Source organism: Podarcis pityusensis (assembly GCF_964106645.2).
Source record: "Podarcis pityusensis genome assembly, chromosome: 3".
In the NCBI taxonomy this organism is placed as follows: Eukaryota; Metazoa; Chordata; class Lepidosauria; order Squamata; family Lacertidae; genus Podarcis; species Podarcis pityusensis.
This window is the reverse complement of record NC_138026.1, coordinates 69732756-69854651: the sequence shown is the minus strand read 5'-3', so window position 1 is coordinate 69854651 and position 121896 is coordinate 69732756. Positions and strand designations below refer to the sequence as shown.

Sequence of the window (121896 nt, the reverse complement as noted above, 5' to 3'; positions counted from 1 at the left end):
AACCCCTTTAAAAGATATTCTATATCCTGTGCCCGTGAATTCCATAAATTAAATCGCAAATCCTCTGAATAAATTTGTCAGTCCTAAAGTTAATGCCAATCAACTTTACTGGTTCCCTTCCAGTTAACCTCATGGGTACAGCTAAAAAGATACAACTTGTCAAGATCCTGGATGCAAACTTAATTCTGCAATTCCACTGATTTCAGTGGGAGTTACGCGCACTTCGTAACTCTAACCCAATATTACAGCCCCATCGCGTGCACGGTTAGGCGACCCTTCAATGCCACCGATTTCCAAACTCTGCATAGGAACGTACTCGACTGCTCCATTTTCACTCCTTCGAAAAATAAGTCGGTGGACTCAAAAGAAATCCCTGCGTAGGAATTTCACCGCCTCCGCCGCAACTATCTTTCTCTAGCAACATCAAGTCTCCTTCCGCCTCGCTCGGCCTCACTCCTGCAGGTGGTTAAACGGTACGATTCCGAATCCTTCCGCCGACGCTACTACCACCCTGCTTCCTCCCATCATGCTTTGCAACTGCGTAGAGACGCGGGACTGGAGCGGGGCATTCAGTCGTCGCCCCCCGCTAACTTTGGCCGAATACTTACGTCTCACCCCACCCCCCTTCTCCGCGCAAACAGCGGCTTCTTTCCGCAGAGAGAACAGAAAAGCAGATCGAACCAAGGAAGGAGGCGGGGGGGGGAGGCAGTAGTGCCGTGCGAGGGAAGTAGTCCCGGCGCCAGGCAAAGCGCTGCTGCAGGGGCAGTTGCTCGCTCGCTCTCGCTCTCTCGCTGGGCCGGTAAGTGTGAATAAGGCGGCGCGAGGGAGCGCGCGGCCGAGGGAGGGGGAGGAGCCGTGGGTGAGTGGCAGCGGTTGGCTCGGCGCTGCGGGCGGCTCTGCCTTCTCGCTAGGACGAGGCGGGAGGCAAGGAAGGGGCGAGGCGGCGGCTCCTCTCATTTCCCTGTCCGGCGCCATTTTGTAGCGCAGCGAAGCAGCAAATAAAGAGCGGGGCGGGAAGCGAGCGTGGTGGTGCTGGCGCGGCGGCGGCGGCGGCGGTGTTGGCGGCGGCCTTCCCCAAGCAGAGGTGCTGCTGGGCCCGCTTGATTGATGCGACACGAGCCCCGGCGTGGAGGCACCCGCTGCAACCGGGAGACGACGACGACGACGACGACGCCTCGGGGCCGCCACGGGCGGGAGGTGAGTGGCGGCCTCTCTCCGCTTCGTCGCGCGCGGGCTGCATCCGCCCGCCGCAGTCCCCGCTACTACGGCTCCCGGAGAGACCCGAGGCTCGCCGGCCCTGAGCGGGAAGGGGCATCCATCTCACGGGCGGGGCGGGGAGCGCCTTCCCGGACTAACGTAACTCGAAGCGGGGGGGGGGGTTTAAACTCGGCGCCTTTTCCTGCGTTACGGGCACCCGTTACGGGCATTTCTTCATGGCTGTCGTCACCCCCCTCAAAAAAAACCTCCACACACTCCCCCCCCCAGCCTTTTTCAGATAGCTTGTTTGGGGACGGGCATCCTCCGCTCGCCTGTCTTGTTTACTATGGACCGGCCTTCCTAAAGGCACCGTCCTTCGTAGACAGGAGCGTGGATACCCTAGGATTCGAAAAGACTTCTTAGATGATTTCTTAATTACGAGGAGGCCTTTTATCCGTAAGACCTGAAAGGACTTGGCGACACGTTTTTATTTCTACGCCATTTGGATAGAGGGGAAATCGGAAGCCAGCCGTAGATGCAGATAGATGCACACAGAGAGACATTCCCCACGCAGAATATGAAAGGTTATAAAGCTTTAGACTGCACTCCTCCTCTGCATTGGAGACCGCGCCACTGTAATAAATGGGGCTTCGAAGTAAATAAGGATGGGATTGGACTGCAAGTCACATGGATGGGTTATTTAGGCTCGATTTGGCTCGCTAGAAAGTAATGGGTTCCTCAGATTGCAGGCATCACTACTTGGTGCAAGAGAGAAAGCAGGTTTGAATTGCCACTGCTTAAAACAGCGATTTTATAAATAATTTAAAGTCAATAATTAGATTTTTAAAAAACAAAACAAAACCCTGTTTGTTAACTTTTCCAAGCAAATGTAGGTTACACTTGCTTTCTAATCAAAAGTCTGTTTGAAAATATGGGTTTGGCAGTATACTTTGCCAAATTGTAAGGCTAAGGTGCAAACTTGCTCAGTGGTATCAATTTATTGAGAGTTCGGTTGCTCTTTGGGGAACAAAACAAGTACAGTATATGCTGTAACATCTCAAATGTTACAGATGCATTTCCAACGTAGAATTTGTAGACTGACTACTGGAAATATTTCTGTTCAAGCCAGTTTATATCCTTGGAGAACAAGAAACTTTTACACAATGTGTCAGATTCTAAGGAGTACTGGGTGCCCCCTTCCCAAGGTGATTTTCAGGTGCAGCTTACAATGTCTGGATTGATTGTCATAACCAAAAATTTGATATCTGTCATAACTCACCAAGAGTGAGGTTTTCATCTGAGGGCCAATAAATATGTGTTGCCCATAGGTAAAGTGTTTCCTTATGCAACTGTTCTTTGATGTTCACTCATGTAAAAACCACCATGCAAAGTGATCTATTCACATTTAGAGGCACCATACTAATGACAGGTTATAGTTGCTCAGGCTACAGTTCACTGGTATACTAAGTTAAAACGTGAATGAGTTGACTCTAGAAGTAAATGCATTCATTTATACATAATAGGATGTGCATGGAGCACTTACACAGACAAGCACTTTCCTCATAACTGCCACCATATTTGTTTCAGCCTGGATTGCTCTGTTGCTTGGAGATGGATGCTTAGCTTAGATCAGAAGTGGGTCAGAGATGAGAGAATTTCTTCATAATACACTGAAAATAAAATCTAGTTACATGACAGCACAGTTGTTTATTTTCTTAAATACTATGAAAACTGACAAAAGATTTTACATGTGTGACTTGACAGAATCATAAAAGTTAAGATGACATACTTGAGTGTTTCAATTAAATACCTTTATATTTAACTTACATTTTGATGTTGAAACAGTTTAATTTGGTTATTTAACCAAATATAGTTAATAAAATGTATGCAGAACAGCGGAAACAATAATACTTACATGTCCTTGCATTCATGAGGTTGTTTGGGTATGAATATGGGGTTTGTTACTTTTGGAATGGTATCTAGTATGGATCTGATCACGTTCTGAAGGTGGAGTATGTGCACTGAACACTGCAGCTACAATGACTTAAGAGGGATTGATGCTTACTTGCAATAGAACAATTGGAACTTATCGAGGATCACAGGGTGGTGTGCAACTTCACTAAAGCCATTGGCTAATATGAGTTATGGGTATGAGTTCTTTCTATAGCCATCTTGAACACAGATGTGATAATACAAAATCTGAGTTCACAAATCCTGAAAGAACAATTTGTTCTTAAATTGATCAGCTTTACACAATAATATGAAGCCATGAATAAAGACTGGTTTTGTGATTTACCTTTATAGAAGGGATAGAGACCCTTGTGTGTGTGTGGAGATGAAAGTGGCTCTCTAGGCCTCTATTTGGCCATCAGAGCTCTCCCTAGGCCACATCCTGCTTTGCACTCTCCTCAAGTGTTTTTGCCTGTCATGAATGTATTCTTGAATTCTGATAATGCCTGTTGCTTACCTGAATAAAGAACAGGAGGTATGTGAGTGTGTGCAGATGCTAGCCCACTGTACAAAGGTAAAATGTACAATTATTCCTTCTCTCACTTTTGCTTCAGGCCCTGACCACCACTGGCATGTAGCCCTCAGAAGGTTGCCCAGAGATATGGCCCCTTAAGACTTTAAAATAAATACTGTGATGAGTCTAGCTGAGGGAGACTTGGGGATTTAAAAACATATTGATTGCTTTTAGAAGTACCTGCTCTTTGCTAATAATTTAAGGAAAATATTTTATCCTATATGGATTTATCAACATTTTAATCTGGGTGTTGCAAGACTCATTCATGATTGAATAATTCCCAAATAAAGTTGCAAAAGATTTATTGATTGATTATATTTCTATGCTGCTTTTCATTCAAATGAATCCCAGCAGCATACAAACAATACATAAAAATAACATTATAGAACATTACAAATACAGAATAAGTCTTCTAGAATACTTAACAAATCAATGAAACAGTTACAAATCATCAGTAAAACAATTACCATCTATGAAACACTATTAACAAAACAGCTAAAAAAATAAGCTAAGCATCAAGTAAGATAAGTTCAGATTTTAAATTCAGCAGAACATAGTGGTTCCCTGACTGTCTCTGAGGTAGGCATAGTGCCAGTTAATTGCAGGAATACATTCAAAAGTGATGAACCACTATTTAGCTAAAGCTTTTGTACCTACATATATCTGAATTCCCATACCTTTGCATGCCTTTTCCTGGAAAGTTCTTGCCAGAAAAACTTTGGAACAAGGACACGGTATAGCTGGAAACAGAGTGTCAGTGAAGATATGAGACAATAACTAATGACTGGATAATTGGTATCAATATTATTTACAAAGATTTTTGGCAATAGAGACATAACAACATGCATTAGATATGGAAAGCTTATAAATGTCAGAAAAAGTATTTGAATACAAAATAATAGTTGTGTTCATTGGACAAAACTCAGAAACCCAGCAGGGTCATAAGGTAGAGTACACGTTTTAAAAAATTAAAAAGTCATGGATTTCAGTAGGATTTAATTCAGATCATTTTCTCAGACTTTGCAGCAGATATGTATAAGCAGATACCTAGTACTGCTGTAAAAATGTTTAAACCAGTAACTTACATGTAAACCCTTTCTGTGCTGTGAAATGAGCTTTCTGTTAGCTGTAGTTAGTTACACTCAACACAGGAGGTTGGATCCATATTTTTGCTTTCATGGACAGAAAGAATCCAAGATCCAGCAGAGGCTCCTGCTGGAAAAAGCAAGAGACAGTTTCAGCAGAGGAATTCCTGTAGCTGCCATCACCATCTCCCAAGGACCCTCTGACCCAGTTTTTCAGGAGGGATTGGAGAAGTTGGCTCCCCACCTCCTCCAATGGGAGAATCTCTTGGGTGGTGGTCTGCCCAGGGGTAGTCTGGATCTAATACTTAGAGCCCAATTCTTCATAATTCTTGAAAGTACATAATGCTGTGTTCAGTGGACTCACTTCAGTTGCATCATTATTTTCAGGTGACATAAAAATGCTGGCTATGGTAGTAAGAGGACCAAATAATGATAGTGTTTGTTTCTTTTATGCAGAATTCACAATGACTAATGAAGAACCACTTCCGAAGAAGGTAAGCTTGAAAGCTGTAGCATTTGTATTTATTTTTCAATATTGCATGAGGAAATAGTTGAACTTGATTATTTTTGTTCTGCAGGTTCGCCTCAGTGATACAGATTTCAAGGTTCTACCTAGAGAGGAGTTGATCTTAAGGTAAAGTGATAGGCTACCTTCTACTTAAAAACCATGCATCTCTTAACTGTTTCATTTTGTATAACTTCCATTTCCATGGTAACAGGGAACTAAAAAGCAATTTTAAGTTTAATGAGGTAGAAAGATTAACGCTAAACCTTTTCCTAGTGGCTGTGGAGAAAAAGTACATTGTTTATCCAAAGGCAAGTAGCTGGAAATTCTGCACTTAGAATGCAGAAAGGAAAAAAGTCATTTGATATACTTTCAGACTGTATAGAGAATTCCAGAGGAAAGAATGTAAGAGTATGACCAAGAGTCTGCATCTTGGCATTCTTGGGTTTGTAACAGAAATAAACTCTCCATGTCTTTCATATATGAGGCTAGAAACTTGTTTTAAAACTGCAGAAATGAAGGATGGAAAGGTGCTTAGGGTGGTGCTAGATGTGAGATTGTCTATAGCTCATTGTTTTTGGTTGGAAAGAGCTTAAGATATTTAATGAATACCCTATTGTGCGTTTAAGTGTGATCTTGTCTGTACTCCCACTTTGCACCATAAATGCCATAATTTAATAATTTAAGATTCAAAAACAATTTTCCTTCCTCCTTAGGTGGAAGCAATATGAAGCATATGTGCAAGCTCTGGAGGGCAAATATACAGACCTTAACTGTAAGTGGAAACTCAATTGCAAAATAGAAGTGATAATAAAGAAAAGAGTTGTTTTAAGGGGCAGCAGTTGGGTTTTCTGTACAGCTCAGAAAAAGTATCTGAACAGCCCTTTAAGTAAGCTTGGTCAGGCTGATCCACAAACCATTTAGAACTGTAGTTCCCTTCAAAGGTTCGCTTTTATCTATCTACTTAGAGTTCAGACATATTAATGGCATTACCAGTTCAGTCACTCAGGCTTAAGTAACCTATCTCTGATGTACATTGTTCAAATTGGTGTGTCACAGGCCACATTTTAAGTCATTGGTATACAGTGTTTACTAAGCTTAAATGTGGTTTATGTTTTTAAAAAAACCCAACAAAGAAACAAAACCCAGACATAAATAAAATATACACATAACTAGCAGCAGCTGCTGTAAGCTTCCTAATCTATCCTCCTATCCTGCCATCCCTTTTGTACAAAAGTATTCCAGGTAACCCATAGGAGGAGGTGCGAAAGTGGCTGGCTCAAATTAATGTTAAAGGTTTTTGGTGGTCTTTTCAGAAGTTGTTGGTGTGTTAGAAGTCCCTCTACTAAAGTTAAATGAATTCAGCAGATCTATGAGTGGGACTGGTGTTCGGTTTCCCATTGGGTATCTTCGTTAAGCCGACACTTACCGTCTGCAGTAGTTTGGTTAACTGCAGTAAATGGAAACCCTTGCTCAAACTGATACTGTTGTAAGTGCTGTGGGTGCATCTGATAATTAAATACAGTGGTACCTCGCAAGACGAATGCCTCACAAGACAAAAAACTCGCTAGACGAAAGGGTTTTTTGTTTTTTGAGCTGCTTTGCAAGACGATTTTCCCTATGGGCTTGCTTCGCAAGACGGAAACGTCTTGCAAGTTTGTTTCCTTTTTCTTAACACCGTTAATACAGTTGCGACTTGACTTTGAGGAGCAACTCATAGAACGCGGTGTGGTAGCCTTTTTTGAGGTTTTTAAAGACTTTGGTGATTTTTGAAGCTTTTCCAAAACTTTCCCGACACCGTGCTTCGCAAGACGAAAAAAATCGCAAGACGACAAAACTCGCGGAACGAATTAATTTCGTCTTGCGAGGCACCACTGTACTTATTTTTGTTTCAGGAGGCTTAAGCAGGATTTCTGAAATGCTATCATAAAATCACAGTGCTGTGACCTTGCCTATAGCCATCATGTATGTTTTGTGGTCTCCTCTGCAGTCACAGCTAAAGACCAGTTTGAGAACTATGGTTTTAGACCAGCCTTCCCCAGCTGGTGCTGTCCAAAAATTTTGGCTTCCAATCCTATCATTCCTGGTTATTGACTGCTGGTTGCGGTGGAGTAGTTTAAAATATATGGAGGGCACCAGGTTGGGGTATGCTGTTCTTGAAAAACATTAATATAGAATGAATGATAAAGTGTATCATATTTTGTGTATATGCACCTTCTGATCATTTGTGGAATTCTTTAAGCCAATACAATGGGTTCTTGCTGTAAAGTCAGGTATGGGAAACCTGTGGCACTCCAGATATGGTCGTATGTTTCCCATCATAGGGTTGTTGGTTCTGCTGCCTGAGGCTGAGGAGAACTGGGGTCCAACAAAATCTTGGCGAGCCACAGTTTCTCTGTCAGTACCTGCTTAAGCCCATTATACAGATACAGATAAAATTACTTAAGAGGGTTTTTTTTAATCTTTACTTTGCAATCAGATTTGTTTGATTTGTTAACATAAACCCATTCAGTCAGAAAAAATCAGTGTAAAGTGGTATTAAAGTAAGTGTTGTTGAACTCCTCTGCATCCTTGGGATTTGAGTTCAGGTTATTTTAAGCTATTTGAATCTCAAAATTGTCCCTCTGGAAAGAGAAGCTTTCCTTTACATGTCCACCTTGGGATTAATACTGGGAACAACAATTAGGCACCAAAGGATAGTTGTACAGGTTACCATGCGATACCTCTAGAGTGACAAGCAAACTTTTTTCTAAACACACCCAAGAGAGCGCTATCTCAAGTATGAGTTTAATTAACATGAACCTGTTGACTGATCTCAAACAAAATGCAGTTTGTAGAAAAGTTCAGTTCTTTTCTTCCAGTTGGGGTCTTGGGAAACTGCAAGCCGTTATTATTGGTGTGTTTCTACTGGCAGCAGAAAGTTTTTACCAGTTTTAGGACAAAGCTAAATACCAGACTATAGTTCTGTTACCCTCAATGTGCTGTCTCTGTCATCTGTAGATGTTAATAGATCCACAGCATGAATTTTGTTTGTGGGACACTGCAATCACAGTAATGGTCTAATCCCCTTTAAGTGCCTCTAAGTCCTTTAAACATGGCAACTGCTTTTCAGCTTTCTAGTTGTTATGGAGGTTATGTAATCTTCTATGAACTTAATATCCTTGGTTAATAGTTAAAACATGCTATGTTGGTGTCTCATGAATTTAACTACAAAATCTTTTGCCCATATATATATAGAGAGAGAGAGTTATTTTTTAAGATGGTACAATATTTTGTTGCAGGAGTAGGCTAACTTGGGCACCTAAAAAAATAAATCATTGCTTCTCACAAGTAGTCCTTTGAAATAGAAATGAAGGGTGACATTCCGTGAAGTAGTGAAAGGACTTCTGGCTTTGCTTTGGAACTTACCCTCCCTTTTCTCTCCTCATACACTCACAAAATCTGTTAAGGGGGTTCCAGCAACCCTCTGAAGCAAATTTGAGGATGAAGTAGGGGAAGAGGAGAGGGAGGGGGAGTTCCCTTATTATAGACTACTGGTCCTACCTGTTGCTGACAGCTGACAGGAAAAAGGAAGGTAGAAAAAGGGTAGGAATCTCCTAACTGATCTTTGCTGTGTTTGTGCAGCTTTGCTTGCTGTAGAGGAGCTATTCCTTTCCCCGTTAAATTCTTGTATGTGGGTTTAGTTGATTCAGTAGGGGAGCAGAAGCAAACAAATTTGATGGTCAAGTTGTTTTGCTTAGACAAAAATTTGGTTTAAGGTCTTTATAGGCTCCCACTAAAACTTTACTGTTTGCTTTGCCATTCAACAATAGCTAATGATGTAACTGGATTGAGAGAGTCAGAAGAAAAGCTGAAGCAGCAACAGCAAGAATCTGCTCGAAGAGAAAATATCCTAGTGATGCGGCTGGCAACTAAGGAACAAGAGATGCAAGAGTGTACTGTAAGTGAAGCTTTTCAACTTGTTGCAGATGAAGGTGTCTGTGTTGATATATTTATTTTTAGCTTAACATCCTGTATGTGGAATACTATTAACATCCTGTGGTGTTTGCTTCAACTATCCTGTTGCATGAGTGTTTTTTTCAGAGTCTTTTTGGTCACATTCCTGGCAGAATGAAAACTTTAATGAATCATGATGCCTTCATCTTTTTAAGTGACTGAGAACTACCCTAGATTAGTAGCAGACCTAAGCAAAACATAGCTACTTTTAAAATAACAACAATAAAATGCTGTGCACATTTAATTCTGCTGTGATGCATAGGTAGCTGAAACAACTTCTGTGTAGCCAAATTGTGGTGGTGTATGGCGAAGATGACCCAGCTGTTCTGATCTGTATATGTCCTCTCTACTTCCAAAATGAGTTAATGGAGTCCCAAAGGTATTTCAGGAAGCAGGCCCAGTATTCACTATTGTCTTCTGTACCTACAGTAAGAGGAACAGCACTTTTCCTTGTGAATGACTTCCTTCAAGTCATTTGTCGTTTTACTTAATTCACTTAATTTATGTGTACCTGTATAAATGTAGAAGCAGAGCTTGGCTTCCCAGTTTGTGAATAGTTCTAGCAGACAAGACTAGGATATTGGTTGGCTTAGGGAAATATCACTGTGGTTAGGGAGGTATTTCTAGCTATATGCCTATTTATGCTGCAGAATCTCAAACTTATCAGTCCATAGCTTGGGAGTTGATACATTTATGTTCATTACTTTTTGTGCAGTTTACTGCATAAATATTTTCAGATCAGAGATTGGCTAGCAGTTGCTTTGGCCACCTTTTCTGCAAGCTGTATTTCATACTTTTTGCCAGGCTATGTGGTTCTTAGCACTGATGTAGCTCCTTTAAAGCACTTTGAGATGGGGATTCTAGAAGAAGACAAAAGTTACTCTGATTTAGAACTTCCCAACTGATATCACAGTACCAGTGTTCATTGAGTAATAAATATTGGCAGAAGAAAATGTGTTAAGTAGAATTTTCTCTAATGTAGTATTCATTCAAATAACAATGAATTTTGAAGAGATCTGTCCTGCAAGTTCATATTTCCTCTAAGATAGGTTAAAAAAATGGTTTTAAAAGTTCTACCCCCCCAAAAAGGATTAAAGCCACATATTTATTGGCCAGTCAAATGTCTCTTTGATGTTACCTGCCTTTTTACAGAAGTGCATGCAAAGATGAAAACTACTGCCAACGTTAAAGAGAGAACTTGATGTAAGCCTACTAGTTACTACTAGTACAACTTAAAATTGAGTTGAGAACAACTTATAGCTCTGTCTTTTGAGGAGCTTAAAGTGTAAAATTACAAATAAAAGGCATATGTTGATTCATTTATTTTATAAAATTTGTATACCGCTTGATTGTGGTGGGTGATCTGAAGGTGCTATGGGTTAAATTTTGGGAGTAGTTCCTGGAGGTTGATACAGTGATGATTAAAAAAAAAAATCCTAGGTACCTAGTATGCTGGTGGAACAAACACAAAATTGCCCTGTTCTTTGGATCCATTCTAAGCATCCAAATTCCGTGCATTCCTGTCAGTTTCAGTGTTCAGTTGTATTCAAGAAAATGTTAAATTATGAGATCCTTATTGTATGGGGGTATCAGACTGAAATGGGCTAAGTTGGCTCATGAAAGCTTATAAATGCCAATGTAATCATTTCACCCCCTTTTATGCAGAATCAGATCCAGTACCTCAAGCAAGTCCAGCAGCCAAGTGTTGCTCAACTGAGATCAACAATGGTGGACCCAGCCATCAACTTGTTTTTCCTAAAAATGAAAGCTGAACTGGAACAGACTAAAGACAAACTGGAACAAGCCCAAAATGAACTGAGTGCCTGGAAATTTACACCTGATAGGTAAACAAAACATACTCCCCAGTCAAGACTTCCCTGACAGAGAATGCTTTGGTGGGACAACCACGTACTCGTTTCCACACCAAGACTCAGACGTTTTGAGCCAAAAGCCACATTCTTATACTGTCCAGCTTGTAATGCTTAATGTAAAACTTATCAGATGAACCTTGTGTTTCAGCTTTTCCCCCCCTTTGCTTCAGAGGCCTGACAGCGTCGGACTATTCTGAAGAAGTGGCCACCTCAGAAAAAGTGCCCTTTCTAGAACATGTAGACATTTGCGAAGTGGTTCTGTTTGAAGAAAATAGAGGGAGAAGCAGAAGTCTAAAGTCTGTGGCACACTATGTCTACAGACAGTTTGGAGGAGAACCTAGAGATTTTAAATCATGAATTGATCATGTCAAATTCGAGTAAAACATTAAAATGGAATATGCTTCGCTCTTAACCCTAAACCTAGTGACTTAGAGACTGATTAAGTCAGTTTTGCCAATAAGACTGTGGACTTCCTCCTTGTTCACTGAACTGCTGGGTCAAAACTCAATGAGGTGAATTTTGTTTAAATCACATTTGGTAATCGGCTTTGAATAGCTGTGAGAACACGCACACAGTCAGTGTTGATTTTTCCTAGCATTTGGGTTCCATAGGACTTCAGTGAACCTTTTCATGGCTTTGAATAACAAATTGTTCTGTGGATGGCTGGCAATATGTGAACTCCTAAATCTAGTACTGTACGTATAGTTGCAATTTAATTACATCTTCCTAACCTTGTTGAAGCAGTTGTGTACGTCCTGAATCTCAACTAGTATATCTAACCCCAAACTAGTTGTGATTCTTTTACTGCCTTTATCCATGCAGAAGTGCCATTCATTATTTTTATCCTGAGACACTATGTGCAGGCTATACAAGGTGCTGCAGTAGTAGTTACTTTCAGAGTTTGTTTGGGGCATTTTGCATTCCACTGTATACCTAGTTTTTGTACTGCAGCCTTCTATAAAATGTGCCTTGAAATAGTTGTACTGCATAGTTCAGGGGACACTGCTGTTCGTACTACTGTATGGGAAGCTTTCATGTAGTATGAATATAAATATGTAGAACAGGCTGCTACTTGATTTTGTCCTGTTCTCTGGAAGAGAGATGATGTTGAAGCAAATTGCATGCATCCCACTGGTTGGCATCAGTTCAGAAGAGTTGATACTTTTTGATGCCTCGTCATGTCCCAAGTGATTTCCAGGAATGGTAGTCTGGGACAGTTTAGCGTGCATTCTTGAGGTCACAGTGGAAAGACTGCCGAATATAATTGAACCATAATAGTCAATATATAATAACAGAAAGAAAATTAAGGACTGTTTCATAGTAGGTAAAATATAAGAACAAATATTTTAATGTTCCACTTCCAGCATTCCCAATACAGTATTGGTTGAGTTAAATAAAAGATACTTCTATGAAGTACTTTTTAGCTCTGCTTTAGATAATTATTGCAGCATATGAAATGTGGTAGTATATGAACCTTTGTCCATTATTGAGTCTACATCGAAAGAAAACCTTGAAGCAAAAACAAATTGCATCTTTCAAACATCTTGGGGTGATGCTATGGAAAATCTTTTAAAGGTCTAGCATCAAAACAGAGGTAAGACCAACAGAGAAAACAGCAAAAACTGTCTTAATATGTTGCAACTGACTTTGTAAAACTTGTTAAATGTATAATCAAAAATCATTTCTCATAGGTATGTTTTAATTGTGGGATGTCATACAGATTATTTGTGAACTTCAGCTTAATCAATTCATGTGTGGTTAGAGGATGGTGACTTCAAATGTTTTTGGGTTCTCAAGGTGACATGAACCTAAGTATGAACTTACTTTGTTTTCATTTCAATAGACATCTGGAAAAACTAATTTTTGCTTGATTTTTAGAAAAACAGGTCTTTGATATATACATATTTCCACTTACTGTGAAATCACATCCCTTTAAACATTTAAGTTTTATTTGATATGCCTTACAATTGACTTTGCTACACATTTTAAAGGTCTAAGGGGTGGGATCTTAATTTATCCCTTTCAAGAAATATTTTCATCATTTGTCTTCCATGTGTTTTGCCAAAATTTATTTTTGACTTGATAACTTGAAAGTACTAGTTCACTCTTCTACAGATTAATGTGGTTCTGAAGGGTCAAAGGAACAGTTCTTGTATTTGCACATCACTTTTTGTGGATCATTGTCTGTGCTCAAGAGCTGACTGTTTCAACAGTGTTTTAAGTATTGTATTGCATTGTCCTTGTTCATAGGATTCCAGATACAGTAGGGGAAATCACTGAATGCTATATTTTAACTGTCACTGATACCACACATAGTATCCAATAGTGATGCTAATTATGGGGGTGGCATCATTGAGGCTTCCTAGTTAACAGGAAAATGCTTTAAAATTATAACTTTACCAGAATATTTGATTTGTTAAATAGGTGGTAGTTTTCACTGCAGCAGCATCCTGCAATTCTGTTAGCTTGTTACTGTTGTTGCCATTCTCACCCATTTATAATCTCTTTCTTGACAGAAATAGTTTCTTGATTTTTTATATGAGACAGTAGTTTGGTGAACATGAAAACATAAGCAACAACTTAAATTCCTATGTAGGTTCTTAAAGAGATTATGTTGTGCTGGAGGTGGACATGAAGAATGCATCATGGATATTCTGAAATGACTGAAATTCTTGAAGGCACAGGCCAAGATCCAAAGAACCATCCTTCAAAGAGTTTGAGGGTTTTGACTTTTTTTTCTTGAACCAAAGCCTCATATAATGCAAGGGATGATTTTGAAACCGAGAAGAGTTTCAGAAATTAATGAGGGCTGTTATTAAAGAAAATTTTAAAAAATCAGGACCTGTTCAATCCCCTCATGTATACTTAAAGCAGCTCTTTGGATCCTGGCCATCAGCTTTGTGTGATAACCAAGGGTCACTTCATGCAAATTGTTTTCTGTATTGATCATTGTTTCCATGTAGAAAAAGTAGGTATATGCCATAACATGTGATGCATACTGATATGTACTTCAGCACATGCACACTTAGTGTGCGTGATTAGCAGTGGGTTCCATGTATTCAGAACACATGCACATGTCACATGGTGTAAGGTTAGTTTTCCTATGTGGAACAGGTTTATGTAGGAAAATGCCTTGTGTGAAGTACCCTTCTATGTCTTGAATTATAGCAGAGAACACTTGCAAACGTTGAACTTTTATTTAGCCACAATTGCAGTATGAACAGGCAAAAAAGCTGAGAATTGGTTGGTGAAACAGTTACATATCTGCTTACAGTTTTTGGCTAGGTGCACACAGGATTTGCAAGGAATACATATTAAGGAAAATGAAATGCTAACGTTAACTTGCTGGGATTATAGTAGATCCATATATAGGTAAGCTTCAAGAATGTGTGTCCCAGTGGGGAAAAATAGGTAATGTAAGTGACAGGAACCTTTCTAGAGAACAACATATTTTAAAAGGATAATAAATTGTGCAGACACAGGTTCTAAATTTTGCTCTAATACTGTTTTTGCATCATATGTCACATTTTCATAGCTTGCCTTGCTCATGAAACTATTAACTGCAATTTTTAAGCCCCCATGATTTTATTTCATACAAATTTTGAAGCTGTATTTGTTTCCTTTAGTTTTGGAATCTTCCTTGCATTACTAAGGTCTATAATATCTTAGGTAGAAGTTTTCCCCCAGCCCTTCTATCAGAATGGGCTCTTCTGCATGCAAAGCATCTTCATATCACTGAGCAGTATATCCTTTTGCTATATGCTATCACATAATGTCTGAAACTGCAGTGTTTCATGTAAAATAGAGCTGCATGTTTTAGTTAGACAAAACATGGAAATGCCTTTTAGTATATGTTGAGTGGTTTTCCTGAACTGAAACAAGATTGCATAAATCCTGGACATGTAAACAAAAGTGTATATATAGCATATTATTTGTGCATTTTTGTGTGAAGTCACACAGAAAGAAAGCAACTAGCTGTCACAGTTCTATAAATTAGATCATGCGCATTAATCAGTTATATGCTAAAATATGTAAGACAGTGGCATGATCTAGCTGCTTCTGTTTGTGGAAAGTATATTTTAACTTATTTTGCTAAACACCCTGCAGTGTGCTGCTTAACTCCTGCAGATCACTTACACATAGTGGCCACAGTTCTGTGGACTCGTGGCTATGGTGCTGCTCTGGCAGAGTAGCCTACACACTACGATGACTTACCAGAAATGGTAGGACTGCATTGCAATGTGTTGCATTGCTCATCACAGGAGCAGCATACGTAGCACAACACTGAAAGGGGATTAAAATAAATTTCTTGATGAGCCCCTTCTGAATCATATCTCAGTCCTTTGGATTGGATCCAAGCCCATTTAAATGGGACAGGTTGGGTATTATTAAGTCCCATTGATTTTACTCGATCTCTAAGCATGACTAAAACCTCCCCCCCCCCCTTTATTGGTACTCTGCGGTTGTGTCATTTTTCCCTAAGGTTTTGGATTCTTTTCTGCTCATTTGCATTCTTGGTATGGCAAGTTTGCCTTTTGTAAAGCATTATTATGCAACATAATGTTAGTCATTCAATTTTGCATATAGCCACGACTAGAGCCTCCAGTATATTGGTAAAATGAGATTGTTCATTGCTTGCAAGCCAGATCATTGACTATACTGGGTTCTAGCCAGTGCTAGTCCTGCTCAAAGTAGATCCATTGAAATTAATGGCCATGATTAACTTAAACCCTTTAATTTCAGTGGGTCTACTCTGATTAGGACTTAGTTGGATGCAACCCATTATGTCCAACACTGCTTTACTTCTCCCACCTTCCCTTCCTTAGAGGCACAACTAAGTTCATTTTCTTTTGAAAATTGCTTCATGCTGTAGTTGGAGTATAAGAACAACAAAAGTCATTTGATCATTTAAAATGTTCAACTGTAGAACTTGCCTTTCAGTTTCTCGGAACAGGGCCAGAAGATCAGCAGACGATGATGGATCAGCCTCTGGTATCTATAGGGAGACTTTGTACAATGACAACTGGCAGTAAGATACTGTAGCGTGACACATACAGGAATACCACTTCAGTAACTACTTTTAAAAAGGGAGATGAGAGAATATTGTCTTCATTTTGTGATAGATGGCTCTTTCCTTTACAGCCAAACAGGCAAAAAGTTAATGGCGAAGTGTCGAATGCTTATCCAGGAGAATCAAGAGCTTGGAAGGCAGCTGTCCCAAGGACGTATTGCACAACTTGAGGCAGAGTTGGCTTTACAGAAGAAATATAGTGAGGAGCTTAAAAGCAGTCAGGATGGTAAGGGTTTTTTTATAAAGAAAATAGAAAAAATGCCTTTTATCTGTAGGCTTCACCAGTTAATGTTGTGATGTGGGTATTATGTTTCCACTGTGGAGTATGTTTAAACATTATGAATAAAGGGATAATTTCAAGCTCATTTAATCAAATTCCATGGAAGCACAAAAAATTAAACATAAATCTAGATTTTCATGAAGGTAAATGTAGTGTGACATGTAAAATAACAGATTGACTAGAATATGAAGGAATTCCACTAGGAAATAGTCATGTGTGACTACTTGCATATGTGTGTGTTTGATACTTTGCCCTCCAAGGGTGCTGTGGACTTTATTCTAAAACAGAAGCCTTCTTTGCTACACAGCAGAAGACTAATTTGAAATTGAGGAAAGTACAACAGCATTATGTGATAAAACATGGTGGTCTGCTTTTCATAGTAAAGCAACCCAAGCCCCTTTGGGTGGCAGACAGGCACATGGGTACCTAAAGTAGTTATCAGGATCACAGAGCTTGCTTTGTAAATTTTGCTTTGGCCCAGTTCTGACCAGCACATTTCCAGAAGAAGTTCATACAAAGTTAAAATTTGTATCTCATTTATTGTTATGAATTTTACCTTCAGTTGTAGATAGATGTATTGAGTTAGAGACATGGGCATGCTTTGGTATAATGCTAGCACTTTGTATCACAACTAGCGGAAACTTTTGCTGTAGGGATTACACAGATTTAACCCTTCATTGGAAATAGTTTTGGGGGCAAGTAGGATTGTAGGCACCAGAGAAATTAAATTGTACTTGACTGGGTATTGAAATTTTCTAATAGTAGAAAATACCGAAAAAATCATGATTGTATGTTTGTGGAATGAAGTTGTTATTGTTAATGTTTGCCTGTGTTGGCATACTTGTTAGTATCATTCTATCAGGCTGGTGATGAACAGCAAACTTCCAAAGAGAATGTTGATATTACATTTATTCATATTGCCAAATATGTATGAACCATAGCTGTCAACTTTTCCCTTTCTTGCAAGGAATCCTATTCGGAATAAGGGAATTGCCTTTTAAAAAAGGGAAAAGTTGACAGCTATGGTATGAACACTGTGAGTGAAGTTTTTTAAATGTACAGTTAGTGATTATATACTACATAGGTTTTTATATGAGGGATCATGGTACAGAAACATTACTGGTGCAAAAACAGAACATTATTTGCCATGGAACCCCAGTTTTCCCCACTTCCAAAGATAGCATAGAAGATCATGCAAATTAATATATATAAATGTGGTGATGTATGCTAAGAGTAAATGTTTTAAGGCAAAATGCCCAGAAGTTATAAGGAAGACGCATGTAACCATGCAGGTTGGGACTGCCATCCCTTAACCTTGGAGCATTTGCAGATATCTTAACAAATCAATAGCTGTAACAGTTTTTCCCCCTTGAAGAATCTTTGCCTGATAATGCATTTGGGCCCTGGTGCAAAATTCTTTGCATTTGGATTTGCAGGAACTTGCTGCTTCATTTATAATCATTTTGGTAGGCATTTTGAGATTAAAACAAGCATTCTATGAAATGTCTTCTGCTCTGTATTTTTCTCTGGTTCTTTTTCTTTGTATATGCCCATGAGTGTGTGCTACCCATTGGGTTGTGCTGTCCTAGCATGGGATGTGGAAGTTATTTTTTTGGAGCTCTGTATTGGCTATGTAGATTAGGAAAAATATGTACACAAAGCCGTCAACATATGAATATGTTATTAACTAAGTTGAGGTGGCTTGAGACAGTTTTAGGATACATAAATGAGCTATTTTAAGTGTATGCTCCAAATGTGTTTTTCTTCATGTAGAACTGAATGATTTCATCATCCAACTTGATGAGGAAGTAGAAGGTATGCAGAGTACCATTCTAGTCCTACAGCAACAATTGAAGGAGACTCGCCAGCAGTTGGTTCAGTATCAGCAGCAGCAGCAGCAGTCACAAACCTCAGCCCCAGGTAGCAGCCGGACTCCAACTTCAGAAACTGCAGACCAGGGAGAAGCCATGAGCAAAGACTGCAGTCGTATGGCAAATGGACCAAGCAATGGCAGCTCGTCTCATCAGAGGACAGCTGGGCCTGGTTTTTATAGAGAGGGCAGTGGAACAGAGGATGACTTTCCACCCTCACCAAGCAATGGTAATAAGCTTTCCAACCACTCTGAAGATAGAACTGGCAGAGGATCTGGTAGCTATATAAATCAACTCAGTACTGGGTACGAAAGTGTAGACTCTCCCACTGGTAGTGAGAATTCTCTAACTCACCATTCAAATGACACAGACTCCAATCACGATTCTCAAGAGGAGAAAACAGTCAGTGTGAAAGGTAACAGAACTGCGGGGTCTCGTCATGTTCAGAATGGTTTGGACTCAAATGTCAATGTACAGGGTTCAGTTTTGTAACCTTTTTTCTGCAACATTTTTATATAGTGTCGTTTAAATTGGGAGAAGAAACTGTCCAGAACTGTTCAGATTAGTGCATATATGTCACAATTCTGCCTTTGTGGGTTTTTTGCTTCGATACCTCTGCCACTTCTGAAATTTTAACAATTACATTGAATGTTGCTAAAAGGATGTTTGTGTAGGCTCAAGATATTTTTGAGTTAATGTGAAGTTGAAACGAATTTTATTTCCAGGTATAACACAATGATGTCTGTACAAATCTGTGTATATCTAGAACTTGTGCTGCGTAAGGGCATTCTTTACTCATACTGTTATAACACTCAAATTGTCATAATAGTTGTGAGGTAATGACTGCCAAGTTTGCCCAGTACAGTAGTTTTATAACTAAAATGAACTTGGTGAAGGAGTCCTGTAGTAGTCTGTGTTCCAGTTTTGCCACCATGCATCTGTGCGTTCTCTTTAGGTGACCGAATGTTTAAGAATTTTGTGTGCATAGTTACTCGGTTTAAGAACTGTTGTATCCTGTTAATGCATATTGCTCTGTGACTCCAATATTATCTTAACTGTACTGACCAAACCTAAATAAAGATTTTTAATAATGTAATTTATTTAGTCCTTCTGTGTTTGTCTTGTGCAGACTTGTTGGGCTTTTCTTTACTTCAGTTTATATAGAACCCTTCATTATAATATGCAGTCTTCATTGTAATAGGTAAAAGCATGTACTTGAAAGTCATTTAAGCTTTATGGTGCTCTTATCAGTATACAGTATGTGGCCCCTTTCTCATAGTGAATGTACAGCTCTTGCCACTGAAACTTTTTTTTAAAAATGCAAGTGGTACATTTTGCTGTGGTCATGTAGTATTGACAAAAAACATAGTTTCCTCAGGAATGTTCTTAAATGAAATGACTGAAAATTTTCCATAGTGGAAATCCATAGGTGTGCTTATCATGGGATACGGAGGACATCTAAGCACACATTTTCTGTGGGAGAATTGGAATTCTGAATTGCTGGTTTAAACATCAACCATTCTCTTTAAGTGCATTTAACTAGAATGGATATGTCAAACACTGTCATGGTACAATTTTTGCCATGTTTTGTGAAAATGATTGGGAGAGGTAGGATTTTGTTTCCAAGGTGCCTCACATCTACATGTCAAACTCCTTTATGGTTCAGTGTGACACAGTACCAAAGCAAAAACTCTGAAACCCTAGTGCAATCTTCCATACATTGGCATGCAATTGCATATGGCTTTTCCAGACCTCGTTCATGATTTGTGTGTTGCAGAAGCATTTAACTTAAACCCTTCCAAAATCCACCTTCAGGGATGACACTGGGTTATGAAAAAGAAAACACCCTATCCACTTAGTGCACACCATTTATTATCTCCATACATGTTAATTCCACCCACCCCATGGCCTTTTTGCTAAGCTAAAAAGCTCCAAATGAAACTTTCCTTCCTATGTTGCTTCAATCCTCTTATTTCATTTGCCAATTAATGTATATTTTACAACCCTACAGTAAGCTTTTTGAAATGGAGTGATGAAAAGTACACAGTATTCAAAGTGTGGTTGCACAATAGGTTTGTATACAGTCAGTGATACTTGGCAATGGTTATTTCAGTCAATTTGGTAACTACCAACAGTAACCCCTAGAGTGCCTGGCATTCAGAACTTTTGAGGAAGCAGTATCTTGAATTTCATCTCAAGTTTAAATCTTTTGTATTATTTTAGTAGTAGGCTAGCTCCTCTAAACTAAAAAAATTGTCCAGTAGCACCTTAGAGACCAACTAAGTTTGTTCTTGGTACAGTCATATCTTGGGTTGAAGTTGCTTCAGGTTGAGCGTTTTCGGGTTGCGCTCGAGGCGACCTGGAAGTAACAACGCATTACTTCTGGGTTTTGCCGCTCGCGCATGCGCAGACGGTCAAAATGACATCATGCACAGAACCGGCAAATCGCAACGCGCAGACGCAGGTTGCGTTTGGCTCCGGAACGGATCCCGTTCGTATCCAGAGGTACCACTGTATAAGCTTTTGTCTGCATGCACACTTCTTCAGATCTGCACACTTCTTTCGTCTGCATGCAGACGAAAGCTTATACCAAGAACAAACTTACTGTATTTTTTGCTCTATAAGACTCACTTTTACCCTCCTAAAAAGTAAGGGGAAATGTGTGTTCGTCTTATGGAGCGAATGCAGGCTGAGCAGCTATCCCAGAAGCCAGAACAGCAAGAGGGATTGCTGCTTTCACTGCGCAGCAATCCCTCTTGCTGTTCTGGCTTCTGAGATTCAGAATATTTTTTTTCTTGTTTTCCTCCTCCAAAAGCTAGGTGCATCTTGTGGTCTGGTGCGTCTTATAGAGTGAAAAATATGGTAGTTGGTCTTAAGATGCTACTGGACTTTTTAAATATATATTTCCTCTAAACTAGCTAGTTCTTTTGTAATAGGAGTCCAGAATCATTAAGGTGGAACCAGCCTCTTCAGTATGAATCTGACTGACTACTTAGGATCACTTGTGTGATCAGAAATGGATATTCTTTCTCCAGTTTCTCACCATATATTCTAAGGAAGGGGGTTGGCTTTTCCTGGCTATAAATATGTGAAGCATCCCCTCAGTTCATTTTTCTCCGTGGAGCCATCCAACCAGATACAATGTAAAGCTTTGCCCTTTCTCAAAGTCTCTTCCCTGCAAGGCACTCTGCACGTGCTCTTGAAATCAAAGCCTCCTCAAGCAAGTACAACCTAACTAGCTAATGTAGTTTTGACTGTTTGAAAGTGTGATTTGTTGACCAATCTTTTACTTACCCCACCCCGTTCTAAATACATTGACAACTTCATTAGTATAAAAAGGTATCTAGACAGCCTAGTTTCTCCCCATCCCCCCCAAGGTAGGATTGGGCTGTCGGCCTATGCAGATTCTTTTCTGAGAAACTATTAAAGGGGGTCTGCCAGTAGGGAAACCGACCCCCCCCCCCGGTCCTGATAAGCCACAGTCCCATTGCCTGCCTGGCTTCTGGTATATTTTAAAAAATGCTTATTGTTGGACTTAAGTCTTTAAAGGGAGGTGCCGCTCATATCTCTCTTCTGCATCCCCCATTGTCTGCTTCCATTTCTTTATCAAAGCTCTGTGTTCTCAGTTGGGCAACACTTTTATTTTCTGAAGGAAGCCGCCTTCTAAAAGCTTCTTGACTTGGTTAACCATGCTGACATCCTCTTGGCCTTGGTGGTGCCTTTCTGATCTGTGCTATACCAGCTAGGCTTAGTGTGCTTTTGAACAGCTCCCAAGCTGCCTGGAGAGATTTGACCTTCTTGTGACTTTCAGCTTCCTTTTTACCAATCTTTGTGGAAAGTTTCCTCTTGAAATCAAATGGGATTGCATTGGACTTTCTTGGCAGTTGTCCATTTTCATACGTAGAAATTGAGAGCACTGGTCAGTTTCCAAATGATTTAAGAACATACCTTGCACCAGGTCTTGCGTGACACTTTAAGTCCAGAGTCACTTCCCCTGTTTGGTTCCATGACCAACTGTTCTAGGTCACAGTCCTTAGGGTATCTAGAATCTACCTCATTGTTGTGACCAGAACAACATACTAGATTTATGTAAGAGTTGTTGCCCATTAGCACACTGCCAACGTTGGGTGCCTGCTTGATTTTACACTCCACCATAATCACCCAAGACAATTTGGTCAGGATGGCAATAATACTTGATATTCTCACCTAAAGTGATTTTGTGAGGGGAGTCTGCCTTGTCTGAGATTTATAATTTGTTGTGACCCTATGGTCACCTTGACATACAGTGACACCATTCAGTATGCTCTTCTTTGCTAAATTTGTATTCAGATAACCGTATCCCACTGGTTCGTCTCCTATCCTTCCTGTTTCTGTTATGCACATTGCACACTATGTTCTAATTTACCATTCTATACTCTCAACTCCACCATCTTGGCTTCTCATATTGGCATACCTGTAGAAGGCATCTGTCTGGCACATGCATTTTCCCCTGTGGCTCTTCAGCTATTATGTTCTACAATCTGCCTTGTTTTGCCCTGTCAGTGCATGGGCTATCAAGTAGATTTTAACACTCATTAATTCCAAAGTGTGTGGTCTCTTGCTATCTTTCTCCCCAGAGGTCAGTGTAAAAGCTCTAAGGTATCAGGGTGAAATAAATTGGGTTCCTCCAAATTATTTTTCTGGAGGTTATTCTCTTTTCCTTGGATAGTATTTCCCAAAGAACTCTAGAGTGACTCACTAGGATTCCCCCCCCCCCCCCAAAATCTTGAGGTGGTAAGTTCTATTTGGATGCATGGGTGTAGCCAGGATTTTTGTTAGGGGGGGCAGAGCCTCAGCTATATATTTTATTGATTTTTATTGATGAGGCAGCTGCCCCTCCCTGCTGCCCTTGGCTAGGTCCATGTATGGATGTTCCCACCAGTCCTTTTTCTGGAGGATAAAGGACCCTCTCTCAGTCTATATCTTGTAGTTGGGACACCTGCCTACTATTTAAAATAGATCAGTAATCCTGTTTGTCATTCTGCATTAGTACATTTAGTTCAAATTCTGGATTTAAAAAAACAGCCATTAATAAGTTAAAAAGGTAAACAATTGCACTTTCTGACAGCCAGCGATGAAGAATTGACTGCAACAAGTGTTAGAGGAGTTTTTCATGGAGTGTACTTATGTAGTTTGTATTCTTCTAAGCGGTATTATTAGCCGCTGGGTGCTGTGCATGGAGTAGGAGCCCCTAAAAAGGGGGGGGGGGGTATCAGCTATTTGACAAGAGACTGTGGAGATATGTCAATCGTGAGCAGACCACCTCTCAGCGGCCCAAGTACTGGTTTTAAATGTGCAGTAAGAGAATTCAAATTTTGCATGGATACGCATGCTGCTTTGGTTTCGCAACATCCAAAGGCGCTTTTATGGAAATTCCCGCGCTGCTCCTAATGGAAGAGGCCCGCCGCCGCAGCGCCGTCGCTCGCAAGCCTGTCCGAAGAAAGCAGGCTGTCCCGGCGGCCCCCTTAGGAGCCAAGGCCAGAGCTGTGCAGCAGACGCAGCGTTGTCGCGAAGGCCGCTTCATTTCATAGCACGCCGAGGCCAAGTTGCCCTTGCCTCGCCCGCGTCAACGCCTCGGCCCGCCGCTTCTTCATTATTGGCGGGCGGAGAGGCGTCTCCCCGCCCCAGTCCGCGGCAGCCGGGAGAGGAGGGGCCGCGCAGGCGTTTCGCGGAACGAGGCCGCCAGACGGCGAGGCGAGCGGGGCTACTGGGGCGCAGAGCGCGGCCGTGTCCTTTGGCGCTTTTCCTGCTGCTCCTGCTCCTGCTCCAAGCGGCGTCTCCATGATGCTGCTCTGCCGGCTGGTTTCCCCGGGCGGCTGCAGGTGAGAGTCCGGCGGAGGGGTCTCTCGGAAGCCCTTGAGCTGCCTCTGGCCAAGGGCACGGCGTGGTGGGCCCTCTCGGGGCAAAGGAGAGGCGGAGCAGCGGGCGGGACAGACGAGGGAGGTGAACAAGGGAAGGGCGAGACTTGGCGCCGTGGAGTCATGGGAACGAGGGGGAAGCGGACCCCATTTCGAGCCAGGAATCTGCGGCTCATGCAGGAGTTCACCCGCTAAATGGATAAAAGTGGCAGCCCCATAATATGCGCTGAACGTGGTGCTTGGTTGGCTTATTATTGCACGAGGACTCGGGCAAAGCTTCCTTTCCAGCCGTGGAGCTCACTGGGCCGCTTGCTTTGGGCAAGCTGCACACTCTCGGCCTACCTCACGGGGTTGTTGTGAAGCTAACATTGAGTGGGGAACTGTAGAAGGATCATAAACTTCTTGGGGAAGTGAAGTCATTTATAGCTGGGATTAGGAAAAAGAGTTTCCCGGTAAGTTTGAACTCTTACACCTTTCGCATTAAGGGCTCATCGTTTAAGCCCGTTCTGTTTGTCAGCGGCAGCTTGTAATTTAGATTTGTTAAAGAATATTAAAACGTTTCCCCCATCTGTTGGGGATGTGAAATGAGAGCCCGTAGCTGCTCTAGGAGTGACTGTGTGACCAAGAAGCTGATTCCCTGTTATTCAGGGTTTTGTATAACTTGCAGGGTGAGTTTACATACTCTCAAAAATATATATGTTTTATTAGTTTTTATTATAACAAACATCTTAAAACAGCAATCATTAAGAAAAAATAATAATTAAAATCAACTGTATCATTTTACATACTGTTTATAGAATCAATACAATAGTGAAATGTAGGATTTCTACAATCCCTTGACTTCCCTCTCCATGGTTCCATTATTTTATTGTTATTTCATGCATGTCCTAGTCATATTTCCCTCCGTTCATATCTGTTTTTATCTATTATTATAATATTGCAATGTTTTTTTTGAATCCTGCTGATGTATCAACATATGCTTTGACATATATGCAAAAAAAATTTCCCATTCATTTTAAAATTTGTTACTGCCTGATTTCTGAGTCTGCCTGTTAATTTGGCAATCTCTGCATATTGCATTAACTTAATTTGCCAATTTTTTTGTGGGGAGTTTACATACTCTTGTTCTTCTGTAACTAATTTATGTATAAACGCAGCCTTATCTGGTGAAAGGGCAATGCAGTTATCTCCAGTTTGAGATACTGTACTGAAAAGGTTAAAAAGAGTTGCTCCACAAGACAAACAAGTGAAGTGAGTTTTAAATATGATCCCAGTGATGCTTTATGTTGAAGGGGTAAGCTGTTAAGTAGAAATTCTTGTGTTCTCTCTAGAAGAACTATGTGACCTAGTTAGCCAGATTCTCTTGTCAACACAGCGGTGTTACTGATGAAATGTTTCTGCAAGTGTTGCTCCTACTTGGCTATCCACTGCCCACCTGGGGTGTGTGTGTGTGTGTGTGTCTGTCACCCCCCCTCCTCCACCAGTCACGGACTGTGGGCCAGGAGGGAGGGGTGGCATTATTAATCCGGGAAGATTGTTCTTTCAGGGCTCTACCATCGCCATCGATCCCCGGCATTGAATGTGTTGCCTGATGTGGGGCTCTGAGGTGAGCTTGGCTGTCTGGCTGGTGTACCGGCCACCTAGCGCACCAGCAGCCACCCTGTCAGGCCTGCTGGAGGCAGTGGCCGGCTGGGCCTTGGAGTTCCCTAACCTATTGGTATTGGGGGACTTCAACATCCATGCTGATGCCACTCGCTCCTCACAGGCTCTGGACCTGGTGTTTTCCATGGCGACACTAGGGCTCTCCCAGTTTGTTTCGGGACCCACACATCAAGCAGGCCACACGCTGGATTTGATCTTTGGCGCCGGTATAGATGTGATCATGTCTCCTTCGATGAAGGTGCCATGGTCTGATCACTACACACTGAAAGCCAGGATTGACTTTCCACCCCCACCCTGCTTAGGTGGCGAGCCGATTTGGGCTCGCCCGCAGAGGCTGATGGACCCTGATAGATTCCGTCAGGCCTTGCGGGACCTTGCTCCCCCTGGCGACTCATTGACTGAGCTTGTTGAGGGCTGGAATATCCAGCTCCTGGCAGCCATCGATGAGATCGCACCTAAGCGGCCTCTGCGCCCCCGCAGAAACCGGGCTCCCTGGTTTACCGAGGAGCTTCGGAAAATGAAGCGGGACCTCAGACGGCTAGAGCGAGTATGGCGGGGTGCTCGTGACGGAGCCTCAAGAACATCTTATAGGGTTTTTATGAAAACCTATGAGATGGCAGTGAAGGCCGCTAAGAAGTCTTACTTCTTGGCCTCCATTGCATCCGCTAGCTCTCGCCCGGCGCAATTATTTAGTATAATTAGGTCTTTAACGTCCCTTGAAGGACAGCCAAATTTAAATAACAATCTGACACACGGCTGTGAGGCATTTGCGAGCTTTTTTGCGGAGAAGGTCATGTTGCTCCGCCATGACCTCCCTGCCAATTTGGATACAATAAAGGAACTGGAGGCCCCTTGACTGTCCTCGGGTCCAGTATTGGACCACTTTGACCGGATATCCCCAGCCGATGTGGACAGACTCCTCCGAGCTGGAAAGCCCACCACCTGTCCCCTTGACCCGTGCCCGTCTTGGCTGATTAGAGCGTGTCCAGACGAGGTGCGGGCCCTCCTGGGGGATATCATCAATTTGTCCCTTGGCACCGGGATATTCCCAGGGGAACTGAAGGAGGCAGTGGTGCGCCCGCTCTTAAAGAAAACATCATTAGATCCCTTAGATCTATCCAATTACCGTCCGATTTCGAATCTTCCATTCCTGGGTAAGGTGATTGAGAGAGTGGTTGCGGAACAGCTTGGTAGGTTTCTGGATGAAACATTGGCTCTGGATCCATTCCAGTCTGGCTTCCGCGCTGGTCATGGGACCAAGACGGCTCTGATCGCCCTAACAGATGATCTCCGCAGGCAGCTGGATCGAGGCCGGTCGGGGCTGCTGATTCTTCTAGACCTGTCATCAGCCTTCGACATGGTCGATCACGAACTCCTGGACCACCGCCTTGCCGACGTGGGGATTCGGGGCACAGTCCTTCAATGGCTGCGCTCGTTTCTCTCTGGTCGGGGACAGAGGGTGGCACTTGGGGGGGAATTGTCATCGCGCCACTCCTTGGTGTGTGAAGTGCCTCAGGGTGCGATACTCTCCCCGATGCTTTTTAACATCTTTATGTGCCCAGCTTGTCCAGAGTTTTGGGCTGGGTTGCCATCAGTATGCCGATGACACCCAACTCTATTTGTTGATGGATGGCCATCCTGACTCGGCCCCAGACACACTGACCAGATGTTTGGAAGCTGTGGCTGGATGGTTACGTGGGAGCCGGTTGAAGTTAAATCCTTCGAAGACAGAGGTCCTCTGGCTGGGACGGGATGATATGGGATTGAGGGGGCAACTCCCATCTCTTGCGGGGGTGCAATTAGTGCCAGCACCGTCCGTTAAGAGTTTGGGTGTAATCTTCGATACCTCCCTCTCTATGGAGGCGCAGATTACAGCTATAACAAAGGCGGCATTTTTTCATCTCCGCCAAGCTAAGCAGTTGGCCCCTTATCTCGCCCTGACCTAGCCACTGTGATCTACGCGACGGTCACCTCCAGACTGGATTATTGTAACTCGTTCTACGTGGGGCTGCCCTTGAGACTGACCCAGAAACTCCAGTGGGTGCAGAATGCCGCGGCGAGACTCCTTATGGGGTCTTTGCTGCGAGATCACATTCATCCAGTACTATACCAGCTGCACTGGCTCCCGGTGGAGTACAGGATCAGGTTTAAGGTGCTGGTTTTAACCTTTAAAGCCCTATACGGCCTAGGATCCTCGTACCTATGGGACCGCCTCTCCTGGTATGCCCCACAGAGGAACCTACGGTCTGCAAATAAAAACATCCTGAAGGTCCCAGGCCTCAGAGAGGTTAGGCTGGCCTCAACTAGAGCCAGGGCTTTCTCGGCTGCGGCTCCAATCTGGTGGAACGCTCTGTCACAAGAGACTACGGCCCTGCGGGACCTGACATCTTTCCGCAGGGCCTGCAAGACAGAGTTGTTCCACCAGGCCTTTGGTCAGGACGCAGCCTGACTCCCTCCTCTGGCAACCTGCACAGAATTTGCTTAACGGTTGCCATTAATTTGATTTTAATTAATTTTTATAATGAAATGTTTTTAGAATGTTGGATTATTTCATTGTTTGATTATTTGATTGTTGTTAGCCGCCCTGAGCCCGGCTTCGGCTGGGGAGGGCAGGATATAAATAAAATTTATTATTATTATTAAATATTTCAGTTCAGGCATGTACAGTAAGTGTGAATTTACATGCATTTAACTTGTGCACATCCAGCCTTTATGCACTTGGCAAAAACAGTAAAAATAAAAGGGGGGTGGGGAGGGTTTGGCAATCCATTACACCATTGCTTGCTCCTTTTCTCTCTGTTTCAGTCTCCACCCCACCAAATGTATTTCAACAATTTGCCATTGGTGCTTCTGTTTGTTTTCCTCTATGTTAGGATAACAGCAGTTGTAACTGAGAGCCAGCGCGTTCAAGGATATTGTGATTGAGATGTCTGCTTGTGGGATACTTAAGTTCAAGGCCCTTTCAGCCTCGGTTCAGTTAAGTGGGGCTAGTGGTGATGAAGATAGCTGTGAGGATAAGTTAACATTCTAAAAGAAGAAATTATAAAGAATTTGGCTGGTCACATAATATAGCAAGATAAGAATCCTACATTTTTTATTTTGTTTTCTTCTCTTCCAGAAATAGCAGTAAACTGATTGCACCTCTTGGGTGTCTGGCATCTAGACAAAAGCATACTCTTCCTGACCTGCCTTATGATTATGGGGCCCTGCAACCTCACATAAGTGCAGAAATTATGCAACTTCACCACAGTAAACATCATGCTGCGTATGTAAATAATCTGAATGTTGCTGAAGAAAAATACAAAGAGGCCTTGGCAAAAGGTATGGGTAACTGTATATCTGTGTTACATGTCTGTCAGTGTGTGCTCACATGTTGTCTCTTGGGCTAAAGTTAGTGCAGTACTTATTTGAGACAGAGGCCATGTTTTCCTAAAGTGGCCAGCTGCAGTGCAGGGGGGCTATAGTTTACACCTTAAGCTCCAGAAAGCATTTCAGACGCATGGCGTAGGATCTCAGAATTAATAGTTATGAGATTTGAAGCCTTGTAACTAGAAATATGTCTGTACTAAAACTTATTACTGTAGTCATCTTTATTGGTACATTAGGAGTACCATTATATTACAGCTGTCACCTTGTCCAACTAGTAGTTGCACAAGAAAGGCATATGAGGATCAGAATTTGTACCTCCCAACTATTTTCTGTTGAATTTTAGAGTTAAGGCTGAATTGCATTGTTCTTTGTGGCTGAAACTATGCTGTATCTAAAGCAACGCTTATACCTTGTAGTTACATTTAAAATGTAATTTCTTATCAAACGTTGAGATTTTAATGAAATCTCCAGAGTTTTGCATTAATACTAATGTGATTAAATGGGAAGTCCATGGAACTTTGTGATACTAATTTTAAACTCAAGAGCTATAGGCTGTTTTAAAATGTGGTGCATTTCTGCTGAGTCAAGTTAGTATTTCAGAGCCTTATAAGGAGGCATAAGGCTGAGAAATGATAAAGAAATATATAAGGTTAGAAATAATGGTTTTTCTTCCAAACTGCTGTAGTGTCACATTCTCACACTAAAACACCTATGATACAAGGGGAAGCTGCTGAGAGGCAAACACTGAAGAATTGCAACACATGTTGACTTGCTGTATATGTGGCTGTCTGAATGAGTTCAGCAATGTAATAGGTTGCTTTGAAAGGCAGTAGAATGGAGCTGTAGGATTGCCCATCTTGGGCTGGACATTTGAGATTATTTGTTGTGTTCAGATTTGAGTACAGTGGTACCTCCGATTGCTCACGGGATCCATTCCGGAGCTCCGGTCGGATTCCGAGGAATTCACAATTTATTTATTTTTAAAAAATAATATTTATTAATTTTCCAACCGTTTAAACACAACAAAACAGAAAAAACACACATAAGACTAACAAAACAAGACACAAACCGTTTAAAACCCAAAACAATTTCACTATCTTATCTTTCATTCCCTTATTTCCACGACCTCCTCACACCTCCCTTTTTGTATTCCACTTCTGTTAATTGTTTCAGCAATTCCTTTCCATCTTCCTCTGTTTTCTATCCTATAATTATCTTAACATATTCTAACCTTATTTTTCCCTTTAATACTCCATTAATCTATTTAAACTTGATTCCTTATAGCATTTCTACTAAAGCCATATAACTTTATTCCAACATTTTTCTAACATTCATTATTTTTACAGTATTTCTATAAATAGTCTTAAACTTTTTCCAGTCTTCTTCCACCGACTCTTCTCCCTGGTCTCGGATTTCTGCCAGTCGTTTCCGCCAATTCCATATAGTCCATCAACTTCATCTGCCATTCTTCCCGAATAGATAAATCTTGTGTCTTCCAGTACTTCACAATGAGTATTCTTGCTGCTATTGTTGCATACGTGAAAAAAGTTCTATCCTTCTTTAACACCAATTGGCCGACCATGCCCAGGAGAAAGGCCTCTGGTTTCTTCAAAAGGGTATATTTAAATACCTTTTTCATTTCGTTATGAATCATCTCCCAAAGTGTCTTAATCCTTGGGCATGTCCACCAAAGGTGAACTCTAATCCTCAAATTTGTCTGTTTTTCTTTAAGTTCAGTCATAACAAGCGTCAACTTATGTTCATCAAATTGCCTCTGTAGGGCTGGGGCTCTCTTTCTCTTTCTCTCCAGTTGTGTTACTTTACATTCAGCAACAACAGCTTTTTCCCTGGCTTCCTCCGCAGTGTGCCGTATCAAAGTAGGTTCCTGTATCAATTTCTGGGTGGTTTCTGTATTGGTATTATTTATACTTTATGTATTTAAGTTAATTTTAGTAATTGAAACATCCACTTTCACATTTATCGTGTCCATTTTCCTGTTAAGCTGATCCAGTGAGTCATTTATCTTATATAATGCAGCCACTAAAGCCTCTTCTGTCGACATTCCTCTTGGTTTTAAATATACTGGTACAAAGGCAGCAACAGAAGGAGCAGGGGGGCCTGATGGTGGACCTCTCCTGAATTGTTGCCAAGTCCTCCCAGCCCTTAATGTTTTGTCAGCAGTTGACTGGTCTGTTTTTCCTCTTCCATTTACCATAACACTTAAAAGATTCAAGGTCAGTCCCAGAGTCTCACGGTTTTTAACTTGCAGCTGGAAATTCCCCTAGCCCAGCTCTTGTAAAGCAACCGGTTTCAAAGGCTTCCACTAGGGGGAAACAGTTTCTATTTGTAATAGTCAATAGAATCCTCTTTTAAACAATCAAAAATTAGTTTCAAATTAGTTTCAATTTTCAGTTACTTTTACTCCTTTTTAAAGCAGCCGGAGACAGTAGAAACAATGTATTTCTCTTGTTTAACTAGCTGTCAATGAACGTTCTAAGCGCTGTCAATGAACATTCCAAAAGACGTCAGTCCTGCTAGCAGCCCGTTTCCAGGGTCAGAGCGGCGGTGTTTTAAATTTCTTCGCTCTCTCCCACAGGCATACTCAATCCGCAACTTCCCCCTCTCTTCTCCTGCCTCCAAGAGGGGGTTTAATGTTCTTTATCGATGGAAATTTAATCTTTTACAAAAGGCTTTCTAGGACTCCAGCTTGCAACTTCATTGCCTCAGTCTATTTACAAAAGGGGAAGGCGGACTTCCTGTTTTGAACCTCCCCGTTACGGTACCAAATTAAACATTTAGAAATCCAATTCTTCCGCTTCCGCTCTACTCGCGGGTAATTGCTTTAAAGTCAAATTGTCCACAGGAAAAGGTCAGCGCTCTCCGGCAACAGCTATGCGGCTTCGCTCCGTGGAAGAAGCAGACGATTCGATGCACCGCACCGCTCACCCCACGTCGCTCTGGAGCCCCAAAAACCGGGGTTCCCCACGAGTGGGGGAGGCGCAAAAGGTGCCCGCCGAATCCCACGTTCACAGGCTTCTCCCGCCTGTGATTTTAGCGGGTCTCCGCCTTCGCCGTGGCGGCCAGACCCAGATTCCCACGGAGCAGATTCCTCCCGGTCAGAGGAATTCCGCCATTACCGGAGGCACCTCCCCGGAAGTCCCGAGGAATTCACAATTGGAGGTGTCTGTTTTGCGCATGGCGCGGTAGAGTGCTTCTGCGCATGCGCACGTGGCGAAACCCGGAAAAATACTTCCGGGTTTGCTGCATGCGTAACCCGAAGGATATGCAACCAGAGGTGTACGTATCCAGAGTTACCACTGTATCTTATTGTCCCTCCACAATGCCCATGTTGTTTCAATAGAGCTGTAAACTGTTGGATGTCAAGTTACATTGGTTGCAATCCTGTACCTATTTACTAGGGAGTAAAGCTGGTTGAAATCACTGGGATTTACTTCTGTGGAATTATATATAGGATTGCACTGTTCAATGCATTTTCAAAACAACATTGTCAAGTATTCAAAAAGGCAATTCAAGTTTTTATTTTTTCTACAGTGTATGTATACAACTTCAGGGCTCTACACAGTTTTTGTCCGTAATTTTCCTCGCAAGCTTTACGGAGAAAGAAAGGAGGAAAATAACTGTTGCTATGAGAGTTAATGATTGTGCAGAGACAGGAATGCCTTTTGGCTGGTGGCTTCAAGATAAGCAAATTGGCTGTTTACTCCCTTTCTTTTTAGGCTGTATCCAAGAGCACTTTCTGAGTGCTGTCAATAGATACCTAGTCCAATGTACAAGAGTATTCTACTCAAACTACATGAAGCAGAAAATCTGCACTCAGTGGGTGCAAAGCAGATTTGTTGTTTAAAGTGACACTGAATCTCAGTTTGTGTTGAGTTGCACAACAGCTCTCCCATCAGAGGAGCATTCTGTTGCAATGTAATGCAGGAAGGCTCTTTTGAAAAATCAAATGAAACAGTTGTCAGTTTCCAGAATCTTAAACTCTGAATTTTAAAAAAGAGGAAACCTAAACTTGATAAAGTACATACACATTTTTGTTGTGTAAATATTAGTTCAAAAATATGTCCAATATACTTCAGTGCAAAAAGCAATATTAAAACCATCTCTGAAGTGCCCCCATCTTCCAATATAAGACAGGTGACAACAAGGAATAGGACCTTACTCAGGGTGCCTTGCCTTTGGGGTGTGTATTTTTTAAAGAAGCTGAAAACTTTCTTTCTTCTGGCTGCTTGTTAACATGATTTGGTTGGGCTTTCTTGCTAATTTTAAATTGTTTTAAAGTTTATTACTTTAGATTTTAAATTAGCTGCTAGGATGGAGTATAAGTATTTTAAACAAGTATTTGTAACTTTAGCAGTTCAGATTTACTTGTGTTATGGATTACATATTAATCAGACACATGCCTATATGTTAGTTGTCCTAGTTCTAGTGAGCCTAATTGTGGCCTGGCTAATTGTAGTGAGCCTGTCTGTAGGCTTTTTATCTATGCTTCTCAGTGCAGTAAAGCCAACACAACTTCTGCCCCTGAAGATCCAGTCGTCTTCAGTGAGCTTTTTGCCCTCCGTCACTATTCTCTGCATGCACACTTTACATAATCTAACATTCAAGAAAAAGAATGGGAATGTCAAGAACTAGTTTAGCTGCATCCTTGCTTGCTTCCCTGGCATGGAAAATTTCTGAGGCTTATTCCCCCCCCCCCCCCTTGTTCAACACTCCTGCATGCTGCTGCTGACTTCTCCTCTATCCTGGCTGCATGGCACAGAAGGGACTCACCAGCAGCAGTTCTCAGGAATTATGGAATTGTAGAGTTCTTTGTTAGGACTGTGCTTGAGGGGTAGGCAGATGAAAGAGGGCGTCCCTTGTGTCTGCTTTCATACTGCCTAGAAGTACTCTCATTCTCATTTTAAACTCTTCTGCCCCTTTCTCGCATCTGGGACAGGGAAGTGGTAGCTGTAGCCCCTTGGAGCTAGTTTGATGTCCCGGGCTCAGCAGCACTGGAGGAATCCAAGCAAGACTTGGGAAAGAGGAGTTGTAGCTTTTGCAGAAGCTCCAGAGCACAGAAAGTACAAATTTCTCAACTCGTTTGGAAGGGAGCATAATGATGCAGCATAGTTGGACTTGAGGATCACCTACAGCATATTTATTCTGTTGGGAAGCACATGTCACAGTTTGCCTGAATTAAGGAGTATTTCTGAAGTGTTGTTCCCCAGCCTATGGGAGTAGGCGTAGAAATTTGGGCTCAGCAGTTTTATGTAAGGAATTCAAGGGTCAGTGCTGCCATTCCTCACATCTTCATTGTAATATGAACTCATTTAAGGGGGCATGCTAAAGAAGGAAATAAATTGGGCTGGAGGAAGAAGCATTTTTAGTATTGCCATATCCTCCTTTAAAAAGGGAGAAACTGGTAGTTTCTTGCCTGAGAGTCCCCAGGCAAATGAATGGAGATGGACCTGCTCTCTTGATTTGTCTGTCAGGGGTCAGCAAACTTTTTCAGCAGCGGGGCCAGTCCACTGTCCCTCAGACCTTGTGGGGGGCCGGACTATATTTTTTTTGGGGGGGGGAATGAATGAATTCCTATGCCCCACAAATAAACCAGAGATGCATTTTAAATAAAAGGACACATTCTACTCATGTAAAAACACGCTGATTCCCAGACCATCTGTAGGCCGGATTTAGAAGGTGATTGGGCCGGATCCGGGCCCCGGGCCTTAGTTTGCCTACCCATGGTCTATGTGTTCCAAGAGACTTTGAGGAATGGTTGGTGGCAACTGAATAGTGGCAGACTATGCATACAAGCCAAAATTTTGGGATCCTTGCTTAAGGTGTGTGTATGTGTGTACACACATTCACACTCACAAAATATGTATAAAGGTTGTGGATTTATATAGACTAGTGTATATGTTAAGGCACAACTCTTAAAATATCCAGAGTTATGGTAGGCAGAATTCAGTTCATGTCAGAGGAAGTAGAGGAGGAAGTTTGGTCAATTCCTCTTTCTCCCTGTGACTCCCTGAACAACTACTCAGGAGAAGTGGAAATTTTCAGGAACAGCATGAAAGATAATTGGGAGGGGGGGAGACAGTAGAAGAATCAGTGAAAATTTCCTTCATACACTTTTTTCCTCCATCTGGGAGCTTTTGCTGGAACAGCTAGTCTTGATCCTAATCCATTATTTGTATTTTTACTTTCTTTTCTAAGCTGCAATTCATTGATTGAAATTAACACTCTTAACTAAGTGGACTCCTGGGGTAAGGAATAATTTGTTCTCTGCTAAGGCTTACTGTAGATGTTGCACTTAATTCTCTGTTCTTTGCAGGTGATGTGACTGCTCAGGTGTCTCTTCAGCCGGCTCTGAAGTTCAATGGTGGAGGTCACATTAATCACACTATCTTCTGGACAAACCTTTCTCCTAATGGTGGAGGAGAACCAAAAGGTTTGTAATCAAAGCATTTTAATGTTACACAGGACATTTGAAAAGCCCCGCTCGATCAGACCAAATGCTAATGTATCATTTATTATAGCATCTTTAGACTGTGTTCTAGTGTAGATGATAGACAGCATAAGACAGCAAATAAAGTGTGTAATGCTTATCATGAAGCCAATAATGAAAACATCTTAAATAGCATTCAAGGTCAACAACAGTAGGGAACATCAGATTGCATTCTCTTCCACTAAAGACCTGGGCAGAAAGCTTGCATCTTGATAACCTTCCCTCCTTTGAAAAGGATACAGAGATGGGGTCAGACATACCTCAGATGAAAAGGTATTTCAGAAATTGGGAGTCACCACAGAAAAGGCCTTCTCCCACGCTGCTGCCTCACAATTTTTTTTTATTGTCCAGCATTCTGTCCTAGCAGTGGCTAGCCTAATAACTATGGGAAGCCTCCAAGCAGCATATAATGCCAATGAGGCACTTTATCAAAAGCTTTTTTAAAAGTTTGAAGCACACAGTGCTCAGTTGGCATGTAATGTTAAGGCAAACCATGGCTTAGTGAGAGCATGCAGCTTCCCAGAGAACAGTTTGTGGCCGCTGCTGTGAGCTACATTATGGTTTGTTTTAGTGTGTCATCCAAACTAGGCTTGCAGTTTGTCTCCTCCAGATGAACCACAACCTGTAAAACGATGAATGTAATGCATGAATGGCTGTGTGTTACTTATGGCAGTAAATGTGACATTTGGAAGCAGAATACTTCGAAAAGTGTAATGGTAGGCGTGTCCTCTCTTAAGCCTCTTCCAAATGGCAAGGGTGTTTGCACTTTAGCTTGTGGACAGGCTGTTGCCCACATGAGCTTCACACTGTTATCTGCTGTTCCCTTAGTTCTCTGGACAGCTGTCTAGATGTAATACTGCGTTGTGGTGTTAGGTAGTGGTTGTGATCATTATAGATGATAAGATACTTTTCAAAGGGAAAATCAGAATACATTATGGGACACAGCTGATTAGTCATTGCAGCACTCAGTGTACAAACTGAAATGTACCAAATGCTGTAGAATTCGGAGACGAGGCAAAGATCTACATCCAGGTCTGGTGCTGGTGATTTCTTAACCACAGTTACACACTTATCAGCAAGCTGTAGGATCGCACACTCCCACCAGTCAGCCCTTGCTTTTCTCCCACCCTTCCTGTAGCCACAGGAAGTATTCTAACATCATCCGTGTTAACTGGTTATCATTAATTGGAGTTCCCTGTTAAACAGCTTCAGACTGTTTATCAGAGACTGGTTAAGAGGGAAGCATGTTAGGGTTAACTGTTAATGTTGGTGCTGAGGTACCGCTTACCTATGGTTGAGACTGGCAAATGAAGGACTGGTGATCCTGCAACCGACTTCCATTCTATTGATGATTGTAAGATTTACATCTGTACCTATCCTTACTTCTGAATTAATATGAATGGTTTTTTGGAACATCAAATGGAAAGCTAATGAAGTGTGCTCTGTGTGTGAATTGTTATTATTATTTCTATTTATTAAGGGGAGCTAATGGAAGCTATTAAGCGTGATTTTGGCTCCTTTGCGAACTTCAAGGAGAAGTTGACAACTCTTTCAGTTGGAGTCCAAGGCTCAGGATGGGGATGGCTCGGTTTTAATAAAGAACAGGGTCGACTGCAGGTGACTGCCTGTTCCAATCAGGATCCTCTTCAAGGGACTACAGGTGAGTTTCTCTAGCTGGAGCTTGTCTACAATTGAAAGTACAATTTTTGCTATGTGGTAGATGAAAGCAGACACCAGCAGTTCTGCTCACCAGAGCAAAGGAAGAAGGACCCCCTGCTTTCCCTTGCATAGCTGATTGGATAAGAAATCTACTTGTTTCCTCTTATCAAAACCTACTTGTGTGCAGGAAATAAAAATAAATATTTCTCTTCTTTTCTAGGTCTTGTTCCCCTTCTAGGAATTGATGTATGGGAGCATGCATATTATCTCCAGTATAAAAATGTTAGACCCGACTATCTCAAAGCTATCTGGAACGTGATAAACTGGGAAAACGTATCTTCGAGATATGCAGCTTGCAAAAAGTAGAGCAAAATCTTGCACAAGATCATTAAAGAAAGAACACTGTTATTCCTTGATCATTTTTGTAGTAACTTCTAGCAGTTTGTTTGCTAATTGCTCCACCACTTAAAATATTCAAGCTCATCAAAAGAAAGTTCTTAGCTCAATGTTTGCTTAATTTGGTGAAATGCTCACTTGTTCTTCAAAAACAGGAATCCTTTACCCAGTGTTCTGAAAGAATACAATCCCTTACAAAACATCAGTATGGGATTACAACCGGTTCCTTTTGATAACATGTGATTTGCTGCTTACTCTTTCGAGTGAGTTTCAAGGTGCACATAATTCAGAGGGAAAGTCCAAAATAACAGCATTCTCTGAGCATTTTATAGACTATGAGCAGAATTCCTCTTCCTCTTCTTCCACTTGCAGCCCTTGCAAATCTCACCTGGGGTGTTGCCACTCTACAGAATATCAGGTTGGTGTGCAAAAGGGGGAGTCCTGTTGTGGAGTGCAAATCTGTTTGTCTTGAGGATGGGCACCATTGAATATTGCCCTGTGTTTGAATTAAATGCTGTTGCGTATATTGTAGCCTACCAAAACCTTGAGTAAAAGGCAATTCGTTTTAGTCTTCCTAACAGCCGATTTTGCAAATGTTTGTTCATTACAACGTGAGGATTCCTAATGCATGTCAGCTGCTAAGAACAGTGGGTTAGCTTTCATGGTTTTTGTCCTCCGAAAGTGGAAAAAGGGAAAACAAAATACCCTGGAAAGATGCATTGCACCAAATGTATAGGATATCAGGTTTGTGGTTAAGTGTGTTTAATATATGTGTATTTGTCTTCAAATGGGAAGTATCCAATTGTTTGCTACTTCTGTAGGATGTATTAATAACGGATAATGAAATTGTTTTCTAATATTGCTGTAACTGGCTTTCCTTTTTTGTACTGCAGTATTTGATTGGAAATCTGAACTTTGCTCTCGAAATAAAATCTATGAAGTTACTCTGCTACATGATTTAATACGTTTAAAGGCCCCACAAGGGCCTTAAATATGTGTCTGAGGTGTTCATTATACCACAATATCCACAGAAACATCTTTATTCCTTCCCAGCAGCACCCCCATGCTACACCCCTGCTTTATGCCCCTGATAATATGTGGGGTTAGAGAAGGAAGAATTAGATGGTTGAAGATATATCAGAAGCCAAATGTTTATAATTTAATGGAATTAGTAGTGTTAAAACTTTACCCGATTTCTTTGTTTTCACCAGTTCTACTCTTCAGTGTTGATCTTGTAAAATAGCACACCTATTAATCTAAGCTTCTACATCCTCAATTTTTTCCTCACTCATTCCTGTAAAGGAGACTGCTGCATGGGCCTTTATGCATGCTTATAGTCTTCTACACACATTGAGCTCTATGAATGGGTTACCTAGAAGCTGCATTATTCTACCCTCACATAAAGAAAACACTAGAGTTTAATTTAAGCAAATTATGGCAAGTGCATATATGAGCTGTCAAACAGAATTCGAGCCAATGGCTAAATCTTCATCTTACAGTGGAAGTGATACAGATGGACAAATCTCCAAGTGAAAACATGTGAGACCCTTGTGCCTCTTGCATCTTATTGCAACTAAAGACAGTCTAGCTGTGATATGCTTTGGGAGCAGCACCTACAAAGTCATATTGGGCCACAAGAACACTAACAATTCCCATTTCTGTGGACTCAGACCTTTCCTTACCTCCCCAACTGTAGCAAGGAAGCCAATTCTTCAGTATACCTGCAGCCTATGCTGGTCCTGCAATCATCCCTGAAAGCCACAGCCACTGGTTCCCCTCTGCGTGCATCTTCATACTAGTCTCTGACTTTTCTTTCCCCATAATAAATGTGATATAACTGGAAGAACTCCATTTGCAACATCTAACTCGGATTGACTGAATTTTTGAATCCCAATGGATTCTCCATAAAACCATTTCACTTGCAAAAGCTTGAGTGTGAAAAGAAAATCACCTTATTTCTAGTGTTATTGTGCAGTCTGGTCCTATGCATATTTACTCACAGGTAACTTAATGGGATTGCAGCTTTACGAGGGCTTTGCAGTGGAGGGAGTTGACAGGTGCTGTGATTATACCCGGCATATAAATTCAGGCCTCATTTTATGTCATTGCATGCGATTCCAAGAGAAGTGTGGCTTTAATAGGGAAGGGGGTTCTGTTGACTGGAGATCAAATGTGAGGTTTACATGTTGTGCAGTTATGCCTATAAAGCTGCAATTCTGGGTGAATACAGAAAAGTAGCCCTTTACCCAAGTAGTTAATCAGGGTGTTCCTGTAACTGAGTGGCAGTCTGGTTGTCGTCTTCTTGTTTAGTCATTTAGTCGTGTCCAACTCCTCGTGACCCCATGGACCAGAGCACGCCAGGCACTCCTGTCTTCCACAGCCTCCCGCAGTTTGGTCAAACTCATGTTCGGAGCTTCGAGAACACTGTCCAACCATCTTGTCCTCTGTCGTCCCCTTCTTCTTGTGCCCTCCATCTTTCCCAGCATCAGGGTCTTTTCCAGGGAGTCTTCTCTTCTCATGAGGTGGCCAAAGTATTGGAGCCTCAGCTTCAGGATCTGTCCTTCCAGTGAGCACTCAGGGCTGATTTCTGTAAGAATGGATAGGTTTGATCTTCTTGCAGTCCATGGGACTCTCAAGAGTCTCCTCCAACACCATAATTCAAAAGCATCAATTCTTCAGCGATCAGCCTTCTTTATGGTCCGGCTCTCACTTCCACACATCACTACTGCGAAAACCATAGCTTTAACTATACAGACCTTTGTTGGCAAGGTGATGTCTCTGCTGCCACCATCTGCTAGGAGGCAGAGCTGGCAAATGGAACATCCCAACCTATGCTGAATATTCCCTGGAAGAGAGTCCCCACCTCCAGAACATAGCTTTCTATTATTAAATGTCAAACTGTAACTCTCTAACTTTACCAGCAGGTGCTGCTGCAGTACCATACTTAGAAAATGGGTTTGGCTTACAGAATCTCTTTAATAAGATTGTAGCCCAACACTGTTTTCTTTTAGCTTTCTTTTTGGACCGTTTGACACACCATCACCCGCTTTATTAGGGGAAGTTTAGTAAATAGGTTCTGCAAGCTGTTTGCTGTATGCATGAGGGCACATGATGCAGCTGATGCCAAGGAAGTCTGGGTCTGGACACTGTCTGGATGGGAGACTGTCTTGTGAAGCCCATGCCTTGAGTTCCACGACGGAAGAAAGGTGTGGAATAAATGCACAGAATAAAGGAATTTGACAATATAACAAGGAACAGTGGAAACTTGCATCTTTCTGAATATTCTGAAGTTATAACAACAGAATCCCATTTCCTTCCCTCTTGCAACCAATTTAATTGCTTCTTTTCTCCGAATAAAATTATTGTTTGAAATAGGGGTTTATTATGGCCACCCCTTTTACCAATAAGGTTTTATTCAGTGAAACAGTGAAAGATACTTCAGATTTGTCCAGATTGTAAACAAATCATTTTGAGGGACTCCAGTTTGTAAAAGGAAGCCGACAAATACATAATCTTTGAATCAAGTTTTTCTTTTTTAATCTCCTCTCCACCCTACACTTGTGCTTAACAACTTAACATTTGAGACAATGTGTTTTTTATTATCTTGGCAGTCACAGATACTGATTTTAAAACTGCTTTGCCTCAGGAAATAATGTGCCTAGCAAAATTTGTGTGCACAGATGACATGACCAAATGCATGGACTCTTGCCAGTAGAGGGAGATCGTTATCCACTTCGTCCTCTAGTGCAGTTCAAATTATTAGGAATTTTGCTGCACTGTGAAACCCACGTAACTCACTGAATAAATAAGACCATTTTGCTTCATGCTCACACTTTGTGGAATGCTGTAAAGGACATCATGGTAGACTTTCTCCAAATGCTTTTACAATCTGTGGTGGATAGATAGGGGAAATGGATAGAAGATAAAAATAAAAAAAACACTTTATAATGGTGCAGTGAGTATTGGGAAGGGGCTATAGCTCAATAGCAGAGCATATATTTTGTATCCAAAAAGTCCAGGCAAAGTGTGATGTTGGAAGCTGGAAGGAATTTATCAGATTGTGCATATAGAATCATAGAACTGTAGAGTTGGAAAGGACCACAACGGTCATCTAGTCCAAATCCTCTTCCATGCAGGAATCTTTTGCCCAACATGGAGCTCAAACCCACAACCCTGAGATTAAGAGTCTCATGCTCTAATGACTAAACAAGGAAAACAATCAAGACACCTTTTTTCAGGGAAACTTCTATACCACAGTGGTCATTGTCACTTTTAAAATAAATCAAAATTGGAGTGCATTCCACCTTGTGAGAACAGTATGCACGACCTTTAAAATACTATAAGAATAAAAGCAAAACATCCAGCACAAATTATCATGTTAGACATAAGGGCTCTAGTGTTGCCTTTTCCCTGATCTGCTAGTTTTCTGTGTGCATCAGAAAGCGCACCATTCCCTTCATACACAATTGTGATAGAGCTATATGGTCCACATGTTGTTGTTTTGTAATGAACATGTAAATGGATCCAAATATTTTTGAACATGTACTTGGGTTCAGAATATATACTAACTTCTTCCAACTGGTGCTTCTGTCTTACTTGTTTATTTTAATCGATGCTAAATGCCCACACTGTCATGCGCTGCTTCTATACCCTGCCAAATTTGCAAAGTTACGCAAAATCTGAACAAAAAAGGAGAAACAAGGAACTGCAAAAGCATCTCTGGGTTAAAGCGTTTGAAAAATGGACAGGCACATGCAAAACCCAAAGAAAACAGATATTGTGCACATCTGCACAAGCAGCTATCAGATAAAAAAAAAATGGGCACAAAGATAGCTGTATTTTAGCAGGCTAGACTATTTGCCGAGCCCAGCATTGTCTATTTCTCTGAATGACAGTGGCACTTGCGTCTGTGGCAGAGACCTTTCATACCTGCTACCAAATCATTTTAACCAGAGATACCAGGGAGCTGAACCTGGAGTCTTCCTGTATCTTTATGTGCTCTACCACTGAGCTACGGCCTGTGCTTAAATATTAAATATTAAAAGTAGTGAAAGAAAGAAGCACGACATGGTAGGATTGGTGGGGCTTAGTGCAAAAACATTTGACTATTGAAATATACATTTGGCCTCTGCTTAAACATATGGGGACACACAGACAAAAGCAGCAAAGAAGAGGCTGCAAAGGGCAGGACCGGTGAAACGATAAAATGTAAGAACCTAGTAAGAGCCCCACTGGATCAGGCCAAAGGTCCATCTAGTCTAGCATCCTGTAATCACAACAGCAATGGGGGAGAACATCTCAAAACATTTCTGGTGAGAATTATTTTGTGTGTGTGTGTGTGTGTGTGTGTGTGTGTGGAAACATAATAAAAACCATAGCTCAGTTGGCAGAGCATGCAACTCTCAATCTCAAGGTCTTGAGTTCAAGCCCCACATGGTCCCTTCCAACTATTCTATGATTCACTAATAGATTTTATTCCTTTGATTTTTTTTAAATACAGTGGTGCCTCGCAAGACGAAATTAATTCATTCCGCGAGTTTTGTCGTCTTGCGATTTTTTTCGTCTTGCGAAGCACGGTGTCGGGAAAGTTTTGGAAAAGCTTCAAAAATCACCAAAGTCTTTAAAAACCTCAAAAAAGGCTACCACACCGCGTTCTATGAGTTGCTCCTCGAAGTCAAGTCGCAACTGTATTAATGGTGTTAAGAAAAAGGAAACAAACTTGCAAGACGTTTCCGTCTTGCGAAGCAAGCCCATAGGGGAAATCGTCTTGCGAAGCAGCTCAAAAAACCAAAAACCCTTTCATCTAGCGAGTTTTTTGTCTTGCGAGGCATTCGTCTTGCGAGGCACCACTGTATCCAGGCTATCAAGAGAATGCATAAATACAGATTTTTAAATGACTAATTGACGACTGGGAACTGGGGGTGCGGGGAGGACCAGTGAAATGAGGCTACAATCTGTCTGTCTTGCTGAGAATAGCTTACATCCTTAATTAATGAATGAAATAGGAATGGGGTTGCTTCGGGTTATGGTTATGGTTTAACTTCAACAAAAGTGCAATGAAGCCGCAGCAAGGTACAAGTGTCCATCTGCCTCTAAACTCACTGAGGATTTAATTGCATCCTCTTCAGCTGCCTTACATAGCAAGAGGTTATGTTTGTAGATGCATACAGGGTAGAAAGGCTTGTGTTATACAGGACAGAATGGAGTGTGTATCTTGGAAGGAGAAACCCTTCATTTCTTGCAAAACAAAACACATCTGCTCTGCTCAATCCAGCTTTACATCTGGCAAAATAACTTTAATGAGTGCTGCACTCTTCACCTGGAGCTGTCATGTTGCCCATTTTCAAGCAACTGGACCTCTTTAGCCTGTCTAGGAGGCCTGCTCAAAATTCACCCTTATTTCCTGTTCCAAACTCAAGGAAGAGGAGGAGTTGCCCACACCAACTTGTTATGTCCTACTTTCAGGCTTCCCAACCAAAGATTTGGGCTGGCCACTGTGAAAACAGGATGCAATGCTTAAGAGCAGTTGTACCTCTTACCATCAGGGGAGACTACTTGGACCCCAGATCATGGGTGCCCAGCAGCCCTAATGTCATGACATCACGGCCTCTGGAAGGAACCAGAAGTGGCATTGGAGGCTCTGTGAGGCCTAGGACACCACTTCCAAGGGTTTCCAAGGCCTCAGATGGGACCCGGAAGTCATGTCCAAGTCCCCGCAGAGTGGGTACTGAGCACCCACAGCAATTTTTTTGTGGGTGCCTGGACCCCCCAGGGCCCTCTGGAGTTGGTGCCAGTGGACCAGATGAGGCAAAGTTATTCCTTCCTAGCCCTTCACGGCCTAGGACCCTCGTACCTACGAGACCGCCCCTCCTGGTATGCCCCACGGAGAGCCTCAAGGTCCATAAATAGCAACACCCTAGTGGTCCCGGGCCCTAAGGAAGTTAGATTGGCTTCAACCAGAGCCAGGGCCTTTTCAACTCTGGCTCCGGCCTGGTGGAACACTCTGCCTAATGAGACCAGGGCCCTGCAGGATCTGATTTCTTTCCGCAGGGCCTGTCAGACAGAGTTGTTCCGCCTGGCCTTTGGCTTGGAGCCAATTTGATTCCCTCCCTCTTTCTTTTTTCCTTTCCTTCTCCTCCTGCGTTGAGGCTACATTTTAATATTTTAATGTTGTATTTTAATTTTGTTTTTAAGTTGTAATCATTCAACTTGTTTTTATTATTGCTTGTAAGCCGCTCTGAGCCCGGCCTTGGCTGGGGAGGGCGGGGTATAAATAAAAAAATATTATTATTATTCTTTTTTGGACTATCAGAGTTTAAAGGGTTTTCTTTTTTCCTACGTTCTCCTAAGCTTTTTTGAGGATTAGTTGAACTGAGCTGCTAAATTTTGGTCTGCAAATGCAAGGTTTTTTTAAAAAAAATTAAATAAAATCCCTGGCTGTGTTCAGTTTTATCTCATGCAGTATGTTTGGAGAGATGACATTGTGAGAAACCAGAGATAATCTCACTTCCAGGAATGGCAACGACCCCAGGCAATTTGTGTAATCCACAAAGCAACTCATGTCAAACCAACTTCATTTCTTCATTCTCTGGGATAAAAACACACACAGAGACACAAACGTAAAAGGATGAAATGCAGTGGTGATCAGGTTTAGGTTATAAATCTATTAAAGCCATTAAGGTAAGACAAATTAAGGAAAGGTGACACTGAACACAGAAGTCTTCTAGGATGGACCAACAGTTTATTGTTATTATTTTTAGAAGAGAAATAATGTAAATAAGGGCCTGCTAAGCAGTATTTGATACAAAATGTGCATTCCCCCCTATATATGTCTTGTAAATATTTCAAACTTCTGCCTGCCCCCAGTGGGACACTGTTGTGAGTGCCACATCTCTAAAGAGGGCCCTCCATTTATAGATTGAGGTGGCTTTCCAACAACAATATCATGGTGTATTTGAAATAGTTATTCAAGACCAAAGCATATGTTACTGTTTTGGAGTTCCAGTGCAAATCTGAGGGATTTAGGGATATATATGGAAGTTTCTGCAAATTAGTTCTGGCCTAGATTTGGTTGACTGGGCAACTTTTTAGGGAATTTATGGAAGTGGGCACTTTTCAAAAAAAACTTGGGGTCTCTAGAGGGGGGAAAACATGTGTTTACTACACAGGGCTATCCCCCTGTCCCTGCCTCTTGTCCCGACCAGTGGCTTATTTTGTCTTTGTAAGGTAAAGGCATAGTAACAGTCTGAAAATACTCCAACTTTCTAGCAACCTCCACGAGCCAACTTGGAGTGGAGCTCTTACTAGCGTGGCAGACTGGAAAGACAGCAAGCAATGCCAAATACATTCAACACACATACACACACACACACTGCTTCTAGCTGCAGTCTACCTATAAACGCTCAAGCCTGTTATAATTCCTGGAGTTGGCCAAAATGTGTCATTTTGGACCAGGCAACTCATCACATCCTTGACAAAGTAGGCAATGGAATAACTGCAAATTATTCTTTGCCTGTTAAACCCAGAGAAGCTAGCCTTATAAAAAACGAAGCAGCATATAAATGGTTATGTCTCAATTTTGAACCGCTGATGCCTTTAGGAACATTCTAGGATGCCCTTCTCCAGCTTGGTACCTTTCAAGAGAAGTGCATCCGGCTTCACTTTGAAAGATGTAGGTGGGACCCCTGTGCCTGAACCTGCTTTTCTTGAGAAGGCAGTCTGAGGAAGTGAGGCAAATAGTGGTGAGAATAAATGAAGTTCTGGGCCTTATTGACTGGGTCTGGGTGGCCATCCACCTGAGCATTTTTAAATAACATATACAGTGGTTCCTCGAGTTACAAACGCCTCAGGTTACAAACACTTCAGGTTACAAACTCCGCTAGCCTGGAAGAGTTACCTCGCTGAGAACTTTGCCCCAGGATGAGAATGGAAATCGTGTGCTGGTGGCGCAGCGGTAGCAAGAGGCCCCATTAGCGAAAGCACACCTCTAGTTAAGAACAGTTTCAGGTTAAGAACAGACCTCCGGAACGAATTAAGTTCATAACTATTAAGTTCATAACTAGAGGTACCACTGTATATGCAATTGCTTATCTTCTAATAAAAGTATGTAACTTGACCATAAGATCAGTGTACCTATCCAACGGCTGGGAAGTGGCCAATAATAACCATTTCAAAAATGGGATCCAGAGGGTATTTGGAGAATCATAGGCCACTTAGCTTAACATCTGGGAAAACTGATGGAAAACATTATTAAGAATAAAGTTATCATATCGAAGATCAAGTCTTGCGGATGCAGAACTTTTGACAGAGTACCGCATCCAAGAGCCTTGACTAAGCTGAGTCGTCAAGGAATAAGAATTATGAATCAGCAACAGGTTAAGGAACAGGAAGCAGAGAGAAGGAATAAGTAAGTGGGGACCTGACAGAGGAGAATAAGATGGTGTGCAGAAAGTGGATAGGAATAATTTCCCCTCTCTCATAATACTGGAACTTTGAGACACCCAATGATGCTGAATGTTGGAAGATTTGGGACAGACAAAACGAAGTGCTTCTTCACGTAGCACAAAGTTAAACGATAGAATTAGCTCCCACAAGATGTAAGGATGGCCACCAGCTTGGATGGCTTTCAAAGAGGATTAGACAAAAAATCATGGAGGAGTTATTGATAACTGCTGACCATGATGACTATGTCCTACCTCCACTGCCAGAGGCACTGTGCATCTGAATACCACTCGCTGGGGAGAACTGTTGAACTCAGGTGCTGCTTGCCACCTTCCCACAGGCATCTGGTTGGCCACTGTGAGATCAGGATGCTGGGCTAGATAGACCATTGGCAGGCTCTTCTTAAGTTCTCCTTGGCCTGTTTTTTGCCTCTTTAGATTTTTCTTCTTCTGTAAACATACAGATGCCTCACTCCAGTTTGCGGGTGACCCTGTTTAGCTTCTAAACTCACAACTTGAGTTCAGTATTAGAAAGAATTACAGTTAATCCTGTTCACTCAGTCACCACAGAATTCTGCTATTCTATCTGTTTGGCATAGTGGCTAAATTCTGTGCATGTTAGTCCACGTTAATTTCTTAGCAGCTACCTCTTTTGATTCTAACACTGTGACTTGGCATAATTTTGCTTTTGAAAATTATCTCTAAAGACCTTTAACCTCTCCTTTAATGAGTAAGTATTTAAGCTTACCCTTTAACGTGTCAAGAGGGCTAGGAACATTAGCAAACTTTTTAAAAGAAAAACTATAGAAGGTGTGGTAGAAAGCATGGGGAGAACATCTAGATTCATGCAGTGAACACTACAGGGATTGTCCTCCATTTGGAGATTAATGTGGGCCAAGATGAGCTCTTCCTGGCTTTTCTAATCCATTCTCTTTTAAGGGGAAACATCTGCTATAAGTATTTCTTTTTCCTTGAGAGGTTCTAGTTCTCTGTAATAAATATGCTTTCCATACGATTTTGATTTAAACGCAGAGAATGGGAGCCTCGTGGCCAAAAGACTTTCTCATATGTGTGTTTATGTATGTTTTTAAAAACTGTCATGCGAGGTCAAACAAAAAACAATGCAGCCCTTGAATTGTGTGAGAGGCTGAATTGTAATCATGGAAAACAAGACGGACCGATGGAAACAACTGAAAACACATTTTGTCACTGCTGGTCTAGGTGCATATCCATGTGCTTTGCAAGTTTTGTTTATGCTTTATGAAAAAAACAATCCCTAAGGCATTAAAGAAAAGCTCAAGTCTTTTACAGTCAGAATTTGTGGCACAATAGAGCCCTTACTTTGTCAAGATCTAGGGTAGGGCAAGGTGTAAGCCCCTGGTTCAAATTTTGCCTCTGCAGAAATTAAGGTAGCTTTAGCAAACCACTATCTCTCAGCTTCCCCTCACCCTGTTAGCACCATGGAGGTAAATATACATATCTATTTGGGACCTGAACCAAGGATTTGAAGAAGAACTGATCCAACCTGAATCTGGGCCCTGAACTGATTCAGGGGGCTTCCACAGTGTTTAGGGTTTAGTATCCTAATTAAACATGTGGCCATGTGCAGAGTGCCTTTTCAGTTGAACTCACACCCATCTTCTCTGACATTTCCCTTTGTTCTGCTTGTTCCCTTTGCCCCCTCTCTCACTTCAGCCCAACCACAAGCCTAACAACAAGCTATATATCCTGCCAAGAAAGGTACAGCTAGTACTATGTGTTGAGAGAGAATCTCCCACTGCTCTGACCACAAGCCACACATGGAAATATGCTACATATCCACCTGTTTAATTAGGGTACTAAACCCTAAACACTGAGAAGAAGCCAGGGTGGAAGGAGCCTGTGAGGTGCTGACTGGCTCAAGGTGAGTTTCATGTCCGAGTGGGGATTTGAACCCTGTTCTCCCAGGGTTGTTGTGGGGATTAAATGAGGAGCAGGTGGGAAACCGTGTATGCTCAAGCTCCTTAGAGAACAAAGTGGGCTAGAAATGCGATAAACCAACCAATCAACAAATAAATTTGCTTTCACCTACACTGCAACTCCCATCAGCCCCTGCCAGCAGAACAACACTGGCTGAGGCTGATGGGAACTGCAGTTCAACAACATCTGGGTAGCATTACACTGGTTACTCCTGTGGTGTTGTGTAGCCAGAGAAAAGTCTGCAGTGAGGAGGTGCATACTGAGGGGAGAAAGGGGCCGTAGAACCAGACTCCGTGGGTCTGGCCACAGGTGGCACCACCTGCCCCTGAGGAACAAAAGCTCTACATCCAACAAGGGAATTCGGGAAAGGAAATAAGCTGAGAATATAGAGGAAGGCGAAGTGTCCCTGTCCAACAGACCAAGTGGGGTCAGCTCTTCTGCTATATAAACCACATTGCTGTAACCATAAATTTGAAATAAAATACAGCCTGAACCTGTGCCTGGCCTCTGCTTTTAAATCAAGTGCCAATGAATACAGATAAAAGCAACTGCCCTGTTGCAGTGCCTTGTGATCAACACTTGTACATTGGAGCGGGGGGTGGGGGTGGAGTTAGCAGTTTTCAGAACATTTTCCACAAGTAGATATATAGCTAGAAACAGATGCTTTGTGTTGTGGAACAGTCAGAGTCAATTAAAAAAAAGAAAGAAAGAAAAGATTGGGAGAAGCCCTTCAGAGCATTCTTTTTCATTTTCTTTGTCTACATCCATTTGTCCAGTAGCTTTTTTTTGCCTCACATCAGCCCCTCTGTTCAAAAAAAGAGAGCGATTCACTGGCCAATGAGGACATGGAAACATCCACTGAAGGATAAATCTCTTTGTTTATTTGACAATGAAGGTTAAACCTCTTTCCCACATTGTTTAGTCTCAGGCTGCCACTTAATGGCATCATGAAACAATGGAAGGTATTTTGAAATATCCTTGTCACTTTCTCCTTAGCATCTCCGGATGACTTGCCTGGAGCAGTGAAATGCTTGACTCATTCTCCAGTCTGAAGGGTATTCCCTTTCTCTCTCTTCTCAAACTTTCCAGAGGATATGCAAGACAAAAGCTGTTTTCATATTCCTTTATCCTGGAGGTGCCTGTCCTGTCCTCTAGCTTCCATCATCCCCAGCCAGCATGGCCAGCGGTCAGGGGAAGATGGGAACTGTAGTCAGGGGAGACTGGACCATGAGGGTGAACGCCCACCAACCTCAGTCAGCTCCCACCTGCCTACCTTCTTACTTACACATGCTGGTCCTGTCACTTGCGTATTGACTTACGCAATCATAGAACAGTAGAGTTTGAATGAACTGCAAGGGTCATCTAGTCCAGCCCCCTGCAATGCAGGAATCTCAGCTAAAGCATCCAAGACCATCCAACCTCTGCTTAAAAACCTCCAAGGAAGGTACAGGAAGTGGCACTGGCTGTCAGCTTAGTCTCAGTGTTGCACTCGTAGAACCATTCCTAATGGGCACCAGCCATCGCAGCCGGCAGTCCTCCAACCTCAGGAGGGTCACAGGTTCCCTACCCCTAATTTATGCCATACTTTCAGTCCACAGAGTACTCTTACACACCCTCACAGCCACTTAGGAGTGTCAGTGATCTCTGGCATTGCTGTGGTGTTCCAGTGAGCCCCCTCATGCTTTCAGTGAGCATGCCATGGGGTTGTGGGCACATGCCTGCTGGTCATGTCACTTGCGTGTTGACTTTGTGGCCACCATGCACACGGCCAGAAGGCTAAATGGCAAGGGAGGGGTGCTGGCAGCAAGTATGTTATTTCTACCCTTTCCAGTGCTTGCTGAGCAAATGGCTCTCCACACGCTTCCTGCATGGGAAGCGGTGTGTACATGATGTTAGCCACAGTTCATATCTACTCCGTTGTTTCCAATGAAAAACTGTGTTTTGATGTGTTTCCCCCCCAAACAAATTTTGGTCCAAATTGAGAAAAAGAATGACCCAACTGAGTTTTAAGATAATAATAATAATAATAATAATAATAATAATAATAATAATAATATTTGTACCCCACCCATCTGACTGCTTGCCCCAGCCAGTCAGATGGGTATAGCTTCCTTATACAGGGCTGCCTTCAGATGTCTCCTAAAAGATATATAATTACTCATCTCCTTGACATTTGATGGGAGGGCATTCCACAGGGCGGGCGCCACTACCGAGATGGCCCTCTTCCTTGTTCCCTGTGGCTTCACTTCTCGCAGTGAGGGAACTGCCAGAAGGCCCTTGGAGCTGGACCTCAGTGTCCGGGCTGAACGATGAGGGTGGAGGCGCTCCTTCAGGTATACAGGGCTGAAGCCATGATGTGTACATACCTATGTAAGGACTTGTAAGGACTATGTAAGGACTTGTACATACCTATGTAAGGACCTAATGTAAGGACTAAAGACATTATTGATGTAGCACTAAGGAGAGGGAGGAGGCAAGATCAAGAACAAAAGCTTAGTACCAGGATTACTCAGTTGGCTAGAGCGCGGTGCTGATAATGCCAAGGTTGCAGGTTCAAGTCCTACATGGGACAGTGCATATTCCTGCATTGCAGGGAGTTGGACGAGATGATCCTCAGGGTCCTTTCCAACTCTACAATTCTATGATCCCACCGCAATATCATCCCATTCATTGTCAGAGCTTTCCAAACTTTTCATGTTGGTGACACACTTTTTAGACATACGTCACAGTCATTCAGTTTTACTAGCAAACCAGAGATTAAACTTACCCCTTTCCAGCCCCAGGAGGAGCGTGGGGAGTGTTCGTGCAACACACCTACACACTGCAATCAACACACTAACGTGTCGCGACACACAGTTTGGAAAGCTCTGAATTAAGTATTGAAATGTCTTTTTGGAAACTGTAATCTTACTGGAATGTCTTGTTGGAAATATTCAACAAATATTCAACAAATATTGGAAATATTCAATAAAAAATATCTGAACTCATTCTAGATCCAAGTCCTATTTCTATAACAGTGGTCCATACTCTCTCTCTCTCTCTCTCTTCACAATAACATTTCTTTCTGTTTCTTTTTCAGGTAAATACATAGATCAACCAGCATCAATCTGACAAGCAGGAAGCTACAAAAGCGATACAATACATAAAATGGATAAGTATTAATCTTATATAACCTTTTTGTAATCATACTTAAACGTGAAATTCAAATTTATTTCTTAGGTGCAGGGAAGGAACCTTGACTATTAGTAACTGAGACATAAGATATAAAGTCTCATCATATGACATAGAAGCGTTTCAGAGATTCTTTACCTCTCCTCACACAAAGCTTGTAAGTTGTTGTTGATTTTTGTTTCCCCCCCAGTCACTGGTATGCAATTCTATAACAGTGTTCGGTGCGCTAAGCTGGGTTTCAGCTTGTCACCCTGTGCGTAACTTTCTCTCTTTTCCCTCAAATTTTAATTCCAGCACTTTTTCTGTAGTTATGGCTGGTGATAAACTTTTTACATGGTCTCCAGCTTTAGCCAAGAGGAAAGATTTCAAGCTGTGGAAATAAACTGAACACACTAACCAGACAGTGAACACAGTGGGTGTCACTTTCCATTCATTCTCATGAGGAAATCTGTCTTCATCCTAATATAATATTCTTACTGAATTTTGTGGGCTTTGCCTGGGAGTTTGATGATATAACAAAATAACTGACAGTATGCCATATACGTTGCACTGTGCTATGCAGAATAATCCAATGTATGTTTATTCAAAAGTATGTCTGAGTGTAGCAGTACTTAATCCCTTGTGGATTTGTTTAGAGTTGTAGCCTCAGGCAAGAAGAAGAAGAAAAAAGCACATTGATACAAGGATTCAATTTGTTCCACTTTTTAAAGGAAACTGGTGTCCTACCATGTGGGTTGGAGCTCAGTATTCACTTTTTATATTTCTCTGAACTTTAAAATTCAGCTCTTGGCTCACAAAGATACCAAAAGACACTAACAAATGCACATTTAGATTAAAATATTGTACATACAGAAATGCATATTTCTGGATAAAATGCATATAAACAATTTTCATCCCCCAGACCTGTGGTGCAATGGGTCAATGTGTGTGGCTGTTAACCAGAAGGTTGGTGGTTTGAGCCTACTGGGGATGGCTATGTGCAGGATTCCTGCATTGTAGATGGATGGACTAGATGACACTCAGGTTCCCTCCCAAATTTCCCAATTCTATGATTCTCTGTTCTAGGGTAAAATATATACAAAAATTGCAATTTTTGAAAAATATATAAAACTTCCTGGAGTTTTTTTAATTTTTATTTTTTTTTAAATCAGACTGATTCAGAAATGGGAAAGAATAGATTTATGACTGAGCACATTTGAAACTGATGTGGTCTGGCAAGAGAGTGATCTATCCATCCTTACTGATGCACCTTTGAAGTACAGTGGTACCTCAGGTTAAGTACTTAATTTGTTCTGGAGGTCCGTTTTTAACCTGAAACTGTTCTTAACCTGAAGCACCACTTTAGCTAATGGGGCCTCCCACTGCTGCTGCACTGCACTGAAACTGTTTTCATCCTGAAGCAAAGTTCTTAACCCGAGGTACTATTTCTGGGTTAGCGGAGTCTGTAACCTGAAGCGTATGTAACCCGAGGTACCACAGTATTTTTTAACAGCCTCTAACTAAATAACTGCATAATAACTTTCCTTTTTTCACAGAGTAATGCAGTTGATTAAAGGCCAGACTGGACATGACCTAATTCATGCAGCTAGCAATTGTATGGAATGGTTTAGCAAATAGGTAAAATGTGTGTTGTGTCAGTCTAGATTGGGACCATGGCAGAAGCAAAAGATTAAATTCAGTTTCCCACCCTCATGAGTCTTACCCAGATCTGCAGTGAGCTGGAGCCCTCCTGCTATTTATTTATTTTTTAATATTCACACAGTTGTTAATGGCATGGAATATATCACATCTTGCTTAATCCTTAGGATGAAAGCTTTCTAGCCCTAAATTCCATTGTTTCCATTTTGTCTGCTCACAGTTCTTCCCAATGCTGTTACATTTCAGTAAGCTTCCTCATCCAGACTAAGTCTGTTCCAAATTGTCTCACATTAAGTGAGCACGCGGGGCACGACCTTTAAATAAGTGCCTTTAAATCATCTCTATCTGTTCATAAGAAAAGAACTAGACATGCCATATCTTGAAACAGTATGCATTGTCACTTTGATCTTTGTGTTTGAAAGCCGCTTGGTTTCCAGTGCTAACTAAATCTGACTTGATGCCCTGCCAGATTTGGAGAAGTAGGAGCTCAGAAAGAGTGTTTTCACGTGTGAAGCTTAAGAGCGGCTCTTGCTTCAATCAGTTCAATAATGCAAATATAATGCCCCTTCTGCATTGCAAATACATCTCCTCTGTGTTCTCTGCCACATGGTTAATATAAATAGCGTGAGAGAAGCTTGGAAATTTAAACTTCAGATGTGAAGGCACCCGACATGTGTTGCTCATGCGTTAAAGGAGCGTGAGTAGCAAAGGTGTGGCTATTGCTTAAAATGCAGTGTCCCTTATTTGGTTAATTAAAATATTCCTAGGCAAAATTTTTGAGTACTGCGTTTCCAGAAAACATCAGCGATGCAAAATATAAATTCAAAGTCATTTCTACAATTAGGTAAAGGTAAAGGGACCCCTGACCATTAGGTCCAGTCGTGGCCGACTCTGGGGTTGCGGCGCTCATCTCGCTTTACTGGCCGAGGAAGCCGGCGTATAGCTTCCAGGTCATGTGGCCAGCATGACTAAGCTGCTTCTGGCAAACCAGAGCAGCGCACAGAAATGCCGTTTACCTTCCCACCGGAGCGGTACCTATTTATCTACTTGCGTTTTGACTTGCTTTCGAGCTGCTAGGCTGGCAGGAGCAGGGACCGAGCAACGGGAGCTCACCCCGTCATGGGGATTCGAACCGGCCACCTTCTGATCAGCAAGTCCTAGGCTCTGTGGTATAACCCACAGCGCCACCCACATCCCCCACAGCGCCACTCCAGAACTAAAAGCCAGTTATAATAACAACCTTCCAGCGTAGAATATAAAACTTAGTTTCCCAATTCAGCCATTTCATAGTGCACACACACAATACATAATTTGCCTGAAACAAGTCTTCAAAGCCTTTCCAAAGGACTGGAGTGTGGCGATCTTCTTGAGGTTGACAGACAACAAATTCCAGAGTCATGATGCCACCACTAAAAAGGTCTTCTATGTGCCTACCAAGTTCACTAGCCTACAGGCAAAATGAGCATAGTCTCCATTAAAGATCTTATGTGCGGGCAGGTTGATATGGGTGCAAAAATACTTGGGCCCAAGCCCTTTAGGTTAAAGGTTTAAGATTAGGTGGAAAGGCTGAAACTAGCACTTTAAATTTTGCTCAGAAATGTGTAAGTAAACAGTGGAACTGGTATAATGAAGGTGTTATGCGGTCACCCTGGTGGTCGGAGTTTAAACCAGCTGAAGTTCCTGAGGTGTCTTTCAAAAGAGCCCCACGTAGAGCACATTACAGCAAAGTGTAGACATGGCCAGTGCATAGATAAGTGTGGCTAGGTCTCACTATTACTAACCTCATAGTGCAGATTGGATGGGTGGGGACTGAGGTAATAGTCATTTGCCTAAGACCATCTATTAGGTTTGTGGCTGAAGTGAAATTCAAACCAGGGACTCTCCAGCTTACACACTGAGTGACTATATAGCACTAGCTCTATATACATTGCAAAAGTACCTGTTAGTCAACACCTCTTTACAATCTCCCTATCTCACATATACTCTTGTATCTGTCCCCAACCTGTTGTAATTTCTATAGGACTTACAATATTAATTTTGGTCATTTTCATTGTACACAGGTTGTACATTGACAATAAAGGTCTTCTTCGTCTTCTTCTTCTTCTTCTTCTTCTTCTTCTTCTTCTTCTTCTTCACAGTGCTGGGATTCATGTTTTCTTTTAAATATCATTTATGCCTCTTTTTTAAAAAGTGCATGCAAACTCACGAACTGAGCCATGTACAAAACCACTTCCCTATGTTAATCCAGCATTTTCCTTTTAATGCGAACTCAGCTCTCCCTTACCACAAACAAGCCTTCTGGGCATATGAAGTATATTTCTTTGGCAGCAGCCTGGTTCTTTCCAGCCCTGCCTAACTCCAGTTGCCCTTTGGGTGTGTTGCTCTGAGCTTCTCCCTCACATTTTAAGTCCGTGGTGTTTACGGCTTGTAAAAGGGATGTAGAGCTGGTCTGCTATTAAGTCGTCCAGGTTCCACCGCAGGTAATTGGTGGGGGTTTCTGAAAGCCGGAGTCAATAAAATGACTCCCCACCGCAAAAGTGAATGTCTCGTGAAATGTTTGATTTGCCTAGCACTGTCTCTTTTCTGTCTATGAGGAATCGCAAAAAAATGCTGTTTTTGAGTTATTTTTATGGAAAATTGGCCAAAGCAGCACTGCCAACATGGGCTGCCATACGTTCGGTTTCCCCCGGACATTTCACAAATTTCTACCTGGACACTGCTGCCAACTGCAGTATTCCAGCTATGGCAACCCTACCAAACATGTTCGTTCATGTCCTCTGTGTACTATGAGATGATGGTGATTAAATATTCAAAATCACGGCCTTAAAACACTAATCTGGAAGATGATTTGAAAGTGTCACTGCAGCCATATATTCTGGGCAGAAACAGTATTGGGGAACCTTCTGCTGACTCTACCAACTTCCAGGTCATGCCTGAAAAAAAAGCACTATATATATATATGTCAGGGAACTGCCATCGGAGCTGGAAGCGGAGGGAAGGCTCCAAAGGGATGGTGGAGAGGGTCCCAGTAGGGAGAGAGGGAGCCCGTCTGCTGGGGAAGGAAATCAGTGTAAAACTAGTAGAGAAGGGGGGCAGATGGGGGAATCGGAGAGGAGGCTCCAAGACTCCTCGTCGGCGACCAGCGGAGAGAGTACGGGTACTCCACTGCCCACACCCTCCCTGCGCAGAAGACTTCCGCGCAGGGAGAGTAGGAGGAGACTTGGCGTCAAGGAACTTTTGTGCTGGAAGAAGTTTAAGAAACGCCCACTGACGGATTCTGCCAGCGACTGAGACAGTCACGATGCTGGAGGCTGTTCAGTCAGAAAGGGTTAACCAGGTAACCTAGCCAGGAGTGGCGGCAACTTACACACGAGCAACCCCTAAACCCATTTATATATATATATATATATATATATATATATATATATTCATTGAAGAGTACTACTCTAAGATCAGACCAATGCCTTGGATTTTAGAACAGGCTCAGGCTATTTATGGTTCTTTATCTTGAAACCAGATTTGGATTAGAAAGCCTTTCAAAGATAGGATTGACCTTTGACAGTCTATCAAATGAAAAATCTCTCTGCTCCATTATTACAGTTTGGGTGTGGGGAATCTGAATCAGTTTGTATTTAAAAATGAACCTGGCTAATTTTTACTTTCCAAAACAACACAAAGCTAGCCTTCAAAATTTGCAGTTTTCCAGATTTTGCAATGAAATTCTCCAGCCAATGAATGCATACAAAACTGCATATACTGCAGTAATATATCAATGAAAATGCATGTATTAAAAATGCATTGCATTCAGAAAAAATGCTTTGTGAAAATGGGTCTATTAGGAGAAATTGCATACAAACATGTGCATATTAGGAGGAATTTGCTGATGTACTTTCATGAGGCATTAAAAATAAAGAAATCACAAATTGTTGTGGAAATGTGGAAAATTAAATTTAAGATTGGAAAAACGAGACACCAAGAAACTGAAATGGGATCCCTAATGCAGGCATGGTGCTTTGCAGAGTTCTAACCGTCACAGCCAACCACGAGCAAAACGGGATTTTAATACAGAAACATCTTTCAGCATAAAAGTAAAGCTGCTAAAGCTTCTGCTCACGTTATCTGCAGACCAACAAAGATGCTGCTTATTCTGGTGTAACACTAGACAGAAATGGAAAGGATACAGAATGAAAAATCCAAGAGTGGCGTCTTGCTCCAGCCTGTAATACTAAGAGATTCTAAATCTAAACCCCCTTAATAGACAGATTACTTGCTGTCTTTATTCCCAAAGATCCCACTAATACTTCTTCAGCTTCACGGATCAGTGCTGAATGAAGCTGCTATGGCACATAAACTGGGTTTCATCCCTTTAAAAACCAAACAAGAGTTCATAAAAATATGGCTGTTTTGTTCAAATGGTCGAAACAGCATCCTATATTTGGGAGCAGTATCAGGAACATTCATAACCAGATAAGGGTCTTTGGCTGGGGCCTGGAAAACGGCAAAAAACATAGCGTAGGCAGATGGGGGAGAGAGAAGCTCATAGAGCTGTGGTGGGCAGAAGATAAGGCCCACAGAGAGATAAATTGACTGGAGACTGACGCCATGATGGTCCTCATTGCCACCAGCAGTCTAAAATTGAACTGGGTTTCCATTTTTATTTCCACTGTAGTGCAAAGAAAGCAAGGCAAGAGATTTCTGGTTGGAGAAGATTTGGGGACTCTACTCTGCCCTCTGCTGCAAACATTCAACTTCCACAATCACGGAAAAAGTGACATCAACAAAAATGACCACATAATGTTGAGAATGCCAGGAGAGATGAAATTGGCACCACATTTCCAATGTAAGTGTCACCAGCTCAGTGTCAAAATATACAAGCTAGGACCGCAAGCTAGAGTGCTTAATCTTATTAGTTTCAGTGAGCTTCACCACGTTTAACTTTGTATCAGACTGTGGCTAACATATCCATTGCACTGATGTGTCAGAGTCTCAGCTACTTACTAGGGAGAGGTAGTTGAAAAATGGTGGCATCTCTCCCCGCCCTCATCTTCTGAATATCTGCTGACTCCCCTAAATCACTGAGCATTTCTTTATTTATCTCCAGATCAGCATAATCCTAAGGAAATCCCACATGCACCCATCCAAATAGCTGCTGTTCATCTGAGCATTGTTGTACCGCACAATTTTTAAGGGGTTCTCTTGGGATTCCAAATTCATGTGCCAAAAAATAAGCACATGAAACTGAGAGACTGGCAGGAATGTAGAAAGATGAAAGGTAATCACCCAGTCTGGAATTCTGACTTAAGGAGAGAAGACCCTCTATTCCTCCAGCTTTCAGAAATGACATATTTCCAGCCTTTTCATGAAAACTTCCAAGGGAGAAGACCTACAGCCTACCAGGGCACCTTTCCCCAACAATTACTTTCTGGTAACTTTAACTTGTAAACCACCTGTTTTGGAAACCCCTGTGCATAGGGGAAATTGACTATCATACCTTCCCCCAAAGAGCCACAAGAATGGCAATTTGATGAGTGTCTGATCTGTTGAAGATCTTTGCCCCAGTTTCCCCTGGGAATAGGAATGTCTTTATAGGGAGAAAGTTCTGGCACAGGCCAAGCCGCTGGAAGAGAAGGGGTCTGCAGAAGATAGGGTGGGGATATTCTTGGAATGCAAAAACAGTAACATTGTTCAGTGAACATGGGGGGGGGAATCTCAATACAGATGTTTTCTTTAAAAAATTGGGGAACATCTGGCAATGGTAAACAAACATCTTGACAATATGTGCTCTCAAAGAAAACAGCAGCCAAATGACCTAGGACCTTTACAGATGATTTAACAAACCAGATTTCTCTTTCGCCGCTCTCTTCTTGCTAGACCAAATCCAGTGCTAGTAGCTCAAAATCTCATATCTGCATATTAGAAGGAGGTGAGTAGCCTTATGGTGGGATACAGCTGTGCTCATGTTCGCCATGTTCAGCGTTTAAAAAGAGGGGTGACGTGTGGTCAAGTGCCAGAGATGGGGAGCATACAGTTATGAAAGATCCGCAGCTATAGTTTCAAAAGATCTAGAAAATGTTGGGAAGTAGCTGCAAGCAGAATAGAGGGGAAAGCTTGCTCATGTTCCCTGCTTAAAATAATAGGACAAGAACTTCTGTGTGTGTTACAGGAGAGCAACACTCATCCCCTATTGTGTTTTTTTTAAGCACTCAAAAGCAGTCCCTTTGCTTCTGCAATCCTTAGAGATTCTTTAAGCAAAAGAAACTTTCTTCTTTCTTCATTGGCAATCACACTTTTAAAAAAACCCCTCCAAAAACCCTCATCACTCTGTGCATGTTCCCTTACTTAGGAATTTCACAGAGCTGCTTCCCTCCCTGCAACCATATACAAGACACCCATTTCTATCTGAGGAGACTTCCAAACTGTTGCTATTTTCGAGTGGGATTCTACTATGCACCAGCAAAGTCAAGTTGTTTGATAGGGAGGTCTTGTGCAATAAATCTGCTACCCTAAACAATAGGACTTTTTGCCATTAGGAAAGTGACTGGAAAATGCACTGGAAAGCGTAGAATAACACTCGCTCTGATGCAACATCATCTAACCTCCCTGTAAACAAATAGGAATGAATGCTCATTAAGTAGCCAACATCATCTAATCTCCCTGCAAACAGATCAGGCTGAAGCGTCCCAGTCACTGATAGCAATATAAGTGCACAATGAGACCAGCAGTTAAGTGCATAAGCCATGGGTAGGCAAACTAAGGCCTGGGGGCCAGATCTGGCCCAATCGCCTTCTCAATCTGGCCCACGGATGGTCCAGGAATCAGCGTGTTTTTACATGAGTAGAATGTGTCCTTTTATTTAAAATGCATCTCTGGGTTATTTGTGGGGCATAGGAATTCATTCATTCCCCCCCCCCCCAAAAAAATACAGTCCGGCCCCCCACAGGGTCTGAGGGACAGTGGACTGGCCCCCTGCTGAAAACGTTTGCTGGCCCCCGGCATAAGCCCTTAGAGCTGACTCTGCAGCACACATCTGGCTGGCTGTGAGCTGCAGAGGGTCCAGAGATCCGGCCCTCGTGAGATTTTCTCTGTTTGCTAAGTCCAGAGGAGATCAGCCAAATTCAAATTGCAAATCTTAACATGCTCATAACAAAATTAGCCGTATTTCCTGAAAGGGTTGAGGAGGTTAGTCATGCCTCTAATACTAAGGGGCATTTGGAAGTAAAATTTCAGTATGCAATTCTTTTACACAGGATCAGTGTAAACTGGTGCTTCTTTTGGTTAGCCATTGCAGGCTGCATGAAGAAAGGACAGTGTTGCTCATTTTGGAAAGCTGATGAATGCATGGACAAGCGGCAGGGGAGGCTGGGGTCACACCTGCTGCCACCACTCCTGTATTCTGCATGTCCCAGTCCTGCTGGGCATGTGAATCTTCTGAACCAGAAGTGCTCAGCTGCAGGTAGAAAGCCTGCCATGTGCAAGACCTTTGCAAAAATAAAACTAAATGGCAATCTGTACATTGAGGCACGCTTCAGATAACGACATGCATCCCTGAAGCTGCCATGTCCTTTTGAAGAGGCTGTCCTTGTGGTTACTACCCACATGTGGAGCACAAGTCAGAACTGGGTTGCCAGGTCTGATTCTGCCCTGTGGTTTGGGTAGTTATGATTGAAATCTGGGTGGATTTCTAAGGAGTTTTTCTTTATACAATTCTATCCCCTGACTCTTCCCATCTCCAGTATGTTTTACTAGTTTTCTTTTCCACCCTGCTTCCCAGTACATTAATTAATCTTTTCAGTAAATAGAAACTGTCAACACATCTGGCAGAACGTACTTGCCCAGAAAAAGTGAAACCTTTGCTTCCTCTTAATAGCTGCTTTGCAAAAAGTTAAGATTGTACAGTGCAATCCTATGCAGGTTTCCTCAGAAGTAAGCCCTGTGTTCCATGCAACTTACTTCGTAGTAAGTGTGTTTAGGATTGCAGGGTTATTTTCTCATTTAAGCACAAAATACGGTGCTGGATTATTCTTTGAAGCATGTTTTCTTCTTGACAACGGGACAGGGGGGAAGAGAAAGGGATAGAGAAGATATACATAAGAACTTGTTTCTTTTCAAAAATCCTGTTTCTGAAAGATAACAAATTAAGCCATATTTGTCTGAAGGTTCATCCACACTTCCACTTGTTCCATGCTTAGAAAGAATGAGTCAGAGCAGTTTCCCTCTTGCCCTCTCCTTTCTCAGGGAGAACCTGCTCTTTATGATAAATTGGAACAAATGGCAATCCGCAGACAACCCAATTTGCTGTTTGCTTCAATTGAGCGCTAAAGAGCTGTTTTCCCCAGGGGAAAGCAACCAGACAAGAGGAAGTGTGGATAAGCCCTCAGACTCCACCAAACTGAAGACAGTTGGAAATAACATTCCCTGACACAGGGCTGGCCCTATTATTAAGTAGAGTGAGGCACTCTGCCAAACTCCACCACAATCACGTTCCCCCAACCACCTTCCATAAACTCCTACTCACCACAGCAATGGTCAGTGCAAGGGCTCTTGGGATTGCAATTGCAAAGGCTCATGGGATTGCTAGGCACTGTTTTTGTGCCTTTTCTGACCTTTTTGCGCTCTTTTAGGGCCATTTTAAAATTCAGTTCTGGGTTCAGTGTGATGCACGTAAGCCCAGTTGCGCACATATTGCATGTGCGTAAATGGCAGTGGTGTTGCCTGTATTCAACGTTGCTTCAGGCAGACCCCTTCTTTCCTTAAAGCAATATAAGTGAAAAAAGCCAAGATCCAAACAATTAGCAATAAAACACTCCATCCTGTGCTCATGAGATCTATGACCATACTTGCATTGCTAAGCTTTAAAGCAAGAGTTCAAAGTATGAGAAATATGAGGTCATTGTAGCACTAAAATCAAGCCACTGACAAAGAGATCAGTAGGCTATTCAAAGGGAAAGTACAAAGGGCTATCTTTCTGTCATCTCCCACCAAGAAAGCTTGATGGTGGCTTACAGGAACTGTGTGAACATGACTCAATGATAACACTTGAAACGGGATTCAGAACTTTGAACTAAAAAGGGTCTCTTCCCCACCTCCACCACTTTTTTTTTTTATGTATCTCTGGCAGACTTGCCCTCAATTATGGTTAGCTGAAATAGCAAGCAGGGCTTGGCTCTGAAAAGTCTCTTATCTTGTTCCAAAAAACACTGAAATGCCCAGCACAATCTCGCTATCTCTCTTTCCTGTTTGGCGGCATGCTGGGGCTGATACATGCATGACGGGCAGTGGTGTGGGAAGCACCTTCCACATGGCTTCTTCTCAGGCTCCAACCTATGGTAAACTCTGGACCCCACATGGGCCAGTGATGTACTGCCACTCAACCATGAAACAGAGAGCCAGGAGTTTCCAGTCAAGGGACATGTTATGTTAACATAACCCTTAAAACCCTTAAAAAGGGTTTGCTTGTGTGTGTGTTTCTTTGTGGCTGATTAGCCTGGAGAAGAGGAGGTTAAGGGGTGATATGATAGCCATGTTCAAATATATAAAAGGATGTCACATAGAGGAGGGAGAAAGGTTGTTTTCTGCTGCTCCAGAGAAGCGGACACGGAGCAATGGATCCAAACTACAAGAAAGAAGATTCCACCTAAACATTAGGAAGAACTTCCTGACAGTAAGAGCTGTTCGACAGTGGAATTTGCTGCCAAGGAGTGTGGTGGAGTCTCCTTCTTTGGAGGTCTTTAAGCAGAGGCTTGACAACCATATATCAGGAGTGCTCTGGTGGTGTTTCCTGCTTGGCAGGGGGTTGGACTCGATGGCCCTTGTGGTCTCTTCCAACTCTATGATTCTATGATTCTAACCTCGTATTTGGTCATGGATTATGGTGATGAATAGAAGCCATACAAGGGAGAATCAAGTTTGGGATCATATTCTGGACAAAAATCCTTCCCCAAGCTATGATTTGTGTGGTCCTGCTGTTGTCACCAATACATCTCTCCCCACTCCCCAAATAGTAACATTGATGTGTGTATTTGTGACTTTCATCAGGAGAAAGCATGGGAATAAAAGTTGAAGGGAGGAATTCAACATTGTGCTCTTCTGATCATTCTATCAGTGCAAACATTTCAGCTTGTCAGATGGAACGATTCCCCCTTTCCTCACCCTGCACACTGTCCTTTTGAGAGACTGCAGTCAAACATAACTATGCATGACTGTTAGCTGGTGCATGAAGGGCTTAAGGACCACAGAGCTGTGTTGCTAGATAGGCTCAGTTAGGTCATGCCCACTCTCCTCCAGAGAGGAAGTGATGCCTTTCTACCCCCATGCTTGAAGCTACTTTGCTGTATTTTCTACCCAGTACTATTTTGCCTCTATTATCCTTGCTGCTGCATGGAACAATGTATGTCTGAGACCTTGAAACTGTAAGTAAAGCATTTTAAACTTACTTAACAGTGTGTGGCCTGCTCATGGCAAGAGAGGTAGAATGAGGTCAGCTGCTGTGTGCAGCTGAATGAGACAAAAATGGTTTAACAACCTATATTCCTCATGCTATACTGCTGCTCAACTTTTGTGAGTTTAAAACTCTGCTACTCAGGCTCTCTTTGTGCAAGCCCTGCATTTTGAATCCAAGCACCCTGCCATTTATTTTTGTTGTTTACCCACACACGAGTCCAAAGGGATTCAGATCTGGGAGAGGAGCAGGGAGTGCAGGGGAAGGAAAGGGGGGAAGACATGTACTAGCAGGAGCGCTTGTACTACCTTCTGCTAGTGCACTGAGTTAGTTAAATCCAGGCCTAGAAACCCACCAGCATAATATTGCTCCCTATTCTTATTGCCCCTGACAGAAGGTGAATTCATATATACATGTTCACCACTCACTTGAGGCAGTGTTAAGTGGGAGCTGGCATGTCTGAAACAGCCAGCACAGACCAAACCATATTCAGTGCATTCATATAATCTGAAAGGCAATGGTTTTCAGTGGTGACAGTAAATATGTCCTGCTGCCTGTCCTATAAGCACTTAAGCTGGAGGCTTGGTCCAGCAGGGGTTTTCTTATGCTCTTATCAAGCTGAATGACACACAGAATACTTTTAGACAGACTGTTTATTCATAGAAAATTTGGGTCCCAAAAAGTCCCAAAAGAAATGTGATCAAAAATTGTGCTGGAAAGTGTGGGAGAGCTGGCAATGTTATCTATAACCTCTGTGGAAACATATGAGGATGAATACTTCTTAGACAGGTGACATCAGCACAAGTTTCATTCGAACATAGTGTGAATAAACAGTCCTTCTGGAAGCTCCTATAGTCTATGTGATCATGACTCACATTTTCCTAAAACTCTGGATCACAGACCTTGAAATTTGGTTTAGGTGAAGGCTTGATGTGTCAGGAGAAAGCAAAATACCTCCAACAACACTGGACAAATCAGACAGTAATCAATCCTGAGAGGCAGGAGAGGAATCTGTGGAAGAAACTGGCTCATCGGTTAGAGTGTGTGATTTTTATAATCATTGCTTAGTGTTGCCAGAGCCATATAGGTAGTTAAAAGTTTTAACATTAGCCAGGCCAGTTCATGTTCTAGCCAAAGATATCTATTTCTGTGAGTTTTTCATCCATTAGCTGCTCTGTGGTTTCTCTTCGGACTCCAAATTAAAATAAAATGCTTTTTGGTCAAATATCTTTAAGGGACATCTCTTCTGCATTTTCCCCTACGGGGTCTGGAAAAGAAACAGAATTGCTGTTGTTTTTACATTTTTTCTTCAGCTCTTCTATGTAGTTGAACTGCCTACATGGCTCTGGCAATGATAAGAAATGATGATAAAATCACATGCTCTAGTCAAATGAGCCAGTTTCTTCCACAGGATCCTGTTCTGCTCTCTGATGACTGTATGATTTGTTCAATGTGTCCCTGTAGCAGTGCTCCAAATGTTAATGCACACTCAGTTCACGTACCATAAACTCATCATCTGCTCCTTTCTCTTCCTAACAATACAAGTAATTTGCTTGTGTTGAAAAAGCTACCAGAGACAGAGCTGGTGTGCGATGAAGACAGGAAGCAGCCAGGCTATCGTGAATCATTTCTGCTACTTGGTGCAAAGTTTGGCCCTCTGCGTGAAAAGAAATGTAATAGTACTGAAGTACTTTTAAGAGACAATAACCATTTTAATTAGCATTTTTAGAGCTCCACCTATAATATCTCAGTAACATTTACATCTCCCTGAAATAGGTTAGCAATCTTATGTTCACTTTTAGCAGTGCTAAAATCGGCCCACTGACATTTGCAGCAGTGGAGACAGGAAGAGTTCAATGACGGTTATTACTGACATTCTTAGAAGGTTTGAGCCTGGAGGTTTAAAGGCGTGTGAATAGGAATCACTGTTTGAATTTGAATAAAGGCCCAGTATGTTTCATGTTCCTGGTGTACCCTGCAACTAGATAGATAGATAGATAGATAGATAGATAGATAGATGAGATGATAGTTAGTTAGTTAGTTACAGTGGTACCTCGGGTTACATACGCTTCAGGTTACAGACTCCGCTAACCCAGAAATAGTACTTCAGGTTAAGTACTTTGCTTCAGAATGAGAACAGAAATTGTGCTCCGGCGGCGTGGCAGCAGCAGGAGGCCCCATTAACTAAAGTGGTGCTTCAGGTTAAGAACAGTTTCAGGTTAAGAACGGACCTCTGGAACAAATTAAGTACTTAAGCCGAGGTACCACTGTAGTTAGATGATAGATAGATAGATTAGATAAACATTTCCAACTCTGTGACCATCTGCAGCCCAACAAGGCAAATAGATCTCTCCACCTCCTGCATATCACCAGGCCTGCCAGTCATAGTTCACAATTATGTCTACTTTCTCTCGATTGAATTGCAGTAGCCTCATCCATGCTGATCGCCGAAGAATTGATGCTTTTGAATTATGGTGCTGGAGGAGACTCTCGAGAGTCCCATGGACTGCAAGAAGATCAAACCTATCCATTCTTAAGGAAATCAGCCCTGAGTGCTCACTGGAAGGACAGATCCTGAAGCTGAGACTCCAATACTTTGGCCACCTCATGAGAAGAGAAGACTCCCTGGAAAAGACCCTGATGTTGGGAAAGATGGAGGGCACAAGGATAAGGGGACGACAGAGGACGAGATGGTTGGACAGTGTTCTTGAAGCTACTAACATGAGTTTGACCAAACTGTGCGAGGCAGTGGAAGATAGAGCCTGGCGTGCTCTGGTCCACGGGGTCACAAAGAGTCGGACACAACTAAACAACTAAACAACAACAACATCCACGCAGAGTCCTTGTATCAGAGGCATCAGCTCCTGGGAGCCGAGCCCTTTTCTGCCCCCTCAATATTTTTGGGGTAGAGGCCGGGCCCCCCAATGCCCCAATGCCCAGAGCCCAGTGAGGCATGGCTCCAGTGGCCTGCTCCTTCTCCTCCTCCTCCTGCCATGGAGGGAAAGAAGGGTTGAAACAGCCTCCCACTGGTGGTGGCGCCAGGAGGCAGAGGAGGAGCCACTGGTCACTGAAGCTGCATGGCTGCTGTTTTCAGTTCTGCCCCTGATTCCTCCTGATGTCCTGATATCACGCACCAGTTGTCAAGTCGTCCACTTGTGTGTGATGTCACGCATGCAACATTGGCCTCCCCCGCAATCACCCTTGCAAGCTGGCGCCTCTGCCTTGTTTGAATCATGGGCTTTGGCAGAAGCCCAATCATGCTGACAGCTGATGATAGCTCTGCCTAGTATTACTGGGGGGAAAGCCATTGGTCAGTGGAAGAGCATCTGCTTTGCATACATATGATTCCAGGTTCAATCCCCAGCACTTCTAGGTAGAGCTGATAGTGGCTTCAGTCTGAAATCCTGGCCAGGCCCCGTCAGTCAGCATACATAATACCAAAACAGAGCTGGGACTAATGTCCCAATATAAAGCAGCTTCCTCTGTTCATACACCTCTAATATGGTAATACTGGTAATAATTTCCAGCCCTTTTCTTGTCTCTTCCTTTGTCTTTTCTGTTTGCACCATTGATCATCACTGTGGCTTGCCAATTATAATCTGTATAACCATTTTCTGGATCTTACTATATTTAACTTCATCTCTCTGGTGAGACGCATCCATCGGAACGTGATTTCATCAGTGACACTTAATTGAGAAGAGATCACTGAAGAGTTCTCTGCAAACACTTTAATGTCTATAATATCCACCCAATAAATGTTCTTTTAAAAGAATGAGGCATGTAGAAGTTTCTGCCCAAAATAAAAAGTTAATGTAGCATCTGTTCCACAGGACTCAAGATCAGACAAAATGCAATAAATTTTGAGTAATAAGCATAATAGCAGGACAAACAATCAGCATTCGACAGATGTGGTGAGCGTGTGATCCATTCGGTGTGTTTTCCCCCAGCTGAAAACATTGGTAAAGCCAGTAAAGGAATTAGAGGCTTCTGATGTCACTACCCTAGAATATTGTTATGAGTAATGTCAACATTATCTTTCTTGTTACACTGCTCTCTTGATTAGTAACATCACACTTCAGAACACCAAAAACACCAGAGCCATTAGCACCAAGAGGATTTATTATACAATTAATTTGCTTCTGCTGTATCCATATTATGTCGTCCCCTCACTATACTTGGATGGGGACTGAATACAAAACAACTGATCTGACTGAACTTGAAAAGCTACTATTGCTCTTCTGTCTTTCTATGAGAACTCCTAAGCTTTACTGAATTTTTATTAGTTGAACATGGCTCACAGAAGTGATTTCCTCCCTCCCAACCATCAACCAGCACCTCCCCTCCTACATAGAGCTTCTCATGGAGGCAAAGGCAAAAGTAGGGTGGCTAGTCCTCACAGAGCTATCCTGGCTATCCCTTTAAACACCAGGCACTCTGTGAGAAGCTGCAATCACTGCACCCCTACCCTGTCCCTCTGCCAATACCTTTTTCTGCCAGCAGGACTCTTAAAAGAGCAGGTGGGTGTAGCGAGTGGATAAGAAGATTTTTCTTCAGCAGAGGAGCGACCATTGCTTCATCTAGCTCAGTATTGTTGGCATTCTCTTTCACTGGAAATTTTTAAGCAGAGGTTGGATGACCATCTGTCATGGATGCTATAGTTGCAATTCCTGCATTGCAGGGGGTTGAACTAAGCCTCATTGAACACAGAATTATTTCTGACTCAACACATGTAAGATTGCACCATAAATATAGTTGTGGGGGTCTATTGCACATTTTGTTCCTTTTGAAGGCCCCAGGCGTTCATAAGAGTACTAAGGTATAAGGAAAGGGTGACTTTTGTCCCATTCCCATATGTCTTAAAAGTAATGATTTTACTGTCTGTTGCTTAGAGCACATGAGTGAAGGTGAGAAGAATGTGTTCTCAAAGAAGTGATAGTGCGTGTCAGGTTTTCCTAACTTTTAAAGGAGGAAATGTTATAGTCATTTTGAAATGGATGAGTTGGCCACTGAGTATATATTTATATATATCAGGCAAGGTTAATGGAAAAATGGCTTTAAAAGAGCAATGTAATTTTTCTGAAAAAGAAATTAAAATAGCTGCCACTGAATTTCTATATATAAACTTTAACTTTAAGCAAAGACTGTTCTCTCTCTCTCTCTTTCTCTCTCTCTCTCTTTCTCTCACCCACCCACCCACCAGAGATCCATCTGAGCTGTGTGCAGCCATGAAGCACATTCTAAATGTATTCTTTCCCTCAAAGAATTAAAGGCACTGTAGTTCACTCTTCACATAGTTATAGTTCCCAGCAACCCTGAACAAACTATATTGTCCAGAATTCTTTGAAGCAAATAATGTGTTTTGAATGTGATTTAAAAGTACAAAGTGTACACAGCCAAGAGAGAGAAGAAGAGGAAGAGGAAGAGGAAGAGGAAGAGGAAGAGGAAGAGGAAGAGGAAGAGGAAGAAGAAGAAGAAGAAGAAGAAGAAGAAGAAGAAGAAGAAGAAGAGAACAAATCTGGATATCACTTTCTAAGAAAAGAAGATGAATTAATTTTTTAGACTGCCGTTCATTCCATAGGATCCCAGGCCAGTGTATGAGCAATGACACAGCATTAAATTAGTTCTTATGCAAATATAACAAATGTGTATTTGTTGAGCTGGATGTAATTGTAATTAAGCAGTATATAAATGGTTGAAATAAATGAAAAATAAAGTTAATAGCAAAATATAAAAATAATAAAAATGATTTAGCAGCAGATAGTCACATAACCACACCTAAAACTTAACAGTAGCATAGGATGGTACTAAATTTCTTTCAAAATCGAATGGATAAACGAAGGAGAATTCAGTCCCGAAAGTTCTGCTATCACAGTGCCACCCACCCCTGTGAGGTGCAAGCTGAGTGGGTGGAAGGAAAACTGGTTGGAAAGGCTACAAGATCTTACTGCAGTGATGCATTGTTGGTTGAGCCACAGATTCCCCCTTTTTTGAAGGGGTGTCCCTGCTACTATTATGAAAACAATATCAAGAAAACCAGGAAAGCTATGTTCCTATTTTAGATTTGTTTTGATTATATTCCAAATGTATGCTAAAGTTTAAAACAGTTCCATATTTAAAAGCTTATCCCCACACTCTAAGGTTGAATACAATTTATTATCACTCTCAGATTTCAAATTTGAATGCAAACACTTCTCCCTTATGTTGCTTGTAAAGAAGCTAGGTTCTTGCCAAGAGATCTGAGAAATTAAGCAACTCATGTTTAGCAAAGCTTGGTTCTAATTAGAAGAGATGAGGATTTGCAAATGCAGTACTACCTAGCAATGAAACTATCATATTTTGCCTGCATTGTATGCTCAGTAACAAATGGGGGTGAAAGGGTTTACTAGAACTCCACAATGGGCTTTTTACTGGCATTACCACAGATGCAAGTAGACAAATCACCTCCATTCTATCAGCTCAGGATTTTCAATGCTTATTTATTTGGCTTGGAAAAGGAGCAATATGGTTGAATAATTTGCTTTGAGCTAGCAAGTCTGTTCTTACAAGGATTACCATGATTTGTTTAGAACAGCCTTTTCCAATATGGCCTCTTCTAGATACTTTGGACTACAACTCCCATCAGCTCCAGCCATCTTGGCCAATATTCAAGTGTGAAGGTATTTGTAGACAGCAGCATCTGCAGCCTCAGGAAGAATAGTTTGGAGAAACTCAATGAAAAATAAACATAGTAGCACATTGCATGAAGCAGACCACAACGAGAGACAAATATGGCTGCCAAGTGGCCAGATTTAAAAGTATACAGAAGAATATGAGCCTTAAAATAGATAAGTCAACTACATATTCTGGACAGCAGAGATAGCAGGTTTATTTTCGCCTCTACTATGGACAAATCTAGGCTTAAACTGGGTTAAGGGACTGTGAGGACAAGAGTCCTGTAGTCAGCTACTTGGGAGTAAGCCACATTGAACTCAGCGGTTCTTACTTCTGAAGGATTTCTGACAGAAAGTTGGCATCTTTCCAAACTACAATTACCACTGTTTTGGAGAAGATTCACCAACTATTCATTTTATTTTCTTTATAATTATTTGTTTATTGTTGATCATAAAATGTATCACAGTGGTTTGCATCAGTATCATCAAGTGTTAAAATGCTGTCAATGAGGCACAAAAAGGCTAATATAACATTTTCCCTGTGTGTCTTCTTGAAAAACCCCATGACAATTGTAATATTCAAGGGAGATTAAGTCATTTATTTTAGTATATTTGCAGAAAATCTGAATCTATGTTTCTTGAGATATTTCCAACCTGTTCCGGTCTCCATGGGCCAAAAGGCAGGATATAAATAAAAGAAATAATAAAAGAAATATCAGAGACTTACCACAGCTTCTTCTTTGTCTGACATTATGAGACTGAGCTGGGTCCCATATTAAAGGTCTCTTGAGAACAATATATCCTCTGTTCAGCAGGAAGTGGCGTTTCCTAAAGAAGACTCCTGTGATGAAATCATCAAGCAAAATATTTAGCCGTTTTCCTTGCTGAGACCCCAAGAGGCATTTCCTTTCAGGACAGCCAAAAGAATCCAGCCAAAAGATGAATGTACATATTATTAATACACAATCATCTAATAATATTCCTCATTTCCATTCCTTTAGGGCAACATTTATGTATGCTATACATGTAGGTCTATTTTCGTCCTCAGCTATGTAGGGTCTCTCATGGTTTGTGCAGATACAGTGGTACCTCGGGTTACAGACGCTTCAGTTTAGAGATGCTTCAGGTTTCAGACTCCGCTAACCCAGAAATAGTACCTCAGGTTATGAACTTTGCTTCAGGATGAGAACAGAAATCACGCTGCAGCGGCGCAGCGGCAGCGGGAGGCCCCATTAGCTAAAGTGGTACCTCAGGTTAAGATCAGTTTCAGATTAAGAACGGACCTCCAGAACGAATTAAGTTCTTAATCCGAGGTATCACTGTATCTTGAGAAGCACCTGAGCCCAGGAGTCACCTCAGTACTGCTTCTGAGAGTATGTCTGCCCCACCTATTACTCCTCTGATATGTCCCTGAACAGGGGCTTGTACTAAATGATCCTTGGGATCCCTTCCAACTCTACAATTCTACAATATGCTAATTTGAATGCTTAGATGCAAATTATGGTCAACTTTCAGAGGGAAAATATTTGCTTCTTGCTGTTACACTTACTCTGAGCTACCGGACACAAATAGCTTTGCTCCACAAATTCAAGCGCTAGGTGACTGGGGTCTCGCTAGCACCTTTGCAGTGTGCTCGACTGCCCTGTGAGCAAAGTACGTTTAAAAAACAATTTACAGAAAAGCAGAGAGAAGGACAGAGATCTGAGACCCAATGCAAAGGACCTAAGGCCCTGCCTGGCAAATAAAACTGGTGTAGATGTGCCATGGGCTATTGAAGGAAAGTAGAAGGAATCTGTGTCAGCAGTGTCACTAAAGACAGTCTAGCAGGCCTAGATCTGACATCTTGTTCAGCTCAGAGGTTCCTGCACTGCCTCCTTCAAATGATCCCAAAGTTACCCCAGTGGTGCTGCAACAAGTGAGCAGCAGCAGCAAATAAGCAAGCAAATGGCTACATTGGCAGCTGGACCTCTAGCTTCCCACTGTTTCCATTTAAGCAATCCTGGACCCAGAGCAAGAGTGGCAGTGAACACAGCCAATCAGTGTATTGTCTAAATGGACTGACAGTGGCTCGTCTGGGTTTCAGATGGGGGCTCCTTCCTGGAAATGTCAGGGATTGAACCTGGAATCTTCTGCCTGCAAAGCAGATGCAGAAGGACCACAGCTCACTGGTAGAGCAAGGGAAAAAATCTGTGACAGTCTGACCACTTTCTGGAGCTCTTCCAGTGAAAACAGTGGAGGAACCTGGCTGGCTGGCTGGGAAGGACCCAGGGGCTCCCATCCAGTGTTCCCAGGGCTGTTGCCAAGCCCTGGATCATGAAATGCGTTGGGTGAATAAAGCCGGAGAGAATTGTGTCTGATAGTCTTCCCCTCAAAGCAGAGCTTGCGAAGGACATTATAGGGGAAGAATGTCCATTTGAGTGGGCGACTTACCTGTATTCTATACGTGGCCTCTGTCTCTCCATCCTATCCCACCTCCAGCAGATGAGACCATCTGCTCTGCATACGTCTGGCCATAAAGAGCATTTCCTTCCAGACGCACTGACATTCCATACTTCATGGGAAGAACAGATGACATAAAGAAAAGCCGTTTATCAGGAGGAATGCTAGGCTGCTCTTCTCAGGTGAACAAGTTGAGGAAAGGGGCATTCTTGACTTAATGAGCATCCTGGGGAACTGCCTCACTCTCATCAAGACAAGAAGCCGTCGCATCAGCAAAAGTCACATGGTTTCTGCACTTTAAAAAGCTCACAACATTCATTTCAAAGACATTGTTCCTGGCACTGTATTTATTTATGTACTTTCTAACCTCCCGTGTTCCTTGGGTACCTCAGGTCAGGTAACAGGAATTGTACAAATTATACAATTCTCTCTTACATTTCACATCTTACAGTTCTCTCTCCTACATTCCACAATCTAAGTTAGATGTAGAACAAAGAAAGGGAGAAATGGGATTCATAGCTATAGCCACAGGTCCTTGAAGGAAAGTTATGAAATAAAACATGCAGGGGCCCTTCTAAGAGATTTCTGTGAAATTAGCTTGACGGGCTGCTCCCACCCATCTGTGTCTTAAGCCAATGAATGAAGTCAGAGTTGTATTCGGTAAGTGAGCTGTTTAGACACCAGGCAAAAGGAATCTCTGGGGTCTTAAAGAGCTGCACTTCTCCTGCTTCTGCCTTATTTTCTAGACAGAAATTCAACAGGTTTCCTATAGAAATACAATTCTGGGGAAAACTTCACAGTCTTGGCTGTGAGTTCTGGAAGACCTGCTCCCTGCCTTGCAGGCCTTTTCCCACCTGGTATGGGAGTGTAGGGCCCCGACTGACTCCAGCTATAAGCTGTGGCTGTTGTACACACTCTTGGACTGGGGTATTGTTTAGGGGTCTTTGTTGGGGCTTCTTGCTGCTTTTGTTGCTATCATTTTTTGTGTCTTTCTTTTTAGATTTTATTATGATCTACCGTATTTTTCACCCTATAGGACGCACCGTCCCATAAGAGGCACCTAGTTTTCTGGGGGGGGAATAAAGGGGGAAAAATTATTTTCCCCCCAGGCGCGGGGCTGGGGCGGGGGAAGCCCGAGCTTCCCCCGACCCCAGCCCCCAAACAGGCAGCTCTCTGCAAGCCGTGGGAGCCCAGCGCCGGCTCCCGCTGCTTGCTGAGAGGTGCACGAAGCCTGGACGCGCTGAGCTCAGCACGCACAGGCTTCAGCATGCAGGCAACTCTCCGCAAGCCACGGGAGCCGGGCGCCGGGCTCCCGTGGCTTGCGGAGAGCTGCGCGAAGCCTGGAGAGAGAGAGGGGTCGGTGCGCACCGACCCCTCTTGCTTTCCAGGCTTCAGCGAAAGCCTGCATTCGCCCCATAGGACGCACACACATTTCCCCTTCATTTTTGGAGGGGAAAAAGTGTGTCCTATAGGGCGAAAAATACGGTATGTGTTTTATTAATTGTTTATGACTACTTTTGTAATGATGCAAGTCTTTTCATGTTGTAAGCCACACTGAACATGGAAAAGCAGCATGCACATAAACTGACGAAGATGGTGTTTGCACCCCCTATAATTTTCTGTTATGACATGCCTCCTTCTGACTGGCATGCTCAGAATTCTCTCTACATTCAAAATGTGCCCCCGGTCAAAAATGATTGGCACCCCCTGTTGTACATGCTGTGTACTTGTGGCACAATGGATTAGGCGTGCTTTTCCAAATCTCAAGCCTATGATACAGGCCCATCACTTGATGAATGTGTTATCTCCATGCGATACCTTTCTGTGAAGTCAGTCTAGAGATTCAAATGTGAGACATTACGAACTGGTTCAAGCATTTTTTTAATATCTCCATGTGGAGTGGCCCCCAGACACACAGCTGTGTGGAGAATGTAATGATGCTTGGCGGCAGCTCATGCACATTTCTGAGCCACTGCTTCCTGGCAGCTGTTGCGTAAATGCAGTGATTGAACAATTGGGGCCATCTGCATCAAATGTTACATCTTCCATGTGGCAATACTTTGTCTTTCGCTCATGCTCATGATAAAGATAGCCATCAGCTTCTTGTAGTTTTGCATGATGGGTAGTCCAAAGAATAGTCCAAGGTTTTTCTTTGAGTAAACACCTGAGTATTTCAACATGGGAAGCTGCTGCAAACCAAGTCAGACTATTTGTCAGTCTAGCTCAGTATTGTCTGTTTCAGCTTTCCTCAACCTGATGTTCTCCACCAGACCCCACCAACATGGCCAATGATCAGAGCTGATGAGAGTTGCAATTCAGAACATCTGGAAGACACCAAGTTGGGGAAGGCTGGTCTAATTGCTAGAGTTACACATGCTCCAATCTTTCAAGGGGTCCTGCGTGTTGGTTTACATGGAATGAAGATCGTGGGAGATTTTTGGCATTTCTGTGATACATGGTTTATTTACCTATCTTATGCTTTACACATTTATTTTCCATCTTATGCTGCATAAGATGGACATTTCACAGCATTGACACTGCAAAGGATCTTGCTCTCCATCAAATTTCTAGGGGAGATGCCAAAGCCATAACTTTGGATTCTCACAGGCCAAGAAGCCTTCATGGGGTGGCCATTTCCAGAGGAAGAATGGGCATTGTATGTGTCTTTTAATGCCCCTCCAGATACTATTTAAAGTAGAAAAAACTAGGAAGGCAAGACTAAAGGAGTGCAAGGCAGTGGGCAAGATTCTTCCACTACCCAAATTATTGTCAAAACCGCCCTGTAAAGTAGGTAGGGATGAGTGAATCTGCCAATTTCAGTTTCTACTAGTAGTGGCTCTGCAGGGTTTCAGATGCTCTTCCTATTGCAGATATTAATATTGCACAGCTTGAAGCAGTAAGATGAATAAAAACTGATTCCTCTTGGAATAAAAATTATCCAGACCCAAAATATGTTTTCAAAGCTTTACCAACAGAACTTTCTTCAAACAGACACAAAAACAAATAATGATGCAACCAAATAGTTGTATAAAACAATGCGCTTGTCCAAACACAGGTTCCTCTTCTTAGAAATATCAGATTACTTCAAACATACCTGAAATCAAAGGTCTTTCTCTCCACACACAGACTCCATTCACCTGCCTTCCAGCTTGAGGCTGTTTTCTCCAGGAGAGACTCATTTGCACACCTTTCTTCTATGGTGGTTTGAGAACAAAGGCAACTCCCTCAAAATGGAGATTTGGAACTGAATACCTTACTCATGTGATGTAAGGGCCATATATTACTAGCTAATTATCAACTGTTAAGACTCCAGCTTAACTTCAATGGAATTTCCCCAATGTTCCCTTTAACAGTAAAGATAAAGGACTCCTGACAGTTAAGTCCAGTCATGAATGACTCTGGGGTTGCGGCGCTCATCTCGCTTTACTGGCCAAGGGAGCCGACGTTTGTCCACAGACAGTTTTTCCATGTCGTGTGGCCAGTATGACTAAGCCTGCTGTCGAAACCAGAGCAGCGCATGGAAACGCCATTTACCTTCCCGCTGGAGCAGTACCTATTTATCTACTTGCACTTTGGCGTGCTTTCGAACTGCTAGGTTGGTAGGAGCTGGGACTGAGCAACAGGAGCCTTTAACAGTACACAGAGGCATTTACCATTTCAATGTACAATCAAACAACTATACTTAACACTTCTTTCCCAGGCCTACTGCAGTATGTCAGGGGTTGAACATGGGCTGTTTTGCATGTAAAGCAGATGTCCTTCAATGGAGCTACATGGAGAACACAAAACCTATCACCTTAAACACAATGCTTTTTATTGCACTTTGTTTTGTCGACTACAGTAATGGCCTTGTTCATGAGTTATCCCCAAAGCAACAGTAACTTTCTGTCACTAAGTAAACATATAAATCAAACCTTGAGCACAGCTTTGAGGTCCTGAGATCTCTTTCCCATGGCCAGAAATCTGCAACTGAAACAACGAGAAGTTTCCTCCCCTATAGGGAATGTAGAGTTTTGACTTGAAAGGAGTCTGTGCATTCCAGAAAATATGCTGGACCTTGGTGAGATGGGGAAGTTATGTAAGGACGTTAGGGTCAAAAGCTTGCAGAAGGATGGTTAGAAACAGCTGCTAGTGAAAAAGAGCCATTTTTACCAAATAGACAAGGAGCTTTTCTAGTGTAAATCTTCAGCACTATACAGTCATTGCAATAAGTGGTTCCTTGCGAAGGGGTTTACACAGTTTGTAAACACATACACAGACACTCCTGGTAACTAAGCTGCTTGGCTGCGTTCTTCCTTATGGCAGCTATTGAGCTTCAAGATAATTGTTTATAACAGGACACAGCAGATTTGGCATGGTGTGCCTTCATCTGCATGTTAAAACACTTTGTCCCAGGGAGGACCATGGTTCTCTCCAAGCTACAGAGCTGGGGAAATAAAAGCAGATGATTTTGATGGAAAAGCATACTAAATATGGTAGGATTGTAAGTGCAGTGTTTAATATTTTGCTCATTCCGAAAAATAAGGACATTCATTAGCTAGGCCACAACCTTTTGCATCCCTATTTGGAGAAAAAAAGGCCCACTGAGGTAAATGAAATCATTTCTCTGCAAAAATGCATTGGGTTGAGTTGTTAACAAACATATATGAACATATGATCACATCAGATCCAAATGTATACCATCTTACCTGAAAGTCTACAAGCATCTTTATTCTCCAATATTTCTTCAGTAAATAAATATCTGAATACATGGGGGTCCACAGGAACATTGAGAGGGCCTCAGCTTAGCCACTCCAATTTACGAAAACCCAAAGACTCTGTTGTATCCAGTATGCTGCACTCTCTACTTGTTCAAGCACTCTCTATTATTTTAAAATGCTTAAATATTAACAGATGTATCATGTACAGCTGCATTAAAAAAATCGAGACCAAAATGCAGTAGGTTACAGCGAAGGTCATGGAATTAAATGATGTGGCTATTACATCAATATCCTCCTTTAATGCAGGTCAAATGGGTTTGCCCATTTTAGGTTTGATTCAGGGCCAAAGTAGACCTGACATTAATTGCAGAGTCGTGATTGACCTTTCTACTTCTTCAATTTAAAAAGCAACTGTAGGGGGCAGAGATCAAGACTGGGACTGTAGTTTGACCCTTTCCCTTGTGCTATGGTCCTGATTAAAACCATCTCCCCAACCTGCTGTTATTTGCCTGAGTAGGAGAGCTTCAATTATTGCCCAAGCAAACATCCTACCTAGGGCAAACAATAGCTTTCAGAGATGACATTAATCAGGACTTCATTGGAAGACAGGGTTAATCCCTTTCCTTACGTTGCATGGTCCCAATAATGATTGTGCCCAACAACAAAAAAATAAAAAATATATAAATGATTGGGTCGGGGCCACAGCTGTTATTAACATTTCAAATCTAAATAGGTTAATTGCAATCACGCAATTATAGTCACATTTAGTTTGGTTCTCCGGGCTTCAAAAATGGCTTTTAAAAAACAGTTCTCTCTTATTGGAGATAGCTTTTTAGCACATTGCCGAGATCTATATTCCATGGCGAAGAATGCTCAGCTGAATTAATTGCCAAACCACAAGGAGTGTCTTGGAACCCCACAATGATCTCGATGGCTTTTTATCACATTTTAATGTACTGAAATTTTGAAAAATACTTATCAGCACCCTTCATTTTGTATGTCTTTTTAATCGTAACTTTAAGATGATTAAATACATTTGCCACATCTCCAAGACCCTTACTTGGCCGTGATGACTTTGATGTGGCCTCAGGTGTGCCTTTGCCAATAGGAATTTGTCAAAGGCATTAGAGGCAAGGCTTCAAAGGCTGTTCTCCATCTCAGCAGCAAAAGTCCATTTCCCTGGCTTGCAGATGGTGCACAGTCCTTCCCTCATCCAAATGCATGATGTAATTTTTCCAAAGGCAGCTGTAGGTTGCGTTGAGCCAAAAGTTCATGAAGCAGCCGATCCCATCACCAGCTGGTAGTTAAACTGAAAGTTGTCTATGTACATTCCATTGTCCCAATTAGAATGCAAAACAGTGTCTTCCATCAACAGAGCTCAAACAAGTATTGGTTTTGGGGAGTGGGAAATTCAACATGTATTTCCTTCTGGGGGGAAAAAGGCAAGAAAAGAAATTCTAATGACAAAAAATTACATATGTACCTACAGTGGGGATGGGAGACCCGTGGCATCCAGAAATTATTGAGCTTCTATCTCTCTTCATCTTTGGCGATCACTCGTAGCCGAGTAAGATCGTCTTCCATAAACACGGTTTTAACAATGAGTCCATAAATGACTGTGGAGGCCAATTCTGGATCCACATGTCCTTCCACAGTGGGGTCATTGGTTTCCGGGCAGGTCACAGTGTGGATTTGCCAAGCTTGCCTTCCTCTTAGCACGTTTCTCGCTTGCATCCTGAGTTCGAGTGTCTTCAAAGCCCATGATGCCTTTGGTGAAGGCTGTTCTCCAACTGGAGCACTCGCAGGCCAGTGTTTCCCAGTTGTCAGTGTTTATACTACATTTTTAAACATTTGTCTTGAGACAGATAAGCTCTGGAAGGCCACAGGTTCCCCACCCCTGACCCCTGACTGCAATGTCCAATGCATAGCATCTTCCGCCTCCCATTTCCATAAAGTTCAATACTTTCCATGTGACATATTCAAAGATGTGAACATATGGATGGTGGGGGAGCAGGATCATGCCTGCTAGCCTTGCTCTATCCATGCATTTATCAGAACCTCTGAACAGACCCTACAGCCTTACCACATGTATGGTTGTAGGCTCTCTTCATGTAGTTGGGTATCCTGTAAAAATGCAGGGAAAGGAAATCACCTCATACTGGGTTGGACTGTTTGTCTATCAAGCCCAGTATTGTCTGATCTGACTGACAGAGGCTCTCTAGGATCTCAAACAGAGGTTTGAGACCACCACTGCCTATCCAGGCTAGTGTCGTCCCCCCCAGCTGGAGGTTGTTGCCCAAATGTGGAAAACAAAAAGGAACAGACTTTTGTGCCAAAAAGAAAGAAAGCAGGATGCATTTTTTTTTAATTATTATTATTTTGAAAAGCATATAACTAAGACCACTAAAGGAGGAAGCCAGTTAGAGAGGATGTTAGATGACAGGGGAGTTAAATGTGTGCTAAAGGATGATCAACAGCCTGCCGAAAAGCTGAATACATTTTTTTCACTACATAGGGCAAATACTTGTACCTGAACTAACTTTTTCAGGAAGAACATAGGCATATAGTGGCGTCATGAGATGAAGTTCTAGATATTTTTGACAGATTAAAAACTGAGAAGGTCTGGATAGGATCCACCCAAGAGTTTTTAAAGAATTCACATGTGGAATTGCTATCTTCTAACAAAAACATGTAACTTGTTTCTAAGATTGGCCTCTATATCTGAAGACTGGGAAGCAGTTGATGTTAACACCAATGTTTATAAAGTATTTAGGAAATCACAAATGGTTGGCTTAATGTCTGTTCTGGGTAAATTGGTGGAAAGAGTTACTGATGGGGAAATTATGAAGTATAGAGAAGAACAAGACTTGCTGAAGTAGAATCAACATGGCTTCAGCTATGTGGAAAGATGACATTGGGGGCATCTTAAATTAGACAAAAAAGTTGAGTAAGGGGGGGCATAATGGAGGTTTCTAGAATTATGCGTGATATTCAGAAAGTAAATAGAGTGAAGTTTTTCTCCCTCTCTCATAATAGGAAACTCAGGTCATCTGAAAACTTTTGTTGGCTTCTCATAGGCATCTGGATAGCCACTTTGAGAAACACGATACTAAATTAGATATAGGCCTTGTCCTGATCCAGAAGGACTCATCATGCAGCAGAGCTAATCTTATGTCCACTGCATCCCCCTGGCCAGAAATCCCTGAGGCTACCCTCCAAGCACACAAACATATACTACCTATCATTATAACAGGGGTTTCAGTGGTCTTTTTTGTAATCATGAGATGGCCAATTCACTTCAGCAATGAGTAATATACATTAATTCCAGCTTGCAGATTTATGCTGATAAAAAAAAGTATGGATTGCCACTGTAGCAGACATGTGGCTGCTATAGTCATATCCATTTGGATGCAAATATAATATTAATAACAAACTACATACAGCGTTGGCATAGCAACAAGAACCTACTCACATAAGGCTTCATCCAAGGCCTGTGAAAATACTCCAACTGAGTACTGTACAATGAACTCTAAAGAAGACATGTAAATTTGGGGAAGGAGAGAAAAACCAAGTCCGTGGGGGCCTCGTCGGACATTTTAAAAAAACTATTTCTTACATTAAAAAAACCACCCTTTAATGAACTTCCCATTTCCCTCTTCTGAAAGCTCTGAGAGTTAATTATATTGCCCGTTAGCAAGTACAATGAATCCCACACAGTGTGGCAAAAAGTTGCCAAGTAAGTTACTAATTCTATAAACAAAGCTAAAAACTTCTCTCTTTCACCTAGCCTGGTCCTCAAGCACATACCTCCTGGCCATCATTAGCTGTAGTTAAACTTTTTTTCTTTCTAAAATGGTTAAAGGTTTATATATACCATACCACTCCCTCTCTTTTGAAGTAAGAAAAAAAAATCTGAATTTTTTGCAGTTTCAGTTCCTTTTCTGGCATAAATACACATAAAAGAAAAGAAAAGAAGAAGAAATCTGTCTAGGCCTGTTCACACATTTCAAGCAACGTCATATTCATGCAGTAATGGTGGTTCACATGTCTTCTCCTTCAACATGCAAACAGGATTTTGCTGCTTTGTAGTGTTATCTAGGGAGCTGCTTTGTAGTATTATCTAGTTCAGTATGAGTACCATGAGCATCATTAGCTTGCTTAGTACCACTCCCCCCAAAATCACTGGCAAGGTGTGTATTCTGTGCTGTCTTCCAGTGGCTGTTACCACTCAAACAAATCAGCTAACCCCACTCCTGAAGTATTCTGAATGTTTAAGAAACTTTTAAAAAGAACCCCACCTCTAATAACTTGAGGGATGCTTTATATATTTTCTGGGATTGATTTCCTTTTGTAGCCTATTTGTATTCACCATGGGTTTTTCTCTGCAAGATGTTTAGGGACATTTTGTATTTTAGCAACACACTCTATAGATACAGTATATTGCTTGTTTCCCAGAGATAATAAGTTGCAGACTATTATGCTGTGGGGATGTTTATTCCCCTCCTCAAGCTTTTGAAGTCATTAAAATGATAATAAAAATAAAAATAATATTAGGGGTGGTGCTTTCTGGATGATAAATGTATATTCCTTCATTTACTTCAAATTGCAATTCATTTGAGGGTCCTTCTGCTCATTCTTGGGGGGGGGGTCTGCCCTCAAGCCTTGCCCTGACGACACCACAGATCATATGATAAGATGCAAGTTCATGGTTTTTGGGTGTGTGCAGCTGTTTGGTTAGGAGACCACCAACTTTTGTTTTTGTTTTTTAATGAGGTGGGACTTCTGAGCATCACCAGTTTTTCTTCTATGTGAAAGGGTGTTTTGTGGCCCACAGGAGTTTCTTAGATTTCTGATGGTGCCCCGGGCTCAAAAAAGGTTGGGAACTCTAATCAGAGCGTTAGAGCTTTGCATCTCTCCAGCCTCAGTCCAGTCCCCAAAGGCTATGTCTTTTATTCAAAATAATGATTAAGAAAACTCCTCCCATATGTCTTCTGCACTCTGGGCGGCTCCCAATAGAATATTAAAAACACGATAAAACATCAGAGATTAAAAACTTCCCTAAATGCACATTAACATCCTCCTTCAACATTTCCTTCTTTTACATATTCATACATAGAACATTTTATTTTACTTTGCCCCAATACTTTTTGCCACAGCTCTTAGCAATCTGGTGCTTTCACAGAAACTGGAAGAGAAATTAAATAATGAGGAACGCCTCATTCCTGTTATTCATTGGGGAGAAGCAAGGAGAGAGGATTTGTCTATTTAATACTTCTGTTGGACCATACTGGGAAGTTAGATATGAGTCACAGGTGAAGCTATGTTGAAGGTCACCACTTAGTACCTTCTGTTCAAATCTTTGCACTTCACCTCCTTTTTCTTTATATTCCTTGTACGTTTAGTCAGTCCTTTCTTCTGCCTGAAGCTGGGCATTTCTCCGAATGGGATGGGTTTCCACTCAGTGTTTAAGGCACTGCCATTCCCTCAGGCCTGGGATCTGTTCAGCCTTGATGTCAGAGGCTGAACTCACTCTGGGTGCAGACAGTCCTTCCTTGCAGATCCCCCCGAGCCCTGATGGAGCCCGACCCTGAGTTTGGTGTAATGCCAGTGCTCTTGGTCCTCCTCTGAGGAGAACTCTCCATGCAGATACATGACAGATTGATTACTGAACTACTGTGGGAACTGTCCTTCTGTGAGGGGAACAGGAGTCTCCCAGCAACCCTCAGCACCCTTGACAAACTAGTTTGTTAAAAACTGCAACACTTACCAAGTCAAAACTTTTATCCAGTTTAAATTATAAGTGTGGTTCTAATTTAAATTGATATTGATAGCAATGTAGCGATATGGTGGGGTATATAGTTTGCACCAAGCACATGTAAGGTTGCTTATGGCATGCTAGACTTGAATATCCTTTTTATTAGGCACTGTTGGCTAGTTTTGTCAGTCGTTTTAAATATGTTTTCTCATAAGGAAAGCAACTTTTAAAAAATGTACACAATAAATACAAATAAAATTCTACTGGTGGGTCTGAAATGCCATTTTCCCAAGGCATACTGACCCAAAGCCTGCTTTTTGCCAATATGTCTAGCTGCGCTTTATTTATGTTGGAGCTTCTATAACTGTACGCAGACTTTTTTTTCTGTGTTTGAAGTCTGCAGTGCATGTCCCCCTGGGATAGGCCTAATGGCTGTTCTAACCTCTTACAAAATACAAAATGGAGCATGGACATGTAATTTAATTCAGGAGCATGTGCTGTTGCAGTGGTGTTCCCCGTACCTGCTGTAAAATATGTTTGTTCTGCTGTTTGGTTGATAGTCTGCTGGCATGGGGGGCGGAATGCCTTTGTGTGTTTTTGCTCCATCATACTGATGCTGTGATTTCACCTCGGTGATGCTTGCATCTCTTTTAATAAACATGTTATAAATTCTGGTTGAATTTTAAAAGAAGCTTTTGTCATCTCTGTTATTGTTATCTCACATTCTGCTCACTCCACTCTTGAATAGTACAGATCTCTTTTCAAGGTGGGAAGAGTGCGATATAACATTTAACACAATATCACACGACAGCAGTTATTTCAGCATGCTACCGAAGAGAGTCAAATAATGGCACTTTCTGCTCTGCTGAAAGACTAGCTCCATCAGGCTAGTCCTACTGCACAGGATTCCCATGAATTTTCAAGGAATGGCATACTTCATCATGGGGAAGCTTTTGTGGGCGCATGCCAGTGGTGGCTGTGATCAGAGGCCCAAGTGGGCAGGACGATGAATGCGACTCTTACCTTTGCGCATACCTCTTTATGCGCAAAGCAAAGAGTCTTGGGCACCTGAGGTGTGCATTTTTAGAACCCACCCTATTTTTGTGACAATTTGTTTTAAATGTAACATTTATTAATAATGCTACATTATTAAGCAACAAGAGCCAGTGCGATGTAGTGGTTGTGGAGGGTCGGACTAGAACTTGGGAGACCAGGGTTCAAATTCCCATTCAGCCATGAAGCTCCTTGGGTGTCCTTGGGCAAGTCAGTCACTCTCTATCGAACAGGGTTGCAGTGAGGATAAAATGGGGAAGAGAACTATGGACTTGGAGAAAAGGTTTAAATAAATACATTTTTAATTGTTGTAAACTGCCCTGGGACCTTAGGGTGGAGGGTGGCTTACAGTTGTTGTCGCTGTTAAGAGGAAGACATATCCCAGCCATGCAAAATCCAGAGGTTTTTACACCCCCACCAAATATCTTACTTCCGGCAAGCAAGATGCGCCATCACATTTCAGTGACACATTTCAATCAGGCAACAGCACTTGTGGAAGGCTCAGAGCAGTGCTGGGGAGGGGTGTGGCCAGCAGAGGGTCCCAGACACTGGTGAGGTGGAGGGCTGAGAGCCCACCAGTAGGGGGAGTCAGAGCCAATGGGAAGTAGAGCCGATGCATTCTCATTTTGCCCCTTGTGAGTTCTATAAAGGCAACAGTGAGACTAAGGAGGAGGAAGATGGCAGGTAGTACTGTAATGGGTGGACTGAGGTAGGTTTGCCCTAATGGACCAACCTCCACTGGTCCTGAGGAGTGGATAGAAAGGACTGGAGGATTTTCTTTGACCCAAGAGAGCAAGGCTCCCCACCCCCGCCGTACACAAAACCAATATTTCCCCAGACTGTCCTGTGAAAAAACGACAGGCAGTGGTAGAAAATCTCAAGTGTGGCAAAATATTTGCTCAGTCCTAATGAACTACCCTGAACAAAAAGTTGAGCTTTGTGCTGTTGGCTGAAATTCACGTTAGCAAAATGATTTAAAAAACCTAACAAAACGAAAACACAGGAGACACAGGGAGCCATGTACAACAAATAAATACATGAAAAACTGGAGATCTTGGGCCTTCTGTTATCTATATACATCCTGTGAATACATCATAGCGTTCTCATTCCTGCCTACACACAGGCAGGTTTTTTTGCCAGGATAAAGACATAAATCATTATACCGTATTTATGCAAATGCATAATGCAAAAGAGAGAGTGCATCTGTTCTGTTTTAGATTAAGTCATCTTTTGTGTCTTGATGAAGCCGCATCCTTTTTGAAAAGCTCTCTCATCAAACAGTGAGAGCAACGAGGCATTTCTCTTGAAGAAGAAATCTACTTTCCATTCTCTAATTCTGATTTTGGATCAAGTTGCAGATGTTTACATTGTTAGAGCAAAGAACAGGCAGAGACTTTGTGTTCTTCTCATCCATGTATTATGGCAGATATAAACCTCCATAGACTTTCTTAAAAGGGCTGGAGAGAGAGAGAGAGAGAGAGAGAGAGAGAGAGAGAGAGAGAATCAGTTGACTAGCCAATCCATATTTGAGGTTTGGACATAGCTAGAAATCTTGAACAATGGGTCCTTGCAACATGACAATGACATTTTCTGTGCATGTCCAGGTGTCCCCAGACAAGCATCAAAATTTGTGCCAGGTTTTGACATCCTGAGAATTCAGATGTTCCTTCAGCATGCAGTCAACAGGTGTCTTTTGTTTGGTATATACAGTGTGTCTTCCATGTGGAAATAGGTAGGGTTTCTTGTGGGGGGCTCTGGGAATAAAATTGGAATCTTGTGCTCAGGTGAGGAGCCAATGGAAGAATGGGTGTGGCAATAGAAGCTACCCACCAAAATGACAAACTGCTCACTAAGAATTAAAAATAAAAAATCCCCCTACCAAGCTTGCACACTAATGGTGACTGCAGATATATACTATCTTATTTTTATTTATTGGATTATATGCATTAAAGAAAAGTATGGATTAAATTTTGAAAAAAGTATAGGCTAGTATTTTGAGGATGACAGCGTTGTGCGGTCATTGTGAAAAATCTGAGTGCACAAGGAGTACAGTACTTAAGTTCTCTATGTGAGAATCCAATGTTATGGTGTTGGGGGTTCCCCCTGGAAATAATATGAAGAGTTTCAGCTTTTGGAGTTAAAGATGTCAACCCCCATTTTATGCTCAACCCATCCACCCACATACACACCTCCTTATATCACAGATATACTGTAGGATATACTGTAAGTCCCTAGTGACCCCATTCAAAGGAAACCAGGATATTCACTGGAATCACATAACCTTTCACTGCTTGGAGATTGGGGTGTGTGGAGCAATATGCTTGGAAAGATAACAGCACATCCACCAATAAAGGAATTTCAGAGTGAACATTATTACTTTCTTTTAAAATGTATTTTAAAAGGTATGTCTTGCATTCTCAGCTCAACCTAATGGATATACAATAACATATCCACAACTCATAGATGGGAATAGATGGCACCATTTTAATATTTCAAGTGACAAACCACAAATCATTTAAGATGGTATAAACTGCATTCAAGTAGGGTAATAATTCCTATTGCCTTTATTAAGATCAAACCAGCTGAAGCATGAAGACTCCATTTTACATGGTTTGTAGACCATAAGATATCTATCCAGTTTCTTTTGTTAACTTTAATTTCTAAAGGAAACTGTCCAACTCTTACTAACTTGCACTTTTTTTTGTATTGTTTGCCATCTGTGTCAATCTCTGAATTTCCTGGGAGGGAGAGAATGGTCAGATGGCTTGTTTCTGCCAAGGAACTTGGAAGCATTAGCCATAGAGGTGGTGAACTTTCCACAAATATTTGACAACTGACCAGAAATTGTAGTTAGTTGCTTAAATGATTATGAGGAACATATCTAGGAGATTTCTCCACCACTGGACATTTTCTTGGCATCTCCTCCCTTGGTCTGCATTCCAAATCTTCTTCTGCTAACAGAGATATTATTATTATTATTATTATCTCCTTATATAACACTGTAGCTGTGATAGAAACACAATCACCTGCTGGTTTCCCAACGCCCAAGTGTAGTTCAAGGCCCAGCGCGTGTTACAGAGGTCAACTGAAAAATCAGCAATCCTCTTGCGACTTGGCTGCACCCTTCCAGTAGGATCCAAATGGGCAAGAGAAAGGTCCAGAAATGAACTGCATGAATGGAGGGTGTACACTCTAGGACATGCCCCCAGAGCATTGGAAGCTGGTCTGTTAGGGCAAACAGGGCACTGCCCCACCATTCTCTGTCTGCCCCACATACCTGCCATCTTAATTGCAACCAGCCCAGCAGGTGGCCCCGGCTATCAGAATCATCATCCTTTGCTTAAGTTTTGCTCTTGGGGACAAAACTAGAAATAGTTGGCTCCAGTGCCTTTTTTCTGTGGGGACGCAGGGGTACGCATACCCCTAAACATTTTGTGAATCTAACGGGAGAAGAAACTAATTTTTTTATTATAAAAAAAGCTTCTTCTCTAGCACAGTGAATTGTCAGTTCCATTGAATACACGGTGAATCGTCAGTTCTGTTGCTACCCCCCGATGGCAGCCTCATTTCCTGTCACGGTGTTTCCTGTGTCTCAGATGGAAGCGAGCGTTTAATGTGTGAAGTAGGAGTTGGATTCTAGCACGGTGATTGGTCAGTTTTGTTGTTACCACCTCCAATAGCAGCTTCATTTCTTTTCCCAGTAATTTTCTTGAGTCAAAATGAGAGTACCCCTAAACACTTTTTTTAAAGAAAAAAAGCACTGGTTGGCTCCATCTATTATTGGATCTGACTCCACCATTTCCTGGCCTTCCTGCCACCTGCCCTATTGCTCCCACTCTGGGAGAATCACATTGCTGCCACTGTAATCAGTGTCTCTGCTTCTATCACTCTTAAATCCAGCACTGATGGCAAGCCCTGCTTGGGAGCTTCAATCGCTGGAACCAATCCTAGTATTTGGTGCCAAATATAAAAGGAACTGACCCTTTTCTATTTGGCCCTGATTCCCAAACAGCCATTGTTCCTTTAGAGCCACAGTTTTACCTGTCCCAACATGATGTCATATGACGTGGTGGAAATTAGGCTCAGTCAAGAGGGAGAGGGAGGAATGCATCCTATGTTTGCTCTTTACATGCCTGTTTCCCAAGTGATTGCCAGGATAACAGGGACACTGAAGCTGGGATCCTTGCAGGGGAGGACTAATAAGCGGGGGGGGGGGGGGCATATTTAGGAAAGAATTAATTGGACCAAAATGTTTACATCACTGGATCATTTGGCATCTCCAAATAAGGAATCGTGTCATTATTATTTTTGCTGTATGATGAATTTATTTGATTAAACTGGTTGCATTACTTGAATGTTTGGTATCACCAGATAAGGAATTGTAGCTTTTTAAAAAAATTAAAATAAAACATATCCTGGTTCCTCTGAGACCAAGTTGGAATTGCAACCATTCTAGAAGAAAGAGCACAATCTGGGAACATTGTAAGGGGGATTTCACCATTATAGGGGTAACTTCCCTCTGGTATAATTAGCTGCACTTTTAAAGCATCAGTAATATTATACAGTGGGGATTCCCACTGTACAGTCGTGATTTGTTATGTCTCTTTTTACTGAATGCAGACCATACTGCTCCTCCTTTATTTTTCATTGGTACTGAAGGAAGTATGAGACCTGATTTAAATGTGACGCTCATTTATGGAAAGCATGTTCATATTTAGGTGTTATTCATGATCAGTGTCACCAAAAACATTCTTCCCAACCTATAAGCATCTCTGATATGCCAGAAATCTGTACCCTAGCTAGGTATACTCTTTTTTTCCTCTAACACCAGACATGTGTACAAGTGGTAAGCACATTTTATTAAATTTGATATCGGTTGCAAGGAACACCTAATTGGGTACATTATTTATATGCGCCACTGTCATGCAATCATCTTTCAAAACTGCTTATTCTTTCTTTTTTTACTCTGTAATATGTCACAAAATTACTGTGGTTTGGGTGCATGTTAAGGGGTGGAATATATTGGAGACAATGTTGAGTTGGAATGACATAAATTCAATTTTTGGTGAACAGGTAAGATGGCTTTGCTAAGCATGGAGTAGCTGGCTAGGCCCTGCAGGAACCCTTGGGTTGACTGGCTGTTTTAACCGTATGTATGCTCATTAATCTGGAATGTGTGTGTGTGCTTGTTTTTACACATGGATCGACTCTTATGTGCATCTGGTGATGAGTTGACTCCCAAGAATGTGAAGTAATTTCTGGCTTCCAACTGAAGACAGGCCCTCTTGCTCTTTAACTCCTTGCTCTTTTTGGCTATGTAGCACGACATAAAGAGACTTACAGTAATAACTGGAAAAGCACTGGGAAGTTCACTGTCTGATCTGCTGTTTATTCTGAAAAGGTCAGTCTGGGACATGTGTCACTTGGAAACAGAATTGTTAGTTTTGGAAGCGGATTTCCATTATAAGAAATACAAGACCCTAGTACATGAGAACTTGAGAACATAAGAAGAGGCTTTCTGGATCATACCAAAGACCCATCTAGTCTAACATTTTGTTTCATTTGTGGCCAATCAGATGCTTATGGGAAGCCCACAAGCAGGAGATGAGAGCAATATAAGGATGTGCACCTCATTCTGCCCTGATATTCATTCACACTTTCGTCTAATATTATTTTGTTCTGCTGCAATTGGTTTATTTTGAATGAGTTTGTCTTCCATTTTGGCATCTGCTGATGTGGAAATATACATTTTAAGATGATTTTTTTTTTACATAGCATACAACAGGCATGCATAACTCAGTTATCAATGGATATTTCCAAATCAGTTACCTTCCCTGCACCTTCCCTTTCAAAGTTAATAATTTCCTATTCGTTTTTTACAGCAAAAACAGCAAAGAGCTTTGTGACACCTTAAAGTCAATGAAGTGGCTAATGACCCATCACAAAGCCATATATGGCTAAAATCTAACCATGTCTAGTCAGATGTAAATCTTACTGAATTCAGTGGGGCTTACTCCAAGACAGTTGGATGGCCTCTTATATGCATCCTTCCAGCAACTCCTGCAACCAAGATGGTGCCAAATGTTTTGCTCTTCTTTCCTTTGGACCACAACAGGGAGACCAAGAGGGAGGGTCATGTTGTCTGGGCAGCCCAGGACCTCCATATACACTGCCCAGGTTTGCACCATGGAGAGATCATTCTGGTGCTGCTAACACAGCAAAAACAATGCTGGAGGCAGCAGTGTTGAGTTGCTGGTCTCTGCAGCCACAGCAGGCGCTGTGATCCCCCAGTGGTTTGACTTCACCCCCGGAAGCACACTTGATTGTCTCTTGAGACAGACAGAGGCTAACTCCATGGGAAGTGGGGTTAGAACTGCAGCCACTTTTGCTACTTTGATTTCACAGCACAATATAAACTTGTCATCCAACCTCATTTGTCTGCTCAGAGCAGACTTCTCCCACATCCACAGCACTACAGCACTCTCAACTTCTGATCCCCAGCAATTGCTACCCTGGGGCGTCTGGTAGGGACAATATAACCATCGTGATCAGGCCCGGATTTAGGTTTGATGAGACCCTAAGCTACTGTAGGTAATGGGGCCTTTTATATGTCCAGCTGTCCTTTGTCAACAACAAATTATCATTGTTTTTTGTGTTGAATATATGCTATATGGTAATTTATGGACATAATAGGTATCCAAAGCCATTTGCACATAACAAAATATGTATTTTATCAAAGTAATTGTTGAACTGAAATACAATTAAGAAGTATACAGTGGTACTTCGGGTTACATATGCTTCAGGTTACATATGCTTCAGGTTACAGACTCCGCTAACCCAGAAATAGTACCTTGGGTTAAGAACTTTGCTTCAGGATAAGAACAGAAATCGTGCAGCGGCGGCGCAGCGGCAGCAGGAGGTCCCATTAGCTAAAGTGGTACCTCAGGTTAAGAACAGTTTCAGGTTAAGAACAGACCTCCGGAACGAATTAAGTACTTAACCCGAGGTACCACTGTATTACAGTGTATTACAGTGTATTACAGTGGTACCTCTGGTTACGAATGCTTCAGGTTACGAGTTCGGCTAACCTAGAAGTAGCTGCTCCTGGTTGCAAACTTTGCCCCAGGATGCGAACGGAAATCGCGCACCAGAGGTGTGCGCGCAGCGGGAGGCCCCATTAGCAAAATCCCTCAGGATAAGAACGGTTTCAGCTTAAGAACGAACCTCCGGAATGAATTAAGTTTGTAACCAGAGGTACCACTGTAATATTGAAATTTTTGCCCCCCCCCCCCCAGTGGGGCTCCAAGCTATAGCTTGTTTAGCTTACACATAAATCCAGCTCTGATCGTGATCAGTGGCTATGAATAGCCATCTCCTCCATGAATTCACCAAATTCCTTTAATCACTATCATCTAAGTTTAAATGGACCAGGTGGAATTTTAGAAACATTGTTACCTATACTTCATTCTCCAAGTGGTGAGAGATTTCAGTGCTGCCGGCACACAGCTTGGGTTGGGTCTCCTCAGAGTGAAGATCACTGGAGGTGGTGGTCTGTTTGTGATACGTGATTTTATTTACAGATCTATACAGGCTCAGCCATAGGTGGAAGGGCTCAGAGCACTAACACTCCATCAGTTCTTGCTCCCGCATTAGGTTTCTAGCTCCCGCCTCCAAAGCCATAGCTTTGAATACAGCACAGAAAGGCAAGCATCTTTCTCTTCACAGCCCAGTTCAGGATGAAATTGTTCCTGCTCCGTTGTTTTCTTACACTGACTGATAACATTGCCTCCAGTCATGGGAGTGGGTGAGAGGCCTACTCCCATTAGCCCACCTTCTGGAAGCACCTCTAGCTAGTAGTTTCTGTGGCTGCCAATCACCTGCACACTTTAGTTCTGCAAAGATATACTTGGTAGAGTTCGTCAGAATTACTGGTTTAACAAAGAGACTGGTTTGATTACTTGAGCAGCCTTTTGTTCCAGATATAAAAACACCAACTTAGAACAGACTCTAAAGGTGGCATCCAGATTAACTCCCAATCCTATAGCAATATCATAATATCTCTGTGAGCTACTTCATGTCGATGGTTTTTGCTGCTTTTCTTTTACTGCAAGGATATCTTAATCTCCAGAGTCTTGCTTTACTCATAGCCTGGCAATCACCACAGGTAAGTCAGGTGTTTGTCCCTCATTTTAATATCTGGGCCATCTCTGATACAGTCCATTTCTCATGTGCTTCCTATAGTGCTTCATATTGTATCCAGGTATGGACAACTTTCCACGGTATTCTAAAAGCAAAGCTTAAGACTCCGGAGCAATACAAAGCAGATCTAAAATAAGAACACAGGTGACCACTGCCAATATCTCTGCTTGTTTTGTGGACGCCAAAAGAATTGAAATCTGATGGAAAAGTGGTTTGGGCATCAGTTTCACATGCCAACAGTGTCTTTGGGGCTATGTTGTAAAACAAGCAGATGGGATGCTTTAGGCTTCACCAATATCATTAATAGCCAAGGGGAAAATGGGAGAGGCAGAATTATGAATAAATGAAACTTTCAGGTTCTGAAAAACAATGGGTTAGATTAAAAGCAGAGACATCCATACCTGGATGCCAAGGTCCATATAGTTAAAGCTATGGTTTTCCCAGTAGTGATGTATGGAAGTGAGAGCTGGACCATAAAGAAGGCTGATCGCCGAAGAATTGATGCTTTTGAATTATGGTGCTGGAGGAGACTCTTGAGAGTCCCATGGACTGCAAGAAGATCAAACCTATCCATTCTTAGGGAAATCAGCCCTGAGTGCTCACTGGAAGGACAGATCCTGAAACTGAGGCTCGAGTACTTTTGCCATCTCATGAGAAGAGAAGACTCCCTGGAAAAGACCCTGATGTTGGGAAAGATTGAGGGCACAAGGAGAAGGGGACGACAGAGGACGAGATGGTTGGATAGTGTTCTTGAAGCTACTAGCATGAGTTTGACCAAACTGTGGGAGGCAGTGGAAGACAGGAGTGCCTAGCATGCTCTGGTCCATGGGGTCTCGAAGAGTCGGACATGACTAAATGACTAAACAACAACAAGATTCAGATTCAGTTTCACTTAGGTCCCACTGAAATCAATAAGATAAGTTAGCTATGACTTAAGTCCATAAGTCCATAAGTCTCCCGGTATGCCCCACGGAGAGCCTCAAGGTCCATAAATAGCAACACCCTAGTGGTCCTGGGCCCTAAGGAAGTTAGATTAGCTTCAACTAGAGCCAGGGCCTTTTCAACACTGGCTCTGGCCTGGTGGAACGCTCTGCCTCATGAGACCAGGGCCCTGCAGGATCTGATTTCTTTCCGCAGGGCCTGTAAGACAGAGTTGTTCCACCTGGCCTTTGGCTTGGAGCCAATTTGATACCCTCCCCCTCTTTCTTTTTTCTTTTTCCTTTCTCCTCCTGTGATGAGGCTGCATTTTAATATTTTAATGTTTCAATATTTTAATGTTGTATTTTAATCTTGTTTTTAAGTTGTATTCATTCAACTTGTTTTTATTATTGCTTGTTAGCTGCCCTGAGCCCGGCTTTGGTTGGGGAGGGCGGAGTATAAATAATAATAATAATAATAATAATAATAATAATAATAATAATTATTATTATTATGTGCAACAATTTGTGTGGACTCAGCCACACTTCTGCTTGTCCTGTGCCTAAAAGGCATGGGTCCAAGTGGTTTTCCATTAGCCCTGCTGCTTTCCCCAGGAAAACCTGTTCCTTACTGTTGAATCCGAATACAGTGGTACCTCACAAGACGAATGCCTCGCAAGACAAAAAACTCGCTAGACGAAAGGGGTTTTTGTTTTATGAGCTGCTTCGCAAGACGATTTTCCCTATGGGCTTGCTTCGCAAGACAGAAACGTCTTGCAAGTTTGTTTCCTTTTTCTTAACACCGTTAATACATTTGCGACTTGACTTCGAGGAGCAACTCATAGAACGTGGTGTGGTAGCCTTTTTTGAGGTTTTTAAAGACTTTGGTGATTTTTGAAGCTTTTCCAAAACTTTCCCGACACCGTGCTTCGCAAGACGAAAAAAATCGCAAGACGACAAAACTCGCGGAACGAATTAATTTCGTCTTGCGAGGCACCACTGTAAACGTCAATCCGTGGAAAAACTGATTGATGGTAAACTTCAGTGGTAAACAGTGAGTTTCACTGGGGGAAAGCGGTGGGACAAGCAGAAGTGTGGATAAGCCCTTACAGCATAAACACTGATATAGAGTATGATTCCCCTAAACCAGGGTTTCCCAAACGTGGGTCTCCAGCTGTTTTTGGACTACAATTCCCACCATCCCTGACCACTGGTCCTGCTAGCTAGGAATGATGGGAGTTGTAGTCCAACAACTGCTGGAGACCCAAGTTTGGGAAACCCTGCACTAAAGCAGCTTCTCTTGGTGAAGTGACCGCATCTGGATCCTGCACAGTAATTCAGTAAGTCCGCTCCCCCCTTTTTGGGTGTGGTGGCATTGCAGGATGGTGGAGGCTCCTCCAAGGCCCCAGCAAGGGGGTAGCATCCTCAGAGCCCCATAAACCCACACCACCTATCAGAGGCCGGATCCTAGCCTGCATCCCAGATTGGCAAATGGGGGTGCAGGCTAGGACACGGGCTGGGACAGAGAGGGGAGGCGTCCCTCGGGTCCACCCCCTGGCCATTTAAGCAGCCCTCACCTGGGGCCCTACCTGCTTTTCCCTCCGTGCAAATGCACCACACTCCTTGGGCTGAAACTGTGTTGCCTGGAAAGGCCCGGGAATATCTTTTGGAAGACCAGAAAAGGCAGTAAGATCTGCAGGGAACACATTTGAGGAGATTGGAATAGGGTTCTTGGATGTTCTTTTCTGAAGAGGATTGAAGGAGCGATATTACCAGAGCAACCGGAGGCTCCTACAGGATGGGTTACAGACTTGTTTTAAAGCAAGCCACATTGGCTAATTTATTAGCTGACATTTAACTGGAATTGATACCACTGCCTTCGTGCATCTGGCTAATTCCAAGGGGTTCAAGAGTATCTCGGCAACAAACAACACATTATGCTCTTATGGATCCAGCCCAGTTTACAGTACATTCCCAGGGCTGCTGCTGAACATTCCTTTGCTTTCGACTGAAACATGCTGCAGCCAGGCGAGTGTGTGGCTTGACTGGACTCGAAGGCACAAGGGAACATGGAGCATATTGAATTGTTCAGGGTTGCAGATATCTTGACAATAATCAGGAGCATTCATTTAAAACTAACCCAGCAGAAGGTCTGTGTGCTGGCAGGCCACATTATCCCAGCCGATGGACAAGTTGTACTGGAGGAAGTGAAGCCTTTTTCAAAATAAATGAAAAAACAAAAACAAAACAGCAGCCCAGCAGGGTTTTGCTATTTCAAAAAGGTGCTTGAACTGGAATTAGAACTGCAGACAGCCATTCTCTGTTCAAGGCAAAGGGCAATTATAGGCTGGCATTGTAGCTAGTGTGCTGGCTTAGGTTCAGGCTTAGGTTCAGATCTGTGGTGTATCTGACAGTATGCTACCCTAGTGCATGCCAAAAAAACAGGAGGACAGAACTGAGAACAGCAGGAAGGAAGTGAAAGCAGCCAGGGGCAGCAATGGGCAGAGTGACTTGTTAGGATATTGATGTTCCGTTCCACCTTAACAGACGCGTGGAATTGTTGTATGTCACATGTCTGTTTACACTCCAGCTCAGCTTGCTGGGAACTTCCGTTTGTGTGTATAGCTATTGCTTATGCTGCTTGTTTGGACGTGAAAGGGAGAAGACATGTTTTTCCTTTTTCCTGATGTATGCTGAATAAACTGCTTGTAAATATGCTTTACACAGCCTCTCCCTGCCACTTCTGTTGTGCGTTTACTCTGCTGAGTTGCGTGCCCAGCTTCTGAGGTTTCTGAAACTCTGGGTCACAGATTCATGCTGCACCAAGGACTGGAGTTCAACCAGCACGTCGACTGGTGGGCTGGAGCCAGCTGGGGGCTTGCCAATTGCCCCCGATTCCTTAGCAGCATCCCAGCATGACTAACCCTTTGCTTTGAAGTCCATACATTCAGATGTCTCTTGTAGGCCAGATTTAGGGAGTTTTAATGTGCAAATGTTTCAATGTGCTGGTGTTGGGAAAGATTGAGGGCACAAGGAGAAGGGGATGACAGAGGACGAGAGGTTGGACAGTGTTGTCGGAGCTACCAGCATGAATTTGACCAAACTGCGGGAGACAGTGGAAGACAGGAGTGGCTGGTCCATGGGGTCATGAAGAGTCGGACACGACTAAACGACTAAACAACAAAAATGTGCAAATGGACTTAGGTCTTGCAAGGAACAAGCAGCTCAGGTTTAGCAAGGTTTATTGCTGTGCCATCTTCCAAAGAGTGATTTAGTAAATTCAGCTCTTAGGAACACCCTACCTTATGTTGCCATCGTTTTAAAATCTCCAAGAAGATGGCATTGACACAAGGTGGGAGGTTAGATGTCAAAATGGGAAGCTTTGTCGTAATATGTGATGCATTCCTTTCGGTGTGGGAGAGCTGGGAGAGCTGTGCCACCAACCTAGATGGCTTTAAAAGAGGGTTAGATGAATTCACGGCGGAGATGGCTATCACCAGCTACTAGCCACGATGGCTCTGCTCTGCCTCCGCAGTTGGAGGCAGCAATGCTTCTGAATACTAGTTGCTGGAAACCACAGGAGGGGAAAGTGCACTGGTTCTCAGGTCCCACTTGCTGGTTTCCCACAGGCATCTGACTGGCCACTGTGAGAATAGGATGCTGGATGAGATGGTCCGTTGGCCTGATCCAGCAGGCTCTTCCTATGTCCTTATGCTCATTGCATAGCTGAAATTGTGTAATCTCCTTGCAAACAAATCATGGCAAATGCAGGTGATCTGGAAGCCCTTGCGGCTGTACACTTTCATCTGCCGTCGGAAGTCAGGGTAGCCCCAGGAGTCCTCATCTGGAGCCGGTTGGAACAGCCATGATTGGGAAACTAGAGAGAGAGGGAGGGTGGGGGAAGAAATGCAGAAAGGATTCTAGAGTTATTTATTGGAGGTATTAATGTATAATCTTTTTAAGAGGGAGCTTGGCCTCATCTGCTATATCTAGTTGGAGAAAGCAACAAAAGAAAGAAGAAAAGAGATGCTTTAGCTCTTACTGCAAGCTTTCCAGATGGTGTGGTGTCAGCGACCACACCCCTGTTGCTATTCTGGGAAACCTCTGGGGAGTGGAGTAGGGGGAGCTAAGGAGCTATCCATTTTACATTAGTAACATCTATGCAAATTTCAGAAGTTCATGTCACGAGACTCCTACTTGTTCTCCAGTAAAAAACTACCCCGGGGGAAGTCATTTGAATCTGGGAAACTCATTGGTGACTGGGCTTTAGGGTTGGTTCTGCAAAACAAAGGCTATCATTTAGAATTCTGCCTCCATAATAAATTCCTTCACAATCTTCAGAGATTTGGCAATGCTCCCCTAGGCCAAAGAATAGGAAGAACCCCATATACTTTTGCATTTAACCATCTGTCTTGCTAGATGCCATCTTTGCCAGTCAAGCAATTGTGATAGCTGTAAAGAAGACATACTGAGAATCATTAACACAGCTTCAGTTTCATACATTGATGGGTTATGCACAGGCTGAAAGTAGGATAGGTGCAGTGGAGCTAGAGCTTGATTGGCTGGGCTAGAGCTTGACTGGCTGCTCACTTGGGTGCAACCTTACACCCTCACAGGTGATTTAGCAAGCGGCCATTGACAAGCCCGCAGCAACAGCTTCTCATCTCCCAGCAACTGGCAGTCTCATCTGTCAGAGCGATTGGCTTCCTCTGCAGTTGGGTTATGCAGTTATAAGCATTGCATGCTACTGGGCTTTATCCCACTTGACTCACCAGGTGCACAAGGTGTGTGTGTGTGTGTGTGTGTGTGTGTGTGTGTGTAGACAATGTGTGCAGTTTGCAATCTGGCAGGAGCCAGCTGCAAATTATTACATAGACTCTTGAGGTAGGGGCTGCTCTCTTCCCCTCTCCCAATTAACCTCTGTCGCCTGGGCTCAGCGGTGAGAAGAAGCATATTAGAAAAAATCACCAGGGCCTGCTCCCATGATGTCACCAGGGTCCACCGCCCATGACATCACCAGGGGCCACCCCTAAGTCTCAGGTTTGAGCTCTGAAAACTCAGGGTCTGGGACGCTCCTGACCTGGCAACCCTAGTTGAGTGCCTCATGTTGCCACTGGGTGGGGCCAAAGTTACACGTGGGGGGAGCATCCTCTTTTCTCTCTTTTTTCAGCCATCCACCTTTCCTATGTTTCCTCCTCCCAAATAAGATTAGGCTAAGGGTTGCGTGTGGCTCCAGGGCTGCAGGTTGCGACCCCTGTTCTACCAGGGGTACAAACTTTGTATGGGATGTGGGTGGCACTGTGGTCTAAAGCACTGAGCCTCTTGGGCTTGCCACTCAGAAGGTTGGCAGTTCGAATCCTCACGATGGGGTGAGCTCCCTTTGCTCTGTCCCAGCTCCTGCCAACCTAGCAGTTCAAAAGCACACCAGTGCAAGTAGATAAATAGGTACTGCTGTGACGGGAAGGTAAACAGTGTTTTCATGCGCTCTGGTTTCTGTCACAGTGTTCTGTTGCACCAGAAGTGGTTTAGTTATGCTGGCCACGTGATCTGGAAACCTGTCTGTGGACAAACACCAGCTTCCTCGGCCTGAAAGCAAGATGAGCGCTGCTACCCCATAGTTACCTTTGACTGGACTTAACCATCCAGGGGCCCTTTACCTTTTACTTTTACAAACTTTGTATGTCGCCTTTTGAGTATGGCAAGGATGGAGCTCTTCAAGGAGCACTGAAGTAGATGGGGTAGATGGGGAAGTCTGCTCACAAAAGAGCTCTGTGGTAGGAATCATTCTGTTTATGGAAGAAGATATAACTTCTTACCCAGGAGGCTGCAGTGTTTTGTCACAGTGTCTCGGAGCATGAAATTCAAACAAATGCCTGTAGCGTAATGTATTTAAAGTTCCATGAGAACAAGATTACAAGGCACGTGTGTGTTATGTTTCGTTTGATGAGCATCAGAGACTTGTTTAAGCATTTTTATTTACATCAGAGAACTTTTGATTACTTTGTGTGTGTGTTTTTTAAAAAGATGCTTCTAGAAAAATGGATGCACAGGATTTCAAAGGGAGCCACACACAGACAGCTATAAGGGAAAACATCCCCTCTGCCTCCTTCACACACACATACCAGCATAGTAGCTGATAAAGTTTGGAATGCTTAGGAGCGAAAGGGTTTGAAAAACATTCCCATCATAGATATACGTGGCAGCAACATTCATTGCTGAGTAGCCATAAATAATTCCATGGGTTTTTAACTGTAGCTGGCAGGGCTAGCCAAAGTTCCTCTCAGTCCTGGATGCAATTTATTGGAACTGGCAATTGTAGCATGTTCTGCTCTGCAGTAAATGGTTGCAGGACAGAGTCAATCACCACCGCAGACTGCGGTCCATGATGCGTTGCTTCTGCTGCACAATATCAAGAGGGTCACTAGGTTGGCCGGCTATAAATTACAGCTCTAAACTTCACCTTTGCAACACCTCAGAGGTCCTGAACAGAAAGGCCACAAAGGCACCCATAATTGCATGCCTAGGGTGGCGTAGGCAGAAGATCAGCAGCTGGCAACTCACAGCCAATTATTAGCAGAGTGTCAGTGAGTGATGGACCTAGAATAAAAGTAGACAGGAGCCAACACATGGGGGGAAAAGGTACCAAGTAAGGCTCCAGAAAAGCTTCCAAAAGATCTCGACAGGATAGCAGAGGCCAACAAAAATAGGCTCAAGGGGTGGGGAGGGCAAGATTCCTTGTCCACTCTTGCAAGGGAAACAAGCAAGATTGTGGAGGAGGGGTGATGGAGGGGATGAGCATGGAGTAGTGATGAGGGACCCCAGGATGGTCAGGCAAAGCAACTGTCTTATTTGGTATATGCAAGGACTAGGGGTTGGTGAATCTGTTTCTCATTTATCCACTCTTCGGTTCTTGACATTTCCACACCATGTTGTGAATTTTTTTGAAAGGCCTCTTGAAAATTCACCAACATTTTAGTGCAACCTTCTAATATACATAGTGTTGTGTTCACTTTTGCCGAATGCACACATTTTTGTAAAACATTATGATCACCAGCAGACTTATTGCCTATCCTTCACCAAAAGGTCCAAGGGCAGGTTACAACAAAGCAAAATACATCATTAAAAACAGTTTAAAACAAATTATAATCACAGCTAGAGTGGGTCCATATGTGTGTGTGTGTGTGTGTGTGTGTGTGCGTGTGCGTACTTATGTATGCTCTGTCACACTTTACGCATTTTTGTCGGAGAACTGCATTGCAAAATTCAGAGACCTGTGAATTTGTAAGAATGCCTATGTTTCGATTGGTGTATCATTTTGGGCAGTGCAAATTAGATTTGTTCACCTTTAAAGTTTAGCATAGGGACTGAGGAGGTAGAAATAATCAAGAAAATGCACACACAGACATATATGCATATATTGTATTTTTCCCTGTATAAGACTAGGTTTCCCCCTAAAAATAATGTAAAAAATTAGGGGGGCGTCTTATACACAGATATACCTCCCCCATTTTCTTAAATCTGAGTCCTCAAAAATAGGGGGCATCTTATACATGGGGGCGTCTTATAGACGGAAAAATACAGTAATTGTTTTTGACTGCTTAATATACTAAAAATCTCTAAGCACTTTGCATAAACCAATAACGATATAACAGTGACAGCCTGGGGGAGGGGGATGCTAAAAACTAGATAAAGCAAAACTATAGATCAGAAATGAAACTGGGATGTGTGCAAAACAGAGAATTAACAATTCAGAGAGCCCAACTTGGGTAAATATATATAAATATGTTTTTAAGTTTTTAACAGGCACTTAAAAGTCATTAATGTCTCTCCATCATGAATTACCTGAGGGAGGGTATTCCAGAGGACGGTGCTGTTACTGAGAAGGCCTGCACCTGCATTGTCACCAAATGACAATCTGCTGGTTGTGCTATAACCACCAGGGCCTTAGAAAATAGCAAAGATTGCCTTGGTCTGATGGGTAGGTGTCTTGGATTTTACCCTGAGTTTTCTTGCCAAAATTCAAACTTATGCTTAAATCAGGCTAGTTTAAATTTTTGCTAGGAAATTCAAGGTAGAAGAATTTGCTTTGCAAGCATTATTATGGTTAAAGTTGGATTTAGATGGCAGGCGGGGGGGGGGGCAAGACAAGGTGCACAAGTATTAAATGTAAGGTATTGATACTGACATCTTGCTTTAAGGTTCAGCACCGTGAGTAAAGACCTAAGTTTTTAAATGTGTAATTCTAGTCAACATTTTGCAAAATGCATGGAATTGAAATAATAAACTGAGCACTGCTACAGAAGCCTGTGCATTGTCCTTTCTCAATATTTAGAAAAAGAAGCCCAACAACAACAAATTTTATTATTTCTTTATATTATTTTATTATTTTATTATTTATTATTTATACCCCACCCATCCTCTAGTGCAGGGGTGGCCAACATGGTGTCTTCAGCTTGATCACAACTCCAGCAGTCCCAGTTACCATGGTGGGAATTGTGAACATCTGGAGAGCACCGGGTTGGCTTTCTGTGCTGGTGCCCATCTGTAATATGCAGCCTTAAGGGAGAATTTTTAAAAAGATCTCTGTTAGGGCAGGCGGCACAAACAATCACAACCTGAGTTCACAGATGCTATGGGGTACTATAAAGCTATAAATACGTCTCCTTTTATTTCTTCCCAGGCTAGCTTACATTGCTGGATGAGCTGTTTGGCCAAAGCCATTTGCCAAATTCTATTGTACTAGACAGACATGGAGAAATCCTCTTTACCCTTCCCAGAATTGGGCAGTTTCCATATGGATAGGTACCAAAAGGGAGATAATAAGTTCCTGATGTAAGACATCCCCACGACACTCCTGAAACACAGAACGTTTGGCCAATGCAGGCTCTAAACCAATCGGCTCTGGCGTTATCTCAGTGACAGTGCCCAAAACACGACCTGCCAGAACTCCTTGAGTGCTGGGTTCTTCCACCAAAGGTGTATTAAGAACTCCCTGCTCCACAATGACGGCAATTTATGTGTTGTAGCTGGAGGGGAGGGTCCAATACCTCCTATGTTTAAGCTTTGCCTCTTGAGTGCTTGATGAGGTTGATCTAAAAGGTAACTTGTCCCACATGCTCCGCCAGTTCCTTCCCGAAATCTGAAATCCTAGAACTGCCTCATGTGCCAATTCAATCCATTAAGGTTCCAGTCATTAAGTTAGAACTTGCTGAGTCTATATCCTTTGCTCCTCTAATGCCTTCCAGACAGATATTTTTGCAATAGGTGAGTTATCTGGGGGTTCCATTTCTCAACAAATGAATGAACCTGAGCTTTCTGAAACCAGCCTATCCATTTATCCTGGAATGTGCCATCAAAGTGGTCTGCATCTCTCCAAATAGTCCTGCGTCCTATATAGTTCCTGTTTCTCCCACCCCCTGAACTGTGCAATTCTAACCTCGTTTGCCAAGCCAGGATGATCAAACTATGCCTCACTATAAGCCAGTGGCCATATGAGCAGAGTTGCCTTCCAGTTCTGTGATCTTTTGTGGCTTTAAATTCAAAAGGTTTCATCTTCAAATTCCAAAGGATGGATAGAGTTTGCTTCTTGCTCCTCTACACTTTGAGCTGTGTAAATGAACAGGGCTTGACATTAAACGCTTCTGATTGTGCCCAGAAGAGGGCACTAATACCCGTCACAAAACACTTGAGCAAACTCGTTAGAATTAATTATGAAAATAACTTTTTCCTGTGGGCTGTCAGCTGCACCAATCCCTTGCTGGTTGCTGAATGCTTTACTGCTTGAGATTATGGCTATTGTTTTTACTGTAACTATGTCATATGGCAGAGCAATGGAAATAAATTTGCTGAGATTGGCACTTTGTAGGGAAACACAAGCGAAAAGAGGCTTATGATGGGTGTCTAGCAACAAAGGCAACAAGATACAGCTGATACCTGGTGCTTAATTCTTAACTGGCTAGCACTTAGAACACGTCATTTCTAGCATCAGGGGATATTGTTTGATATTGCCTCATCTTTCCCCAGAAAGGCAGCCTTCTAACTTGACTACGAAGTTTGGCACAAGCCTTCTGAAAAAGACCATATCACATTCTGCTGGTTAGAAATGTCTTCTCTGCATTTCTCTTCTAACAGACATATTTGTGTGCAATTTTGTCTAATATGTACATCCTTGCAAAGTAACATCTCCTATAAAATAATGTATTTTTGTATGCTATTGTCATTATATCCATTTCACACATGCTTTACCCTAGCATTTGCATTTTTGCACATTACTTGACCGGAAAAGCATACGGCATTGCAAAGTTCAGAGACATGAAAATTTCAAAATGTTTGCACACTGTTTCTGAAAGTGCAAATCAGGTAGATTCACCTTTATTTGTGAACTGAATCATGTTTTCCCCCCATCTCTTTCTGGCTCCACTTACACAGGCAGTCATTCCCTCGGATGACTACCTTTGAATTCCATGATTGCTGGGCCCCCAACTCCATCTTGGCAGGCAGGAAAGGTCGGAACAGAGGGAAATCTTCAGGCCAACCTAACACACAGGCCACTATTATTCTTTCTCCCTCTCTTAAACTAAGGAAGATAATACGAGGACTATTGTAGTCCTCCATAGGCAGCTGGAAAAGGGTCAAGCCTCATTCCTGCTAGTGCTGTGGGTTTCGATTTTGAACCCAGTGCTCTCCCCACCAGCGCCACTCCCACCTGGTTCTGCCTGTCCACATCACAGGGTTTAGAAGGAAACAGTGGTTGTTTTGCAAAATAATAATTAGATTTTCTGAAGTTTTGAGCTCTGTTCTGACAATGCTGCAAGCAGCCTCCCCACCCGCTCTGGTCTTTTAAAATCTTACATATCTGTGTAGTAAGCTTTAAAAGGCCAAGTTAGTGGTGCTTTAAAATCTTCACAACAATCATTTGCCTGGAACGTATTGGCTTGAGGAAAAGGGAAGGCTTCTAAATCAGTTTATGGCAGTCAAATTACACACACACACACACACACACACACACACATATATATAAACAAAATATTTTTAGAAAGGGTAGCTAGGGAAGTTGAAATAGAATAATTCAACCTTGATCTTTTCAGGGGTGGTCTTTTCTTTCAGATTCCAGCAGCGTCCTACGCAAGGACAAAATCAGTGCTCCGCCTGTGTCTTGCCTTTTGTTCTGCTCAATTCATTATGCCATAGTTGTGATGCCCTGCAGTGCCCCCTAGGCTTGTTGCGTGGTGCGGTGGAACTGGTTGTGCTGCCCTAAATCCGCTTCTGCTCATTTGATGTGTCCCTAGATGCAATAGTGGCCCGATCCTGGCAAGCAAGGCTGAGACTAATAAAATGACAAATCTTCCAATGTCCTCTCACCTTTGTCAGTTATTGCCTTATATAGCATGCAAACAGCTGTCTTTAAACCCTACGGAAAGAGCTCACTTGTGTAAAAGGATGAAGTGATACTCAAGGAAAGACCACACAATGTCAAGAGGCATAAATAAATATATAAGACTGCTCTCCATAATCAGGCCCTGTCCTCCCTTCTCAAGGGGAGTAATGTGATCTGAGCATCTAATGTGGGACAGATCCCTGGCAGTCGAGGGCAGGACTCCCTTAAATTTGCTTATATGATATAACCGAGCTGCAAGAAGCAAAACCATATTAGAATCCGCAAAAAGGAAGGCCTCCCAAGCCTCAGATTGGCCTCATCAGAGGCTTGGTAAACAAGAGGAGCACATTCTGACTGTGCTTCTATAGCACAGCCTGCAAAGGCTGGTTGGACAAACTGGGGCAATCTGTAGGTTAATGCAGGGGAGGAGAAGCAAGACATGCGAGCAGGAATGAAGGATTCAAGGTCTCAGGCAAACTGAATTGGTTTGGCAAAGTTTATTTCTACGTTTGGCCACAACAGACAACAGTAACTACAGTGGATGGGTGTGGGGAGAGTCCACATCTGGAGAAACACAAACGGCATGTGACGGATGGAAGATTCGTCCCACTGCCAGCCTAATCTTGTGCAGATTTAGGGATTCTTCAGCCAGTGTGCAAATGCATGCCTACCTTTGCATAGTATCAAACCCCTTTTCATTGATTTCTTCCTCCATAGCTCTGAGAACAGAGAAAAAAATATTTTGTGCATTTTTAACAAGACAAATATCTACTGTGTAGACCAGAAGATCTGTTATCTAATCATTTTGCAATGAGCAAGTGACTCCTTTTGCTCTTACGGCGTTCAAAATTAGGCATGTTTGTCTCAGCTAATGCTGGTCACTGATCTGAGGACTGGGGTTAAGCTGCTGTGTTGTTCATATCTACCCCCCCCCCGCTTGAATAGCTTTCTTATTTGCATTTGAAATTTATAACTCTGGCCACCATGCTGACATAAGCCAAACCTGAATTTTCTGCTTGAAATCTCTGCTGAATTTTGCCCTGTGTCGTCCTTTATATAAAGGCTGGGGGAGAAATGTGATTCAGTTTGCAAACCTACACAATGGTGTCCTTTATGAAATAATGCACGTACTGAAAAACAGCCATCCTTCAACAGTTGTGCTTCTCTGAATTTTGCAATGCTGTTCTCTAGCCAATTTTTGCATGGTCGTGGCACGGGAAATTGTTGAAGTTATATAGCAGCAATCCAGTGAGTTAAGCTACTTTATACATTACCTCAGAGGTGGGGAACTTTTTCTTCTCCAAACACCATATTCCCTTGGGGGTGATATGTTGGGGGCCACACGGTGGGTGGGGCTGAAGCCAGCAGTGGGTGGAGCCAAATCTAAAAGTGGGGACTGCCAGCTTTTCTCTTTATTTCTCTGTCCACCCCTGCATTGTGTCCATCATGTGAAGTAGCTGACAGGTTGTCTTTTTTCTAGTTCAGTGTTTAAAATGGTGGGGTTAAGTTGTTGTTTTTTAGGCGGGGGGATAGACAGTCCATTGGCAGGTGGTCCTAAATGTTTTGAGTGATACTGGACTTCCAGTAAGATATACTTTTAAAACACTGACAGGGTCTGGTTCACATTACACCCCGAATATTGAAAAGAAAAGTTCATGTGCTCAAGCAAGAAGAAAGAATGACCAGTTTACATTTCCGTCAGCAATACTGTAGTACCAAAAAGTAGCTTCCACGTATCTGGAATGAAAGGTTAATGCTTGAGCTCTGGTGCTTCTCTTTTTAGAAATTGAGTAATGCCTGTTATCCACCCCCAGTCTTCAGAACAGAGCAGGATTTCCCAAAGGCAAGTGCTTAAACCAAATCCTATAATCATAAGCACCTGCCTAGAGTTTTAAGTGGTGTTCTGAAAAAAAATTATGCTTTCTTCCACATGGGGGCTACACAGAATTCTCTTTTCAAAAAGTTCCTCAATCACCACAGCTCTCTGCTGGGTCCAGGGCAGCCCTTGCTTTGAAAAACTGCAAAGCTGGCCAAATTCCAGGATGTTTTGGGCCTTGGGCAATGGACCTGGAACAGTTCCCATCGCAGCCATACATGCTGTGGCCAAGGTCTGAGCAAAGTTGGCATGGCAGAAACGGCTCTGGCAGTTTGCTACAGCATGAAATTTCTTCCATCCCTTTTGTAGCCAGTATAAAGATTTATGAAAATGTAGCCAGGAGGGCTCTTCCACGAAGTGAATGGCAGTGCTGGGTTGCCTAAGTGTTGGGACCAATAGGATTAGCAAGAACAAACCTGGTGGGTCTGAGGTGGAGTGGGTCAGGGGGTGGCCTGGAAGAATCTGGTAGATCAGGAGTGTGTGGTTGTTGAGCTGCGACTACTAGATTCAGGCTCTGGGCTGGTGCAAGACAATCATTAAAAGGCTGAAAGCAAAACAAAAAACATGTTCTAATTGTTTGCGCCTAAGATAAACTCTTTCCAGCCAACCTAGCAGTTTGAAAGCACGTCAAAGTGTGAATAGATAAATAGGTACCGCTCCAGCGGGAAGGTAAACGGAGTTTCTGTGCGCTGCTGTGGTTTGCCAGAAGCGGCTTAGTCATGCTGGCCACATGACCTGGAAGCTGTATGCCGGCTCCCTTGGCCAATAAAGCGAGATGAGCGCCGAAACCCCAGAGTCGTCTGCAACTGGACCTTACGGTCAGGGGTCCCTTTACCTTTACGATAAACTCTAAATGGCTAATGGGTGTTGGAGCTCACCTCTTCACTTAATTTTACCTTATTGTTTAGCTCCAGTTTTGCTGGCAGATATTTGCTTGTTCTGGGCCTTTTGGAACACAAGTTGTCTCTTTGCCTTCTTTCTGAGAGAAGGGATTTATTTTTATTTATTTTTGCTTTGAGCAGGTCCCTCCTTACTTTTATTAGTTATGCTGCCTGCTCTTGGCCATTTTTTCTGAGCCAGCCATTTTTTGGCCTGGCTACTTGACTCATGAACAGTTTTTAATAGATGTGGGTTTTTTAAATTCCCTAAGATCCCTTAAATTTATTAGAATGATCTGTTTGTTCCCCTGTGAGGCTCAAACTTCACTCTTCTAATTTTAAACATTCTTTCTCTGTTTTAACCTGAACTGAACAATAACAGATCAACAAGCAGCAGGTTTCACATTTACATTTAGGACCTATGATGACCAAACAAAAATCTCTTTATGTCATTTTCTTTTGCAAAAAGAAGGCAAGTTGAGTTTTTAAATTTTTCTCCCTGCACTGGTTGTCCAACATAAATTCCACAATGTGAATCACACACACCTGCCTCTGCTATTGTTTTTCCTTGTGGAGGAAAACCTTTCTGCTAAAAGAAAAGATATCAGGCAATCCATGCACTTATCCCACACTATTTTGCTTAGCTCAGAGGATGAAGCCCTCAGATGATTATTACTTGCTTGGGAATTCACTTGAATTGATTAATGGCTACTGTTTCATTTCAAGGGATGTAAACCAGATTTTTAAAAGAAACAAACATGGGGGCTTACCAATGTTTATTCTAGTTCAGTTCAGGTTCAGGTTCAGCAGGTGGGGCATAATTCTGATTAAATCACTGGTTCAGTTTTTAACAAACTGAATTGATTTAGCCCCTCCAGGTTCTGATGGAAATGTAATCTGTTTTAGAGACTGCAGCCTCCTCTGATGAACAGAGGACCTCTTTTAAAATGTGGTGCTGTTTTGTGCTTTCATTTTGAAGCAAGGGTTTTACCTGTCTGAATTTGTGTTTTAAATTTTCCCAACATCTGTCAACTGTAATTTGAAGCTAAATCACTTTATGCATGCATTTACTTAATTTCTCATGCAGAAATGTGCAGTGCTGGAACTTGTAAATTCAGTTCATCCAATACAGGGAAAAAAGTTAAAGTGGGGAATACAGGAAACAGCTAACTGAAAGATTTTTGGAAACAAAGTTTCTGCAGATAATTTGAGAGGACAACACATATATCTTTGGAGAATTCAAGACTTTAATAACAACCAACTGAAATTTGTGAAATGTAATCTGTATCAGATCTGATTTGTGGATGTTCAGCAGGACTTTCTTTAAGTCACAACTCACTGGAACTCTGTTCTGGCACCTCTCAGGTGGGTGCTGTTGCCATTATAGGAGAACAAGGGAGGTGTTCATGGTGAGTTCCAGCACCTCTTTTTCTAGTAAAATAGCACTGATGTTCAGGTTATTGCAATTAGGTTTTTTCAGTTCCATGATTTCAACTCTTGAATATTTGTTTGTTTGTTTGTTTTTGTATTGTACCACATTTTGCTTTTAACTTTAAATAAAAGTTACAAAGCTTTAAACATAATTTTAGAACTTTAATACACATAAAAATACGCAACTAAAGCATCAAGGAAAATTTACTTTAACCCAAGTATTGAAAGAAGCAATGATATATCAGTAATGATTTAGTTGTGTCACAAATGCAAAAGGAAGGGACCTAAAGAAGGTCTGGTCCCCTAATTGTCCCTAATCCCTTAATTACATCCGCAAAAATAAAAAGCCAAATCGCATGAACACTGTGCCTTAAAGGTTGCAGCTAGGGATTCAAGTGAATTATTCTGTTGGTGCCTGCAGTATGCACAGGTCAGGTCTATTTTCTTTCTTCCCTTTGGCTCAGCTTGTTATACATCCAGGATACATATGTGGCCAAATGTAGCACTGAAGTTCCCTTGCAGTTGAGAACATTACGCTCAGAATCAATTTGGCTCACTCCTTCAAGAACGAGGCAATGTGCATAATTACTCTTTCAAAAATTAACAAACCATCCCATTTCTTGTCAGTAGTAGGCTGACATTAGAGAGGTGAGGCCTGTTTTTGCCTTTAGGCTCTCAAAGCATAGCTTGATCGAAAATTGTGAGATGATTGAAGATGACATCAGCCTGTTGTAACTGGAAATGTGCCCCCCAGCAGTAGTAGCAGCTGTCATCGGTGCGTCCATGTATGTGTTTATGTTTTCAATGGAAATCTGATGGGCCTTGTTTGGTATTTGTAGAGACATCAGACTGTTGGGAGGAACTGTGGGAGACAAGAGTGAACATGTGAGCTCCTTGTCATCACAGCAATGGATCACTGTGGATTCCTAATTGCCTCAGATATATATGAAAAACCGTAGTGAGCAATATTGCAACTTGTGCTGTGCTGAAAGCCATCCTTCCACCTCTTTTTTGTGTTTTCAAATAAAAAAAATTATTAGAAATTTTAAGAAGCATAATACAAACAATTCAGCACATCCAAAGAAATCCAAGAAAAATGATAGGAGGAGGAGTTTGGATCTGATACTCCGCTTTATCACTACCCTAAGGAGTCTCAAAGCGGCTAACATTCTCCTTTCCCTTCCTCCCCCACAACAAACACTCTGTGAGGTGAGTGGGGCTGAGAGACTTCAGAGAAGTGTGACTGGCCCAAGGTCACCCAGCAGCTGCATGTGGAGGAGCGGGGAAGCGAACCCGGTTCACCAGATTACGAGTCTACCGCTCTTAACCACTACACCACACTGGGGGAGGGGAACCAGTGAGAGGAAAGAGGAACGTGGAAACATATGCTACACCACAGTCCATTTTGGTTTGATGCCAGGATCATAACATTTTCTATATTAACTCTTGTATACTTCAAAGCTGTAAAAACCAAACAGTGAAATGGAAATGTCAGAGAATGGAAGAAGTCAGGAATTGTGAGGACCACAATCTTGCATAAGCTAACAGTGGAGACCTTCTGTGCTCCTTCCTGTCTGCATAATCAATAATGCAATAATGAGAAATGGTTTGCAGAATCCGAATCATGACACAAGAATCTTGGCCAATTCAAAGGTAAGGTAAGACCAACAAAAACCCTACACCCGACTCGTGAGAATTTAACTGAATTTCATGTCATGGAGCAGATGTTGTTGGAATCCAACCCACAGCATCCCTGGCCATTGGCCATGCTGACTGGGGCTGGTAGGAGGTATAGTTCAACAACATCTGTAGGGCCACAGATTCCCTGCACCAGCCTGGGCATGACCCTTAATTCACATTAGAAAATTTATCGTGTGAGTTCAAAGCTCTCTCAGGTTGAAGCAATTTGATTCTGTTCATAAAAGAAACAGAAGTGGGAGCCAGAGCCCAACTATTGGGCTAGATTCAACTAACCCATCCTACTAGCAGAAGCCAGCATAAGGACTCCCACCAGTACAAGGGGGCTTTCCCCTGTCTTCTCTCCCATGCACCCTGTACTTCCTCCCTAATCTGCTCTGGAAGACCAGGAGAACCCCCAAAACAGTGCTCCCAGGGAGGAAATGGGAGATAGTTGCACTGATCAAGTGATCTCCTTGACGCTACAATGATTTCCACCCATTGACCCCAACTATGGCATCTAAAGGGGCTCTGAACAGTATGCATTGCAAGATAAATAAAAAGGGCCTCTCAACACTTTATGTAAAGCTCAAGCTTTTTGGTTATCTTTTCTAAAAAGCCCGTTCCTAAAAAGGGAACTGTATTTGCTCAAGGGACCCAGATCATGTGACCAAGACAAATGGTAGTCAGTAGGTGTGAACATGTTCTTTAAGCCAAAATTTCTAAAGAGCTGCCATGAACTTTGCTGCCCGTCACGCTGATATGAGCCTTGGGTGTAACAGGAATGAAGGAATGGCTTTATGCCATATCGATGTTGGATATAAGACATCACCTATGACCAGAAAACTGTGTGAACAGTGAGAACATCACGTTTTGCATCTGTGTATCCCAAATCCCCCCCCCCAGTGAAAAAAAAGTCTTACTGACATTTTTCTTCATAAGGTAGCTAAAAGTACCTTAATGAGACATGGATTCCTTCTCTTAATTATGTAGACTCTAAAAAGGAGTAATTTTCAGGACCATAATGTTTGAAAACTATCTACTCGGTAATCTATTTCAGTTGACCTACACTAAGAAAGCTGATATCTGTCAGATCTGACCATGTTTAGAAGTGTAGTCTCATTAGGTATTAAAATACTACTTCTTAAGAGGACTGAATAAACTGAATTCTGATTTTGTCACCTGCATTTAAAATCTTTTCTCAATTTATTTGACTCTTATTTTATTATCTGGTTGTGGAGTCCCTAAGATGGCTGGATGGCGCTTTGTATGCCCCCTTCCAGCAACTCCTGCAGCCGAGTTGGTGCCAAACATATTGCTCTGCTTCCCTTTGGACCACATTAGCGAGGCCGAGAAGGGGGTCTTGTCATCTGGGCAGCCCAGGACCTCCATACACCCTGCCCAGGCTTGTGCCCTGGGAAGGTCACTTTGATGCTGCTAGCACAGCAGTCTGACTTCATCCCCAGAGGCACACTTCACTCTCTTTCTCTCTTGAGATGAATGCCAACAACCCAACCCGTTTTTTCACATGTAAAATTTTGAAAGAAGAATTTTTTTGGTTTTTTTTTATAAAAAAAACTATAGATAAACTAAAATAGTGATTTCTCACATCTCACTTTGTAACAAAATTAAAAGCAACAACTCTGATACCCAGCAATGTAGTTACACTAAAATAAACAGGATGTAAGTGAGTTGCAACTAATACAACTAATTTCCACTGGATTGGAGCTCTCATATCTGGGTGCAGAAAGCAGAAGTTTTCCAAGGACGTGGCTTCCAAGCCAGCTTCTTGAAAGCAGGTACTTCTCTTTGAAACAAATCTCCACCTGCCTCATATTTTTTTGAGAAACAGTGCTTGGTCAAAATGGCAAACAATACAAATCTCTTTCTCAATGATATGCTTCTTTTTGATCTTTAGTACCTTGAAGCAGCCTTGACCAACCTGGTGCATTGCAATTCCTGTCCTGGATGAAGATGATGGAAGCTGTAGTCCACTAAGTTGGTGAAGGCTGCCCTCCGAGTGTATGGCAAGGCTGAAAGCTAAGTGGTGAGCTATTTAGCTTGCAGCCCCAGGCCAATTTTGTGCATCACCAAGCACTGAGGTAGGAATGGGGGACCCATGGCCCTCCAGATTTTGCGGAACTACTGCCACAACAGCAGCAAGAATACTTATTGCAAAGTATTGGAAGACACAAAACCTACCCACTCTGGAAGAATGGCAGATGAAGGTGATGGACTACATGGAATTGGCGGAAATGACTGGCAGAATCCGAGACCAGGGAGAAGAGTTGGTGAAAGAAGATTGGAAGAAATTTAAAGACTATCTACAGAAATATTGTAAAATTAATGAATGTTAGAATGATGTTAGAATGAAGTTAAGTGGTTTAAGCAGTAATGCTATAAAGGTGTATGTAAAAATGGATTGATAACAGGTGAAAATTTAAAGTTATACTATATTAACTTAAAGGATTAAGAGAAAATAAAGAGGGAAAGAAATTGCTGAATTAACTAATTGAATTGGAATACAAAAAAGGGAGGTATGAGGAGGTCAGGGAAACAAGGATATGAATGTAAGGTATGGAAAGATTGACATATTTTTTTCCTTTTTAAGTGTTTTCATTCTTTTATTCTGTACTCTGTATTTTGTATTTTTCTTGTATTTTTACTTTTGTTTTTTATTTTTGTTTTTCTTGTTTTTATGTAACTCTTTTTTCTGAAATCTTAATAAATATCATTTTAAAAAAAACAACAGATTTTGCGGAACTACAACTCCCATCAGCCTCAGCCAGCATGACCAATAGTCAGGGCTGATGGGAACTGCAGTCCAACAACATCTGGAAGGCCAATGTCACCCACCCCTGCACTAAGCCATGTTGAGGTTTTCCCTTGAAAAGGGTTCCTTGTTGGCAAAAACATCCAGCATAACTTCTCCGAAAATATTTTGGGAATGAGATGTCACCCATATTTAGTTTACATCCTTGCTCATGCTGTGTAAGGAGTTTAGGAAATTGGTCTGAAGGGCATCTGTATGTACTGAGATGTCACAGTAATTGAAAGACTGGAAACCTAAATGCCGTGAAAGTGATGGCTTGATGTGCTGACAGGCTCTTTGCTAAGTTTCCCACACAGTTTTGCCAGCACATACCTTAAAGGCTGCTCTGTGAGATATTTGCTTTTCAAGCACTTGTTTTCCTTATAAACAATGAGTAGCAGTGCCAGATTTTTTTTGGTGCCCTCAGGACCCTTCATGTTGTAACTCTTTCCTATTTCATTCATCTTTGCATTTATCACTGAGCGTGCGGTAGCGTACATACCTACATGTCCACGTTGTTTGAACTTGGCGCACAGCTGTGCTGAGCTATCCGTGTTCTTCAACCTTGGACCTCAGAAATTGTTGGATTACAACTCTCATCATACCTGACTATTGTTTCAGCTGATGGAGTATGGTGGGAGGGTGAACTGTAGTCCAAGAATATCTGGGGACCCAGTGTTGAAGGACACTGCTCTAGATTGATGTTCAGATAGTGATTGAACAAAACACAGAAATATATATTTGCTTTTGCAAGGTGGATTTAGAACGAATGCACGCACACATATTTGCACATAGTCAAAATTGACTACACCCTAATTTGTACGAGAAGAAATTCTGCACAAAATTTGACTGATGAGGGTATATACTGAAATACCCACCCAGAATACCTATAGCAAGGTTCAATCATTTGGTACCCATGAGTATCTGTGAGTTTTCCTGGCAGACAGCGCTGGATATCACCTGTTGTTAAAAAGAAGATGATGACCATATGCTAGGTTAGACTTTATACAGCAGCTGAATTTACTGCCTGCTGACCCCAGTATCTGGCAAGCTCCATAATATCTAGAGGAGGAGTGCATTTCCATAAGTACATGAAAAGAGATGATGGACAGTCCTTTCAGACCGAGACAAAAAACAAAACAAACACAAATTCATTTACTGCATAAAGTGTAAATTGGCTCTGATACTTGCCTTTCATAGTCAGTAACAGTCACTCTTAAACTAGTTTAAGAGTGTTCTCAGCATCAGAGAATTATCAGCATCCATTTCAAACTACAGTTCCCAGGATTCTTTGGGTGAAGCCATGACAATGAAAATGGTATAAAGCCCATAGAAGATCGCAGCATAAGATACCTATCAAGAGTTTCCTGACATCCTTCTGCTTTTAAAAATTAGGAATATGACTTGACTTTTGCCACATGGACTTATTATGTGAGGTCTTCAAAAGACTTTTGTGGCAGCCCGGCAGCCCAGCGTAAACAAAGGCAAAACTCTTTCTTGAAACCTTGCTGCAAAAACAACGGTTTATTGTGAACTTATCATTTAGCTTTGAAAATAATTGCCAAGCATTCTGTCTTCAATAAAAGGCTGTTTCACTGCAATTCCCTCCATGAGATCATGTTCATAAATTCGAACCAAAATGTCAAAACATTCTTTGACCAAAAGGCTGGTTTTTGAGACACATGTAGAGAGCAGCTTGCAGGAGGTAGGCTTATAACTTGTGCTTTGGCAGCAGAGCTTGCTCACGGAAAGGGGATTTTCCAAACTGGAATTGGCAAAGGGCTTCTATGGACTAATATACATCAAGTGCTTGTCATTTACCCAAAGGTCAGGTTCAAGCAGAGGTCTCAAGTCTGCCTGGATCAAACTCCTCTCTTGGTAGCCATCATTGAGCTGCATCACTTGAGCTCATAGTTCAATCACGTCTTGTAGATACTGAAATACTCAAAAGAAACCACAGACATACTCATCTGGTATTAGAAAGGTCCAGCTAAGTCCTAACAAAAATCAAAATGAATGAGAGGACTGGAAAATCACAATTTTTCACTGAAAGGTTTATATTTCACTTAGTCAGGCACTTACCTAGATGGGCTCCATACTAAATCAAAATATGTTACTGTTCTAAATATTTTAATTATGCTCCTGACATTGTTAAAAAGCAAGAGGATTTCTGATCTGGATTAAAATCTGACCCAGAGAAGAATTTCTGATTTAACTCCTCCTATCCTGGCTAATCCCCTCCAATCCATCCTGATCACCTCTCCCTCTTCCTTTTAAACTTCATCTGGGCTGGTTAGTGATGATTTCCCCCTCACTACCTAGATGCCCTGGTGTGTTGCATAGATGAAGATTCTGAAATCAGATTGTCTTGCAAGATAAGCCAAGCAATTGCCTCCCCCCCACCCCAGACATAACCTGGCTCAGGAGAAGTTACCAATCTCTAGTGAAACTGTTCAGATGTTGCTATGAGGGGTAGACCACAGAACATTGAGGGGAAAAGAACATCATCTCTGGATATAGAAATCACAGGTTTCTGAAGGCGACTCAACATTGGTGATGAATTTAGCACAAAGCATGGATGAAGGCACTGTTCATACTTCCCCTCTGCTTAAGCTTGCTGAAATCCAAAGGCAGTCAGCAGGGACTGGAAGTAGGCCAAAGATGTGATTCATTTGGTCCCACTCCCCCATACATGCCTCCAACACTTCATGGAAAGGAACTCTTTGCCATCCATATTCTAGATGACCAAAAGAATATTTTTTGAAGCAGCAACATTTAGTGAACATTAAAGCACTCTTTGGCTGCCATATGTGTGCCTGTGTAGTCACTGTATGAAAAAGCCTATTTGTTTCAACTGTTTGTTTACTAAAGGGCTCCACTTCTCAGCCTTGGGGCCAAACTTGGTGTTGAACAGGTCTTACTGCCAGAAAGTTCTTCCTGATGTTTAGTTGGAATGTCCTTTCTTGTAACTTGTAGCGTGTACATTTTTCAGAGATTCAGAGACCTCTGTGGAGATCCCATGAGGCCATTGCTATTATGCAGCAGTAAGCAGTGTTGCTCACAATTTCCTTTGATCTGATATTACTTTGAGAGAATGCCAGAGGACCACATGGTATCATCTTCACTGCTTCTCCATTTGTGTTATGCAGGCATCATTTGGTTAAAGAAAGATGCTTTGGTTAGGGGCACTGAAGAAAACAGAGGACCATTGCCTCCATCTCTCTAAACCTTCCCAATTTTCTTAAAGTGATTTAAGCCAGATCTCAGTGGAGTACTAGAAAAGCAGAACTAAGGAGACTACCCATAGATCAAATAGTTCCTAAGCTTCAGGGTCCTCCTTCCACAGTTCTTCTCATAACATATTTTCTCATAGCATTTGATCTTCGTCATCTTTCTCTGGCACTGCTAGGGCCTTTTTGTCCAACATAATTAGCATACTCAAATTAGCTCTGAGCCCCAAAGGGCCGAGCAAGCAAGTATATTTCGTTGGGGTTTCCCCCAAAAAGGTTCTCAGGCTTAGACTTTAGTCAAGTCTGTGCCTAGAAGGAATTCAATAATTGGGGGTCAGCCGCTAAGAATGTAACTCTTTGGGCCTTTGCTGACTGAATCTGCTGGGTAGAAGGTATTCTGAAGATAGTGCCCAGAGTGGTGGTTTGACAGGGCGGAAGGGAAGACATTCTGAAGCAGCTTTCCCAAGCCTCCAGATGTTTTGGCTGCAATTCCCATGGGCCTCAGAGAGCATGGCCAATGGCCAGCAGTGATGGGAGTTGTAGTCCAAAATGTCTGAGATTGGGGAAGGCTATGGTAAGGTATGCCAGCATTAGCTGTTTGTATGCAATCCTGTGCCTTGTTTCCAAGAACTTTGTTGTTCCCTAAACATTTTAAGAGTTTACAGAATCTGGAAGGCTTTATTTGGACCTTTCTGTTCTACTCAAATGGTTCTTAGCAACACTAAGCCTCATTTCATTCAACAAAACTTCTCAGCCTATCACACGCTTTTGTATCCCACAAGCATGTAAACAGAGGAATTGCCCTCTTCATCATGGAACACTGCAATAGATATAAATTAATGTTTAAAAGTCATCGCATGAAAAACACATTCCCAATGTGGTCTGAAGCACTTCAGAGCCCATTTGGGGAATGGGGAGATTTGTACACAGAGTTTTAAATTGCTTTGATAAGCAATGTCTGTCACTAGGATTGCACGTGGTGTTTGCTAAAGCAATGTGGCTCCAGCTGCTGCTTTGAATTAATTTATAATCTAAAGCAGTGGTTCTCAATTAGCTAAGCACTGTGGACTCCCTGTTTTTCAAAAGCCAAGTCATAGACCCCTACTTTTGAAAACTGTAATATCGCTATGGTAGTTTTTGTTATGTGAATGGCACCACGGACTTCCTTGGTAGGTTAAGTGGACCCCCTAGGGTCTGCAGATCACCAACGGAGGACCACTGATCTAAATGCATGCATTCATGTTGCATATCCATAACACTGGAAGAGTTTTATCTTGAAATGCTGTGTAGATCATGTCAAATGGGGAGAGGCAAGGGATTCATGAAGTTTAACTGTGATTTAAAAGGCTTGTGTCCCCCTGCCCAATATTTGAATTTCAAGTCTCATAAGGAGATCTTAATGTTTTGTTTAGCTGTTTTAATATTCCTTTCACTTCTTTTTTCAAACTACATGGACTTAGGATGGTGAATTCACACACTACAGCATTAGAAAGTAGATGCACAAATGCCTGTGTGCTTTGGTTCCTGCAGGAAGTTTTCATGCCCAAACCAGAAATGGTACATTTCCTTCATGGAAATGATGTCACACATCATGTCACTTTTCACATTTACTGGCATGCTCTTTTGACACATTGTGATATGTCAGCCACCAGAGAAGAATGTAGCTTTCTTCTAAGTTAGGCATGGCTATAGATAAGTGTTGGCAAGACGGTATCTGCTTCCAAAGAAAGTGGGATTGATACCTCCGTTGATCAGGCTAGCTGCACAAATGCCTTTTGTTTTTCTTTTCAGTTAACTTATCAGAAACAATGGCTGTTTTGCATGTCATGATACTTAAAAATGTGATATTTCATGGTGGTGGGAGATAGCGGCAGAAATGTCAGGAAAGAGCTACAACGAGGTTCTGACCATTGCTCTTTGTAATTCTCAGTAAGTGACAAGGAACCAGGATGTGGTTCAAAGGGACTCAAATATGCCGCCCTGTTCACTCTAGATCTGCGGCCATGATTCTAGCTTTGTTTGTGTGTGTGCAGAAGAATTTAAAACTGAAACATTTATTCATAACCTAATCCACATTGCAACTATCAGCTCACCCTTGTAATTTAGAATGTTCTTCTTCTTAATAATCTATGGGTTATTAAAGGGAGAGCCAGGGTTGCTGGCATTAAACAGCTTCAAGACAACACACACACACAGTTTCATATATGCTTAGTAACTTAACACTTTCCTTTGTTCATATTGGCTCGTTCCCATTTGCTTCCAAGCACAGCAGCTTAGTGTTGTTTCTGCAGGGCCACAGGATGCTGAACTTTTGCTTCCTAATCAAGAGCATAGCTTGTGTGAGCAGTGATAACATTACATTTTGAGGATGAACTCCTGGGGAGCTATCAGTATACTCCTGTGCTAACTGATAAGGAACATGATTAGTTTTTTCTTTCTTGGAGTCCAGTGATAAACTGAATTAAACACATCTGTTTCCATTTCTCATGCTTCTGTGAATTAACTAATTACTTCTCCAGGGTCTTGGTAAAATGGACACAAGAGTTAAAAAGAAGCATGCAAGCTTATGGAAGAGAATGTATGCTAATACTCTTAGGTTGACATATATCAGTTTGTTCTGCACTATAATTCCATTATGCCTTCCTTACACAAGGTTAATAATTCCTAAGATGTAAATGGATAGGGAGAAACAGCAGAAATATGAAGTGGTGCTGTACAATAGTCTAATAATAAGCTACTGGAATTCAGTGGAACTTGCTAAGTTGCCGTTCTGAGAGTGTGATGGATCTTCAACGGTAGAAGAGTACGCAGCTGCAATTTCATCTGCCCTTCTTTATGACTTTCCATCCATCCCTCTCCTCTTGACTCCTCTCCTATGGTGCAATACTGAAGATCAATTCACTCCTGCAAGAAGGAAGATGGATGGGGGAAAGGACAAAGGACTCAGAGAGGAATGGAGGTGGGTGAAGTCATGGCTGCAACCTCTTCTGAAGCTGTGGAAGTTGGGGAGGGGCATAGCTCAGTAGTATTTATTTTATTTATTTATTAGATTTATATACCACCCTTCAACACAAGATCTCAGGACGGTTCACAAGGGTAGAATAGTAGAGAAGGGCCCCATGTTTAATCCCTTGTTTTTCCAGTTCGTGCTAGGAAAACCCTGCCTGAATCCTTGTCTGAAGTGTTTGCCAATTATTTCTCCAGCTGCTGTTTTTATATTTCCATTCCATTGTACTGCCATTCCTATAAACTTAGATAAAGCTTCTGTTGTTTATGTCGGTGAGATTCACCCGTCAGTGCAAGAGCTTCCACTTGCACAATGGGACTGCCTTCCCACTCCTCTCCCTGCAGCCCCAGTGTCCCCTGAAATTGGCTGTGGGGAGTGGGAGAACCCCCAGTACAGTGTTGCAGTCGGAGGAGAGCGGGGATTGTTTGGTTGGGCGAGCTTCAACGCATGTGCTCACAGGAGCTTTAGAATTGCACATAAAGATTTTTTGAGGCTGATGTGTTCAAAGAAAATATAAGCCTTTACACAACAAGGTGTGGTGGGTTTCCCACTAATTGCTCTGGGAGCAAAGGAGATCACAGAGCAGACAGTAGACAGAGCAACACACAGTTGTTGTCCTGGTCTTTCAGTGACTGCATAATGTATCTCTGTTGTTGCTGCTGCTGCTCATATTCTCTTAACTTCTCCCCAAAGAGAAAGAAAAGGAAGCAGGTGGTGTAACAGGGGAAGAAAGTTTACAACACACATGACATGCTCTCGTCCATATTCTTGGGAAACAGTTAAACTTCGGGCATCATTTTCCATCTTGTCAGAATTCAAAGTGCTGCTTTTAACATTCAAAACCCTTATTGACTATGCAGGCCTTTAGATCAGTCTCAAAGGCTCTGCTCTCTGGCCTGTGACTAAGAAGGATCAGGTTGGCAGGGCCTTCCCCAAGGTGGCCCCACATTTTTGATGTATCCTTCTTTTGAGTGCTTTGCTTGTTTCAGGTGATCCCTAAATACTTTTGGGATTGAGCAATTGCAGGCTTTCATCTGTTTTATTTTGCTGCTGCTTCTTTAATAATTTCTTATGCGTTCCTTCCTTCATTGTTTAAATCATTTTATTCTCTACCTTAGGACTTGCCCCAAAAGGTAGCTTATAAAGAATGTAAATAAATACAATATTCATAAAACCAATGCAGTTTTTTGAATCTCCTCTCCCACCTCTCCTGGAGCTGTTTTACATTGACTGTCATTCTATCTTCCTGACGCTATAAAGTCAACATGTGATGACTTTGGCTTTTCATGTTGAAAGGCTGTCGGGATCTGAAAAAGATGTAAAAGTAGGACGGAGCGAGCACTAAGCCAGAGAGAGGC

General features: G+C 42.2%; 2 protein-coding genes and 2 long non-coding RNA genes across 5 annotated transcripts; 3 read left to right on the top strand and 1 right to left on the bottom strand.

Annotated features, from left to right (window-relative positions):
* The first annotated feature begins 519 nt into the window (after window positions 1–519).
* Window positions 520–19496, top strand: WTAP (WT1 associated protein). Of its 2 annotated transcripts, none has more exons than XM_081000049.1 (8): window positions 520–799; window positions 5263–5300; window positions 5385–5440; window positions 6028–6086; window positions 9124–9251; window positions 10973–11151; window positions 16321–16475; window positions 18303–19496. In XM_081000049.1, the coding sequence occupies exons 2-8, from the start codon at window positions 5271–5273 to the stop codon at window positions 18890–18892; spliced, it is 1197 nt and encodes a 398-aa protein (XP_080856175.1). In that variant the 5' UTR covers window positions 520–799; window positions 5263–5270; the 3' UTR covers window positions 18893–19496. The 2 variants fall into 2 exon arrangements, with proteins under 2 accessions (XP_080856175.1, XP_080856174.1); XM_081000048.1 differs by lacking the exon at window positions 520–799 and adding an exon at window positions 983–1197.
* Window positions 19497–24095: 4599 nt separating this feature from the next.
* Window positions 24096–38835, top strand: SOD2 (superoxide dismutase 2). Its single transcript, XM_080999815.1, has 5 exons — window positions 24096–24261; window positions 29078–29280; window positions 35663–35779; window positions 37317–37496; window positions 37716–38835. The coding sequence occupies exons 1-5, from the start codon at window positions 24221–24223 to the stop codon at window positions 37859–37861; spliced, it is 687 nt and encodes a 228-aa protein (XP_080855941.1). The 5' UTR covers window positions 24096–24220; the 3' UTR covers window positions 37862–38835.
* LOC308473943 lies at window positions 38398–44901 on the bottom strand. The gene is made up of 2 exons (XR_013984423.1): window positions 44431–44901; window positions 38398–41780 (listed from the first exon to the last, which is right to left on the bottom strand). It is a non-coding gene; the product is annotated as an uncharacterized lncRNA (long non-coding RNA).
* Window positions 44902–52824: 7923 nt separating this feature from the next.
* LOC308473077 lies at window positions 52825–68309 on the top strand. Its single transcript, XR_013983894.1, has 3 exons — window positions 52825–54078; window positions 58769–58939; window positions 66964–68309. It is a non-coding gene; the product is annotated as an uncharacterized lncRNA (long non-coding RNA).
* The last annotated feature ends 53587 nt before the right edge of the window (window positions 68310–121896 follow it).

Excerpts from the sequence above, each read along its gene's own strand:
- WTAP (XM_081000049.1), top strand. The coding sequence starts at position 5,271 with ATGACTAATGAAGAACCACTTCCGAAGAAG. Across the intron at positions 6,087-9,123 it reads CAAATATACAGACCTTAACT|CTAATGATGTAACTGGATTG; the intron begins GTAAGTGGAAAC and ends ATTCAACAATAG. Across the intron at positions 9,252-10,972 it reads AAGAGATGCAAGAGTGTACT|AATCAGATCCAGTACCTCAA; the intron begins GTAAGTGAAGCT and ends CCTTTTATGCAG.
- SOD2 (XM_080999815.1), top strand. The coding sequence starts at position 24,221 with ATGATGCTGCTCTGCCGGCTGGTTTCCCCGGGCGGCTGCAG. Across the intron at positions 29,281-35,662 it reads CAAAGAGGCCTTGGCAAAAG|GTGATGTGACTGCTCAGGTG; the intron begins GTATGGGTAACT and ends TGTTCTTTGCAG. Across the intron at positions 35,780-37,316 it reads TGGTGGAGGAGAACCAAAAG|GGGAGCTAATGGAAGCTATT; the intron begins GTTTGTAATCAA and ends CTATTTATTAAG.